A 144179-nucleotide genomic window follows, 5' to 3' on the forward strand; every position below is an offset into this window, starting at 1 on the left:
GACCAGCGGGAGGTCATGTCAGCCCTGCCACCCCAGCATGCCTTCTGCTATTGCTATGGATCCTCCTATTTTTGCAGAAGATTAATAGTAATAGTCATACATATCCTAGCAGAAAATGTTGGCCTAGTTCTTACTGAAGTGGTAAACCTGCGTTTGCCCTGTGCAGCTTCAGACTGCAGGTAGGTGCTCATATTTCTGAATTAGCCTCTGTACCAACACAAAACAAAACCCCTATCTACATAGAAAAGTAGCAGAACAGGGAGAAAGGTTCTAGTGTGGCCATATTCCTGACATGCTATTTTTCTATGTGCAAGGATTTTTTTCAATGGTATTTAGTTATGTGATTTTCCCCACCTGAAGTCTGAAGTGGTACAGCACATTATGCCATCTAATATTTACATGTACTGATTAATACCTTCCCAGCTGTTATTTGAAATCTGGATAATAACGAAAGGAACTCTCTCTCTCTCTCTCTCTCTCTCTCTCTCTCTCTCTCTCTCTGTGTGTGTGTGTAAAACAGGAAAAGGAAATAACAGGAAAGCTGATTAGCTAAGAGAGATTAGCTAAGGCCCATATGGCTGTAGAAAGGAGTAAATATATGAAGTGCAAAATGACTAAGAAAAGTGGAATTTATCTAGGTTAACATGAGGTGGAAGATAAAACCTCAACAGAATAACTAACACTGAATCAAAGGAGAAGGTGGAATGGGGGGATCCTTAATGGGAAAATGGATTAAACTGTGGCATAATCTCCCCAAGGAAAGTGAAGGGAAGTTCACCACTCGGCATATCTAAAATTAACCTCAGGAAAGTAGTGGAGAACATAGGAAACAGCTCTATAGTGGAAGAAGGAATGGGTGAGATGATGTGGTTTGCCACGGAAACTATTTCCATGGAAATCAACTTTGTAGGCCTTGGTGGTATTCAGTCAGAATAACCATTCCTGTTGATGTTGATGAATTACAGTTCATTAAAGTTCAGTGCTATCACTTGTGGATTAAATCTGGACAAAGTTTTTTTTTTAAAAAAAATCACACTATTATATATTTATTTGCTTGGTTGTTTATTTGATTTTAAACCACCCTTCATCAGTTAAAATCCCAGCATGGTTTCCAAATTAAGTTAAAACCATACATTCAATAAAAACCATTTAAAATCTTAATCATGGCTTTAAAACAATATTCAAAGTACAGAAGAAGGGAAAACCAGGGCTGTAGAAAGTGGAGTCCCCTAAGGATCGGTATTGGGACCTGATTTATTTTTTAAAAAAATGTTCATAAATGATCTAGAGTTGGGGTGAGCTGTGAGGTGGTCAAATTTGCTGATGATATTACACTGTTAAAACCAAAAGGGATTTTGAAGAGCTCAGAAAGGACCTCTCTAAACTGAATGAACGGGCTGTAAAATGGCAAATGCAATTCAATGTAAAAAAGTGTAAGGTTATGCATATTGGAGCAAAAAATCCTAATTTCACATGTACGCTCATGGGTCTGAACTGACGATGACTGACCAGGAATGAGATCTTGTGGTTGCAGTAGATAGCTCAATTAAGATGTCGACCCAGTGTACGGCAGCTATGAAAAAGGCAAATTCCAAAAGTGGACAATAATACCATAGGCAGTCCAATCGTTTGACCTTGTATAAAACAAGGGGAAGGAGAGATTGCATAGAGGTTGTTCCTTTGTGTGAACCAGTCTTTAGACATTTTATTATTATAAAAATAGGGCAGTTATTATCTTAACGGCATTAAGGTTTTATTGAGGTTTAGCAGCTGTATTGGAGCTGCTGGATTATATTTTAGTTAATCCACAGTGAATGGTTTTTTTATTTCATCAGCTGATATTTATTTAACATATAATATGTGTGTTAGTGAATCTATTAAATGCATATGTGGAGGCCTTAATGTGAAGCATTACCCTCCCAAATAAAAAAATAGAAAACAGGATGACGGTTGAATTCATGCAATCCTGTTTAAACACTGTGGGAGCCAAGCTTGCTCCAACGCCAAAGTAAACTGTCATATAAACTTCATGCCAGATGTCCACACAGGGTAGGCTAAAATTCCAAAGAAAATAAAGTTTGAGGGAAGCGTTTAGGTTGCTCCATCCACAGCACAACTTGTATATGAAGACTTTGATTCCATGTAGGAACAAAACCCTCTTCCCCACGGATTACACTTGAAGTATGTTTGTTGAACAATTCTTCCCCTCCATTGGGCTCCTGGGCCAATGGAATGTGGATCTTGCAGAAGACGCTTAGGAAATAAGCATTTCAACTTTCCCTTGAAACTGACGGCTAAATTCCGTGAGCAAATAGAGATTTCCTTTGTTCCTAGGGTGCCCTCAAGTGACAGGATCCAGAATTGACCTGAACTAGAAGAATGTTTCTCAAACAGTGGGCTGGGAGGAGGGATGGAAGGATCTGCCAATTTTGGTTCTCTGTTTCTGATTTTTCCAATCTTAAATTCAGTTCTGCAGTAATTTGCAGATTATTTTTTTAAAGAAAATCTTCGTGAAAATTCTTCAGCATTTTAGTGCAAATTTCTCCTAAATAAACATATTTTTTGTATGTAGTTTTGACTGATGTACATTTTTTTTGCAAACAATTTCTCCTAATATAATGCATTTTGTATGTAATTTTCACTAATTCATTCATTTTTATGGACACTTTCCCCTAATATATGCATTTTTGTAAACATTGGCTGAAGAACTGCATCACAAAGTTTGGATGAGAGCAAATTTCAAAGGATGGCTGTGTTTCAGTTCTCATATTGTTTTGGACAGTGCAAATTTGATCAATTCAGCTTGAACTGTGAAGTGAATTGAATTTCTCCCCTATCCCTTGCTGGGACCCATCAGTGAGCCTTGTGCCACCTTCAGCTCATCTGATCCATCGACTAAGGCTACAAACCCGAAGGGCCCTAGGAACGTGTGTAGACACTGCTAGGCCGGTGGGACAGAACTTACGCCCCAAGGGAGCCCATGGAAGATGCTGCCCATGGTGGTGAGGAAGGGACTTGTCATGGGCAGTCCTGGATTTGCAGGATCCAAAGCTCCCTTGTTCCATGGACAGGCCCCTAGTTAGCCCCAAAGACCCCCAGCTGGTATCTGTGGGAGGGAAAATTTCAAGAAGAAGGTGAAGAAAAGAGATTCAATTTCAGCCTTGGCTGCAGAAAACCAGCAGAGGACAGGAAGGTGCGACAGCTCCACCATGAATTCTTCACCACCACCATAGGATTGCTCTAGCAAAAATGATACAATGACTTGGCTAAAGCTGGGGGGGAGGACCACAGGAGTTGAATTGCCCATTCAAGGCCTTGGCAGAAGTCCTCCAGCAGGGCAGAAATGAGAGCAGAGGGGATGCGCTCTTAACACCTGTCTGTTCTTTTCTGCTGCTTCTTTTTTTAAGTAACACATGGGAACAAGCCTTCCCTAGGTCGTCCCCTGGCTTCTTTCCCCCCAGCTGCCCCTGGCAACTCTCCTTTTGGCCCTGACTCAGCACTGAACCAGACAAGAGCTTCACAGGGAAAGTGGCCTTTGCACCACTACACCCAGCACATCTTTTTAAGTCTACGCCGAAACATGCCACACGCGAGTGTGTGAAACGAGTGCTTGCAGCCACACATGTGTTATATAGGGTCCGGTCCTCAATGACCAGTGATGGGCTGCAGCTGTTTAGTGTTCAGGGAACTTGCGCAGAAGAGTCCGTTCAATCTATGGCAGAGATGCCGACTCTCAGGCCTGGGGGCCACATGCAGCCCTCCAGGCCTCTCTCTCTGACCCTCAGGACTCTCCCCAGGGAGGGTTACCATCATTTTGTCATTTCAAAAAGAGTACATTTGGCTTCGATAAGTGAAAAGTAAGAGTATGCTGTTGCACCATCTCAAAAAGAGTACATGTACTCTTAAAGGAGTACGGTTGGTAACCCTGTCTCCACTCCACGTCCCGAGCCACACCAGCCCTACTTCACACCCTCAAGTGTTTTTGCCTGGCTGGGATGTGACTTTGAATTTTGCTGGTGCTTCTTACTTGCCTAGATGGAGGATAGAGAAAGGAAGTGCAAGAGTGAAGAAGCTCACCTATGGTTCAAAAGATCCATTGCTCTGCCCACTTTAGCCTCTAGCCCTGCCCCCCCCGGAAGGTTGCCTAGAAATGAATGTGGCCCTCAGGCTGTAAAAGATTTCCCACCACTGATCTATGGCTTAGAAGACAAGGTTTTCTTTTCATAGATCCCGGAGTGTGCTACTCATTTAATGAACTGGTTTCCCAGTGTATTTTAAGTAACAGCCTCATACCTTGGAAGGAGCTTTTTCCTTGGAAAGGAAAGGCACGTCATTTCATCTGATCCTAGCTCTGTTCCTTCTACTTTATTTTGTCTGCCTGGTTTAATTACTTCTGGTAGAATTACTTGCCTTTGGCAATTAAAAAAACACAAAACCTTCCCACACATCATGACGGGAATCCCACACTCTTTTACAGTAAGTAAAGATTTTTAGTTTGATACGGATGAACTAGCCAAACTATCATTGTCTGAGAGGGAAAGATTAAGTACTCCAAATCCTGGAGCCATCGACATTGTCCCATTACAATGTTCCTCTCCAAGGAGTCTCCAACCCAGCACAGGCAGGCAGGCAGGTGTCGGGGGCAATAGAATTCTTGGGGCTCTGGGCTAAGTGGGGAAACACCTGCTAGACCAGCCTTTCCCAACCGGTGTGCCTCCAGATGTTGTTGGACCACAATTCCCATCTTTCCTGACCATTGGCAATGCTGGCTGAGGCTGATGGGAGTTGTGGTCCAAAAACATCTGGAAGCACACTGGTTGGGAAAGGCTGTGCTAGACAGTGGAGGCTGTTCCATTAGGGTGAATGGGGCACAGCCCCACCAACCATAGTCTCCCTTCAGCCACCCCCGCACCTGCCAGCCGCCTTTATTTTACAACAGCACAGGGGGCGAAACTGCCTGTGAGCTTCCTCCTCGCTAGTCCCTATGCAACTCTGTGGGGAGGAAGATGGGGACAAAACTAGAATTAGGCATCTGTGCCTGTCATCGGCTCCAGATGTATCTAGTCCTTGGGCTCCTTGCCTTCTGCCCTACCAGTCCCAATGGGCACCATCAACCACTGCTGCAACACCTGGCCCTTTTAGCTGGAGATGTCACAGACTGAACCTGGGTCTTCTGCATGCATGGCATGTGGTCTGTGTACCACCTCGCTAGGGCTGTCCCCCAAGGAATTCCAAACCCAGAGAGTCACTCCTGAAATCGTCTGTTTGTGCACTGGAGGCAACTTCCACCATTATTTATTATTTATTTATTTAGTATATTTGTATGCCACTTTTCATCACCGGGTGACCTTAAAGCGGCTTCCATAGCAAGAACAACATAACAAAAACAATTCAGAACATAGTAATAATAAGTATCAATAAATAACACCACAAAATATCACAAAACAGGCTCAAAATGAATCTAGTCTGCAAAATCTAGAGAAAACAAATATGTATATATAAACATCATCTCCAACCCTTGGCCATGCTGGCTGGGGCTGATGGGAAGTGGAGTCCAACAGCATCTGGCAGGCCAGAAGTTGTGCAACCCTGCTGTACCAACATTGTTCACATGCTGTCTGAAGCCGTCAGGTGAAGAACTGGGATCTTTTTACTCTGTATGTCGCTGTTTCATGGGCTCAGCCACAAGAGCAGGCAGATTTTCTGGTGGGAACAAAACCACCCACCCTCCTACCCTCCCTTCAGGTGACACCAAGGATACAGTTAAGGGAACTCAAGCCACATGGCTCCAGCTCCCTCCCTCATTGCATACAACAGGATAGGGAGGTAGGGATAAATTTGCTCAGGGAAGCAAGCAATGCATCTTGCAAGTTAAATATCATATGTTGGCTGTAAGCAGGAAGCCACCATTTTCCCCATTAGAACATACAACTGTTCTTTTCAAATGTAAATTTTATTGAATTTGAAGCATAAATGATCATGAACGTCAACAAACCCCACCCCCACAGATTATAGCATTTCATGTCTAAGTGAAAGCAATTCCATATATTATTTATTTATTTATTATATGTATATCCCGCCCTTCCTCCCAGTAGGAGCCCAGGGCGGCAAAAAAAAAGCACTGAAAACACTCTTCGCTGGCATGATGTAACTGTGGCAATGTGGGATTACAGCATAAACAGCAGCGAGTTGATGGCTTGCAGCTTGAGAGGAGTTTACATCATGATGCTATTTTCTTAGACTGAAAAGAAAGACAGACATGTTTCTTCAACCCTGCTTAGCTTAATGTGATTCAATGATATTGTGGTTGTACTGACTTGAGATGGGTGGCATTTTCTGTGCAGACGAAGACACACATGCAAACACACCCTATCAGCTTCAGTCAACACTGGGACTGCCCTGCTCTGTACATCCTCTTCCTGTTCCCTTGCAAATCTTCCTCCTGTTTGGGAAGTGAAGGTCCAAGAACCTCTCCATATGGTTATCATTGGGTATTGGGGGAAGCAGATGGCCAGGATTCCGACTCACATTTTCCTCTGGACCACACTCTGTCTACCCATTGTTTATTGAGGGGGAAGTCCTGGAAAATAGAATTGCCGGCTCAAGGAACGTAGCATTTAAACACTTAGAATGGAAATGACTCTTCCTAATCAAGTTCTGTTGAGCGCATGAGACGGCTTTGGCAGAGGCTGCTCCTAAGCTAGGAACATGGAAGGGAGACAAATGGCAGCCCAGTTCTTTCAGGATATTTGGTCCCCTCTGTTACTTGTAGCCCACTGTCTTGTGGCCGGTCCTACCCATTAGGCAGCTGAAGTGGCAGATCTCAAAAATTGATAAAGAGTCTTAAGAGGTCATCCAGCCTACTCCGCTGCTTAATCCGGTATCTATAATGCAGGTCTACAGCAGGGATGGGGAACCTTCTTGATTCCATGGGCCTGATCTTTAGCTCCTTCCACCCAGCTCTGACCACCCACCTGCCAAACATCTGACATCATAATGACATCATGAGATTGATGCCTGTCAAAATTGGCCTGTGGGGGTGGCAGTTGGCCCACGGGGGTAGACACAGTTGAAAGGGCTCGCTCAGCCCTGTGTGGAGTGCTTCCCCAGCTGGTTGTTGGGTGTTTGGAAAGTGCTGTACAAAGTGCTTTGCAAACCTGGTGCTCAGTGCTTCCCAAGTGCCAAGCACAGCGCTAGCAAAGTGCTTTGCCCAGTGCTTCAAAGTGCCTGACAATCAGATGGTTGCTGGGCACCTGGGAAGCGCTGCACAAGGGTCCCTTTCAGCCAAGCTCCATTCTTACCTGCCCCACACCTGACTTCAGGTGTATGGTGCCAGGTGTAGGGCAGGTGGCATGGCTTGGCCAAAATGGCCTCACCAGCTAAATGAGAAGGTTTGGTGGGCCAAATTTGGCCTGCAGGCTAGAAGTTGTCCAATCATGCTTTACAGTGTCCCTGACAGATGGCCACCAAATCCTCTCTGCCTACCTCCATGCAAAGGTGACCCTTTATTTTTAAGCTGCTTTTTGCAACTGGAGAGCCAGTGTGGTGTAGTGATTAGAGTGCTGGACTGGGAGATCAGGGTTCAGCTCTCCACTTGGCCATGAAGCTGGCAGGGTGATCTTGGATCAGTCACATTCTCTCAGCCCATCCTACCTCACAGGGTTGTTGTGAGGATAAAATGGAGAGGGAGAGGGAGGAGAACCATGTATGCTGCCTTGAGCTCCTTGGAGGAAAGATAGGATATAAATGTACCAACAAATAAAATAAATTAAACTGAAGAGTACAACAAAAATGCTTTACATAAATAAATATGGCTTGATGATTTAAAAATGCTGTTTTTATTTTATTTGTCTAAGCCCCCTTGCAAAGGCTATGGCCTAAAAGGTAGCCTAAATTTTTGCAAAATAAATGTCAGTTCCCACTGAGGTGGTAAATATTTCTCTAGGTGACTGGAGGTGGGGATGCATATGACTTAATAGTCGTCATCGGGCCTGTAGTTTGTTAAGGGTGCTGGGAACTGTAGCTCTGTAAGGAACCTCCCAACAACTCTGAGCACCCTTAACAAACCACAGTTCTCAGGATTCTTTGGGAGAGGCCATGACTGTTACAATGGGATAAGAATGGTTTTAGTGTAGATATGAACTTACGGAGCTGCCTTATACCTGTTGGGAGGACCATCTCTTCAAGAGCATGAAAGGTTGTCACATAGAGGAAGGCCGGGATCTCTTCTCGATCATCCCAGAGTGCAGGACATGGAATAATGGGCTCAAGTTGCAGGAAGCCAGATTTCGGCTGAACATCAGCAGAAACTTCCTAACCGTTAGAGCCATACGACAATGGAACCAATTACCTAGAGAGGTGGTGGGCTCTCCGACCCTGGAGGCATTCAAGAGGCAGCTGGACAGCCATCTGTCGGGAATGCTTTGATTTGGATTCCTGCACTGCGCAGGGGGTTGGACTTGATGGCCTTATAGGCCCCTTCCAACTCTACTATTCTATGATTCTATGATCTAGCTCAGTATTGTCTACACTGAAGGGCAGCGGCTCTCCGGGGCTTCAGGCAGGGTTCTCGCCCTACCCTACCTGGAGTTGCCAGGAATTGAACTTGGCACCTTCGGCAAGCAAGGCAGATGCTCTACTGCGGAGCTATGGCCCTTCCCCTGAATGGTGTGGATGTGACCTTACTTGGCTCTGCCTGTCCTTGGCTCTGGCTCCACCTGCTGTTGGCCTGCTTGTCTACTGCCCCACCTGTCCCATCGGTCACCAGCCACCACTGGATCCTGGAGAGGAAAAGCGATGTTAATCAACAATGTAGGGATTGCACTTCCATGGCTTGCTGACTGCTCTCTGTGTGCATCCAGATGCACTATGCGCCTTTTCCCCTGAGGCACCGCAGCTGCTTGCACACAAGCCAAGAGAGGCAGACAAATAGCGGCAAGCAGCTGAGGTGGTTTTCAAGCAGAGGCTCTGCCAAACTGTCTGCTGCTGTTCGCACTCAGGAAGGGGGAAAGAGTCCTTTGCCTCTGCTCGTGGTCCTCCAAGTTGTGCTCCACTGAAAACAGGGTCCCTGTTTTTTAAAAAGAAATCCGTAGCTGCTGACCAGGGCAGTAAAGGAAGCTCCCCTCTCCATCTCTTTCTTCCTTTCTCTCGCCCACCCCTCTGCCTCCCTCAGACCATCAAGTGTCCAACGTATCCAAAGTGGAGGCTGCTTTCTGGGGATTTTAACAAACAGAGGACCAAACATCTGGAAGGAGCAGATGGTTTTAATAGCCATGGAGAGTACATTTCAGCACATGCCTGGCAGTGCTCATCTCCTGACAAAGAAGCGGAACAAAAATTCCCAGACAAAAGCTGCACCTCTGCACCCTTCAGGAGTGGGGGTGGGGAGTGAATGCAATCACAAGGGTGCACCCCCAGACCAATGCTATCTGATGCTTCAAAATGTTCTCTTGTCCTTGTAATAATTTTTCCACTTTCTCCTTACTATATGTGTTTCCTCCCCCTGGAATTATGAGTTTTCCTTCTGTTCTTCTACTTCTTCCTATTCTTCTTCTGACTTTAAACAACAACTGTACACAATTAACCTATAATTTAGTACAATTATGCTCCTCCCAAAACTACATTTGAAGCGGTTTTGCAAAGAAAGTGTGTGTGTGTGTGTGTGTGTGTGTGTGTGTGTGAGTGTGTGTGTGTGTGTGTGTGTGTGTGTGTGTGTGTGTGTGTGTGTGTGAGAGAGAGAGAGAGAGAGAGAGAGAGAATGAATGAATGAATGAATGAATGAATGAATGAATGAATCCGTGAGATGGGATGAGCTGAAGCAGGCAGATTTTGGGTATTGCTAATAGAAACTAGACCCAAATAGAAAAAAATATTTTTCTTATTGGTTTAAACTGGATTGGGGATCCTTTGGCCCTCCAGATGTCATTGAACTACATCCCGCATCTCCCATTGACCCCAGCCAGCATGGCCCATAGCCAAGGCTGATGGGAGTTGCAGCCCAATAACATCTGGAGGGCCAAAAGTCCCCCACTCCTGGTTTAGGGATAGGATTCTTGCTTAGGGCACACCTGGACAAGACAGAGGGAGACCCATTCCAAACACCTTAGAGCAGACACTTCCTGGAAGGGTGCTTTCATCTTGGCTTCTGCTTGGCCAGGAGGGAAGCAGGCTTCTCGGCTTCGTGGATGTGCCACAGAGCCCCTTGCAATGGCATACTATATTCTGGGGCATGATTCCCATTCAGTCCCAAACCAGTCAGAATGGAAGCGCTGCCAAACTCCATGCAATATGATGGCAAAGGGATGGCTTCAGCCATCTCTTACTTTGCACTCCGTGCGTGCCGCTGTCCCTTACCATCAGTGCCTCTAATTGAGACATTTATGAGAGCTCTCCCAGGTCAACTGGGTTGGGTACCCCCAAAAGTTAGAGTCATTCCTGGCACAATTACATGTGGATTTAAGACCACTTTAGTGTCATTGATGCCACTGATGTCCCTTTTGTTCAAATCTTCCTTGTGAGAAGGTAAGTTTGGACAGGAGTCAGGCTAGGTGAATCTGTCAATTTCAGACTGTGTCCTTTTAAAATTTTCCAGTTCAGCATTCCGCGTTTCCATATGAGTTTTTTTCCCCTTCATCAGCATTTTAGTGTGAATTTCTCCTAATATATATAAAAAAATTTGCAAAGCAATTTCCCCCAGTAGAATGCACTGTTGTATATTATTTTCATTAATATATGCATTTTCATGCACACTTAACACTAGTATGTGTATTTTTGTGCTCATTACTTGGCTGGAGAACTACAAAGCCAAATATGGAAAAATGTGAACGTTGAAGGATGGCTGTGTTTCGGTCCACGTGTTGTTTCAGAGAGTGTGAATTAAGTAGATTAAGTGCAAACTGAATCAAATTACGCCCCCAGTTCCTAGACAGGAGAGAGGGTTGATGCTGGAGACTGCCATAACTGTCCTGGCAAAGTTGCCAATTATTTCCTTTGTTAGGGAAATTACATGTCAGTGATCCACAACAACTAGAACATAGTTGGAAACTTCTCTGGAGAGCCATTTTGGCAAAAGGGCGTACCTTTCTCTTCCCCGCCTCCCTCCAGTCCTGGCTGGGAATCATGTAATCTAGGTGTCTGCAAAGGAAACAAAGGACAGACTGCAGTTAGATGGAGACTGAAGAATCCTCCAGGCGACCTGTTTATTCGGCATTCATCCTGATTTGCTTGCACAAGGCTAACACAGACTTTAGATGAAGTCCAATCTTTACTGAGCAGTTGTTCTGATTTGTTTGTGGGGAGGTTATACGCCAATGAGCATGCATCCTGAATTCATCCTGACTTGTTTACACAGTGATTATGCATCTTCGTGTTAATAATTTGTTCATCCACATACTTTTCAGTCTATTTCCCCATCACTTTCCCAACCAGAAAAGTGGGTTTGTTGTGCCAGGCTGACAGAGTGCTTTAATCCACTTTAATTGCTCAAATCTACATTTCTGGAGGCAACATTTTCTGCATTTCTACATTTTCTGGAGGCAGCCCCAGAAAGGCATGTCTGTCTCCCCAGAGATCTGAGCAGTGGACTTTGGCTGTCTGTTGGTGTTTAAGCTGAGGTGGGGAATCTGGTGCCCTCCAGATATTGCTGGAGTCCAGCTCCCAAACAGGGCTAGCATTATGGGTGGAATGGGTGGGCGGGCATCTGCTGAGAGCCCACACCCCAGCAGGGAGTCCTCTGGACTTGCTTTTTCTTGTCACCCTTACAACCTGCTCATTCACCCGTGTCTCACTCTGGCCCGGGCAATGGTGGTGAAGCTGAGAAACAGTAGATGTCACTGCCTGCTTACTCAATGGTTCTGTGCTGGGCAACCAAGTAGGTGGTAATGAGAGTGAGGGGGTGGACTCACTAAGGGTGGGGGACCAATGGAGGACATCTTGCCAAAAGTGTCTCCAAAACCTGGTGCTGGCACTGCTCCCATCAGTCCCAAACAGCATGGTCAAGGATGACATGATTTGTAATTCAGCAACGTCTAGATGGCTACAGGTTTTCCAGCTAAAGGTTTAAGCAGCTTCTCCACCTATGCACAACCTGTGTTATCTGTAAAGTAACACACGTGTTACAAAGCACCCATAATAGTCCAGCGATCTCCTTCTAAGTGGAACCAAACCTGGGTAAAGTGGGAACGTCTCACTGCTCAAAGGAGTGGGATAAGCATAACATTATCAGTCATAGCAATGTTTGCACTTCTTTGAAGTATAAGCTTTCATATGAGACAGCCTAGAAGAGGAGGGCTCAACGAGATCAAAAAGTGACAGCAGGGCCAGCTCTGCCATTGGGCAGAGTGAGGCAGCTGCAACAGGCAGCAGATGCTGAGTGGTGGTGGGGTGGTGGTGGTTAGTTGTTTATATATTTATTTATTTAATTTGTATCCCACCCTTCCTCCCAGCAGGAGCCCAGGGTGGCAAACAAAGCACTAAAACACTTTAAAACATCATAAAAACAGATCTTAAAATACATTAAAACAGCATTGAAAACATTTTTTTTAAAAAAAACCTTAAAAAAGGGTTAAAAACATTATTAAAAAACTTATTAAACAGTTCTGACACAGAGGCAGACTGGGATAGGTCTCAACTTAAAAGACTTGCTGAAAGAGGAAAGTCTTCAAAAGGAGCCGAAAAGATAGCAGAGATGGCGCCTGCCTAATATTCAAAGAGAGGGAATTCTGTTGAAAAACAGAGGGTGGTATTCAATGCTAGTCCTACTCAGAGTAGACCCATTGGTGTTTACAGACATGACTAACTTTGGTTCATAAATTTCAATGGATCTACTCTAAATAGGACTTACTCAGAATGCAATTCATAGCTCTGTGTGCTACACAGTCTGTCGTGCACCCTCTAAGTTAGCTTGCTGTCCTCAGGTGCGGTGGAGGATGCTGTTCCATCATTGGTGCTGAAGCAAGATTCAGATGTCATTCTGATAAGTTCCTGTATGTGGAATGGTGGCAGGGGTGGGGGTGGGATTTTGTCCTTTTGCCTTAAGCAGCAAAATATCTTGGGTCACCCTGGCTGGTAGAGTGTAGCAGCCCTAAATCTGATGGAGGCAATGTGGTGGTTATAGGAACCCTATGTACTCTTCTGGCCAGTGAAACAAAAAAAGGCTGCAATGCCTTTGCTAACATTTCACCACAGATCTATGGGGTCATTGTGTATCTCTGTGACATGTCAAAGCTTTTGGAATGATGTACATCCTGCCCCAGTCCCCCCACCCCGGTCTGGAATGGGTTGCAGGATTGCCCAGTCTGCATAGCATCTCTTGCTGAAGTTTCTCATGGCCAGGTGTAAATCTTCTTGCTCTGGCCCAGAGCCACAAGGCCTTCATGTTTGGAAGAGCTTTCCCCTACTACCACTACCAGACACTGCCTTCCAGGATTTCGCTTTAAATCTTCGCCTGCATTTGATTAACCCGCCCCAGCTGTTTTTCCACTTGGACACAATCGTAAATCTAGAAGCTTGTGTGAGAGAGTGTCTGTGTCTGAGAATGTATGCAAGTCTGAAAGACTGGGTGGCTGCATGTGATGTGTGTATGCGTGCGCGTGTGCGCAAAAATTCAGTCTCACCAGTGTCAAGAACTCTTCCCCTTTCCCCATTCCTTTTGCATCTACCACCTACTGATTTTATGGCCATACAAGGTGAAATGGATGATGATGATGATGATTATATCCCACTGTTCCTCCCAAAGGAGTCCAGGGCAGCAAACAACAAGTGATAAAACAATAACATCTTAAAAAAATTCCAGTACAGATGCAGACTGAGAAAGATCTCTACTTGTTGGAAGAGAAAGGTTTTCAGTAGCTGCCAAAAGACTACAGAAATGGTGCCTGTCTGATATTTAATGGCTGCCAATTCCAAAGTGTTGCCACAACTCTAAAGGTCCACTTCCTATGTTGTGCAGAATGGACCTCCTGATGAGATGGTATCTGCAAAGGGCCCTTACCTGCAGAGCACAGTGTTTGGTTGGATATATAAGAGGTGAGACGGTCTTTCAGGTACCCAGATCCAAAGTTGTACAAGGCTTGACACACCAAAACCAGCACTTTGGACTTAGCCTTGTTGCTAATTGGAAGCCAGTGGGGAAAAAGCTCCTGTTGATACCAAGGCAAGGGTTAAAATGCCCTACTCACTTGCTGTGGTCTTGATGAAAATTACACACTCACACACACCACTTGCCAGTAATTAGGGGGGAAATCCAAGGTGGTTCCAAATGACATATTTGTGTTTTTGCCCTAAGTCATACAATCATAGTTAAAAGGGACCTCAAAGATCATCTAGTCCAGGGATGGGAAACCTTTTTCAGCCACAAACCACATTCCTTTCTGGACAATCTTCCAGGGGTTCCATCGTCATCATCAAAGTAAATTTATGTCCCTCTCTTCCTCCCGAAGGAGACCTGGGCAGCAAACATAAAACAAAACAATTTAACGGCAACAAAAAGAAAAGCATTCTGAGAACAGTTAATAAAAATTCTAAACAGGTACAGTTTAAAAACACCTTTCCATCCAGTGGTGGGCGGGGCCAGAGGCAAAAGTGGGAGGAGCAACAAATGTGACTTTGACCTTTGTACATAGGCTACTTTCTGCACACACTCACATGTCCCTATCTATCCTTCATCCAGGCAAGGACACAAGGAGGGTGCAAAGCCAGTGAGAGGTGCAGCCTGGAGAAAGGGGGCACAGCTGGGGAGGGGACATGGCCTGGGGACTGTTCCGAGGGCCAGATAGAAAGGCTTGGGAGCTGCATTTGGCCCCTAGGTCTGAGGTTCCCATTCCCAGATCTATTTCAACCCACTACTGTGGCAGGATCTCTGTTGCTACAGCATCCTTATTTATTTATTTGATTTATATCCCGCTCTTTGTCCCAGTAGCAGCCCAGGTGGCAAACAAAAGCACTAAAAACATTCTAAAACATCATAAAAGCAGATTTTAAAATATATTAAACCAAAACATGTTTAAAAAATCTTTAAAAAAAGTTTTAAAAAAATCTTTTTAACAAGTTTAATTAACAAGTGTGTGTGTGTGTGTTCCACAGGCTGTATATTTCCCAGGCTGAATCTTCCCTACTGCAAATAGCTGAGATAAGAAGAGGGAAATGGTTGGATGATAGTGCTATTACCTTATGAATTTTGAGAGAGAGAGGGAGGGAGAGAGGGAGAGAGGGAGAATTAAGAAGTGTTATTCAAAGACTATAAAAGGCAAAAGTTTGGATGAAGGTGATGCAGAAGGTTTGCCAAGTTATTGGAAGGGTGTGTGTGTGTGTGTGTGTGTGTGGAATCGAAAGCATTCTGTGGCCAGAACTTGGCACATGAATTTGCACTTGCATAAATCAGCCACTTGAGTCTGATGGTTGTTCTTGCTGAAAAGCTTTCAAACTCTTTGGCTAGATGAGCAGGGGATATGCTTTATATGCACTCACAGAATAGTAAACTGTTATTAAAAGTTGGGGAGGAGGGAGAAAGGGAGGGGAAATAACTTCAGTATGATTTACGTGTGGCTTTGCCTGCTTTGCTGTTGCAGAACAGAACAAACTCACCCATGCCCAGGGCACAGAGCTGGCTGAAGATCTACAACCAGAAGTCCGTAAAAGAGCATTTAAAAAAAAAAAAACACTGCAAAAAAGCACTGTTTTTTGTTTTGTTTTTGAAACTCTGGATTAGGAATAGGGGAGAAATTTGATCCAGTTTGCATTTAAAGGAGAATTTACCTAATCTGCCCTTTCCAAAACAATATGCAAATCACAACTCAGCCCTGTTTTGAAATATGCACGTCTTTTAATTTTGCAATGTCAAATACACCAGCCAAGTAACGTGTACAAAAATGCATATAGCAGGGTAAAGGATGCATATATAAATGCATATATTAGTGAAAACAATATGCAAAACTGCATTATATTTGAAAAATTGCTAGCAAAAATGTGCATTTTAGGCAAAATTGCATACAGAAATGTGTATATTAGGAGAAATTTGCACTAAAATGCTGAAGGATTTTCATGAGGACTTTAAAACAGAAGTGCAAGCTGGTATGGAAATGTGGAAAACTGAATTTAATTTGGAAAAACGAGAATGAGACACACTGAGATTGACAGATTTGTCAATCTCTAATCTGGACAGAAGGCAACTGTTTAGATCAGACTTCACCAATCTGGTGCCCTCCAGATGTTTTGGACGGCAACTCCCATCAACCCCAGTCAGTGCTAAAACATCTGGAAGGCACCAGGTTGGCAAAAGGAGTTCAGATGTAGAAGTCCAAAGTGTGGTCAGGTTGGGCATTTCCTGTCTCCAGGACTGATGGGGGGAGGGCACCCCAAAAGTGCTGCCATTCTCACCTTGAATGGATTACCCATAATGTCTGAGGCTGAAAAAGAATTCCTAGGTTGCACACCATACCTCTTCCAGCACAAAGGAGCCTACTGAGGTCATGTCCCCTTTTATTTTATGGATGCAAAAAGGGACAGTCCCATCTTTGTGCAACCCAGAATCTCTAACAGAATCTCACTCACCCACCCTTTCTCTCCGTCTGCTATATTTGTAATATATTCTGCACTACCTTATCGTGCACAGGCCTCTAAAACACGACATGTTTAGTTTCCTTTTAAAAATCACCACCCCAAACCAGCACATTCAGTCCTCCACCTTCCTGCATCAATTTGCAGTTTGAAAAAAGGCCTCATGAAAATTCATCAGCATTTTAGAGCAAATTTCTCCTAATATACATATTTTTATATGCAGGTTTGCCCAACACACACATTTTTGCAAGCAATTTCCCCCAACATAATACATTTTTGTTTGTTATTTTCATGAATATCTGCATTTTAATGCACACATTTCCCTTTTACTATATATGCATTTTTGTACACATTATTAGGTGGGAGAACTGCATCACATAATTTGGAGAAGTGTTAATTTTGAAGGACAGCTTCGGTTCATGTTTTGTTGCAGGAAGTGTGAATTGCATAGTTCTGCATTAAAAGGCAATCTGAACTGAGTTTCTTCCCCATCTTCCCTACTCTAAATGGATCTGGTTATAGAAAGGCTACAAATGAAACACATTCAATAGGCAGTTATTAGGCAGTAGGAGAGTTTGTCTGCATTTACGCATTACACCAAACCATCATTTAGCATTATGAAGGTGATCTGTAGTAAGCTGCAGTGTAAGCCTTGGGCTCTGCTAAAACATTGACACTGGCTGCCCAGATTCAAGGCTTTTGTGTTGATATACAAAGCCCTGAACAATTTGGCTCCAGGATACCTTATGGGCTACCCAAGCCTTTATATGGCAGCTCGATCACTGAGATAATTTGGAGGAGTTGCTGTTAGTTGTCCCCCACCTAGAGAGGCCTGACTGGCCTCAACTAGAAGTCGGGCGTTTAGCGTTGCCAGTCCCATGCTGTGGAACACTCTTCAAGCAGCAATTGGCTGGCATCCTCACTTTTGACTTTCAGGCATCTCTTGAAGACTCTTTAATGCTGGCTGGCTTCTGCAGGTGTTTTAAATTTTCTTGAGTAGCCAGTGGTTTTAATGATAGTTCTGTACTGTGCATTTAAATATTTTTTAAAAATGTTGCTGTACATCACCCTGATGTTTTGTGAGAGTTTAGAAATACTTTTATAAATATATAAACAAACTTGAAGCTTGCTGTGGCTGGTGCTTGCAATATTAACACTGGGGTAGCTGATGTGGTGGCCATCCAGATGCTGTGGATGACAGCTCTCACCATGGCTGTCCATTGATCATGCTGGCTGAGGCTGATGGGAGTTGTTTACAATGTCTGGAGGGCATCGCGTTGGCTACCCTTGCACTAGATCATGTGCAGGTGTTGTGTGGAAACTTATGTGAAAGTGTCTTGATGGAGGGCCTCTGAAACCTTGGAGCCAGCACTGGCTTTAGGGACCAATATTCTTCTTTTCCTTAGCCCAAACTAGTTCAGAAGTGGAGAAATCCCAACTCCAGACCACAGCGTTCCTGATTCCAGCAGTGGAGTACATGAGGGAAAAGTGTTGTTGTGAATAGATCCCTAAATGAAGCCTTCTGAGGTTGCCTAAAACATACAGGTTCTCACCATAACCAGTCTCTGTGATAGAAATCACAGGGCCGTGTCAATCTTTTATCAGCACTGTATTCTAGTACATAACCTTTTTTTAAAAAAAGGGTAAAATGCCTCTTTAATTGTACCTTTAAAATATGAACCAATCAATAGGGCCTGGTTTTTATTAGGTATGATTGCAGTTTTGGGGAGGTTATTTTTCCTTGTCGAAATACGTTAATGTTCATTAAAATATATATTTCACTGCAATAAATAAATAAATACCCCAAAGCTCTAATGGAATTGTCAACTTATGGTGAATTTTTGATTGAGTGTACAAAGTGAGAGTGATTTTCAAAAGGTTGTTGGGTCATTATAGGTCAGTTATCTAGAGACGCTGCTGTGATCATTTGAATGTGTCAGGCATATGCAGCCTGGATGCCAGATCTGCAGGCAGCATATCAGTATCACTGGTAACTAATAAGAATAACTGTCCTTGTTTTCTGCTGAAGGTGTGGGGAAATGCTCACCAAGTGGTGAAGCTTGGCAATAATGTCTCCACACTTTCAGCCAAAACAATGACAGTTGTACATATTAAAAATTCAGGGTTGAAGCTTCATAGGAATATAACAAACTCTTCTGGATCCAGCCAAAGGATTAAGCAGATGCACACAATACATTTAAAGCACATCCAACTCACATTTAAAGCACATTCCTTCCCCTAAAGAATCCTGGGAAGTGTAGTTGCCCCCTCACAGTTATAGTTCCCACCACCCTTAACAAATTAGTTCACAGAATTCTGTGGTGTGATTCATGTCCTTCAAATGTGGGTTGAATGTGCTTTAAATGAATAGTGCGGATCTTCCCTAGGTATGATTTTATTTATTTATTATTTATTATTTGATTTAATCTCTCACACCAGGGATTATCCTAAACTTGTTTTCTATTGCACAAGAAGCCAGCACACTGCTTGCTCCCAAACTAATCAAGTAATTTGTCCTATAATATACTATTAGCAGAGTGTCTTTTATGACAGTGCTCTTTTTCTGCTGCCCATGCCAGCCATTTTGTATGGGCACCTACAGTACTTTATCAATATATGAGTACTAACACCTTTTTTTTAACTGAAAAAGCGCTGTCTAGTAGTATAAGGCTATGAAGATTTCAAAGGAACCAGTATTTATCTTCATTTTCTATTTCTTTTTATTTTTTCTAGTCTTTTTTTAGAAACTACTTAGCTCTTTATTAAACCCCATATGCTTAACTGCACAAAAACTTAGTTCACACTGCACAATTTTTTTACACTGCACAAAATGTGCCTAGCTGCCGATTAGAATAAACCTCGTCTCACGCTACTCTCCCTCAATTATGATTGCTACTGAGAAGCATGCGAAGAGCCCCCTGCCATTGTCCCTGGATCAGGCAAAGAGTTTATCTAGTGTACCATCCTGTTTCTAACAACAGCCAATCAGTTGCTACCAGGAACCTCACAAGCAGGACGCAGAGACAGCAGCTCTTCCCTGCTGTTTGTCCCTTCTCTCCCTCTCCACCCCTAACATTGGGTATTTTATTTTATTTTAATTTAACATGCCATTTAATTAAGGAAACCTACATGTTGTTTACATAAAACAATATAACATATACTTCTTTACACTGGCCTTTGACACCTGAATTGTGTGTTTTCAGGACCCACTTGTTTTTAATATTGAATTTTAAACTGTTGTAACCCACCCTGGGACCTGCAGGCAGTGTTGGCTGGTTGCTTCATGTCAGTGAGGCAGTGGAATCCACTCCAGGTTTTAGTCTGAACTTCCAAGGAGCTGTCCAAGGTGATGAGCCACAATGCTGTTTGCGAAAAGACTGTGCCAACATAATAACAAGAAGGATTTTAAGTACAGTATCTGGAAATTCAGTTCAAGCAGAACAATACTTGGACAGGGTTTTTGGAATCCAAAAGTCTTTTGGTGAAATTTTGGCCCTCCAGATGTTGCTGAACTACAACTCCCATCAGCCCCAGAAAACATGGCCAATGACCTAGCATGATGGGACTTGTAGTCCAGCAACATTTGGAGGGCCAAATGTTCCCCACACTTCAGTTAAGGCCATACTGTATTAAACTTTACTCACCTCCAAAGTGGAAACTTAGTACCTCAGGCACTTAAGATTTTTTTGGCGGTAAAGTAATCCCACAAGTGATGCATTGTGCAGACGTACGGGGCTGGGGAAATGCTGTTAGACTGGAAACCATTCAATATTTCTATTTCAGGCCTCTCTTGAACTTCCCACATGACACTGCCACTGTCATGATGAGAGATGAGGCTGAGTTCCTATCATCCAGACTTCATGATGCTTTGATTCTGTATTGGTTAAAATTACAGCATATGCCAGACACAAATATTATTTATTATTTTATTTATATCCCGCCCTTCCTCCCAGTAGGAGCCCAGGGCGGCAAACAAAAGCACTAAAAACACTTTAAAACATCATAAAAACAGACTTTAAAATATATTAAAACAAAACATCTTTAAAACATTTTTTTAAAAAAGCTTTAAAAACAACTTTTTAAAAAAGAAAAGATTTAAAATCTTTTGCATATTAAAAAGCAATTCCAGCACAGACGCAGACTGGGATAAGGTCTCAACCTAGAAGCCTTGTTGAAAGAGGTAGGTCTTCACTAGGCATTGAACAATAACAGAAATGGCACCTGTCTAAGATTTAAGAGGAGGGAATTCCAAAGGGTAGGTGCCACAACACAAAGATATTCCCAAAATGTTATTTGGAACAAATTTCTAATAGATCTGTATGAAGTTGGGCCAACAAATGTGAAACTTTTATCATTGAGTATGGATGGCTTGTTGATGTCCCCATGGCTGCTACCCCGATAGTTGCAGAGTATTAAAAATAAAGTTAAAGAGGGAGACCTTCTGTAAACTAGATGTCATCTCCAAATGATGCACTTTTTAAACCATTTTATTATTCTGTGAAATGTGCTTGTGAAAAGTAGTCTTCTAGATTACTTTTTTGAATCGTAGTTTGATGCAATGAGCATTTACAGCTTTAAGATTCCAAACAATACCCATAGCACATTTAGATGGGAGATATGCGGAATACTTGTAAATTGTTGCTCGTGCATCTGCGATCAGGAAAAAGTGAGAAATGATCTTCATTATATCCTGTATTGCTCTCTGTATAATTCTCCTAGGGATAGAATTCTCAAAGGAATTATTCAGAGAGTTTCTTTCATGAATACTAGGGAGAAAAATTGTTATTTGCTGATGAATAGGGATAAACATACTACATACAAGATTTCTAGGTTTGCTTTAGCAGCCCAACAGATTAGACAAAATGTAATTGTACAACATGGGGCTCAGTGAGCTACGGCCCACTTAAGCAAAAAGTGTACCTTAATACCGCTGATATTTTTGTATCTTTGTGATGGCTAGAGTTGCCAGGTTCAAGGCCTGAGACTGATCCTGTATCTTTAGGAGAAGAGAAAGTCAGCCAAGTGCAGGTGTTCTTGCAACTCTGTAATGGGAAAAACCACAAGGTGGAATTCTCCCTTCCCCCTGCACAACTTTTAAAGACACAGAAGACCTCTTGGTTGCCAGGCCCAGCCTCCAAGAGGTCTTCTGTGTCTTTAAAAATTGTGCAGGGGGAAAGGAGAATTCCACCTTGTGGTTTTTTCCATTACAGTGTTGCAAGAACACCTACACTTGGGTGACTTTCTCTTCTCCTAAAGATACAGGATCAGTCTCAGGCCAGGAACCTGGCAACCCTAGTGATGGCCAATGTTTTTTTGCCAATAAATTTGACCGTCTGAAACGCATACTGCTGGGAAAAGCCCATGTATGGAAAGTGGGCCAGGCTAGCTGGCTTTGTTTGGGAGTTGGGAGCCTGGATTTGATCTTTTAGGCTCCTCTCAAATCTGATTCTGTGAGCAAGTTTGTTGCCACTGTGATTTGCTGGAAAGCTACTTCCTAAACTAGAGACACTAAGGTTGGCAACTGGCTAGAGAAAACAGTCCCAGAGCTCATGTGAGCAGGTGAATCTTTCCATGGCCTGAATATAAGCATTATCACCTGCTACAACTGATGCAGATCTAACCACTGCCTGTTAAAGTGCACAGGGTCCACTTTAAAAGTTGGCAGCTCTACTTAGTTTTTCAATGACTCCACCATCACTTAGTACTTTGCATGTTATGTTCTGGCAGTGAATCAACTGTGCCCTGCCCTGCTAAGTACAACCCAATCTGTACCCCCCTCCTCTCTTTCCCTGACCTGAAGAAACCCTCCTGTAGGCCTATGTTAAGAGCCCTGCCAAGAGCATATAAACCTCCTAAATTACTAACATCTACGTGTCACCTGAAATTAGTGATCAGGTTTTAGCAGTTGGCTTCTTTAATCTACAGCCATGCTCCAGGATATTGGTGGTTAAGCACAATGTGCCATTCTTGAAGAACATGTGCAGTAGCTGTTGATTGACTGACCAACAGGAGGCATATATGATTTCACAAGAGCTAATAAAAAATGGAAAGCTAAGGCTCAGGGAAGGCTGAATAGATTCCTAATCTCTTGGTAGAGGGTAGGGCTATAGAACTGAGTATGAAGGCATTTAGACAGGTGGTCAATGAGCTGTTTTCCTGGATTGAGGAAATTTTTTACTAGGTGTCAGGGGTGTAGTCATTCAGAGTCACGGGGTGGGTGGGTTATAGAACCCTTACTTTTTTGGGAGCAGAGTCCCAGTTAGGTCCCTATGTATGAGCCAGTCAGCATGAAAGGGTAGTGTGTTAGCCACTGAGAAGAGTCCTTGCTTTTTCATGCTGATTGGAGTCAATCCGAATGAAAGGTGTGTCAGCCACTGAGAAGACTCTTCCCAGTAGCTAACACACAGCCTCCCCTTTCATGCTGACTGGCTCCTAGGGACGCCTGTTGTAGTGGAGAGTGGATTCGCAAGAACAGAGAGAGAGAGGGAGATGAGGGAAAGTGGAAAAGGGAGCATGGCTGTGAGGGGACATGATGTAACAATGATGAAGGGACCCTGCAGTTCTGAATTTGCCGCTACGCTACTACCAGGGGTAGAGAAATCTTCATAGAAAGATGTGAAGATGTAAATTTATCAGGAAGCAGTGAGCAGTGAGCCGCCTAGTTTTCTGCTTTCAAGATAGCTTGATGCTCATGTCAGATGGATAGTTCTATTGGGAAGGTGAGAGGTTCATAGACTATTTTCATCCAGTGAGCTACGACAAGGAGAAGCAGCAGCTTCTGATTGTCTTGCCTTCTCCCCTCTGGCCGGCTTGCAGATTTCTCGCAAAGGGTGCAAGCGGATACACAGAGGGCAGAGAGGAGGTGGTGGGTCCACTCAAAGGTGGGTCCCTTTGAGCATATCTTGCCCAAGAGTCCTCCAAAGCCAGTACGGAGTCTTCTCCCCAAGAGAAAGTACTCTTGCTTTCAAAAAGATGAGAAACATCTCTAGCGTTCCAAGTTCGAAAGTTGAGTGGCAAGACATCACAAAATGTGGCACTCACATGGTGGGAGGGAAACATTGTGCTGTTTTGGAGTGATCTACTAGTATTTCGTAGAGAGAATGGCTCAGTCCTAGGGCTAACTCTAACAATGAGAGATGCCACCTGAAGTGTACATGATCCTAGTGTTCAGTTCTACAAAGGGCTGTCTCATGGGAGCAGTAGTATTATCTCCCAAAGTCCCCACCCCGAATGTTTAAGATTCTTATAGTGTATTAAAAAAAAAAATCAGAACTGAAATATATTTATGCCATTAAATCACACCATTGGGCTTCTCAAAAGCAGAACATAACACATGCTTGTGCTTCTCAGCATCCATAGGGATTTTTCACACCCATCCAGCTTCAAGACCTTTTCTTTGACAATCCTTCGAACTAGCATTTTGTTAAGATTTGTGTCAATAGTATCTAGTAGAAGAAAATGTGGTCCTTAAAGACTCATCCTTTAAGACTTAACCAGTTATCCTTAGAGCTTTTTCCCTTGTTTGCTCTTTAACTGTATGAATTTCAAAGCAATCCACTGGTGGTTACGTAACAGTTGTTTATAATTTCCATCCTGTCAGCCCTGAAATGAATCTGTAGCTTGCCAACCTTATGTAAAGGAAAAATTCCCTTAATTGGGGAAGGAGAAGGGGCCTATGCTTGGAAGATGTACTTTAAAAAATACTCTGTTGTCCATTATGCAATGGTGGCTCCCCCACACTTGGATTTTATGTAATACATGGGCTTGTTTACACTTTTACAAGCATACTTTGAATGAATCCTTCAAAAGTGAAAGGTTAGGGTAAGCAGAACATCAAGATGGTTGACATTTTATGGTGTGTGCTTCCTCACCTCCTTTTTTTTGCTGTGGCTATTGGTTTTTCAATCCATATCCTGTGACACCCCCTTTTTATAGAATACCATACTATTTATCACAAGCAGACTTATCTCCATGTCGGAAGTAGCAACATGTAGGTCTGTTATATGCAGAGGATTAAACAAATTTGGGCTGCTTTAGGGTAGATCCATTTTCCCGTTAAAAGTAGTTTGACTCCTAACTCAAACAACCCTGAACAGAACCCGAGCAGTTGTTTGAAAGTGTCTTGGCTAAAGTGATTTTAGTCTCTAGCCCTATGCATTCACTCCCCGCATCCCACTGGCAAACTTAGGCTTGCAAGATGTGTTGATCATAGTGGAACAGCCCTGGGGGTGAAATGCAGCCCTCCAGGTCTGTTTATCTGGTCTTTGCCACTTTCCCCAGCCACGTCCCTCACTGGTCCTTATTTGTAGCCTTGAGTGTTTTTGCCTGGGTGGGATGTGTCCTTGAACTCTGATAATGCCTCTTGCAGTGTCAAAACTAGCCTACCTTACGAAGGTGCATCTTTGCTCCTCCCACTTTTCCTCTGGCCCCACCCACTGCTTGCACACGTGACCGCTGGAAGGTGCCCAGAACGGAATGGAGATCGGGGGGGGGAATTCCATATAGCCTAATGGGACAATCCACGTGGTGAGATTTTACAAAGAACTCTAACCACACTCAGTTCACATAGCCAAGACAAAATTTCTAACATGTTGAGTAAATTTCATTTTGAGTCTTGCCAAATGCATAACAGAATCTCCTTCAAAAAAAAAAAAAAAAAAAGTCCAACACACTTTTGGTAAACTCTCTAGCAACTGCCTCCAGTGGGATCAATCTGGAGTAAGAATGGAAAAAGAATGGGAAGAAGCCCCTCACTCTCCTGGTAGTGAACCATAATTTGAGAAAATGGTAAGCCAAGTGGCACTAAGTGAAACACAAGCATCCTACACCTTGCTGTATCTAGTGGACAGCACTTCCTCGCACATATGGCAGGATTGGCAGTTTTCACTTCTAGTTGTAATGGAACCCACAGTGGAGGGTGCCCCATGTCAAGAATGTTTTTTCTCTGCCTTTTTCAGCAAACTAGAAGGCAGTCACTAGGCCTGATCTTTTAAATATCAGTCACATCCGAGTTGTGGAGGTTGTACCCCTAGTGCAAGAGAACTAAAGCTTCCAGACAAAAGTACAGAAACCTTGCAAAGAGCGATATTTGTACCAACTAGTTAATTGTATTCTACTGGCTACAACTTCTAAACCCTGTCATAAATAGTATAGGATATATGAAACCTAGTAGAGAATTTCTAACTTTGGTTCTTAAAATAGGCCTTAGCTATATGATTTCACCTCCTGTTCACCCTGAAAGCTTGCACAGCTAAGATGGTAGTTTACATTCCAGACAGTCTCTCTATTTCAGCACTTAGTCTATGGGATTCCAAGTTGGCCTTAATCCATGTGTGCAGAAAGTTCCTCATGAGCATGGGAAACATTTCCCCTTATAAATGGTAAGGCCAATGTACCCTTTGGGCCTCGCCTGAAGACTGTACTGAAAATCACATGCACATAGATATGGAGAAATAATGACACGAACGTAGGTGCTTACTCCATAAAACATTAATATTTTAATGAAAAATCTTATGTTTCTATCCAAAGACACTCAAAACTAGTTTTTCTTCCCTCTCAATTTTGACTTATAATGGGACCAGTCTGGAGATTTTTTTTGTTTTTGAAGTTTTTTTCAAAGATTAAACAACCAGGCTAGCAAAAAAGGTACCCAATACATATTCTTCTTATATCAAACAAGCTAATATTTCAGTACAAGGTAACTATACAGAATATATACATTACACGGAGAATCACAAAAGCGAACACTACAGGCTCAGAACAGATTTTGAAAAAACCATGATATTCACATTGATTACAAGAACTCTAAAAATGATTGTAACAGTGAAACGGCACTTTAGTTTACAAAAAGTCACAAAAATATATATATAGCCACCAAGAACTATGGGTTCCTGAAAAATACTAATAGCCAGATATAGTATATAAAATGCAAAGTGTATTTCAACATTAAAAATAAAACCAAACCCAGAAAACATTTTTCCATTAAGTCAATAAACATGCCAAGTAGCCTAGCTGTGGTCGGCACAGACAAGAAAAGCTCTATGAAATAGCGGCTGGTGACTGAAGACTGGCACAGTTCAAAGGGGGAGGGGCCCCTTCAGAGTTCAATTCACATTTCTGACTCCAGCTTTACTCCCTTCCCCTTTAAGGAGTTCACAAAGGCCCAGAAACAGCACTGCAAGCATGGGCCAGGAAGCTCTCTCAAGCTTCCATTGGTGCGGGCTGTAGTCAGAATAAAATTGACAGCATGTGGCACCCTAAATCAAACCAAAACAAATAGCATTACCCTTTTGAAGTCTCTGTTAACCCTCACCCAGAAAACAGGTCACAAAAACGTTGCATGAAAGCACCATTAATGCAACCAGGCCTCTGGGTGAGATGTATGAGAACTGCTGAAGTACTCTGATATCACACAGAGAAATTAAAATAAAAACAACACACACCAGAGAGCTTTAAAACCAGTTATTCTGCATTTAAAAATATTTGTATCTTTTTTTTAAATACCAGCTTTATTCTATGATGAGCTCTAGTATTTGATTTCTTATATTACCCCACTTCCCAGCCAAGTGTGACCCCCAAAGCCTTGTAGCAGGGCAGAGTATAACCCTGAATCTAGGCAGGAACCACTATTCCTACAGAGTCTTAGGTCAAGGACTGTGACATTGTTTTTGTTGGTTCATTATTGATTGGGATAAGAAAATCAAGCCTTATAGTTTCTGCAGAAAGGCAACCAAGAGTAAAAATTGCCTCCTTTATATTGATCCACATTCAAAGCATTCCTGGTACACCATGTTCTGCAGACTCTTAAGAAAAAGGTAGGGGATCAGGATCTAACCCTCTACTATCTTCCACCTTGAGGCTAGTGAAGAAAAAGTAGCAACAGTCCCCCCACCCCACCCCCAAAAACCTGACCAAAGCCACTATTTAAAATTTGCAAATGCATTGTTAAAAAAATACAATTTTAATCTCTTTTGGGACCTGGGGCCTAGGGATTATAGTTTTATAAAATATAATATATATATATATATATTGCTACACTGGCACTGGTTGCTCAAAAACAACAAAAATTCACATTTACACTTTGCACACTAAGGATAAGTGCCCAGACTAGAGCTATTCTCAAAGACACAAGATATCGTGTTCTGAATTGGAACTGGGAGCATAACATTGGTCAGAGAAAAGAGATTGACTTTTAAAAGATGTATCCAAGGTACAGTGAGCCCTACGCTGGTGATACAGTACAAGGATGTTTGCTAAATGAAACTGACATTCTATGTTGCACTTTGAGGGAACATGAACTCATCCTCATGTACACACACTCTCCATACCCATTTGTGGGTGTCATCTGTTGGCACATTAAAATCAGCCCCTCCACCTTTTTAAATCCTCACTCAGTGTGCAAGCTCTGCTCCTTCTATAGGAGAAGTGAAGAAATATCAGGTGTAGATCCTAACACCTATTTGTGCCCTTTCCAACAGATGCTTTTCATATGAATATAAATCTCTCACACACAAATCATGGAAAGAAAGGCTGTACAGCACATCCAGATTCCTGGAGCGACCATACGAATAACTTGAATTGCAATGATAATCCCAACACTACAAAAGGTTTCTCCTGTGTTACCAAAGTTAAACTCAATTTTGCTATCTTGGGTTGGAAAAACAATTTAGCCCCAAATGAAATTCTTGTGATGATACCTTTGAAAAGATGGAACAGAACTTATGTTCAATTGAATTTAAAACAGGGATGATCAACCTTTTTAAGCTGTACATCCAGCTAGCTACTAGAACTGTACATCCAGCTAGCTACTTTTAGGTTAGTTTACTGATGCTCCCTGAAAGAGAAGACTGTGGCAGCAAGCTGTGGCAATTCTCCTTTAAGAGTCCAGGTTGGGATGGATGAGTGAAAGCCAGGCACTCTGGCTTGGATAAGAGATAGATGCTACAGGAGTAGTAGTAAATTATTTCTCCATAGCACTGGCCAGAATTCAGATCTTTCAGGGGCCTGACAAAATTATCTTGGAGGCCAAAGAGATTCCATGGGGCTGACAGTTTGCCATCCCTGACTTAAAACAATAGCTTATTCATACTAGGCACACTTTCTTGGAAGTTAAGTTAAATTTAAAACAAGTGGGGTTATGTTTTCAAGTTAAAACATATGAATTGCTCAAGGTGCTAAGACATTTATCTGCTTTTAGACCATGAATTCACCCACACAAGGACATTTTAAATGCTTCTAACTGAAGTTTTACTCAAGAAGTTATTATTTCCAGAATGCCAATGTATAAAAACAAGAAGAGAGAGACTTTTGTCCCTGATAAGTAGGTCTATGGAGAGGGGCTATTTCTTCAACAGGAAACACTTATGTATACAAAAAGGTTATTTCTGTGGAACATAGAGCTGTGAACTGATCCTTTGTTGCGCTGAGATTTAAAAATACTGAATAAATACAACAAGGTATGGGCTTTCTGTACCATGAGACAACACAGGACCCCATAATTCATGTAAACAGTAACTATGTTCAATTTTACTTTTCATAACTGGAGCTTGAACACAGCTTTTATAAATTTCTTCTTTTAGTGTTTTCCTTAGTATTACTTTTTCAGAAAGCAATTTACTTCTGATCTGAAGTTTCATATCTCCTAAAAATCTTTTAATGTAGATCACCTGCTCTACATTTGCATGTATCAAATGTACAATTTACACTCTGAAATAATGCCTCATAATGGACCTTATATAGATAAGATGCAATGTACAGGCAGAAAAAAAATCCTCTGTAGATAACTCATAACTGCACACTGCACCTGCTGGATGATTTGCTGTGTATGAATGCATATGAGCTTTCTGCACCATTTAGACTCATGGTCTTAATATGATTTTGTGATAAATTTGCTACTTTGAGCCAGTTTCATCCTGCATTTATAAATGGACAGTCCAATTCTTCTACAAGAATTATTCGAATTATTAAAATTACTGTACAAACAATCATGTTTTGCTGGTTTTTGTTTTATGATAGAACCATCATAATTCATATAGGAACTCAGTTAGAGCTTCAGAGGGCACATTTCCTACTGAAAATACTGCCTACTAATCTGGAAGCGTGATTTAAATTTCATCCATTTTATTTAAAATTCATGGGAAGAAAAACCTCAACCTATTTAACAGAGCACTCATACAAAGAGAGGTCTCCTTAGTTTTTCTATAAGGAGAAATCACATTTCTTTGAAACTATGATTTCCAGTTTTCCATATACTTCAACTACTGCTGCATAAAATATCAGCCTTGTTAATTACCCTCTGCAGTTACTCAACTGTTTTTCCCCCCTATCACCCCTTTTTAATTTTATTCTCAGTTTGATGATAATGTGAACTGGTGCTTTCACAGATAAAATATCTGTTTAAAAAGCATTTGGTGAATTATTAAGCCCAGATGTTTCAGGATGCTCAAAATCAAATGAACAAGGAAAAAAAAAGAGAACAAATGTAGTTTAATTTAAATTTCTAAGCTTACCAATAACAGAAGATATTGGCAAAAAAATCCAAAAACTGCTGGCCTGAAAATGCCCTATGATGTGTTTATAACTTTTATAAACTTAAGAGGGAAAAATGAAACGGTAAGTCTTCCAGATTATTGCTTGCTGGAGCTGTGTATGTAGCTGGAGTAATGGCTTTTATGAAACCAGCTTGGCAAGGGTATAAAAATGTTTTTGAAAAAGAACATTTTATCATTGTTAACAAGCCTTTTGTCAACAACCTCTGTTGGGTTAGAAACTTCGCCTCTAAAAGAAAATAAATTACTTGTATTATCTAAAAACAGACTAATAAAACCGCAGTAAGTACACACACATATGTATAACTGCAAAAGAGTACATTAATGCACAAAAGCTCTTTTGCCATTTGTAAACGCTCTCCTTGTATTTTTCTGCTAGCCCAAGATGTTAACTATAACTAGGCCTTCTTGACTAGAGAGTTTTTATGTATCACTTCAGAGAATCAAATCTGGATAAGGCCATTTGGATGTGCAGTTTCTAAAAAGGAGTGGCATACCAGAGGTGAGCATACCTGGGCATGTCCCTCTTTGCTTTGTCAAAGTGAATCAATCATTCACTTTAAAAACAGAGGTCTGGCAAGTTTTAGAAATGGTTATAGTAAACATACCTAAAAGAAAGGGAGACTGAACTGATTCCTTCTAGACAATACTCAAATTTATATCAACACAGCTGATTTTACTCTTTCGTACTTTCTTTTTTTGTGTACTCAAACCACATCATTTCAAGAGCCACTAATTTCTCTTCCTTTATCAGAAATCCAGCAAAAACAGGGTAGGCAAAGTAATCCATTAATAATTAGGTCTAATTTCAGAATAAGAAACCATAAATGTAGTTTGTGTGTGCTTAGCTTTCCTTTAGAAGTGCAGATGATGTTCTGACAGAACCTTACTGTGCATTTCAGTCTTAAAACTTTTCCACAGAAGAGCCTGTTTGGTTGTGAAGAATAGTGTGATATCTGTTGCAGTTTATGGTTTTAACAGCATAGCTTACAAAATAAAAAGGGATACATTTTACCCCCCCTTCTGAAAATTAAATTAAAATGTACAAGACCAAACACAGGCACTTTCCAAAAAGACAAAAATGAAACCAAACGCTTGACTTATTCAATAGTAATAGACGAGAGCCCCGGTTTCGGGGGGTCATCTCGGCTTGCCTCGGCACTTGCAATAGTCTTTGGCTGCTCTGGCATGTCTTCCTCCTTTTCTGCCAACCCACCCAGAGGCCCCAAGGAGAAAGTGCTTTCACAATTCTGAGTTGATGAAACCTGCGAAATAACAGGCATTTGGACAGAGGAGCTGCTTTCAAATCCATGCTCTCCTAGCTCATACTGGCCAAGGGTCTCTTCTTGTTCTTGGTTTAAGTAGTCCGGTACTAGGAAATCACTAAAAGGGAGGTCAAAGGTCAAGACAGACAGTTACTTGTTAGTGAAACACTGTATATGCTTGTGCTAACTACAGCATTGAATAAGAAAACAAGCTAACTTCACAGCACAGTGCTAGGACTGCCTCAGGACAAACTAACGTTAAGGACCTGTGTCCATGTTATGGCTGCCATGCCTAGGATCTTTCAAATTGCCTTGTGTGACATCTGTGTTATTACGTTAGGTCACTCCTTTAGAGCAGCCCATACTGTGATTCTGGCATTGTTATTGTCTTGATGCCACCACAAGCTTTCTTTTCAAATGTTTGTGCTAGCATGGAGAATTGCAACATGCAGCAATCCCATGAGGTTTCCACATGTAAACTGAAACTTGTAAACAGGCCCCAAATTGCAAGATTTCATGCAACAGTATAGCAAAAGATCTATTTTGTGTTTTTCCCCTTTAGTAATTTCATATCTGGGTGCGGATTCAGATTTGGACATCCCTCAAGACATATGAAAAATGAATAGTAAATCATTAACCACAAAGTTGCCCATGCCAAAAGCAGATGGGAAAAGATTTAGTGTTTTTCTGCTTTAAAGAAGCAGGAACCAATAAAGAAGCAGACATAATAAATAAAAGGATACAGAAAACAAAAACAAAACAAACATCAGGCCTATAAATTGTATTTAGACCATCAATACCTTGTCCCTTAGAACCAAACATCACCCTGTTTGTTGATATTGGAGGTTGCTGATTCATAGGATCGCCATAAGTCAAAATCGACTTGAAGGCACATAACAACAACAACACCTTGTCCCTAGCTTGGGCAGCTCTACCCTGAGCTAGTTGCTCTGGGGCCAATGGCCAGGGATTTTTGGAGTTGTAAACCATAGCATATGGAGGGCACCCCACTAGCTCGCCTGCTTTGGATGAAGCCGCAGTGTGAGGAAGGAGGTGGAGAATTCTCCCAGGGAAAAAGCCATGGTGGGTATGAAACCATGGACCCTCAGTTGCCAACCTGATTAAGGGGCTTGCAATAAAAGGTGTAAGTGCAGAGTTTCTCAATGGATTAAAAACAAAACAGAACCCTAGATATTATACAATGGCTCAAGGAGAGTTTCAGTCTCCTTGACACTGGATGGCCTTGTCTTGCTGTGCTCTGCCACCCTAGTCAGAGGCAGCATGCTTCTGAAAACCAGTTGCCGGAAGCCTCAGGAGGGGAGAGTGTTCTTGCACTCGGGTCCTGCTTGCGGGCTTCCCCCAGGCACCTGGTTGGCCACTGTGAGAACAGGATGCTGGACTAGATGGGCCACTGGCCTGATCCAGCAGGCTCTTCTTATGTTCTTATGTTATGTTATGGACTAGGATTACAAAACATAAGAATAAGCCAGTTTTATTTTATAGGTGTTTGAACAATTCAAACATTTTGGTTAACTTGGCGAGTGGAAAACTTACCGAAATATATCTGTTTACCCAAGAAAGTTAATAATAATAATAATAATAAAAACTTTGGGGAACCAAACTTTAAACAAAAATACATACTATCATTTTGCATCTATGACAGAATCAGAAACCAAAACATAAACAATGATGCAAAACAAAACGAGAAAAACTACCCCATAATTCATTAAATTTATGTTTTGTGGCCAATTTCATATTAGATAAAACTGATATTAGAAGTAGGTAATAAAAGTAGGTCATAGTAAACTTTTCTGTGTGTAAACTTTTCAGGGTGTCCTACTGAGTACAATCCACTCAAAATAAAGCCGCTTCAGTCCCATTAACTTCAATGGAAGTTAAGCATTTGTTTTTAAAGGGCTGAACTTCTGGTGGAATCAACTTTGGTTGGTGCCCGTCCTTTCTAAAACGGGTAGGACTATTTATTTCATGTCAGCTGCATTTAATACCTCCTCATAAAGTAGTATTTAAACATAACTAGACCCTTCAAACCAGATCAGCCACATAATTGGTGGTTTGTTACTTTTGGATGCAGCTGTTAAAAGTAGTTAGGAAAACAAAGGCAGGAAGGGAATGTTATACTCCGCACTGCTATCTTCATCACAGATACTCCTGTACAGCAGAGTGGGCTATTAATGTGAAGCAGCTTGAATGCAATACAAAATATGTACAGTTTTTACACACCCCAAAAGCAGAATAGAGATTACTGATGGTAGGGATGCAGTAGCCCACTGGACTACAATAAACTGGCAACCTGATGGGAAAAGATACTATAGGCTGCCCTGAAAGCAGGAAGAGATGGTTTAGGAAAAAAAAAACATGTTTCCCTGATAGGGTTTTTGCAGTGCACCTCACCTGCTCTGGAAGTAGTTTGCTAGCTCTGACGCTTCATGGTTCAGACTCCTCAGATGAACGATTAAATTTCCAGAGTTGGTGAACATGGCGCCACATGTTTTGCACTCATAAATCCGAGGCTTGCGGATAATGTGCCGGGAAACCCGCATGTGGTGTTTATATTCCCCGAAGGAAGTGAAAGTGGCACTACATATCTGGCACCGGAAACAGCGTTTACCTTCGTGCTTCAGGCGATGCATCTTTAGCGAATAAGCCCGGGTGAACTTTTTCCCACAACGGTCACACTGAAATGGTTTAATGCCTGTGGGAAGACAGGGATGAAAGATCTTGACTCTCCACATCTGATGCCAACTGTGGGCAAAATTCCATTCTTTACAGACTATGTCAATTAATTAATTAATTACATTTATATACCGCCCCATAGCCGAAGCTCTCTGGGCGGTTTACAGCAATTAATGGGCATAAGGGCAGAAGCTCTGTCCATTATTAACCCAGAGCCTGTTATCTGAAGCTTGATTTACAGTAGCCGAAGTGATTTTCAAAAAGCTGGGAATATGAATCTTTGAATCAGAAATTAATCAGGCACAGGATATGCAACTTAACTCTGGTGTACAGTGTTGGAGTAATGCCCAGGTCACATGCATTGCATTGGTAATTTTTATAAAAAAAAAACATTTGAAAGAATGTTTTCAGCACCCCTTTGCAATCTTATTCTCATGATTGCCAAATGTTAGACAACGTAGTCTTTGCTCTCTGCTCTTGATTATGTAAGTTGACTGAAATTAATGCACTCCAAGGCTACAGTCCTATACACACCTACCTGGAAGCAAGTCCCATTGAACTCAGTAGAATGAACTTCTGAGAACACATGTATAGGATTGTGCTGTTTAGTTATATTGAGGACTATTTTACAACTCCAATTACCTATGCTTGCATTGTTTTGTGTCATTTTAAAATTTGCTTTTTCTTGGGAAGGCTTTGCACGCCCCAGAGATATAGCTCCATTGTGGGAGAACATTAAGCTGGTTACTGTTAGTCATACAGCCATGCCTTGACAGAAACTGACAGGCATCTTTAAGCTGCAGTAGCCGCTTTCAGACATCGTTCAAGGACGCTTTGTCAATTACATTGCCATTTATGGTAGATGAAGAAAAGAATGAAAAAGCTGTCTGATAATTAACCTAAGATTTTTGAATACTAATATCAACAACTTACAGCCTGATGCCAACCATGTTTACTCATGAGATCATTTAACTGGGACTTACTTCCAAGCAAGTGTGCTTAGTATTTCAGCTTTGGGTTCTTGCCCTTCACTCTCAAACAAGGCTTGAACCTTTTCTGTTGTTTTTAGAGGGTTTGTTGTCGGACTCCTTTTTCTAGTGTACATTTCCCAATCTTTATTTCTCTTAAGGGGTAAAATAGTAGAATGGCTATCCTCCTGCAGCAAGGCATCCCTTCTGTATTATGCACAGATGGGTTACAGCATAAAGGCTAAACTGCAGTTGGCATACTCTTGTAACAAACATGTGTAGTAGTGGACTGTGCCAACTCCAAAATCTCCTGCAAGAAATTAAACTGGTGCCAATGCTTTTGTTGTTGCAGTACCAGATAAAGACATACCTTTTTGTTGAGGATTCTGTTGGTCATATTATTTAGTGTGCTGCAGCAACTGAGGAACTGTGCGTAGTTCTATGTGTGTGTGGCTCTATCCATAATTAAGGATCTGTGTGCGGCTCTATTTGCGTGCCCCCCTCCCCACCAATTGTAATTTTCATAGACTCATAAAATAATAGAGTTGGATGGGGTCTATAAGGCTATCAAGTCCAACCCCCCGCTCAATGCAAGAATCTAACTTAAAGCATACCCAACAGGTGGCTGTCCAGCTGCCTTTTGAATGCTTCCAGTGTTTGAGAGCCTACCACCTCCCCTAGGTAATTGGTTCCATTGTCATAACACTCTTAACAGTTAGGAAGTTTTTCCTGATATTCAGCCGAAATATGGTTTCCTGTAACTTGAGCCCATTATTTTGTGTCCTGCACTCTGGGATGATTGAGAAGAGATCCTGGTACTCCTCTGTGTGACAACCTTTCTAGTACTTTAATAATGTATTGTATTTACCTGCTCTGTTGATTGCATTGGAAATGTTTTTACTGTTTTAGTTGTTTATATTCTGCCCTGGGATCATACAATCAAGGCTGGGCTAAACGTATGCTAAATAAAATAAAATTTAAAAAATACATGTACAATTTTATTATGTACATGCTCAATTTTATTGTAAGCCACCCTAAGTGCCCTATTATAGGGTAGATGGTGGGATAGAAATATTTTAAATAAATTTTAAAAAACAAAATGGCCCACCCGCTGTTCTTTGGGTGATGTGCAGACAAGTTCTCGTTATACATTCTCAATCCCTCAGGTTTCCAGAAACCAAAAGTTAATTAATGTTTAGATTTCAGAGGGTTTCTACATTTCCACCACATATTCAGATGAGAAGGTGCAAGTGCTATAATATAGGCTTTCAAACAGAAGTCACAAGTTATTTGAGCTACATGGGATTTATGTCCAAACTATGCATTTCAGGAGCACAATAAGGAGGGTCCTTACCTGAGTGGATCAGCATGTGCTGTTTTAAGTTCTGAATACGGGTAAATCGAACACCACAGGTTGGACACTGAAAAGGTCTATCAGGGCCATTTGGGCTGGGTCTCTCTGTGCTACTGGTTGAAGGAGCAATATAGAGTTGGTAAGGATACTGGACATTCTCCAATCTGAAGAGGCAAAGAATCACTCTTTTAGAGGAAGGTCAGGGAAAAAATGTGCAGTATCAAAATACAAATATGAATTCATATAAAAAAAATCATATACCTCAACAACAATAAAATTAGAAGCAAAATTGAAATTCTTTTTGCGAAGCTGTATTAAATCCCTCAACCCCCTAAAAGACAGTTTTGCCTATGTGGTCAATGCATGAAAATGAAGAATTTGCATTAAAACGCTGTCACAGTGAATTTACAATTGAATAATTGCTAATATAAGCATTTCAGAGAGCTTAATAAACATATGCATATTAAACTGGTACCTGTTTTGTATATGTCACATTTGGGAAGGGTTAATAAAATCAAGAGTGTGGCTAGTGTTTTGACCGAGACCAAGGTTTAAATCCCACTTCACATCTGATTTTCTCTAGGTGGCCTTATGCAAGTCATGGCCCAAAATGCAAATAACAGTGACTTACCTTGCTGGGCTGTTATGATTATTCATGAATGTATGCCCCACCTTTGTATGAAAGTACACAGGTGGCTTACATAAAATCAATAGTACAAAATAAGATAAAGACAAAACAAAATAAACTACAAAGTAAAACTAATGACAGTTTTTAAAGAGCAGCCAATTATACAATAAATGATTGAGAGGTCTAGGACTGCATGCTCTTTCCCTCCCCGGGCTCAAGTTTTTCCTGTCAGTCTCAAACAGCATTCCCTCTCTGAAACTATTTGTTGTGAGGATAGGCATAAAAACTGTATTTATAATTATAATGGTATTTAACACATGCAGTTGGTTATGACACTGTTCTCTAACCCTGTCTCCATGGTGTACATGGGAGCTAGGATAGGCTGTGTGATAGGCAAAGGCTGAGAACTGAGGACTGATCCAAGGTTACCCAGCAAGCTATGTGATTGAGCAGAAATTCGATCTCCCAGGTCTAAGGCTACCACCACACTGGCTTTGTATCAGCAGAAGAGCCAGTATCATAGAACCAAACACACCAAGGAACAGGTTCAACAAATGAACAATTTCTTTATAATTAGTTCATGCATGTGTCCACTTTTCTTGTGAATCATAAAGCACACTGCAAACCTCTATGTGGTTGTACACCTTTTTTTAACCACTTTAAACAGTCAACCTCCCTGCAAAGAATCCTGGGAACTGCAACCCGCCAATGATGCTGAGAACTATTAGATCCCCCATTCCCATCATAGAACGGGAACTCCCAGAGTCCCCTAGGAAGAGAGTACACTTTTCTTTTTGATGCCTGTCTTCAAACTTGGAAGTGGGTGTGACAATCACAGAGTAAGTTATCTGTTTTTCTTTTGATTTTTGTCACTTTTGAGAAGCTTAAGGGAGGCTCACTAGCAGGTCTAAAAACTCCAGATATGGACCAAGCAATGATGACAACTGAAAAAAATATTAAGTATGCATTTCTCTCTTCTTCTGTTTAAGATGTGGACCAGAGAAACAGTTCAGCACATAACCAGGCATCGCCTTTCAAAATTACATGATGCCTTAGACATGAACTGTACCCTACTCAGCACCGAAATTATATACGTGTGCACAGTCTCAGGTTCGGACACACTAATCACAGCCTACCAGGCCCTGCAGAACACTTCACACACTGTGTTAGTACATACCTATCATCATCATCTGCATGGACGTTACCACCAGAGGTACTCTGGAGTGTTGGCAATCCCTCAGTGACCCCTTCATCTATTGAACCTAGGCAGTTAGAGAAACAACATACATTACTCTTCAATTTAATGAAAATATATATGCACCTAGATGTTTCACATATCATCAGCACTGTCAAAACTTTTGAACGCAGCACTCTGGGATGGGCAACATCAATGATTTTTAAAAAACAGATTTAAAAAAAAGTAATCTTTTTTTTAAAAAGTGTAAATATTTAGCTTCTTTTAAAAGAAAAACTTAACACCAATCAGAATATACACATATTAAACCTACAATTAATCTCTAAACTGAATCAATGCCTCTGCCATACAATGATTTAATGAAGACTTTTTTATATAAATGAAAAATCAATTTGATTATGTGTAGATATTATTTACACTTTGCAAGAGACATTTCATTTTCACCTCATGAAAATATATTGGCTCCAGTTTGCCCAGCAATGATCAGATGTTGCTTTAACGTATCACTCATGGGCATTTCGTTTTTTATTTCTACTTGAGGCTGGGGCTCAAGAATGGCCAGCAGGAAAGGGCGGTGCTGCACTGGCACTGGTTGCTGCCACTTACTGGGACCGTGTGGGACTGATGCATGGTGGTGGTGAGGTCGGGTCAGTACAAGCACAGAGCCAATCTGATGCTTCTGCTGGTGCACTTGGACTGCCTCCACCTTGCCAGGTCTGTGGCACTGCCTTCCACTCCTTTCTGAAGCAGAAAGGAGCAACACCAGAAAGAAGCCAAAATCATCCAATGCACAGGTTCCTACATTCTAATATTAACCTCATACACCGTCAGGTTGGCAGGTCATAAGTAAGACTCTGTATGTGATTGTTTTCAAGACATTCCCTTTACAGGTGAAAAAGGAAAGCATACAAAACATATATATAGCATAAAATAGACATGGTTGTAAGAATGAAACAGTATAAAATGCTTGGTAGGCAGGATGAGCGCCAATAAACTGAATCGTGACAAGATGGAGGCCCCCTGGATGGGTACTTCCCAGGTCTGGGAATTACAGAAGTCTGTTCTAGTTGGGGTCATACTGCCCTTGAAAGAACTGACACATGGTCTGGGAGTGCTCCTAGATCCATTGCTGTCACTGTCACTGTTAGGAGCTCCTTTTATCAGCTTCGGCTGGACAAGGATAGCCTAGCCACAATGACCCATGTGCTGGTAACCTCCTGGATAAACTACTGGAATGTGCTGTACTTGGCGTTGCCCTCGAAGATGGTCCAGAAGCCTCAACTTCTGCAAAATGTGGCCACCTAGTTGTTGAGCAGATCAGCTTATTGGAATGATATATTGCAATGATATTGCCATTGCTCACCATATGCTGAGGCACATTACCAAATTCTTCCAAGCTACATAGGAAGTAGATTGGACGGTGGAAGACCAACCCAAATTGTGTTTGCATTTTTACAAATTTGTAGGGCAGTACAATATCTCAGAGAGGAGGTCAGGTCTCCTGCTACCCTGGAGCTGCCCAATTCCCCTGCTTTTTAAAGTTTGATAGAAATAACTGTTGGCTATAGGTATGTTCTTTTTTTGCCTATTAGTGAATTTCCCTGCTTTTTAGTCCAGGAGGTAAGAAATGGGATTCTGTGCAAGATTGCTGAAAATGGATTGATCATTTGCATGCTTATTGAGTTCAGTGGGATTCACTCATGTGCAATCATACTTAGGAAAGATGAAACTGACCATGGGGGAGGTGAAAGGAGGGAGGGCTGGAGTAGGCAAGGGAGGAGGGAGAAGGAAGAGGCTTAAGAGAGGAAAAAGGGAGGAGGGGATGGGAAGGAGAGAAGGGAAGGGAAAGCCAGGTCTGATCTTTTGCATGCTTAGTGAATTCAATGGGATTTACCCCTATGCAATCATGCCTAGGATGCATGAACCTGACCACGGGGGAGAAGGGGAGGAGGAGAAGGGGATTGAGAAGGGGGGAAGGAGAAGGGGATTGGAAAGAGGGGAGGGGAAGGGGTTTAGAAGGGGAGGGGCGAGGGCAGAAGGGGAGGGGTAGGAGGGAAGGGATAGGAGGGTAGGGTAGGTTTGATCATTTGCATGCTTATTGAGTTCAATGGGATTTAATCCTGTGCAATCATGCTTAGGGTAGGGGAAACTGACCTGGGGGAGGGGTGGGGAGTGGGAGAGAAGGGAAGGGAGGAAAGTGGAGGGGAGAGGGAGGAGGAGGGAAGGAGATAGGGTGGGTGGGCACTGGGCAGAGGGAAAGCCCCTTTCCTTTCTAAAAGGAAAACATTGTCAACAGTATTATTTTTGGGGGTTCCCCACCTTTTTATTCTACAGTAGGCACATGTTGTCTGAAGGGTGCTAAGAGTTGTTAGGATACGCCCTATTCCCCTCACAGAGCTACAATCACCAGAAGAGAGGCTGACTGTTAAACTACTCTGGCCACTGAAGCTCTCCTAACAACTCTCAGCACACTTCACAAGCTACATTTCCCAGGATTCTTTAGGGGAAGCCATGACTGTTTAAAGTGAAGAAAATGTCCTGCATGGGTGTGGCCCCGATCAGCCAAGCCAAACAGCTGTGACTCTAGTTTTTAGAACACTTACAGTTGGCTCTTACTGAGCATCATAGACTCCCATGTTAAATTGCTTAAATTAATTTAAAATCAGCCAAGCATTTTGTAAACTTTTAAACTGCAGAAGATGAAGGTCAGAGTATGGGGCAAGGTCAGTAATAGGATTACAGGTCCTCTGTGAACATGGCTGATGATTTCAACAAATTATGACACCACTGACAGAAAGAAGGGCAACAGGGGTCTGCAAAGTTTCCGTCGAGCCTTGAAAACCTGGCTATTCAGGCAGGCCTACAAAATCCCGGAGGTAGATTAATCTTTTCTTGCTGCAGTTGTGGGTGGTTTTAGATTAATTTTAGATTGGAGTTGTTGGGTTGTATGTGTATTTTATATGATGTATTAATTGTATTTAATTCTAATTGTACATCGCCTAGAGTGGCCGCTGACCCGGCCAGATAGGCGACCTAGAAATAAAATTTTATTATTATTATTATTATGGATCCCCCCCCCGTTTTACACTTTGAACTTGATTCTCTCTGAGGGTTTTGTGTATCGCCATGAAAACATGCAGGGTTGTTAAGCAAGCATTTCTGAGTTCAGCACAGTAAGTTTTGTAAGATTTTGTTTTGATTTGAGCTTATGGAAAGCAGCAGCATGGCATGGGGGGTATTTTCAATTTAACATCGCGGAATGTGAAAAATCCATGCTGGCTATAGTGGCTGTACAATCATTGGTCCTAAAGGAGTTGAAATGGCTGCCAGTATGTTACTGGGTCTAATTAAAGGCAGTTGAGATAGCGTATAAAACCACAGCCAACTTGGGACCTAAATATAGTAAGGAGTACTTGCCCAAGAGTTAAGATCTTTGGGGGAGGCCTTTTGGCTGAGATCTATTTTGTGGTAACTCATGAAAGGCCCTTTTGTGCAGTGGCACCCCATTCCTTGTACACTCTCCCTCTGAGATGCAGTTGGCACCAACTCTGTTGAGTTTTCATCACCAACTGAAAACTCACCTACCATTTTCTAGGTAGATTCTATCTATTTGTTTGATAGTTTTGCTGTTGAATTGTTGTTGTTCTGGTTGATATTTTTATCTGCCTTGGTACTGATATTGTTGGAATTGTATTATGCTTTTTATCTTGTTTTTATCATGCCCTTTGAGGAAGGGCAGGTTAAAAATATCCTTTAAAAAGGAAGGAAATAAATAATTTTTATTTAGTTGTAATGCAGTATGTCAGATTTATTTAGGGAATATATCAAACAGTATCAATGGAAAACTTGATTTAAATCATTCGGCACAGCAAGACTGCAATGACAAAGCCAAATTTATTATTTAATCATGCCTAGGGAGGGATATTAAATTGACTTGTTAAAACGTACAATACACATAGGCAGAAGCAAAGAGTAAGAAGCCAATCAAACAGTAGTCTTTGAAGTCCACATGCATTTCTTATAAACTCCCTCTCCTGACTTTGGCCACCCAAAAGTGCTTTGTTGCATATGGATTACACTCCCCAATGGTCTAAATACAATGACTTGGAAATAAGATCCATAGAAACCAACACATCATAATTAGATTATGCTGGTCACCGACCGTAACAATAAAGATATATAATATATATATTTATATATGTCATAATTCGAGTGTATCATAAATATTCAAAACAGAAAAAGCAAAGATTTTATTAAATCTCATTAGATAGGCCACACTTGCAATGTGAAGACGGAGACTAACTCAAAATATTCTTGAACATATGGTGCTAGTGGGACTACATGTTCTTTTATGGAAAGCACATCGTGGAGCAGGTCACTGTTGACATCAAGTACTGTTATGGACAGACTATGTTTGGCTCTGATTATTGGGGATCTTAAATTTCGTATATCTACTCTTCTTGGTTAGACCTTGTCCACCTTTCTTAAAGTGTCAGGTCATGGTTGGCTCATTATTAATCTGAGGCTACAATCTTAAATATACATAAAACACTGAACTCAGCAGCCCTGATTTCTGAGCCAGCAGTTGTCTATTAAGCCATTTAAATGGTACATATCCCTAAGGGAAGATCATTTATTTAACTGTAACTTGTTATGAAAATCAAAACAATGACTTTATACATTCGTAGTTCAGTTCATATATTAAACTCACTGTTGTGGACATAAACAGCGTTGAGGACATAACAGAAGTATTAGTTATGTGCACTTTATGCAAAGAATTAACATCGGCATTATGTAGACATTTGCTTGATTTTTTAAAAAAACACTTATATGTCTAAACAAAACTGAAACCATTAGGCAGGCAGATTATCTCTGTGGCCACCTTCACAACTATATTTGCAGTTGGCAGATGTCACAAATGGACTCAATGCAGCTAATTATAAGTAAACAAGATGCCAATATGCAAACTGTGTGAGAATGGGGCTGGGGATAAAGATTAAAATATACAGCAGAATATGCATTCCATTCAAAACAATATAGTACAGATAAGACTGTATCTTCTGTGATACCCATCTGAATAATGTCTACAGTTCTCAGTCCAGTGAATATTAAGTCTGATTATGTAACCAGATCTTCTTAAATGGATCAGAGAAAGAGGTTTCAGTATCTTTCTCTCCTTTTCTTTGAACTCTGCAAAATCTTTCCTCATATTGCCTGCTTTCCTACTCATGTTTTCATTTGCCATACATCCACTTTACGGCGGTTACATGCAAGTTGGTACTTGGGTACCATTATGAATCCATACTCCATCAGATATGAAAGGTCCACACATGTTTTTTGCTGTTGTTATATGCCTTCAAGTCAGAGCTTGGAATATTACTTTTAAAAAGTAATAAATTACAGTTACAATTACATGGCCCAAAAAATTAGCAATTACAATTGCTCTGAAAGTAACTGATGTTACTTTTTCTCAAAAGTAATTACTACAATTACATTTCAGTTACTTTTTAAAAAAAATGCCTACAAGGTGCTGGCCTTGGATGCTGCACATCTAAGTAGCCTAAAACAACATTAAAAATAAACACACACATAACAGAGGTAGAATAATTCTTTTTATCCATAGGATAGAAATGGTGGTCTCTCTGCTGGTCAGGGAGGCAGAGGCCACTACTCAGATCTTTCCATGTCAAACCAAGTGCAACCTCAGCCAGGAAACATAATCTCTCTCACTTAACCACCTCCCAGATGCTGCCCTGCCACTAGCTAAGGGACACTCACCCAAGCAAACATTTTCCTCTGAGATGCAAAAAAAGTTAAAATACTGCAAATGCAGCACAGTAGCCAGAGGGGGTGGTGGTGGCCACTTTGTGTGCCAAGTGCAAACAGTATTCTCTCTCTCTCACACACACACACACACAAACGCCATCTTTCACCTTCACAGTTCTTTATCTCCATTCTGCTGCCTCCTTCTCCTCCTTTGTCCATGTTCTTCCCTTCCGGCTCCTTTCTCCCTGCACTCCATTCTTCACCACCACCATTCTTTTTTTAAACAATTGCTTTCTCCACTCCACCCCATCTCACTCTCCACCTCCTCCTTCGTCGCCTCCTACCCACCCACAGAGCATGAGGGAAGCGCGACACTGCACAGAAGCCCAGTTTGAGGCACATGATTTTCATCCGCAAATCAGAGGAGCAGAAGACTTCCCCTGTTCCCCCCCAAGTAATGCCCCAAAGTAATGCTAGAAACATTACAATTATTCCTCAAAAGTAATAAAATTACTCCTAGTTCTATTACAATCAAAATGTAAAGGAATTACCCACTTGTTCCTCAAAAGGGTAATGAATTACTTCCAAGCTCTGCTTCAAGTCTATTACGACTTATGGCGACCCTATGAATCTTTTGGATATATTCATAGGGTTTTCATGGTAAGAGGTATTCAGAGGTGGTGTAAAAAACCCCCGTCACTTTCCCCTTTAACACATATGTGAGCAGGGTCCCAAACCTTTCCCATTGTTTGTGAACTTCCCATAGGCATCTGATGGGCCACTGTGGGAACAGGATGCTGGACTAGATGGACCTTTGGCCTGATCCATCATGGCTCTTTATGTTTTTAAAAGGGAAAAGTCTTTCTTTTAAGTTGTCCTCCTTATGAGACATATTTATCAGATACACCTGTATTTTGTATGTTTTTAGCACCGGAGTGTAAAAAAACGCCTAAGAAGCAACCCTTTTCATTAGTCTTTCTTGCTTGGACTAATCAGAACCTTTGTGGGAAGCACAACCAGTGTTAGAAAAAGCTTTCTTTTGATATTTCATCCTGATGACCTGTATGAAGAGGTGGACAGGGGGAGTGTGACTCCACTTCTGCTTCTTGATCTCTTGGTAGCTTTTGATACCATTGACTGTGGTATCCTCCTGCATCAGCTCTTTGAGAAGGGTATTGGGGGCACAGAGGGTTTTGTCCAGACAGCAGCTTTGGGAGTCTGCATTTTGACTCCATGGTCCTTGCGCCATGGTGCACTGCATAGTACAATCCCCATTGCTGTTTAACATCTATATGAAGCCATTGGGTGCAGACATCTGGGGTCTGGGGACAAAATGTCATTAGTATGCTGGTGACACACAGCTCTACATCTCCATAACATCTGAGTCATGAGAGGGTGTGTATGATCAGGACTGTTGTCTGGGTGCAATAAATTGAACTTGAACTCTGGGAAGACAGAGGCATTGGGGGTTGGGTGGTTCCTATGTCCAGGAGATGCCCAGCTGCCTGTTTTAGATGCAGTTGCACTCCCTCTGAAAGAACAGGTTTCTTTGTAGCTGGAGGCTCAGGTAGCCTCAGTGGCTAGAAATGCCTTTTACCAGCTACAGCTGGTACACCAACTACAGCTGTTCTTCAACAGGGATAGTTTGGCCATGGTGATTCATGTATTGGTAACCTTAAGTTCTTTTATTATAATTCACTCTATGTGGGACTACTATTGGGCTTGGTCTGGAGGCTCCAGCTGGTGCAAAATGCTGCAGCTAGACTGCTGATGGGGCAGACTATTGACAGCACTAACTCCCATGTTCAAAAGCTTGCCCTGCCTGCCCGCCATATGCTATCGGGCCAAGTTTAAGGTTCTTGCATTAATTTATAAGGCCCTTAACAACTTGAGCCCAGGATACCTCAAGGACTGCCTGATCCCTGCTGGATCTCTGAGGTATTTGGGGCAGTCACTGTTAGTAGTCCCTTATGGCTCAGATGCATGGATTGTATCCACCTGGAGCATTCAGTATTGTAGGCCCAATTTTATGGAACTTCCTTCCAGCTGAGGTCAGACAGGCCCCCTCCCTGTTGAACTTCCAGCACCTACTGAAGCCCTTTTTCTTCCAGCAGGCATATAAATGAATTCTATTGTACTGTATTCCTTGCACACCACTTACGAGACAACTACAGTAATATATAAATTGTCTAAATAAACCCGAAATCAGGTCCATTAATTTCAATGGGTTTATTCTGGGTAGGACTTAGCTGGACACAACTCTTAGGATGGAATCACACTTTGGTTCAAGGGATCCCTATGAAAGCTTGCCTACTATCAGTCAGCTCATCACAGGCTGAGTCTTCACAGTCTGGGTGTCTCAATGAAAGAGAGACGCTCCCCTTGCAGGAAGCAGAGTTACATTACTCTAGTTCTGCTTGACTGTTAGGGAATGCCATTACCACCCAAATAAAGAACAAGTCTTCACTAACCACCCCGGACCCATCCGTGACTATGTACTTTTAGATCACTATGAAAACCCAATTTAACTTCTGGGAATTCTCTCATTCCTTGAGACACATAACTATTGCACCTTATCTCTCTCATTTCCTTCTACCTTGTTAAGTCACAGATCTCATTCACCTAAAACCATTGTGAGATCTTTAATTCTGCCATTTGCATGTAAACTTTTCCTCTTCTGATTGTTTCAGTATCCTTGCAGCTCTGCTGGCTTTCTAAATGTCTACCTCAAGCCACCATATAAAGGTTAATTCTACACTTTTAGCGCTCCTCCATTATTTCTGTACTAGTAAATAAGCTTATAAGCTTATGGTCGAGGCAAAGTGGGTTGGGGTGGTCTGTGTTTTGTATTGAACCAACCATGTTTTCCATTCTATGACACTGCAATAATTGTGTTTGAAGTCTCACTGTCAGACATTTTATGTAAATATTCCAAATCATAATAAACGGTGTGATTCTTGCTATTTCACCAAAGCAAGCAAGATAATATTGTCATCTATTGGTATCTACTAATTTCCCTAAAATAAGTAAGGTGAAATTGGTATTTAGAGGGCAATTGTATTTATTGCAAACACCTCTGTGGTGTGCAGTAGTCTCCAGGAAAGATCCCCAAAGTAATAGTTTCATGAAGAAATGTGTGACATATGGATTCATGGGTGGGTGTGTATAGATACACAACCAGACCTGTTAACAATGCCTCCACTGCTGCTCCAGACGGCAATTTTCTGCCAACAATGTAAATAATATTACAGGCAAAATGAGAAAGCGTCAGACGCTTATGCTTTTAGTTTAGTGGAAATGCAGCTTTAAAATGTTTTTTTTAAAAGGTAACATTGAAATATCAAACTATTTGGCAAATATAATTTCTGTATACTGTGGGCAATTCTTCTCTCCTGGTAAACCACAAAGAACTGATGTGGATCATGGATCAGTAAGTATCTTAACAAGAGAAATGTGCTCTCTTAGGGACTGCTGCGTGCCTCTCTCTGGTGGATTTTTATTCTAGAAGTGGGGAAGATAAAATAAGGAACAGAAAGCAGCTCAATCAAGCAAGAAACATCAAAGTTCTATCTCCATGTTGGGCAAGAACCCACTGAAGTAAATAACAGTTATACAAGATCCGTATACAGTATGTCTTTCATAGGCAATAGTGTAGATATGGATGGAAGGATCTGTCAGTTTAGGTTCTCTCAAGTTCTCATTTTTCCAATGTGAAATTCAGATCTATATCAATTACCTTTAAAAAAAAACCATCATCAAACTTCTTCAGCATTTTAGTGCAAATTTCTCTTAATAAAGACATTTTGTATAAAGGTTTGACTAATGTAAATATTTTTGCAACCAATTTATGCTAATATAATGCATTTTTATATGTTATTTTCACTAATATATTCATTTTTATACACGCATTCCCCTAATATGTATATTTTTGTAAACAATGCTTGGTTGGAGAACTGCATCACAAAATTTGGATAAATGCAAATTTTGAAGGATGGCTGTGTTTCGGTTCTCATTTTGTTTCGGAATGTGTGAATGTGATAGATTCGGCTTTAAATGTGAACTGAAATGAATTTCTTCCTCATCCTATGGTGGACTGTGCCGATCATCTTCAAAGACTCTAAAAACAGACACCTACAGAGAACATTATATTGGCCAGTGCCTTGTGTAGTTACTAAGACTGCCAGCAAGAGTCCTACTCTGAAGAACGTCAGAAGAAAATCCTAGTGCTCTAGCCCACTGGCCTCTCCTTGAAATTCTACCCTACAGGACTCTTACTAGGTGAGGATGAGAAAAAGGCAGGAATCAAGGAAGAGAAGCCACAGAAAACAGAAATAATAGTAAAAAATACCAATGTAAGAATAAGCTACAACAAACCAAAGCTAAATCAATAACCAAGTACACATCTGACATACAACTCATCACTGAAACAGATAAGATACTACATATATATTGGAGTTCCTAACATAACAAATATGCTCTATGATGCCATAGCTTAAGTTAGATAAACGTTGATTTTCAAAGTAACCATGGCTAGTATTGCCTCCTCACACCAAAATATCTGGGATTTTAAAATTATTTTTATGTCTCCAAATTCTCAAAGGAACTGAATAAAGTTTGACTGTCTGATATAGCAGCAACCTGCTGTGTCCAAGGAACTCCTGCATAAATAAGGATTTCCTCAATGTGGGAGACAGCTCTGGGGGTGAAATATCCACAGGGCATACAGAATTGCCCAACACCTGGGAAGTGCCCGGGGAAAGCATTTGACGGCTGGGGCCTTTGCGTGCCTGTTCAGAGCACCTGCAGAGCTTTAGATCAGGTCCTGGATCTTTTAGGCTGGCAGGATAATTAGTCTTTTTAAACCTTAAAGTTGCCCTTTCCCCCTTGACATTGTTTTCAGCTGGTTTTTCTTATTTGCTGAAGCTTCTGTTTTTCTTTAAATGATGCAAAAAACAATATTCTACTCTTTTCATGTAATGATTTTTCATAACTGATCACATGTCACTGGCAACTTCTTCCCTGAACTCCCACTTCTATGTGTCTAAGGGAATGGGTCAGATTACATCAGTCTAGTGAACCAGCTTTTGCTAAAGGAATGCTGCCAGAAACAAGAATGGTCTCCGCCATTAATTTATAAACCACATTCTCACATTTCTGGCAAATTAATAATGAATAAACACATTTACATTTACATGACTTCTATTCAAAGAAGATTCACAATTATTAAATCTGCAAAACCTCTAGTCGGTGAAGCCATTTAATTTCAGCAGAAATGCTACCAATATAGAATGTCAACATAAGAGCTATTTAAAGCACAATGCAAAAATAGCAACAGAAATATGTTGAGGCATGTGCCAGTGGAACACTGTTCCTGCTTCCTTAAAGCAACAACGCAGCTGAAATAGTATGACTGCATGGCTCAGACATTTCCTCCCTGAAAGGATCAAGGCAGAGACAACAGACAACCATTCCCCTTCATGGCTATAAGGTTGTAATCACAAGGTTGTAATGGTAAGCACACTTACTAGGATGTAAGGCCCATTGAACTCAACGGAACTTGCTTCTAGTTTAATTTAATCTGGTTTATTACTTTTATCCAGCTTTTCTACAAGAGATCTCCTAAGCAACTTACAAATAAGCATTAAAAATAACACAAAACCAAGCATTTACTTCTGGGTAAATGTGCTCAGGATTGAACTATAAAAGAATGAATTGTTGCAAGAGAAGAGAAGAGATTCAACACAGAGTTGCAAAGGCCATCAATGACTTCATACTATTATAACCACTGGGTTGAAGTACGCTGAAAAACAGTCAACACCATTATATAGCATTTATATAACAGCCTTTTGAGTTGTTTGAAAAAAGCTTCACTCTGGTACTAGGAATATTTACATAACAAGATGAAGCCCTAGCACACAATCTTCAATAAAACCACAGTGAAACACACATAGATGTGATTCTACCTATAGAAGATGACTGCGGGCTGATCAAAAGGTCCTCCTGAACTTGTTCGCTTCCTGGAACTGTCTGTTGATCACTCAGAGAGCTTTGGGATGCACTGACAGGCTGTGATACTTCCTCATGGACTTCCTCATCACTTAACCTTTCCACTTTTACACGCACATCTTCTTCAATTACTAGAGGCGAACTGGCCTTTGTGCTCTCACAAGTCACATAATCAGCAATTCTTCTAGATGCTTCAGATGGACCAGGCACTTCTAGAGTCCGAGAATTCTCTGCTTGCTTCACCTTCTCCGATTGAAGTCTTCGGTCAATTCCAAAAGGGAAAGTCCAAGGAAAAGCTAAAGAAGAATCCACAGGGTGACTTCTAGACTCTGCATAGGTAGCTGAAGGATTCAGAACCTGTGGTGAGTTTGTCTGAGTGCTACATTTAAGCGGACTTTCTGGTGACATAACTATGTAGCTTTTGCGCTTCCGTCGTGACTCTCTGCAAACCGGAATGGTTCTTTCCACCACACTGCATTCAGAGGAAACTGGAGAAAGGCTACCATCTCGAGAGGTAAAATTGCAGTTTGCACTGTTTTCCTGTCCTGTATCTAGCACCTTTTCTTGTTGGCTACTGGGAGTGTTCCATAAAATGCTCGACTTCATAAACTCGGAACAGGTGCTAGCAACACTGAACATTTGCATATAGCTGGCTGCAGCCAAGACATCAATAATATTTTCTGTGTTAATAGACAATGTTGCTGTGTATGCATATTCCAGAAGAGGCATGAACCCAGTCACTGTCACATGATGCAGGTCAAGTACACTTTTGCTGTCATCTTCTGCTTGGCCAACCAACTTGGAACGGAAGAAGTCACTGCAGGCTGCCAGTACAACCTTGTGTGCTCTAAAGATTTTGTCTTGGACACGAATGGTGATGTCACAGAAATGCCCATCGTTTCGTAGCATATTAAGCTTTCCAAGCATCTCTTGGCTGTGAGCAGGGGAATTGTGGGTAAATGTTTTGACACCCATTTTTTCTGGTTTTGCTAATATCCACAATGCAAGAGATCAATATGTGCCTAGAAAGAAAAAAGTCCATGGTGACAAAGCGAATTTCCATAATAATTAATACCACCATACATTTACTATAAAAAAAATGCAATCCTTGGGAATTCATCAGAAAACCTGCCATTAGTTCAACTCCATAGAAACATCTCAGTCAGTAATAGCATTTCTATGCTGCTACCAGTTTGGAGTAATTATTCTGCTGGTTTGCTGTCCACCCCAAATGACAAGTGTATGAGGCTGAAATTCTGCATTCTTGCTTTTTGTGAAAGATACTGACCACAGTTTAATATGTTATGGGAATAAGCCTGTCTGAGCCTCAGATTCAAGTGCTTCCTCCTCCCTTCTTGGGTGCAGCCACAAGCAAGAGACTGGAATCCGTAGCTTGAGGTTACTCAGCTTATAGAAATAACCCAAGATCAAACCATAGTTTCTGATCTTTGCCCAATTTTATAAACCATATTTTAAATTAACTGCAGTTCCCAGTCTTAAACTAAGACATTATTTCAGTCTTCTTCTCATAGTCATGCTAGGGGAGTTGGGGGGGGGGGACATTTGCACCTGAGATTCAAGCAGATTTATCCTCACAACACTAAGCTTTTATTCTCTTAACACTAAACTATGGTTTAGTGATACAAACTGGGCTGCTGAATCTGGCAGTAAAGAGTAGAGATTATTCTTAACAGCAAGTTCTTAAAAACTGAGGAGTTTCATTTTAGTCATTGACTGATAATTGGGTTAGGGTTGGAAGTGGAGCTGGACAAGGAAAAGGAGGGCTTAGGGTATCAGCATCTAGGATAGCTCAGCTTCCAAAGGTGTGGCAGATGAGGGATTGTTTGATGACTGATTGCTTGATTGCAATCCAAAGTACACTCCTGGGACTAAACCCAAATGAACATAATGGGCCTTACTTCTAAGTAAACATGCACAGAATTGCAATATCTAGCTTGTACTGTATGTTTGTTTAAAAAAATATATAATATCTCTGTCAATGAAAAATTTGCATCTAAACACAAGTCATTAATCTGGCTAAAACTACAAGATTTTCTGAGGAAATAAAATACTATTCCTAAAAATGTTAAAGGAAGCTTGGGCTCCATCAAGCATTTTGCAAGACCAAGAACTAAAAAATCATTTTAGTGATGTACTGGTAAATTACTCATTACTCTATTGAAAAACAACCAATTTTGACCTCATTTTCCTGTCTTGTTCCTGCTTTCTCATTCATCATATTGCAAATTACTTCAAGAGAAAATAATTTGTCTTCTGGAGCACAAAATCAACTGACTAGCATTATGGAGATCACATGGCTCATCTACTTTAATAGCTATAAATTATGAAGGAAACACTAGCAACTTAACAAGGCAGAGTCCTACTAGATTGGCTATATGGATTTAGAATGAAATCATGCATCATTTAGAAAGAATTAAGCATAAAGCACAACACACCTTTTGAATGAAAAACTGTCTGAAAGCTCTTTTGCACTATGAAGGCAAATGAATGCTCAGAACACTTACTAGCCAATATAAAATCTACTTCACTAAGTCCAAAATATTAGTGATTATAAATTAATTTTTAAAAAACCTTTCCTTCCAATTTTCAGGCCTGGTGCTGGATTGGGATCCAGTGGATCCCAGGCTGGCTCATCCTCTCTCCTGAACAAACTGTTTTGTGGAGTTCTGCTGGCTGGGAACCTGCTGGTAGCAGTTCACCTGCCCGTTTGGTGTGTGGAACAGGGAGCTCCATGCTGGCAGAGTGATCCTGGTGTCACTCCGCAGACAGAGACTAGCAGAGCTGGTGGAGGTCCACCCAATACAACTGCTCCTAGCCTGCTGCAAAGGGGATTTGGATTGTACCTTTAGTAACGGGGCTGATGGGATATGCCTTTAAGCCTTAACAGCAATTGAATCAGACTGAGTGGCTGGATGTGGCCAATAGCTCTTGTTTTTTCTTCCAACACCATGGTTTTCCTAACATTCTTAGCCTAAATAGTAATCATATCTTCACTTCCCAACTATTCTGCAATAATCTCTTACACTGTGTTTGAATAAATCATTTTAAGATTAAGGCAACCAACTCTACTGTAGAACTGAGGTTTTGTGGGACATCTGTACTCTTTTGTGGGACATCTGTACTCTTTTGTGGGACTGGATGAGTTTTAATTTTTAAATGCTGGGGTGCACAGTATTTGAGACCCCTATCAAGCTGAACCTTTAATATTAAGTAATGTACATTCAGTCTTTGACTTTCTGCCCTAACTCCAAATCACAAACTTGCAAGCTCAATTTACCTGAAGTTCATAGCCTTGGCTCCTTAATTAGCTATGGCTTTTAGACTCAAACATAGCATAAAAGATTAAATAATCCATCCTGCCTGCTCACTGGGCCTTGGTAGAATGATGATCATGATCACTTCAAAGGGCAATGACTAATATGTCAACCTTGAATAAAATATAGAAAAGTAACTGCTCTTCAGAAACTAGCATGGCAAGATGGCTACCATACCATCAGTATTTCTTGACAGAGTGAAGAAATCACAAGATATGAGTTAACAACAGTTTTTCAAGTGTCGTTACAGTTTTATTGCTCCATCTGATACTGCTGCTGCTTTTAATAATACTCATGGATTTCTAAATATAGCATAACTTTCTTCTTATCCTGGAGTGGGCATCTAAGGTCAACTTCTTAAGACAGTCTAATCTTATCTGAAAGATAACTTTTAAGTATGAACTTTCCAATGCTGTGCTATCCAAAATAAACCTTAATGGCTCCTGATCACTTACATGGGCTGCAGCCCTGCACATTGTCTACCTCCCACTGAAGTCAGGGGGATTTACTTTATTTAAGGCGGTTATATATTGCTCTTCAAATACTTAGCACAAAACAGTTTACAATCCAAATTAAACAACAACAATAATATAAATAACATAATATAACAAATAACACATACAAAACAATATAGTGAAAAACTTCATTTCCAGTGAAGTACAACTTCCTTTGAATAATGGTCTTTAAGGTACCTGGTCCTAGTCATAAAGTTAAAACCAGTCCCTTGAATTGAACATGGAAACAAACAAGCGGTATAGGTTTCTCAGAACTAGTAATATGTTCCTAGTAGGCCATCTAGCTAAATTCTGCTCCTGTATTTTGAACTAACTGTATCTTTCTTACAGTCTTAAAGGGCAGCCCCGTATAACACAGGATAGTAGTCTAAATGAGATTTCACTAGGGTTTGGATCTACATTTCCTAACCATCTCTGTCCAGGAGAGCTGACAGCTGACACAAGCTGCTAAGTACTCTGTGCCAACCAGGGACCCTTCACCTCACATGACAATGTTTGATCAAGTACTGCTACACTGTAAACCTGACCTTCAAAGGGGCTGCAATCTCATACAAAACAGCTTGAACCCCCCTTTTCAAAACAAGGGAACGACCCACCCACAGTGCCTTTGAATTATTAGGTGCCTTATGGATGCTGCTATGACAAATTTGAATTACACACAGGTGATCATTAGGAAAGGAATAAAAATGCCATTATACAAATGTATGGTACAACCACACTTGGAATACTGTGTAGAGTTTTGGTCACCACACTTCAAAAAAGATACTGCAGAGTTGGAAAAGGTGCAGAGAAGGGAAACCAAAATGAGCAACTATCCTATGAGGTACACTCACTCTGTCTGAAGATTTATAGATCAGAAAAAAGGCTAGTTGGTGGTAGGGACACATAGAGTGTATACAATTATGTGTGGTGCACAGAAAGTGAATAGGAAGTTTTTCTTCCTCTCATATAATGCTAGAATCTTGGGCCATCCAATGAAGCTGAATGTTGAAAGTTTCAGGACATAGAAAGGAAGGTACTTCTTCACAGAGCGCACAGTTAAACTATAGAATTCGCTCCCACAGGAAGCAGTAACGGGCACCAACTTGGATGGCTTTAAAAGGGGATTAGATCAATTCATGGAGAATAAGACTATCAATGGCTACCAGCAACGCAACAATGGCTATGTTTTATTTTTATTTCACAGATTCATAAACCACTTTACAGCCTAAGCCATCAAAGTGGTGTACAAGGTAAAACCAAGATAAAATACTTTTTTTTTTGCTAATTCTAGAATTTATATTCTTAGTGTATACCTCTTAGTGATTTCAAAAAGCTGTACAATATGTGGGACAAACTGAATTCTGTGAGATCCCATAACAAGTGCCATTGGTCAAAACAGTTTCTCCCCCCCCCCCATGGCACAGGCCATGCAGATAAGATTGGAACCACTAGATCACTATGCCCCCAAATCCTAAATTGCATAGCCAGTCTTGGAGGATACTATGGCTGATGGTATCAAAAGCTACTGAGAATCAGAAGAATCAACAGTCAAGACTCCTCCCTCTTTTCCAGTATAGGCCTGGTAACATAGGGAGTTTATATGCTAAAACCAGGCCTGAAACCAGGTTTAAATAAGTCTAGAACAGTGGTGGGAAATCTCAGACAAGGTCTCTCTGTTCAGCCCTCAGAATTCTGCTCTGCGCCCTCACCTAGTGTTTTTGCCTAGCTGAAATGTGTCCCTGAAATGTAATACCGCCTCTCACTTGCATGGATGGAGAGTGGTGCGTGTCTGACCACACTCACATTTGCCATACACACACACAACTGGAAGATTGCTTACTGGGGAATGTGGCCATTAAGCTGAAAAAGGTTCCCCACTCCTGGTTTAGAAGATCAGTTTCATCCAAGAGACTCCAGAGTTGCATAGCCACCACTCACTCAGGTACTTTGCCCAAAAGAGGTATCTGTGCCTGGCTGATATTTGTTACACTCCTTAGGGTCCAGAGTTGTTATAATTCTCAGAGTTCTTAAGGAGTAGTTGTCCCAACTGACTTCTTAAAGGAATGCCGGAAGGACTGCGCCCTCTTATAAAGACACATTTTCCCAGACGCAGCCAGTCTATTCCCTCTGGTTAGCTACTATTAGGGAATAAGGCCAAGGCTCGAACATGCAAGTGGTTGGCCATACCCCCCCAAGAATCCTGTCTACATCCTCAGCCTGCAACTAGAACCAGCTCCTTTTCGGAGACTAGCTCAAAAATAAATATCCCTAAACGTTAATTTAGGAGCAGTTATATGTTGGGATGTTCAACTAAAGTTAGTCAACTCTATTAATTTTAGTGGGTGTAATCTGAGCAGGACTGGCACTGAAGATCACCCTTGGTTAGTAATTTCACAGTAGCTATGCTATTATGCAGCTACGGGTGGACTTTGGGGTCAGGTGGGGGAGGGAATGACTAGAATGTGGCAGATGATGGGGGCATTGGCAAACAGACTCCATGTCAGCATCTGGGCTGGCATGGGTATGCAGGGCCCACCAGGGCTGTTGTTGGTTGCCAAACCATCCTCTCACCTTATATCTACAATATTTTTTTATAGTTAGGAGGTGGCCAGCCACATGGATACAGATGCTGGTTTTATTATTTTTATTTTATTATCCTTTCCCACAACAAAATGATGCTTATTCTCAAGTAAATATACAGCACCAGGAAAGCAGAAGCAAATTTCATCCCTGTAGTCTAGCAGATGCTATGATTTAAGTGAGATCTGCACGTGCTCAACAGAATTTTCATTTTAAAAAAATCAAGGTTGGCAACTGTGGGCTTTTTTTCTTTTTGCTCTAACATATCAGAAATCTAAAAGTCATTGTAAAGTATTGAATTCTGATGGGGATGGTGGAGAACCAAAATATGTTGTGTTTCACAAGCGAAGTAATGCACACGATTGTTTAAAGGCTCCCTAACCCCTGGTAAGACAATTAAATTCAGTGTCTAAAATCACCTACTAGATCTGTAAATTACAGCAGTGTGAATTAGCTGTTTAACTTTAAAAAAAAACTGCTTTAAAAGTTTCACTCAATTTGACATGAAAAATTTCCCACTTTTTCTTTTTTGAAGTTAATTTCCCCCCTCCTGCTTGTCATTGTGCTGCTGTACTTAGATGCTCAAGGTGTGTATGCATTAAGTTAACCCACCCATCCCAATTATATAAGCCACTTCTGTAAAAGAAAGTGACTTTCAGGAATCTTGCTCAAGTTTAAACAAGACAAGTATCTGATATTATCCTCACTCTTTCTAAACCAAGTCAACTTTATACTAAGTAAATTGTCTGAACAAAACAGAATCTTTAGAGATGCTTCCCCGTTTTCTTTTTTTAAATTGCAGCTGCAGAATTGACAAACACACCAGCACAAACGAGATTGTCTTAGAAAAACTGCTCAGTTGAGATGCTTAGCTCTGATGTGTCCGTTTGTTAACCAAAGCTCAGTATATGAAGATAATAACTGAGTTGGCAGATTTTTCTTTAATCTTGGGTGTGTATCTGTCTCTGGAAGGAGCTCTTCCATATATTTACCTTTCCTTGCCCTAAGGCATAGGGAAAGATGACAAGTGGACTTTAATTAGTTATTTGCATTTGTTGCAGGAACCTTAAAAGAAATAGCCTGCAAGCTGCTTTTTAATGGAACTTATCTAAGAGCTAAGTAAGACTGCTTATGAAAAAGCATGAGGTGGCAGTGGGGGGAGGGAGAAGAAAAAAGGCACTATACTAATGCCAGGAGAGATCAATATATTACGTCAATGTACATGGGATGAACCCTGGCACTGAAAATCACTTCTGGCCTCAATTCTAGAAAAACCCAGGTCAAATTAAATGGAGCCTGGGAGGAGAAGGTAAGGATGCTCACCTGTGAAGTTATGCAGTTTTATTGTATACAGATACTAGCAGAGGGTTTTTGGTAAAAAATGACGTGCCAGTACTCGTATCTTGATAAAAGTGCAATGGGTGCCAGTACAAAATGGCTGCCATGGGCAGCAAAAAAAAAAGAGGTGCTGGTACTCTGTACTGGTGACTACTTTCAGAAAAAAAGCCCTGGGTGCTAGTATGCTCAACAAGAATTGCTATTTTGGCTTTGGTCAATTAGAATCTGTAGAGGAAAACCAGTAATGAAAGGCTCATAGACAACTGTGGCCCCCTGTGCAAAGGAATCCAGTATGTTTCTTTTTGGTTTTTCATAGTAAAAAGTCACCATGCTTCTTCATCCCTTGGAGCTTTGTTCTTAAGTTTGTAAACCCAGAATAGCTGGATTTTTTTAACCTATGTGTTTTAAAATGTAAGATTAGATTTTTACCCCTTTAAAAGAAGTGGTTCTTACAATGAGGTACTGCAATAGCCAGGCTGCAAAACCCTTTTGAAGGCTAGAAAATTTTGTGACCTTATTTGCAACAGGACAGATTCCCCTCTATGGATTCACTTATAGGCTTGAAAACCATGGTTGTTTCATCCAAATGGATCAACTAAGGCAGCTGTATGAATTATCTTGGCATTTAAACTTCCACAAACTAGATCCTGCTTTGGCTGATCGAACTTGGAGGAGGGAGAGGGGAAGCACCTTATAGCAGGGGTGGGGAACCTCAGGCTTGGGGACCATATGTGGTCCTCCAGGCCTCTCTATGTGGTCCCTGGAAATCTCTCCAAGCCAATCCCTTCTTTGCAGGCCACATCCATTGTTTTGTACCTTAACTGTTTTTGTCTGGCTGGGTATGTGTTCTTGAGCTCCAATAATGCCTCTTGCTCATCTGGATGGATAGAGAGGAGTGTGTGAGGGTGTGCAGAAAGTGGACTACTGTACAAAGGTAAATTTACATTCATTGCTCTGCCCGCTTTTGCCTCTGGCCCTGCCCACCACTGGTATGTGGCCCTTGAACGATTGCCCAAGAGGGAATGTGGCCCTTGAGCAGAAAAAGGTTTTCAACCCGCCTTAGAGGATCCAAAAATTCAGCAATCTATTGGACAACCTCAAAAGCTTGGTAAACTTCATTTCAGCATTAACACGGCAGCCATTTCATGCCACTATCTCAAAAAGAAGTTCCCTACATGTTCATCATAAAAGCCTTCAAACAGGATATGATACTTTAAACAAGTGGGCACCCAACAATACCCTGGCTGCTGCTACATAGCAGACATTTCTAAATTCCTTTCACTTAAAAGTTTCTTTCTTCTGTGGTTGAGGAGAAAGCTGAAAACTAGCGGTATAATTGCTAACCACCAGACCAGTGGTTCTCAAACTTTTTTGGTTCGCAGTGCACTGTAAAACATAAACAATTTCTGGTGCACTTTGTGTACAAAATTAAAAATGTATTAATATATTTTAGGGCCTAGCCTAGCTATTAATTGATCATGGATGTAATAAATCTCTATACAAATGGGTTTATTCTCATTTTTAAAATATACTTTCATAATATTCGCAGCACACCTAGCCACCTCTTGCAGCGCACCAATGTGCCGTGGCGCACCGTTTGAGAATCACTGCACCAGACACTAAACTTCACTGGGATAAAGTGATTTTAGTACTTCATATCAAGGAAGTAATATTACTACTAGATCTGTACACAACTTTTAAGGGTTCAAACTGCTCTAGCTGTATTCCTTACAGCAACCCTGTTATGTAGATCAGTATAATTTCCCACTCATTACTACAGATGGGGGGGGTTGAATCTTGAGGGTGTGTGTGTTTAAGGCCACCTAGTGAGTCCATGGCAGAGGGTTATTTGAACCAGAGACCTCCTGATTCATAATTTGTCTCTTTAGCTACTACATTCCTTATTACACTTCCCCTTGCCCACATCATATTATTAAGCCAGTGTGATGCAGTAGCTTGAGAATACTAGATTGGAGATGGGAAATCCATATTCAAATACTTCGTCAACTATGAAACTCACTGCATCTAATCACCATATTTCACTCCAACTTCCTGCATAGGGTGATTGTGATACTAAGAAAATAACTCCCGCTTCCTTCTTTCCCAGTGACTTAGAGGAAGAAAAGCATGTGGGCTGTGAAACCAAGTCATGTGTGGATTAATCTCTTCTCACTTTACCTCCAACCCTGAAATTGATCCCTAAATAGGACAGACGTAACACTGATAAAAGGTACTTAAGGAAACTATTTCCTGGTCCAAATATACTCTAGAGCAGGGGTTCCCAAAACGTGGTCCATGGACCACGAGCTTCAATCGGATGGTCCACAATATGTCTGTGAAGAACATGTACAATCTGAATTCTATAGAATTCTATGGTATTCAAATTGCTATCCAATAAAATACAATATAAGAAATAAAAGCAATAAAATACAATTAAAATCATATAGCATCTAGCACAGCACATTGCAATTGCTATAAGATGCCATTGTACAAAAGGGAAAAAAATCATTAAGTGGTCCACCAAGACCCTCAATTTTCAAGTAGTCCATGGAGAAAAAAGTTTGCGAACCACTGCCCTAGAGTGTTAAGAAGTCATATCAAATGCTGCTGCTTTATGTAGGCTGCCAGCTAGGCCCAGAGTGCACATAATGCTAAACTATGGCTTAGTACTATGCGGAGAAGCCTTCACAAGCTTCAGCAAAGTGTCGGGCTTGTGTACCAGACCCGTCCCCTCACATGTAGCTGGGAGGTGGGCTTCTGCCTAGTTTTGCTTTTAGCTTGCTTGAACATTACCAATGAACTGAGGATTGTGGTTTACAACAAACAATGGTGAGTTACTGAACAACCTGCTTCAAATCACCAGTTATAAAACTAGCTTGTTTAACTAGCCATTGTTTGTGGTAAACCATCCTGGCCACATGGGAGGGAGGCACAACTCCGCTGCTTCACTGAGGTTCATCAGCTCCTCCACACAGCACTACACACAAGCACATGTGCTATCTTCAGCAGATCCAGCATTATAGAACCTGGAAGTAAGCAAAGACAACTACAGAGGGAAACTATGAAAGTACGCATGACTTGACCTTTTAACCTGCAGTATTATGCCCAAAACTTCTGCCTGTATCCCATCAGATTCTTCCACAGAATAGGCTCTTGTATATTATTACCAGAAGTACTAAAGGGTCAAGAAAAGCACACATACAAATTTCTTTCCTGGTTTATCTGGTACTGGGCAACAGAATTTGTTTACTGACCAAGGGCTGTACTTCAGTGAAGAAAGAAAGACCCTATTTTTAGCCAATTACCACAGTATATCCAGCCATGTTTCTTATAATCTATTGCTTCACGAAAAAAAGTCTATACACCATTTCTTACTTCACCTGTGCTTTGTCCTTGGACAAATGATCATGCAAACACCATAATGGTTCTAACGTGGCTTTGTTAGAATCTGATGGCAAAAGTTCAGAATTTACTTCAAGCTAGTAACCCAAGAGTAATGGGTGAAAGGGAACAACATGCTATGACGAGCACACCCCAGGATTCCCTAGCAGCATAAAAAAGGACTGGTAGCTCATCATAAGCCACAGTAAAAAGTACTGTGAAACGCTCTGTATCCTGATCTTTCAAACAGATCCACTGCAAGTAACATAATGCTCCAATAATACCAATGTTTGCTTTTTTTCTGCTTTGCTCACTTGGCTTGCCAACAATTGATTTTCTACTCCACCTTTTAGGGCAAGTTCACTATGGAGCAGATATTCCTTGGACAGGAAAACTTCTGGGGCCTGTCTGGAATAATACTCATGGTTAACTTTTACTGGCTTACGGCAAGGATGGGGACCCTGCAGCTCTCTAGGTGTTGTTGGTTATTTGGCTCCCATAATCCTAGGCCAGCATAGCCAGTGGTTAGGCTCCTATTAGCTTATGGGAAGCAAGTGGAAATTGCCTTTTGTTAATGTAGTCTCCATACCATGTGTTGAAGTCAATTCTAAACACTGTATAACCATATTCTTGTTTTAAGGACTTCTCCATGCATCATACCAAGCTGCCTAGGCAAGTGATTAACAATGTATATAATAATTTAAGGCTATAATCCAGTGCAGTTTGGTGTCCTTACGCCTGTTGATTTTAATGAAAATAAGCATGCCTAACTCCACAAAGGATAATGCTGCATGTAGATTATCGGTATATAAGTTCAATACCATCAGCTAGCCTATACTAGTTTAACTAGTTATACAAAAATAAATTACCTGCCAACAAAGACTGAAAAAAATCAACTTACTGAAGTGAAATGTCACCTTTTGTACTGATGGAGAAGAATTTCCATGGTCCAACAGAAACAAAACCATGTCTTAACATTTTTATTATGTTTATTGAGAAGAGGAGAACGGGCTTTTGGAAGGCATAGAATGGTGTAAGAAAAAACAGCTAAAAAAGAAGTAACCTTAAGGAAAATTGTGGTGATAGTGAGGCATATAGGAAATGATCACACTGGGGAAAATGGTTAGGCACTTTCCCTGAATTTTCAGGGTTTTTGTTTGCTTGTTATTAAACAAAAGTGTGTGCAGTCACTATTCTACTAAAATAGTAAGTGGGAACCTTCTATTAGCTCCCACTGTTCTGGTAAAAAAACAGCTCATGTTGCCCTTCCCTCTATACCCTTTAACCTCTCATTACCATAAAAATTCTGGTTAAAGGTCTGCTGGACACTGTGGCACATCAAAGCAAAGTTGATATAAGTCAACAGATAAAGGAAATGGAATTTGAGAAAGAAAGGTAGGGCTACCTTTGAAGATGGTTCGGAAGCTACAGCTAGTGCAAAATGTGGCAGCCAGATTGCTAACAAGAACCAAGCGGTCGGAGCATATAACACCTGTTCTGGCTCGCCTGCACTGGCTTCCAATATGCTTCCGGGCCAGATTCAAAGTGTTGGTACTAACCTATAAAGCCTTATATGGTGCGGGACCACGATACCTGTCGGAACGCCTCTCCCGATATGCACTGGCCTGTACATTACGGTCTACTACGAAGGCCCTCCTCCGGGTCCCGACCCATAGGGAGGCCCGGAGAGTGGTGACAAGATCTAGGGCCTTCTCAGTGGTGGCCCCCGAACTATGGAATAGTCTCCCCGAGGAGGTGTGCTTGGCGCCGACATTATCATCTTTTCGGCGCCAAGTTAAAACCTTCCTCTTCTCTGAGGCATTTTAATTTAAGTCGACTTAATTTTAAACTGTTGTATCTGATTTTAGATTGTATAGTTTTTATATACTTTGTTCTATTAGATTGTGTAATTTTTATTGTATTTTTCTGATGTTCACCGCCCAGAGAGCTATTGCTAGTTTAATTGTTAAGTTTAATTAATAAAATAATAAATAATAAATAAATGGTCTAGGAATTGTTGCACAAAAGGGTGAAGTATCAAGGAAGGGCGACCTATGAAAAAAGCCATGTTGTAAACAGATGACAAGCACCAGTGTTGTGGATTACTGAATGTGATCTACATCAGAGTGTAAAGAAAGATAACAAAGTCCAAGACAAGATAAGGTAGGGGTAGGTATCAGACTAACTGGCATTTTATAAAAGGATAAAGTAGGTAAGTGCAAAGGGACACAGAATAAATCTTTTATGGGATAGCATAATGAAAGGATGGCCAAAATACGTCACTAACACTGAGTGTAAGATCTGAGAAAGAAAGCAGGGTGGATAAATGGCACAGGTAAGGGAAACTACAAGAGTTGACAGTGTATGATATCTGAAATATAGACAAACATGAAAAGATACCAGGTCAGACATGATCTATTGCAGCTATCCCTAACCTGTTGCCTCCCAGATGTTGTTGAACTCCTATCATCCTTGACCATGCTGGCTGGGGCTAATGGGCCTCTGAGTCTAACATCTGGAGGGCACAAGGCTTGAGAAGACTGGCCTACTTAAGAGAAAATAGCTAACTCTGGGCCAAAGCCAGTCTGTGGAAATAGAAAACAGCAAGTTTTGATGCAGAAAAGAGGAAGGGAGAAAAAGAGGCAAAGCCACCAGGAATAAAGAGAACAGGTGCCAGTTTTGGAGTAATGATGAATGGACTATTTTTGTTGGCACTGGAAAAACATATATACTGTACTTTTAAAATAAACAAATTTTAAAGACCAGGTGAATTAAAGCTAGGGAGGGAATCATAGTTAGCAGCTGTGTTTGTGTGCAATCACGCTCAACCTGAACGTACCTAAATTTGTTTATTCCCTTACTCCTCCACTTTCATCACTTCATCCCTTTTTTGCGTTGTTTTCTATTATTGCAATTGTAAGCAGGGACCTTTTCCCTCCCCACCGCCAAAAATTCAAGTAGATAATAAAAAATCGACACGAAAAGATGACAGGGCGAGCGAACAGGAAGATTTCACAGAAGATGAATGAGCAGAGGAATGCCGATAGACACGGCCAGGGAGAATAATGAGGGTCAATGTGGGGGAACGCGCGGGAGGGGAGTAGGAGGAAGGGAATGGACTCTTCAGAAATGGGGGCGGGGCTTGTTTGCGTCTCCCCTCCCCTCCGGCCGCCCCTCCTCTTTCTCCTCACAAATCCCAAACCCACCTACCCACCCCCACCTCTTTCAGTCCCCATTACCTGCTATTGGCGAGGCTCTCTCCTTTTCCGGGCTCGGTAGGCGTGTGTGTGTGTGTGTGTGTGTAAATATATACATATATATCTGCAGGAGACCGAGCTTTCTTCTTTTCGTCCCCCTCCCCGGGCCTAGAGGCGAAGCCGCCTCCCCCCTATCTCGGCCCGCGTCTAGGCCCGTGCTGGGCCATGGCGGCCACCGCCGCCAGCAGCACCACAGCCGTTGGTTCTTCTGGGCTCGCGCCGCGGGCGTCAAAAAGAAGGGGGGAGGAGGAAAGAGAGGAGGAGGAGGCGGAGGCCTGCGCGCCCGTACGCAAGCGCTCTCGCGCAGCGAGGTGGAGGGGGGATTGGGGGAGGAGGCGGCGACGATGGCGCGGGGCCACTCACGCGCTGGCTAGGTAACTGGCGCGCGGGGCCCAGGCGCTCAAGCTCTCCTCCTCCCCCCCCCCCCGCCACCCTTCACTCCAGCCTAGCCGGGCACTTTGTTTGTGTCCCACAATGCAACGCGGCGTCGGCTGTTGTGAAGGGACGGGTGGAGGGAGGGTTCGGAGTGTGAAAGGAGTGGGCGGGCCCACAAGCAACCAGAGGGGGCGGGCCCACAAGCAACCAGAGGGGGCGGGCCCAAAGCCGGAGGAGGAGAAGGCGTAGCGTAGTGTAGGCGCGTGTGGGAGTGGGAGCGCGCCGGCGCCGAGCCGCAAGTGGAACCTGCGCGGCTCTCTGAAGAAGTCAGTTGAACTACCTTTGAGCGTATTCCCTGAGAAATGTCTGCGGTGGTGTAATTAAATATATTTGTTAAATCTGTAGCCCGCCCTTCCTCCCAGGAGGAGCCCAGGGCGGCTTTTTTTTAAGGTTGAATTTTGTTTATTCCATCATGGGAAAGATACAAAAAAACCCATTATATACACACAGTGGTCAAATCAGATCATATTATTTGGCAAATTAATGACTAATTAAATAAATATACACGACCAAACGGTCAGTTCTTCCCTGGCAACGGGGATTATTATTTAATTTTACCACTCAGCTCTCGAGGCTGTTACGCGGTAATCACAGGCTTGTGTGCACCCTCTGTTGCGGTGCCGTGCGCTTGGCTTCCCCCCCCCTTTAATGAAGCTTCACTCCTGGGTAATTAATAGTGCAATCCAATACATGTCTACTCAGAAGTAAGCTTCATAGGGTTCAGTGGGACTTACTCCCAGGTAAGTGTGCATTGGACTGCAGCAGGAGTGTAGTCTTCCGAGGTCTTAGACCCCTTACTTTTTGGGGAGCAGGGTCCCTATGTTTCCAGCATCCTACCAGCCAGTAAGCATGAAAGGGGAAAGTGTTAGCCACTGAGAAGAGTCTTCTAACATGCTTCCTTGTCCTTTCCTGCTGATTTGAGTCAATCAGAGTGAAAGGCAGTGAATCAGCCACTGTGAAGACTCTTCTCAGAAGCTAACACTCCCCTTTCATGTTCATTTACTCCTAGGGACATCTGTTGTTGTGGGAGAAGGCATTGACAAGGATCTCATTCTCAACCCAGTAAGAAAAAAAATTGGGAGGGTGTGTGGCTGTGACTATCATGAAGGGAACCTGCACTTCTGAATTTGCCACTACGTTATTGGGTTGCCACCTAAGGCTGCAATCCAGTACATGTCTACTCAGAAGAAAACTCCATTGGGTTCAATGGGACATACTCCCAGGTAAGTGTGTATTGGATTGCAACCTAAGGCTGTAAGTCTAAAATCACATATGGGGCAGGGGGTATGTCTCATTGGAGGCAGTGAGGTTTACTTCTGAGTAGACATACCAATAGAGTTGCTACAAGCTACTGAGACTGAATCTGTCCAAATTTTGACAAAACATTGTCAACAAATACGGAAAACTAAACAATGGCCCACTGACTGGAAGCTTTCAATATACATCCCAATTCCAAAGACAGGAGATTCCAGGGAATGCAGTAATTATCGAACTATTACCTTAATATCCCATGCAAGTAAAGTAATGCTCAAGATTCTACAAGAAAGGCCCTTACCATATATGGAGCAAGAAATGCCAGACGTCCAAGTTGGATTTGGAAAGGGAAGAGGCACCAGAGATCATATCGCAAACGTACATTAGATAATGGAACGGACCAAGGAATTTCAGAAGAAAATCACCCTGTGCTTTATAGATTACAGCAAAGCCTTTGATTGTGTGTAGATCATGAAAAACTATGCAATGCCGTAAAAGAAATGGGGGTGCCACAGCATCTGATCTGATGCACAACCTATACTCTGGACAAGAGGCTAATGTAAGGACAGAATATGGAGAAACATTGATTTTCAATCAGAAAGGGTGTGAGACGGGTGTATTTTATCAACCTACTTGTTTAATCTATACGCAGAACATATACGGAAAGTGGGATTGGACCAAGATGAAGGAGTTGTGAAAATTGGAGGGAGAAATATCAATAATTTAAGATATGTAGACAATACCATACTCTTAGCAGAAACCAGTAATGATTTGAAATGAATGCTGATAAAAGTTAATGAGGAAAGCACAAAAGCAGGACTACAGTTGAACGTCAAGAAGACTAAAGTAATGACAACAGAAGATTTATGTAACTTTAAAGTTGACAACAAGGACATTGAACTTGTCAAGGATTATCAATACCTTGGCACAGTCATTAATCAAAATGGAGACAATAGTCAAGAAATCAGAAGAAGGCTAGGACTGGGGAAGGCAACTATGAGAAAACTAGAAAAGGTCCTCAAATGCAAAGATGTATCACTGAATGCTAAAGTCTGGATCATTCAGACCATGGTATTCCCAATCTCTATGTATGGATGTGAAAGTTGGACAGTGAAAAGAGCGGATTAGAGAAAAATCGAAATGTGTTGGAGGAGAGCTTTGTGGATACCATATGTGAAAAAGAAGAATAATTGGGTGTTAGAACAAATTAAACCAGAACTGTCATTAGAAGCTAAAATGATGAAATTGAGGTTATCATACTTCGGACGCATAATGAGAAGACGTGATTCACTAGAAAAGACAATAGTGCTGGGAAAAACAAGGGAGTCGAAAAAGAGGAAGGCCAAAGAAGAGATGGATTGATTCCATAAAGGAAGCCACAGACCTGAACATACAACATTTGAACAGGGTGGTTCGTGACAAATGCTGTTGGACTTGAAGGTACATAACAGCAACTCCTCTGTAAATAGGATAGGAAGACGGGATTGTCGGTTTCTAGTACTATCCTATATAAGCCTAAGGAAGAGCTAATGAAAGCAATGGGGCTTCTGACCACACACGTGTAATATCGCTCTGTAAGCATGCTTTTACTGTGCAATCCTGCACATGTCTACTCAGGAAGGGAATTGTGTTAGGAAGGGTGAATTTTCTAAAAAAACCCAGAAAAAATCAAATCAAAACCACCATGAGGACAACAGATGCAAAACACAATAAAGGTTACTTTGATTGACATCAGACTGGCTGTTAAAAATCTAAGACATAGTGCATAGCAACAGCGTGAAGAGGTAGAGAAGGAGAGAGACAATGGGTTTGTTGAAAAATAGAGCATCTTCATAATATATTATTTTGAAGGTTCAGGACCCTGTCCAACCACATGTAATCCTCATTGTAATTTCCTTAAATGAATCGTCATTTTTAAAAAAATGAATTCAAGTCAGTTTGTGATGGAGTGATGAGTTATGTTAAGCTTTCTTCTTTTAAGAATGCTGTAAGTAGATTTTCTTAGTTAAAATTATGTACACTCATTTATATATTATATTTAGATAATAAAAATTATTTATATAATATTTGTCATCCCTTTTATTTTCCAAAGGAACTCCCCTCCAAAAGGTGAAAAATCAATACAACAATGTCAGAATAACTACAGAACTTAACTACAGATGTTAGTTAATTTACTAATCCAATGCCAGGATATTTGTGTTAACTTCAGCACTGCTTTGTGACAAGTCACTGTAGTTATTTTACATATATTTTAAGGTTTAACACAATTAATGCTGTCTATATTTCTTGCATTTTATTTCTCTGTGACCTCTCAGCTAAGATTTTTCTCTCTCCACACCAATGTGTATGTATGCCTGGTGCCAACTAAGGATAGTATTACATGCATCTGATGGAGTAGACTCTGGTCCACAAAAGTTTACGCCATTAAGATATTTTATAATGTTTTTTAGTGATTTTGTTTGCTGCCCTGGGCTCCTAGGAGGAAGGGCAGGATATTAATTAATTAATTAAATACATACATACCACAAGACATTTTGCTGGTTTTGGTGCAGCAGACCAATATGGCTATTCCTCTGGAGAATAATATATATATAGCTCACATCAGTAACTACTCACTGGGGCATGGTATTGCCAACATGTCAGCCTGCTGCTGAAAGAATTGCACTGGCTACCTATTAGCTACTGGGCTAAGTTCAAGGTTCTAGTTTGGTATACAAAACATTATACAGCTTGGGACCAGGATACCTGAAAGACCGTCTTATTCCTTATAGACCCAGTAGATCACTGTGCTCTGCAGGTGGGGGCCTTCTGCAGATACCATCTTATCAGGAGGTCCATTCTGCACAACATAGGAAGCGGACCTTTAGCGTAGTGGCACCTACCCTTTGGAATTCTCTCCCCTTAAATATTAGACAGGTGCCATCTCTGTTATCTTTTCGGCTCCTACTGAAGAGCTTCCTCTTTCAACGAGCCTTTTAAGTTGAGACTTTATCCCAGTCTGAGTCTGTGTTGGAATGCCTTTTTTTGTTTTTAACCGTCCCTGGGTTTAAAAATATGTTTTTAAAGTTTTTAAAAAAAAAATGTTTTTAAAGATGTTTATTTTAATATATTTAAAGTCTATTTTTATGATGTTTTAAAGTGTTTTTAGTGCTTTTGTGTGCCGCCCTGGGTTCCTACTGGGAGGAAGGGTGGGATATAAATCAAATAAATAAATAAATAATCAGTAACATAACTGTTTATGAGTATAACAACAATTCAGAATAAATAGAAAAGGTATAACTCTTATAACATCGTACAATATATACTTATGAAAATTTAGGATGGATTCATTAAATTGCAATTCAGTTCAATTACAGCAATAAATTTCAATAAACAAAGTAACAAGAATCAATAGTTGTTCAGGAAAGAATGAGCAAGGATCAACCTAGCATTGCCTGTTTCATGAAGGCCACATAAATGAGTGTTTGAAGCCATGTAAACTGGTGGCCATTACAATATTTTGGGGCTGTGAGTCCTATAAATGTGCATTATGTGAATTTTACAGAGTTATTGTGAAGGGAGATGAAACTAAATGATTGATCAATCATTTACTTTATGCTGTTTTTATTCTTCAGCTGAGTTCCTGGCCTTTTAATGCTCTCAATTTCCTTCCTTCTTTCTGTAAGCCTTATAATTTCACTTGCCACAATTCCTAACTCACCTGCTCAGTGTTTACTGCCATTCAGAAGAAGCAGCCACGCTCCTTACTCAGCTGCTACCATTTAAATTCCTTGTTCTGCTCCTCCCATCATAAACCAGCCCCATTGTGACCAACTGCCTCAGAACCATTGGACGCATTCATTCTGTCCTGTGGATAGTTATCAAAGCAGAGTGTTCTATTTGTGTGTAGCAGCAGTGGAGAAATTGCTGGCCTTGTATGCTTCCCCACTCTTTCCTAATTAGCACAAATTATTATTCACAATTTGAAGCAAATTTGTGAACTCTTTATTGTAGAAAGATTATTATGTTGTTCAATTACTCTTTATTGGAGAATGATCTGTTCTACCAGTCTTCCCTTTCACCACCAGAACATGCTGGTCTTAAAATTTAGGACATAAGCCTTAAAGTGCTACAAGGAAAGAGCAGGCAGAACCAAAATCTTCCATGATGGAGGAAGGACAAGCAGTATATCAAAGTGTACCTGTAGGACAAAGAACAGATTTAGCATTAATACACCAGTGCCTTTTGCATATGAATTAGATACTGGCAATCAGATTCTGCCAAGCAAAATTTATCTCTGTCAAGTTTCCCACAAAGTACATTTTTATAGCTTCGTTTTTGCAAGTCCCAATGTGCTTTCTGATTTCCAGCCCAAATGTACTGATGCACAACTTTGCTGATAAATCTATTAGTTCTTGCGTCCAATTTGTACCAGTTCCAGATGTTTCCCTTTGGTGTGGGAGGAGGAGGTTGTAATCTAGAAGTGTACTTATATGGAAGTATATCCCACTGAAATCATTTGGATTTATTTCTTAGTGTGATCAGCTTGTGTGCTTTCCTTTATGTAGAAAAGAACTGCATGCACATATTTATTTATTTAGAGCATTTGTATCTTCAGCCAAAAAGTTAAAACAAGACACTCCTTACCTGCAGACTTGCAATTTAAAAGACGGGGGGGGGAAGGGGGGGAACTCAGGCCCCAGTTTTTAAAGTTAAATAGTAAATCTTATAATGATCCCTGGAATGGAATAATGAAGATAGCTACAGGCTTGTCCCAGGGTAAAGTAAATACCAAGAATTTTTGCTTGGCTAGTCTGCCAAGGAGATCATGCCACAGCTGGTCTGATGACCCACTTATTGTGCTTCTGCTACCAAGCCAGTTCATCACTTAAAACGTACTGATCTCTAGTTCATTTTTTGCTAGGAGGGTGGAGAGAGGTTTATTAAACATCCAACTCTTCAAAAGCTCAGTCTCTGTAACAATTTCAGCCAAACCAAGTAAAAGCAGTAAAGATGTGTAAGAGTTCATTTGCAGGTCAATCCTAAAGATGTTTACCCAGAAGTAAGTTCCACTGAGTTCAATAAGACTTACTCAGAGCTTGGAAAAGTTACTTTTTTTGAACTACAACTCCCATCAGCCCAATCCAGTGGCCGTGCTGGCTGGGGCTGATGGGAATTGTAGTTTTAAAAAGTAACTTTTCCAAGCTCTGGACTTACTCATAGTAAATGTGCTCAGGATTGCAACTTTAATATTTAAAGCACCTTCCATGTGGTTGTTGTTGTTGTTACGTGCCTTCAAGTCAATTACAACTTATGGCGACCCTATGAATCAGCGACCTCCAAGAGCATCTGTCGTGAACCACCCTGCTCAGATCTTGTAAGTTCAGGTCTGTGGCTTCCTTTATGGAATCAATCTATCTCTTGTTTGGCCTTCCTCTTTTTCTACTCCCTGCTGTTTTTCCCAGCATTATTGTCTTTTCTAGTGAATCGTGTCTTCTCATGATGTGTCCAAAGTATGATAACCTCAGTTTCATCATTTTAGCTTCTAGTGACAGTTCTGGTTTAATTTGTTCTAACACCTAATTATTTGTCTTTTTCGCAGTTCATGCTATGCGCAAAGCTCTCCTCCAGCACCACATTTCAAATGAGTTGATTTTTCTCTTATCCACCTTTTTCACTGTCCAACTTTCACATCCACACATAGAGATTGGGAATACCATGGTCTGAATGATCCTGACTTTAGTGTTCAGTGATGCATCTTTGCATTTGAGGACCTTTTCTAGTTCTCTCACAGCTGCCCTCCCCCGTCCTAGCCTTCTTCTGATTTCCATGTGGACATGGCAGTTTATGTTAATTAAAATAATGAAACTAATAATAATTTTACAGCACACTGAAACACTGCAGCAAAAATACTAAAAGCTCAAGTTAAACAGTCAAAAGCCACGTTAGCAACCCCAAGATAAATTCTTAAATAATATTCCTATGGTCCAGTGGTGGAGCATGTCCCACAGGTCTCTGAATTTGGCCCATAAGGGCCAAACCCGATGACACTCACCTGTCAGTCATCAAACATCAGGCATGGAGATCTGTTATCTTCAATCTAAGATTGGAGATTAGGGAATCTCTTTGCTCTATGCACGAAGCACCACAGCACTAAGATTGGAGATGAGTTCTCTAACTGCAGGGATAAAGCTGTAAAGGTGCTGCTGTTTACTGCAAATGTTCCAACTTCTCATAATGAAGGAATGTGGAGCAGAGCCTTAATACGCTTTTGGAGTAAGGGAGCTCATATGGGAACAGGCTGTCTCCAAGTATGTCTGTCCTAGGCCATGAAGGCCTAGGTTTATAGGTCAAAACCAGCATCGTCCCCATTTGAAACCTAGAACTCCTACATGGATACACTTTAGTTTCAAGGGAAGTGCTCCACTCCACTAAGATCATTTAGAAACTGGTTTGTTTGTGTATGCACATGTGTGTTAGGCCTGCAGCTGGATAAACTCATCCCATTGTGACAGCTGCTTGAATGATGCCAAGTCGATTTCACTGGACTATTGATTCAATGCAGTTGAGAAGGATCTGCCAGTTCTGTTAACCACCCCACTCATTTCTGCTATGTATCTCAACTTCCATTCCCAGTTCTGTTTTCTCATCCAATACTGTTTCATTTGCTGAGAATTTGGCAGCTGCTTCAGAGTGAAGTCAATTGTTGACTATGTATGTGGATTCCATTCTATACAGATTCAACAGAAAGAGACAGTTGAAGTTGCAATGTTTGTTCTATGTAGTCATTTATGCACCCCATTTCCTCCTACACAAATGTACCTAAAACTCATTTCGTGAGAGCCAATCCACATGACTAGCGTCTGAGGACATCCAATTTGCAGTAAGAATCCGTGGCTCCTTTGCCTTAAAAGAATTCACTGGATAGACTAAAGAAATGGGGAAGGTGCTGTTGCACCCAGGTCCTGCTTGCAAGCTTCCCGTAGGTATCTGGCTGACCACTGACCTGGTCAAGCAGGGCTCTTCTTATGTAGCAGAATAATCAAATAACAAATTTAGCAGGAATGTAAGATAGCCCTTCATGTGAAGATAATAACAGATGTAATATTTGAAGAGCAGCCACAACAGGTTCTACATCTGCCGCATGCTTCTTGTTTTGCAACATACATTTTGTGTAAGGAATGGGGTGGGGTGGAGGATGTCGCAAATTGGGGCTTCTAGTGGTGCCTTATGTCCTGCACCACTGGTGCTCTCTTTCCACTGCAAGCCTGGAAGATCAAATTCAGAGCTTTAACAGCACCATCTAGATTGCAGTTCCCATCAGCTGTCCCCAAGGACCCATATGTGTCCACCAAGTCCTATATGGCTCTAGCCTTAGAGCTTGCTCTCTAGTCCAAGCAATATCCCTCTTGTGGGAGAAGACACTGTTTAAACTCCTGCTCTCTTTTTCTGATTGATGCCTTGGATCTTGACCCATTTGGGTTGAAATCCACTTCCCCCATTCCTGAGTCCCAGAACCCACCTGCCTGGGGCCTGACCCTCGCCAAAGCCTGTCAATTCCAGATACACATTTCAAGTTAAACATTGGCTCAGTTGTCAGTCTTACCACTTTCCTCAGATCTGGCGTCAAGGCTCAATGCTGAGCATCTGCAGAGGGCCTACACCCATGCAGGGGGTCCACTGACAATAACCCCCTTGAACTTGTTGTATTCATCATATGGACTGTCCATCTATTCATTTCTGTGTCGACCCTTCACTCCCCCCATCATAAACTTCAAAAATACACTTGCCAAAACTTCACTTGTGTTGTTGATCTCTTGGAAACTAGCCAATTGGCACCCCTGGAGCAGACTTTTTGCTGATTCAAACTGACAACAAAGGAAATTTGCCAAAAAATAAATAAATACAGACCTTGCCCAGAACAAAAAGGTACATTTGAACACAAAACCCCCCTTCCCTGCTGCTAAAAAATGTTATCATTATCTTCAGCCTGCACTGACCCAGAATTTGGAGTGAAAATTAGCTTTTGCATTTCTTCTGTCTCTTCCCCATCCCCTTGCATGTTTTTTTTGTGTGTGCCAAGGCATATCTGAACGACATGGATGCAAAGAATTCCCATCAACTTTACTCTGTTATCGATCTGTGAAAAGAATAGAATTATGTTCATATTGATGGTTTTTAAAACCCCTTTCCAGTTTTATCTCTTGTCAGTGACATCTGAATGGCACACCTTTTTGCCCAAACCCTGGCTGAAGTCTCTGCTCACCTCATTAGGCTGTTCTATGACAACAAATCATTTTTGGTTGGAAACCTAGGGCAGAGGATGGCTAATGAGGCATACTCCATGGTGCTCTTTTCTCTGCGTATTAATACATCACTGTGTGGTACTTGAAGAGTTGTGTAACCCTAGTCCAGTAATTGCAAGTAAACACTGCAGCTGCACTGCATATGTTCCAGCTGAGCTTGTCATCCTTGCATCCAAGAGCTTTTAATTGTGAGGCCCCTTGATGTAAACCTCCCCTTCTTTGCTCTTAAAACAGTAGATATTCCCCCCACCCTCACCCATAACATTAGAAGGTGGCATCTTGAATTTATATCCCCTGAACTCTTCAAATAAAGATTCCTTAGCAAGCTGATCTGAACTGGCATGATAACAATTGGAGCTGCTGTGCCTCTTTATGTCAGCTGGGATTTGAGTTCCTGTTTCCTTAGATACGGGATCATCTTTTTATCATTCAAGCAAAGACCCATAATGCAAACTGTGGGCCTCATACAGCCAAAGTAAAGCATTTTTAAGTTACAGTACATTGATTGAAAGGAGAGTATTGAGCATGTGCAAACCTAGGGAGATACCTATTGTTCCGATGCATGTATGTTCAGGGCAGAGGGTTTATATGTTTTAAGATCCCCAGGGGTGCATTCTGTACAGACATTCTTTCAGCTTCTGGGCAGCAGTGAATGCCAGGATATGCCTATTAGGGATGGAAAGATCTGTCAATTTTGGTTCTCTCAGTTTCTCATTTTTCCAATCTTAAGTTCAGGGCACCACATTCCTGCAAGAGTTTGCCATTTTTTTGAAATCCTTCAAGCCTTGGGATTCCCCAAACCTTCTGGTATCTCCCTCTTGTGTGGTGCCATTTTTGGTTTAGAAATGCTTTTAATTAAATCAACAAACAAACAGTGGCACGCACAGCCTGAACATTGACAAGAGAGGGGATGATGTATGCCAGGGCTACCACTAGGGATGGAAGGATGTGTCAATTTCCGTTCTCTCTGTTTCTCATTTATCCAACCTTAAATTCAGTTTTCCACATTTCTGCAACAGTTTGTGCTTTTTTTAAAAAAAAAAATCCTCAGGAAAATTCTCAAGAATTTTAGTGCGAATTTCTCCTAATAAATTTCTCCTTTTTATAGGCAGTTATGACTAATATACACATTTTTACAAGCCATTTCTCATCATATAATTCATTTTTGCATGTCATTTTCACTAATATATTTGTTTTATACACACTTTCCCCTAATATATGCGTTTTTACAAACATTGGTTGGCGAACTGCATCACAAAATTCGAATTTCAAAGACTGGCTGTTTCAGAAGGTGTGAATTTGACAAATTCAGCTTGAAATGTGAGGTGGATCGAAATTCTCGCCCATCCGTAATGCCTGTTCTTTGCCCTGGTGGTCCCACATTTGAAAATTGTCCCTTTGTCTGGATAGCCCTGTTCTGAATTCTAGTTTTTGGTTATGCTAGAGCACGTGTAGGGAGCATATGGCCCCCCATCATCATACCCATGGTTTATTTCTGTGCTACCTTTCCATAGTAATCTATGCTCCAGGCAACTCACAACATGAAAAAAAGTTACATGACTCGGGCTACAATCCAATACATGTCTACTCAGAAGTAAGCTCCATTGGGTTCAATGGGACTTACTCCTAGGTAAATGTGTATTGGACTGCAATCTCAATCAGTTACAAAACGAACTTCAGATAGTCAATAAATTAAAGAAAACATCTCATTAAGATTTATACAATAAATTGAAACAATACTCTTATAATTCATAATAAACTCCAATAGAATACAACAACATAATCCCAATACAATCATTCATTGGCGATCACTCGTGGCCGAGTAAGATTGTCTTCCAAGATAAGGTCTTTAATGGTGGGTCCGTAAGTGACTGTGGAGGCCAATTCTGGATCCACACAGCCTCCCACAGTGAGGACATAGGTTAGGGCAACTTTTCTAGCCCCTTCTGCATACGGGGTGAGCAGAGTGGATCCTGAATAGGACTGCTCAGTCGTGGATACAGCTGCCGAACAACTCAACTGCCTCGGTCCTTGAGCCAGGACGTCTGAGTCTGTATCCATGGCCCATGGGCTGGTCCGTGACTAGGGGCTTCCGGATTTACCAGTCCTGCCTCTGTTGCCATTCGCCAATTGCCATGGGACTTTTGGTTTGGTTTGGTTGGAAGACGCCTGTGCGTGAATTTGTTTTATGTGGGGAGATCGGCGCACAACGATCAACACACAATCTTGACAGAAAAAGGCTTTGATCCAATGGCATGGATACCACGATGATTGGAAGTCTTTTATCTGCTGCAGCCTTCATCCGCCTTCACAGCCATTGTAACATACACATTGTTATCCTCCACCTGTTCTGCCGTTGAGGACTTTCTTCGATCGTTCTTTGTCTGGTTCCTCTCCCTTGACCTTACCGCCATGGGTGACCCTGCTGGGAGTACATGACGCCCGACGGCATCGCTCACAGGGTTCATTGGAACACGCAAGCCCACTCACCACTGCAAGGTGACGATCAAGTGAGGGGAATCCCAATAACAGCAATAATAACTGACCCCAGAATTAAATTTTGGCCCAAACAAAGCCCCTAAACAGCATCCTACAGTCAGGAGCAGCTTTTGTAGCTGGAATAAGGCCAGGTAGAAAGAGGCCAGCAAGCAAGGAGGGGCTTGCAGCACTCACAGCCAAGGTAGTCTCTGGCATCTTCAGGTAGTAGCACCTCCAGATGTTGCTGAACTTCCTCTCATCATCCGTGGCCATTGCCACAGGGCTGATGGGCGTTATAGTTCAGCAACATCTGTAGGGCCAAAGGTTCCCCACACCTGTGCTGGAGTGTGACAGTGTGTTAGAAATGTATAAGCTAACACAATGCTTATCATGCTCTAGCCCATGAAAATACCATTGTAGCAGAGGATTTTAGCTGTGCACTTTCCTCTGTTGCGTTGAAACTGGCACTTACAGTCCTTACCACATTCCCTCACAGAGCCTTTATCATGAGTTGTTGCTCTCAAAATCTCAGTTGCAAGAACATTTGTTGGCCGCCTCTTTGAAGCCACTGCCTGGAGCCCCCATTGCTTATCGGAACTATTTTCTATCACTCTTCACAGCTTGTAGCACTTGACGATGGCTTTCTCTGAGCTTTGCCTCACAATGGAACACTTTGTACTGTCACAACTCCAGGAAATATCCCCTTGAGATTTTATTTGATTCTTTTTAAAAAAAACAAACAAACCACACAGTGGTGGGGATCATTCAATCAATAGTTCCTGTCTAAGCAATTCAGCAGCCCTGAACTGGGGAAATCTGGATGTGAAATCTCCAGCTTCCTGTCTGCACAAGGTGGACACCCATTGCTATCTCTTGGCTCCTTAATAGCCGTTGTGGTGTAATTGCCTTTCTGATATCACAGTTTGGAGGAGATGACTAATTTTCTCATGATAACTGTTGACAACCTAGATCTGTGATGGATTGGCCCCGTGCATTCCGCTCTCCACCCAGTCTGCTTCCTTTCATGGCCGTTTTAGTTCTTCCTGCCACCAAGGCTGGGATTTATTTTTGACTTGATCATGTGGAGTTTTCATTCTTTAAAGCAGACGCCCTGAGGACAATGACGGGAACTATCCCTTTGCCAGAAAGTCCTTTTTCTTATCTCTGTCTTTGCTCCTGGAAAGCCTTCTATCCTTCCAAAACTTGTGGGTTTCCCCTCCCCCAAATGTACAACTTAAGAGGACCGTTTCTTCATCAACTTTTCTGCCAAGGAGACCTTGCGTGTCTGTAGTGGAACCATTGTGTGTTGCAGAGAATTCTGGGAAGTGCCCTAGACTGCTCCTCCAAACGGCACATCCTGCTGAATAGCTCATAGTGGTGTATGTCAGACTTGCTGTTGTACAAATTGGGGGGGGGGATGAAAGATGTAGCAAACTGGCTAATAAAAGAACAAACCCCACCATAGAAGTACTCACGGATTCATTGAAATCAGGATGGGATCCTGCTATGGGATCTTAGTCCTCCCTGCCCCCCCAAGCTTTCTCTGAGGCACCAATTGCCATTCTATGTGACTCAGTGGCAAAGTATCTGTTTTTCATGCAGAGGGTCCCAGGTTCAATCTCTGGAATCTCCAGTTAGGGCTGATAATGTCTCCTACCTGAAACCTTGGAGAGCTGCTGCCAGTCTGTATATACCAGCCTTTCCCAACCAGTGTGCCTCCAGATGTTGTTGGACCACAATTCCCATCTTTCTTGACCATTGGCAATGGTTGCTGAGGCTGATGGGAGTTGTGGTCCAGCAACATCTGGAGGCACACTGGTTGGGAAAGGCTGGTATAGACAATGCTGAGCTAGATGGCCCAGTGATCTGACTCAGTATAAGGCAGCTTCCTATGTTCCTATGGCTAGTGACCAGCTGTTAGGCAGCATGGAGATACATTGAGTGTTAAATTCCCTACAGGCTGACTTGGTAGCTGACTGAGGGCTATATTTGGGGTTCACATCATTATTATTTTCCCCTGGATCCAATTGTACATTGCATTTTTCTTGCACTGGATGATGCTATTGTTTGTACCAGTGAAAATACAAGACTTTCCCCTGATAAGTCATCCTTGGCTGTTATGATTGCCATATGGAATGTGGTTGTCAGGGGTGAGCTGTAGGTAACTGCCCAAGATACTGTATGCCAGGAGGTCAAAGTCAATGAAGAAGCCTGGACTCGGACTAAGGAACCAACTGGGCATTGGAGCTGAGGAATTGGCATCAATGAGCAATGCAAAAGTTGGAGCTGAGGACTCCAGAAGCCTTGTGGCTGAGTCGGCCCCTGCAGCAGAATGAGGAAGAAGGGTGGGGTGGACTGCACCACTTCTGTGCTATTTCACATTATGCGTGGGAGATGACATTTTTGAATGCTTCCCTCATTTAACAACCAACCACCAAACAGTCTGTGAACAGAAACCTAGCACATCACAGTAAAAACTTTTAGTCCAGCCATTTGTGTACTGTGCTTATTTCTCTTATTTTCAATGAGTTCTTTTTTTCACCTATAGGGGAGCATTCAAATATGTTCAAAATATATTTATTTATTTATTTTTATTTATTTATTGTACTTTTAGACCGCCCTTTAGCGACAAGCTCTCAGGGCGGTGTACAACAGAATATTCAAATGCAGATCACTTTAGCAGTCTTACCACCTCATTCTACTTCATGTACAGACAAGGCCTGACATAATGCATGTGAGATGCTTTGAATACTTTCCTAAAGCACTACAGAACACAGATTGCCAACACGATGCCTATGGGCAAAATGGTGCTTTTGAAGTCTTCCCCTGATGCCCATGAAGCTTCTGAGCCTTCCTCTACTGCCCCCTGGTGGTGAGGTGGTGAGAGTGGTGACCCTTTTCTCCCTTGAAAAGTATATACAGCTGAAGGAGGAAGTTGGAAGAGTGACACTCTTTCCCACTTCCTCTTTCAGCTCTATGTGCTTTACAAGGTTGAGATTAATTTTACTGGAACTGACTTTAACCAGCTCACCTGGAAAAACAAAAATTGTGCATGCGTGTGTGCATGTGCACACACTTCCTTCTGACTCTTGGGGGGGGGAGGAGAGGGTGATACCCACGGCACTCACTCAAAAATCTAAATGTGCCCATGGGCCACTGAGAAAGGGCAGCACCACTTAATATAACCTGTACATTTAAGTGCTCTAGCATTTTTTTCCTGTGGCCTCCCTCATTGTAAATATGCAGTTTTGCAAGCTCCTTGGAGCAGAGGCCTTCCTTTTTATGCTCCTCTGTAAGGCATCATGTACATTGATGTTGTTTGTATAAATACTGAATTATAAATAATAATACAAGAAAACATGCTATGCCATGATCTTGGTCTTGTTTGTTTTTGCTGTTATTATGTATGCCATAAATATCTTTGCTCATTCCATTGCCAAGAAAGCAATCTGAGTCTTTCTTCGTGATGCATTTGGTGCCTTCCCTGCTGCAGCCTGGATGGCATTGCCTCTTCCTGGAACAATCTAATGTTACAGTATTGGAACACACCATACCTGCTCTGATAACACATTTGGCTGTCTCTGAAACCTTGGCATTATACATCTGATCCAGCAACCATTAAATTCATAGTCCGTTAACGTGAGTGATGAAGCTCTGGTCCAATTTGGAGCTTCAGAGTCTCTTGGCCAGTAAATAAATTGACTTGGTTATGTGCAGCCTCAGCTTTTCTGAGTGCCCTCTCGACCATAATTAACAACCTTCCTCATCAGGGTGCTCTCCAAGGACTGCAGCTTTTTAGTGTCTCCCTAGAGGATTTTTGTGCCGTTCCTTGATTTCTGAAAGCGTAAAGGCTCTGTCCCCATTCTCCAGTTCCCCTTCTCAAAGGAGGGTTTGCTAACTTTAGACCACAGTTCTGGATGTACTTTGGCTGATTTGCATCTTTATCACTTGATGACTGCAAGTGGTCATTGTCATATGTGAATGTCCCATCACAGATTTAACACCACACATAAAGTAGGCACTGGTTTGAAGTTTCAGAGGGCCCTTGGCAGGGTGGTGGGGACCCTCCTATATGTGTACATCTCAACAGCTTACCTGTGTTGGTGGCAGCTCTGTGAATACAACTAGGTAGCTAGTGCCTTTGAGGTAGTGTTGCTCTGGAGCATTGTGGGAAATTAAAATGGTGGCTCACTCTCGTCCACCTGGCATAGGGGCCCAGGACAGGTGTTAATGCATTGGCAGGTCCTGTGAAAGCACTGGGGGCCCAGCAGCTCCTCAAGAGTACCAGGTGGGAAAGCCAGGCCTGGCCAGAACTTTCATATCGCTGCAATGATGGTGCTTTTCCATAGAGTCAGTTGACACTTTCAGCTTCTAGAAGGGATGGAGAATTTTGATTCAGTACACATTTAAAGGTGAACCTACCCAATTCACTTCCCAAAACAACCCTCAAACCGCAACAGAGCCATTCTTTGAAATTCTCCCTTCTCAGAATGTTACAATGCAGTTCTCCAGTCACGTAATGTGTATGTAAATACATATACTGGGGTGAAGTGTCCATAAAAATGTATATGTTAGTGAAAATAACATACAAAACATTATTTTAGGGGAAAAGAATATATATTTAGAGAGAGGGAGTAGTAGTAGTAGTAGTAGTAACTGAATTTATATCCCACTCTTCCTCCTGAAAGTGCACAGGCATAGTCGCATACATGCAAGTGTATATTAGGAGAAATTTCTGCTAAAGTTCTGATGAATTTTCATGAGGATTTTAATTGCAAACTGGGGTACAATTGCCCCTGAAATACCAGGTCCGCAGCCTGGGGGTCATTCTCAACTCCCAGCTGTCCATGGAGGCTCAGGTCTTGGCTATGAGCCGGGTGGCGCTGTATCAACTCCATCTGATACAGAGGCTACGCCCCTACCTTCCCAACCATCTGCTCCCATCTGTGGTACATGCCCTGGTCTCCTTTCGCCTAGACTACTGTAATGCGCTCTACATGGGGTTACCCTTGAAAACGGTCCGGAAGCTGCAACTGGTACAGAATGTGGCGGCTCACCTGATTAAAGGCAGCCGCCGCCGAGATCACATCACTCCAGTGCTGAAGGAGTTGCACTGGTTACTGGTTGTTTTCCGGGCCCAAATCAAGGTGTTGGTTCTGACCTTTAAAACCCTATACAGTTTTGGCCCAGTCTATCTGAAGGAGCGCCTCCAACATCATTAGGGATGCCGCTCAACAAGATCACCCTCAAAAGGCCTTCTCTTTATCCCACCAGTTAAAACAGCTAGACTGGTGAGAACTAGGGAGAGGGCTTTTTCAATTGTGTCCCCCACTTTGTGGAATTCCCTCCCAAATGATCTCCGCCATGCCCCCTCTGTGATGAGCTTCCGCCGGGCCTTGAAGACCTGGCTCTTCAGGCAGGCTTTTGGGGTGGGTTAGGTTTTATTATTATTGTTGAGATTTGTAATGTTTTATGTATGTTTTTGTACATCATCCAGAGTGGCTGGACAGCCAGCCAGATGGGCGACTAATAAATTTAATAAATAATAATAATAAATAATGTGGCGAAGTGAGCCTAAGATTGGAAGAACTGAGATTCGCCCATCCCTAGCTGCTAGTCAAGTGAAGAGAAATCAAATAATATGCATCCATAGCTCTCTGTTTACCAGATGTTAAGTTTCCTGCTCCCTTTACCTTCTCCCATGCCCTTTTTAAATTATTTAACTTTCTTGTGCTAGGGTGTCCTAGCAAAGGATAACATGTAGGTACGTGTGAGTGGTTAGACAGTGGGAATTATTATTTTGTTCATTGGGACCCTGCTGTGAAAATCATCCTTTTGATGCTGCATCCAGCACTTTAGGGGCTAGTCCTATGGATCATGGTGACTGGTTGGATGTGGTCCTTACGTAACAATGAAAAGAATTGTGTGTTTCCGATTATTAGGATTTTCAAACTACCAATGACTGTAAAAATGATAAGGAATTAATCAGTAATGCCTTTTTTCAGACCAAGCAATGCTCACAAAGAGGTATGCAAAGTTTTGGGTGGCACAAAACTGTTCCTCAGACTGAATGTTAAAAAGAAATTAAAAAATCAGAACAAGATGTTTCTGGGAAAAGGCATGGTGTCAAGGCAAATCTTCAGCTTATTTGTCAGAAGATGGTGACAGAGGAAGCCTTTGCAGATTGATGAATCTAACAGACTTGCAGACTAATACTTGCTACGTATTTAACATCTTGTCTGAGAAAGAGTTCTGTGAAGTTCAAAACTTTATACAAAATGATGTCATTGGAACATGCAAGCAATGCAATACCTTTTCTTGTAATCCTTATTTGATATGGCTGTCTGGAGATCTGATAGGTAGAATTGCTTTGGAATATTGATGCACACCTCTAAGAAATGGTCTGAGCAGGATCTGAGAATGGAAAGGAAGCCAGTGAAAGGATTTAAGGGAGTCACATGATCTGAGCGAATTTAGTGGCAACAGTGCATAGACATTACCCCACATGGGCTCATTCTGTTTTGGAAACAGAATATCCTGCTCACATTCTCCTTTGATTTTCCAGCCCATGCCTCCTTTATTCTCTGAAGCAGACATGAAACTGGTTTTCAGAACAAATGCATTTCCTTGTATTGTATATGCTAGTATATTGTTACCTTCCTCGAGTGGAATGCTAGACACGTCTTTGGCTTGGCCTCTGTATATAAATAGAATAATAGATCGGCAATCATGTCATGTTCTGAAAATAAAATGTAGCCATGATATGACCTAAGTGTGGGGCAGTTGAAGAGATGGCCATGTTACCGAAGCGGAGCTCATGTGATGTGAAATGCCCACGTTGATCCAATAAGCTATAGCCAATGGGCTAATTTTGGCTAGGGATAAATATGGGTATAGGTTGAAAGGATACGCCAGAACACACTTGGTGGTAAGTGGGCATGAGTTTGAGACTATGATTCTTGCTGAGTCGAGGGTTGTCAGTGTTTTTTCCAGCCATGTGCCTGTCTCATGCATCACCCTTCATAGCTTGTCAATCGTTTGTGAATAGCAGTTTGTTGTTGTTGTTATGTGCCTTCAAGTCGATTATGACTTATGGCGACCCTATGAATCAGCGACCTCCAATAGCATCTGTCGTGAACCACTCTGTTCAAATGTTAGTCTGCTGCGGTCCTGGCCCAAGGCATTATGCATTCAGAAGTGGAGAACAAACTGCTCCCCTTGCCGCCAACTGACTGCAGTGCTAGGGCTAATTCTTAAAAAAAATCTCATCACACCATTCATACATGAATTCCTGCCTTCGTCATTCCCTTTAAATTCCACTAGCTGATGCAACCTGCTCCACTCTGCTGCATGGTAGGGATTATCCTGGTCTGCTGTTGCACTTTTCCTGTTGTTGACCTACTGAGGGATAAGATTTTAAAATATGTATTTATCATTGGGGAGGGGGCATAGCTCAATATGCTATGGTTGTGGAAAATACCTAGGATCAGTCTCTGGCATGTCCAGTTGCATGATTGGGAAAGACCTTTTTGCTTGAGACTTGAAAAGCCACTCACAATTGGCGAAGACAGTATTGGGCTAGATACTATAGACTAGCAGAAAAGTAGGAAGCTCCTTTATACTGTATCAGGCTGTTAGTCCATCCAGCTCAGTGTGGTCAGTACTGGCAGTGGCTGTCCAGTGTTTCAAACAAGAGTCTTTACCAGTCCTACCTGGCGACACCAGGGGTTGAACCTGGGACATTTTGCATGCAAAGCATGCTCTTGGCCACTGAGCTATGGCCAGTGGTAACTGGTGGTCATTGGGATTGGTAGAGCAGGAGGCAAGGAAGCAACCGTAAGTGGCGCCGGAGCCAATGACAAATGGAGCCAATGTCGTGTCCCCATCCTCATCCCTGTCGAGTTATACAAGGGTAACACTGAGACTGAGGAGGAGGAAACTGACAGCCAGCACCGGCCCCTGAATTGGTTGTAAGTTTTTCTGACTTGAGTTTCATCTCAAGTGTTATAAAGTAATTTCAAGGTTCTTGGCAGATGTGATAAGGTTAAGTGCCTGACCCCTCCCTGTACTCTGCAAACTGCATCACTCTGACACACACACACACACACACACACACACACAGACAGAGAGAGAGAGAGAGAGAGAGAGTTTTAAGCTGTTGAGCTATAGCTGGCTCCCCTGACCTGTGTCCACTACACAGCATCTCGTTCCATCTTAAACAGGAAAGGTGTATGCACAACCCCAAGGTTTTAAAGCCAAGGAAATCTAGAATGAATCCCAAATGCAAAACAAGAAAAAGGAAACAAAACAAAGGGATCTTAACTACGGAAGTCTTTTATTCACAGCTAAATGCTAACATTACAATCCAGCTATCTGTTTTTAGAAGATTAAAGGGGGGAGGAGGAAAAAAAGTTTATTTTTTTCTAATAAAAAATTATACTAAAATTAGAACTTGTTTTGTTTGTTTGGCAAAGCTTGACCAGAACCAGCTTTCTTGGTCTGCACACCAAACTGTACAGATGTATCAGCTTTACAAGTTACGGGAAAGAAGCAAGATTTCCCAACCCGCGCACAAAATGCAACTGAGAAGGTGGGAGAGGCAGCAGCATTATGTAACAGTCACCCTTTCTCTCCTGCCCCGCCAAAGACAGGTACTGTACACAAAATAAATATCTTTTACAAGAGGCTCAGTACAATGCTACAGTCCTTCACTGAAGGGAAACATATATACATATAAATCCTGTATATAACTTACTTTAAGTACATCACCATCAATGCTACATTTTTATTTATTTTTAAGAAAAAGGGACTAATTCATGTAGGCATTCCAAATGCAACGAGACTTTAGTGTTACAGAAGTAGGCAATGCAGGGTCAGGAAGATAGTGTTGAAGACAACCAGAACAGAATTTGAATGCAAAGATCCCTAAGGAGGCATCTTTATGCTAGAGACTTAGGGCCCCTCCAGATTAGTTGTTTCTTTACAGTCATGTATTCTTCATCATGCAGTCATAGTGCATAACTGGTGGGTTGATACAACATTCCACTTTATTCGTTGCTTGACTATGCTTCCCCAGTGTTCCAGCTTTATTGACATCTGCAAGGGGTACTCTTGCACTATAGTGCAATAAAAGCCAGACAAACAAACCTCACTAACCAGAACATTTATGGTATGAAAAGTTAACAGGTTTTCAACAGGAAGCTGCGGGACAGGTGCTGATTGGAAACAAAGCCGTAAGTCCGCCTTAAAACCTTTGCAGGTACAACCTTGGCAGTATTGAAAACAGGATCGCATACAACCGCCCCAATAGCATCATGAGCCCAAATAATCACAAATGCAAAATAAAAAGGATGTCCGGAGGGACCTCTATACTGGTTTAAGTAGGGATGTGTGAAATCCTTCTGAGACATCTTTAGCCATCTCCAGACGACTTTTTTAGGAGGTGGGCTGGCCCTTGAAATTTCTCAGATGTATCACTTAAGAAAGACTTTACATTTGCTTGGAATATCATTTTAGCTGAAACTGGGCAACAACCTCAGGCATACGCAGAGCCACCTGTGAGGAATTTGAACACTTTTATTCAGACTCATCTATCAATCAATCAGTCAATCAATTAATTTATATCCTTCTAGGAGTGCAGGGCAGCAAACTAAAACACTCTTTTATCCACTTGGAAAGTCCTCAAAAGCTTCACTTGAAGATGAACCCCTCAAATTTGCTTTGAATCTTGTTTTAGGTGGGAGTTTGGTGGCAATTGCGCTTTCCCTCTCTCCTGGGAGCTCTCAAAACTATAATTTCATGCAGAGTGTTAAGTGGGAATCCCACTTAGTAAATAACAAACGGAAGTAAATGATGTCAGAAGTTCTAATGGTTTTCAAACTGTGTCCTGGGGAATGTTGGGGTTCCTGTGAAACATGAGAAGTTCTAGTTGTCTTCCATTAATGGTCTTTCTTCCACTGCAATGTACAGCCACAGTGGTTCGGCCCAACTAATGTGGTGGGTTCTCCATGTGAACTGAAAAGTGCAGCCTAGAACAGGGATAATGAATGTGGTGCCATCCAGATGTTGCTGGACTCTAAATATAAAAAAACCCATCATTCCTGATCATTGGCCATGTTGATAGTTGAACAACAACATCTGGTGGGCACCATGTTGGCTACCCCTGGCCTATGACAAAACCCAGTAATCTTGTGCATCATACAAAGGTTTTTTTTGGCATGCACATTGATGTGAAAAGAGGTCCTTGAGGGTAGGAAAAGTTTGAAAAGATGGAGATTAGAAGAGAAGGTTGTTTCATGGTTTATAACATCCCAAGGATGGAACCCAAGATACATGACATGTCGATGAAAACTAAGGGAGTGTTCTACTAGACCTCAACATTGTAGTTCAAAGAGTGAGTGAGCATATTGTCATGAGTGGAGGAGAGAAGCCAATCCCCTTTCTGCTGAGACTAGGAAAAGCTTCTTCTAGCAACAGCCCACAGCTCCTGTGAAAGGCCACTTCCCTCATGCTGTTGGCAGTGTCATGGGTGCTTGCCAGTTGGCACCCACCACACCACACTTATTTCAGGAGTTTGTATACATTTTGCTTTTTCATCTTTCCTTTTTCTCAGCAAAGCGCAAGCAGAATGAAGAACCAAATTGGGCTTTAAAAGAAGCAGCGGATTCATTTTTTTTCTGTAAAAGGGAAAACCAAACAGCAGGCTGCCCTGACAGCACTGATAGATGAGATGTTGCTCTCCCCATTTCCAAGTCTAGCACAGGCTTTATGACAACGAACATCTCTCTAACACAGCTGCAGGAAAGTGTCAGGCTAAAATGCTGGGCATATTCCAAAGAGGTGTTACTTACAGCCTAAGAGAAAAGACGCACACAGTGACCTTTGAGTTTGGAAATGAATCGCTAGAGAGAAGAATGAATCAAAACAATGACCACCTCCACCATCTTGTTAGAGTGACTGGAATTTCACTTCCGGTAGATGACCTCATGCATGGTGTGAAGACAGAAGAGCATTTTAAATATAGCAGAAACAGTATGAATCCACTTTTTCTGCTTTCAAAAAACACATGTACCTTACTCCAGTAAGTTTGGGGGGCAGAAGAATGGTTTTGCAAGTTTCCACTGTGTCAGAGAAATGATAGCTAAGTTGGGTGCCCTACTGGTCTGTACCCATGACATCGGCAGCATACCTCTCCCCTCTCTGCCAATATTCTGAGAGTCTGTGACTTATTTTTTTGCAAGGCAAAGGATGGGTGCATAAATGAATAAATGTGCATGTGCTGCTTTGATCCAGCATTTGACTTGCAAGACAAGAAGCAAAGCTAGGTTCACTTGGCTGAGAAGAACCCACAGTAACTGATGATAAGAACATCCTGTTCTGTCTTTACCCGTAAATGCAGCAGTACTCCTGCTTTTGGACCATCAGTGCCAACCCTTGTGTCTAACCTCCAGATAGCATCACACAATGTTTAAATATAAGTAATTAGTCATCTCCTCCCCTGCCTCAATTCTGTTTGTGCAAATATTTTGGATGTGCCCCCTGATAAATGTGGTCTTACTGCAGTTATTAGAGGTAGGGCTGAATTGCCTAGGGCAGGCATGGGTGTGGAAGTTAACATAATTCCCAATTTTGAGGTTGGCCTTGAGTTATTTAAAAGGGGCACATTAGAAACTCTATTATTAGAAATCTCCCAGTATATATCTCTCAGATCTCAAGAGATAGTTTGTGGCTTGGATTCATCTTTTGTTGAATGGAAGATGTATTATACCAGTACAATGATTTATACTAAAAAAATAAAAATGTACAGTTGTAATGGGAAACAAGAAAAAAAGGAGCAAAAGGAAGATAGTAATCATTTCTTGCAAACAAATGAGACCATCCAAGGATTCTCCTGGATATCTGAGAGAATGTGAAGAGCAAGTCTAGTGGTTTGGCTCTGGAAACTAACCTTAGGTCATAATGAACCCTATCTTCTTTCTAAGCTTCTTCATAGGATATGAAATGTTCTTGGCTTCTATAGGAGCTCTGTATATCCTGTGAAAAAGCAGATTGGGACTGTTGTTGCCAAATGTCTTGGGTCTACAAAATTAAGATAGCTGTTTGGCAAGGAAAAGCTTTCTGGCGACGAATCCCAGTATTTCCTGTACTGGTCAGGTCTCTCAAGCTGTCTTTTGTCCTGCTTCTGGGATCTAAGAATTTCTGCTTACGGTTGCATCCAGAACCTCGAAATGCAGTGGGAGCATCCAAGATTTTCTGTCTAGGCACAGTTCAAATTGGAAGTTAAAGACTGAGGTTACCCTCTTTCTCTCCTACCAAGAGTGGAATCTGAAACGCCAAACCTTACTGCTTGACCTGGTTTAAAGAATCTTCCTCTTCAATGTTTGGTTCCCCCTAAAGGATTTGGAAGTGCCTTTTATGGAGAAGGGCTGTTGCTCAGGGTTTTTGCATGTAGAAGATCCTAGGTTCAACCTCTGCAAGGGATGGGGAAGAAATGCAATTCAGTTCAAATTTAAAGGTGAGCCTACCAATTTGCACTTTCCAAAATAATACACAAACAAAAACACAGCCATTCATTGAAATGTGCACTTCTCTGAATTTTGCAATGCAGTTCTCCAGTCAAGCAATGTGTACAAAAATGAATATATTTGGACAAAGTGTGCATAAAAATGCATATATTAGTGAAAGTAACAAATACAAAAATGCATTATATTAGGGAAATTTGCTTTGCAAAAATGTCTATATTAGGTAAAATTGCATACAATAATGTGTATATTAAAAGGAATTTGCACTAAAATGGTGCTGAACTTTCATAAGGACCTGTTTTTAAAGTCCCAAACTGATGTGGAGAACTTAAATTTGGGAAATTGAGAAACTGAAATGGTCAGATCTGCCCATTTCCTAACCACTACCAAAAATATATGTGTTTCAAGCTCCAGCTATTCCCTTCCTGGCTGGTCCAGTGGGATAGCTTTTAGGCAGTCATTAACTGTCTCTCTGCAAAAAACCCCAAACCAGCTTCCCCTTTGTTGTCAAAAAGGTGTCAAGGGTCAGAGCCCTTGCTTAATAGCAGCCCCTCTGTGAAAGGTTTTTTTCTCTTTCATGTAAGCAGAATGAAGCCAAAGTGCAATGGCTGAAGAGCCCTTCAAAAAACATGCACCCTGTGCAGAGCAGCTTTGCTTGAAGGTTGCCGTCTACAGGAAGCGGGGTTAACCCTACCTCAGGCCCACACTTCTCGAAGCTGCCAGAGCACATTCTGCACTGTTTTGGCCTACGAGGAAGCAGCCAGGCAATGCCATGGAATTCCATTGCTATTTCCCAAGAATGCACCACATCTTGCAATGTCCCAACAGCCAGACGCTCCATGACCTTTGGCACTGGCATTGAATGTGCTATGCACAGAAAGCTGCCTGTGTCTTGTTTCCAGAAGAAAAAGCAAAGAGGAAATAGACAGATGCTCTGATCGCACTAACCTTCTGCGGATGCAGGTTGCGCAGCAGCGGCACAGAGCTGTTCCATGTGTTACGTAGAACGAGTTGGCAGACTTCTGAATTGTATCATTGAACTGTAGATGGGGTGCTTGCCAATGTTCCTTCATCTAAAGAAACTTGCTGTACGCTATGAGCTAGCACATCAGGGAGAAAGGTTTGGTGCAGTCCTCTCCAGGGTGCAGGTGGCTTTCTAAATAAGGGAGCATTTCAGGAAAATATGACCCCTCCATCTACAGTCTGAAGTGATTCAGTCCAGAATTCTACCACTTCATGGTTTGCAATGCGTAGAATATCTCTAAGGCCACATCTGCACTAGACATTTAAAACAGCATCTGATCACTTTGAATAATCTCCAAAAGAATCCTGGGAACTGTTGTTTGTTAAGGGTGCTGAGAGTGGTTAGGAGACTCCTATTCCACTCAAAGAACTAGTTTCCAGAGTGGTTTCACAATCAATCCCTCTTCCCAGGGAGCTCTGTGAGGGGGATAGGGGTCTCTTAACAACTCTCAGCTGCCTTAACAAACTACAGCTCCCATGATTCTTTGGGGTAAACCATGACTGTTTAAAGTGGCATGACACTGCTTCAAATGTATAGTGCAGACTGGCCCTCAGTCTTTGTCTACATTGGCATAGGGTCTTACATTTCCAAAACAAGAAGACCCAAGCTATCCTTTTTTGTCCCCAAATGTCTGGTGCTGTTCTTGGTGAGTTTACAACAAGAGCAGCACAGGGCTTACTTTAAGCAAGCATGCCAGATGTCATGTTAAGTTGCATGGTGGAGCCATTTGTGAAGAGGATCCATGCCAGCCCTTTGCTAGAAGTGGCAAGATGAAGCCCTTTCTTATCCTCCCATTTCAACCAGAAGGCTAGAGCCCTTCCCTGCCAGTCTATCGACTCACAAGAAAGTGTCCTAGGCTACCAGTCACTGTACTAGTTCAGTATGTCCGCACCTGGCTGGGTAGACCAAATTGCCACTTCAAGCAGCAGTCTGCTGAGTATCTCTGCTCATCTGTAGATGCACAAACATGCCGCTTTAAAAGGCAAGCTAAGGCACCTTCCCCTGAGCAGGTTATTCATAGTATACTTACAGTGGTGCATAAAGTGGCATGTTTGGAAGGAGGTGGACAAGCAAGGGGCTACCACACTAATTTTAAAGTAGAAAAGACCAAGGAGATATGAACAGAGAGACAGAGAAACAACTGCAATAGCTATTGCTTGCTAGGTTTCTTTCAAAAGCGAAATACATTCAGTTGGGGGAGAGCAGTGGGCAGGAAGAAAACTGCAGGAACCTCAAAAGGTAGAGTAAGGCTGGGATGCTGGATTATTCCCTGCCCCTCCGTCCCTGAAACTATCCAAATACAGAGTTCATCAGTAGCCTTTGCAATGTTTTCTAAGACATCTCTTGCTTCCAGGGTCCATTGGTTCTGGTGCAAGTTTGATTGAAGACAGCTTACTTGGAAAGATCAAAGTTCGTTGACTGATTGGGTATCTGCCCTAGGGCTAAACAGTCTGTGCCAGAGGGAGATCTTTTGGCTGTTCTGCTTGGCTTTGGCAGGTCTCCTGGCCAGGAAAGAGAGGCTCCAGCCTCAGGAAGACTATCTGCCTGCTCAGCAGCAGACAGCCAAAGAGGAGACCTTGACAGGTTAACAGCCGTGGTGAAGATGAATGAGCAAGGAGCAGGTTTGGTAGATTAAAGGCAGGAACGTAATCCCTCCTCAGTGATGTGGGGTTTGGGGTTCAAGCCGAGATGGAGCTTCAACAAAGCAAATCCTGCCTTTCTTAATGTGGAATCCAACCCAGTTCCTCATACAGCTGCATATTACAATCAGAAGCTATTTCCCTTCCTCTTACTGAGTTAATTCAATATATAATTCTGGGTCATCTTATTTAAGACTCTGACATTGGGGGCCTTAGAGAAGAAATTTTTGGACCACTTAGGCTGCTTTAATGCATCAGGAAACTCTCTAGAAGTCCTTTGTATGTTAAATGCAAAGGAGGCATTAGACCACCCTTCACCAACCTGGTGCCCTCCTGATGTTTTGGACTACAACTCCGATCAGCCCCAGCCAGCAACTGGCTCTGGTTCCACCTGCTGTTGGTGTCCCTGTCTTCTGCTCCAAAAGTCCTTCCTGCTGAGTTCTGCAAGGGCAACATTGAGAATACAGAGGAAGAAGCTGACACCCAGTGCCACCTCCTGAACAGGTTGCTTGTAAGAAGGCAGGCAGTTGAGGGCTGGCTGAGGTTGGTGGGGCAGTGTCCCACTTGCCCAAGTGGACCAGCTCTCATTGCCCCCCTCCTAAGTTTAAAAGCATGTTTTGCCTGAGAGTTGCTGGAAGTGAAAGCACAATTTGAAAGCTGCTGAGCAGGGCAGATTACATTACTGGATCACAGTCGTTGGTTGGACACGATCCAAAAGAAAAAAAGAGACACTTTAAGTCTCATGGCAATCAGTGGGACTTCACCGTGTCACGAAACACTGTTCATTTTATTGGATCTTTAGCTCGGCTGTGGCTGATGTTTGAATGGTGCCCAGGATGCAGAAGTGAGGAAGGAACCCTACGTTACACAGGCACACGCACATTTTGCAGATATGTGTGCTCCAGTTAGCATGAATGCAGGGTTGAGGAGGAGTATTTGCAGGAAAGAACTGGCAGCTGGGAGGGGTGCATGACTCTTCCCACACCTGCCAGTTCTCCACTGTAATCTGCTTCCATCCCCTGCATTACTAGCCTAATGCAGTCAACATAGGAAGCTGCCTTACACCACTGGTTCAGCTTGCAGAGTACTGTCTACACTAACTGGCATTAGCTCTCCAGGGTTTCAGATAGGAGTCTACCAGTGAGCTATGGGGAAACCCCAGAGGGCTGAGAACCCAGCCTTTGCTTCCTAACATATACTTCTCTTGTATGTCTAATCCCATTACTTTTGGAGGAATCGACTCCCACTGCTTAGGAGTCCCACTCCTCAGAAGCAGATGGGTTGTAAGTTAAGATGTGCCTGCATTAACTTGCACTTTGGCTTCCGGTCGTACCATTTGAATTACTTGCAGAATCACACCCACTGGTGTAAGATTTAGTATGAAATGTGATCTATAGCCCGGACTGCCAGATCTAGTGTTAGTGCCAAGCACTGCAGGGAAGTGAGCATGTCAAACAAAAGTGAAGATAGTTCCTGGAATTCAGAGCAGCTATTTCTGTTCCTCCTGAACAGAAAGTTAACTTGCGTACCGTTCAGCAATGCTGCATTCTTCAACCTCCCTTCTTCACTGTAACTCTCTATAGAGCGGGGGCTTCTTTTAGGAAACAGCTCGTCATGCAAGCTCCACCTGCCGAAGTCCCCTCTTCTGCATGACTATGAAAGATGCAGGCACCCTGCCCTCTGCCTGCCCTAGGTCTTTCTGAGCCCTGCCTGAAGATGGCAGGGATTGGACTGGGGACCTTCTCCATCAAAGCATATGCCCTACCACTGAGGTACCACTCAGTGCAAACGTATCCTAGTGAGAAGTGGGGAGGTGTCAATCTCAAGGCCTGGATGCTCCTACTTTCCTATCAGGAACTATGGGAAACAATGTTTCCCCGCTTCTCGGAAGCAATGCATGCCCCTGTGCATCTCCTTTGCTGCCAGGAAGCATGGGAAATGTAGCTTTTGATGCATCTCAGTTTAGTTCATTGAGGCAGATGGGGATTAGGAACATTCCCTATGCTGCCGTGAGGCCTCTCCAGTATCTTCTTGTTGTATAAATTATACAATAATTTGCTTTTAAGGGTGGATAAGCCATTATTAAGAATTCCGAATTTGTAACTGGTGCATGATACTGATTACAGCCACAATCCTAAGCACAAAGTCTAGGATAGGATTGGAATATAAAGGTGATGAGAGGGAAATGGACTTCCTTCAAGTCAATTCCGACTTATGGCGACCCTATGAATAGGGTTTTCATGGTAAGTGGTATTCAGAGGAAGTTTACCATTGCCTTCCTGAGGCTAACAGGCAGTGACTGGCCCAAGGTCACCCAGTGAGCTCCATGGCTGGGTGGGGATTCAAACCCTGGTCTCCCAGGTCGTAGTCCAGCACCTTAACCACTACACCACACTGGCTCTCATAAAGGTAATATGACAGTTAAAAAAGAGAGACAACTACTGAATATTCTCTCATCTTTTTTGGGTGGAAACTAGCAATTTTGATGCAGTAGAAATATTTTTCCAAAGTCTACTCAGGGCCATTATTTTCCCTGGCTGTTACAATTTCAGCACCATCTCTCCCACCTTCCCCCAGGTTGCTGCTTCTCCCTCTTTTCCAGATGACTCACATGGGTTTTCAGGGATCATACAGTGAAGAGGATGCCATTAGAATGTGACATAGCAAATCGGACTGTGGGTAATTGAGAGAGGGAGGGCAAATGGAACAGAAGAAGAGCCCTGCTGGATCAGACCAAAGTCCCATCCAGTCCAGCATTCTCTTCCAGTGTAAATAAGTGAACATTTTCACAAGGAACACCAACAATGCCACAAGGGGAGGAGTTCTTCAGCACTTCCAAAAGCTCTGTGAGTAGCTTTGTTTCAGCTCTAGGAAAGCTAATGCATGTGAAAATCATCAATATCTTTCCAGATTTAGAGCACTCTCATACCCATTTAACAGTCAATGAGAATCTTGGGGGTTGTAGTCTTTTAAGGGTGATTTGGATTGTAGCTCTGTGAAGTCGGCACTCAACAAACTACAGTTCTCAGGATCCTTTGATGGAAGCCATTCCTGTTAAAGTGGTATAAGAGTGCTTTAAATGTATGGTGCAGATATGACCTTATTAGTATTAGGTATGTTAACACCAATTTAAACAGGGCAGAAATCGAGGCAGCTTTGATGCACAGTTCCTTAGTCCAATAGCAGTAATGTGATATTTAATCACCCATTTCCCTGTTTCATGTGTATGAGCATTGAGTCACCTTGGCATGAAAACTAGTCTGGGGATGTGATGCATGCAATAAATCCACAAGTAAAACAAACCAGGGGGAGAGGTACTGAAGTGCGTGTAAACACCGTCACATCCATATTATTATACACACTGAAACTGGGCCAACTATTTACAATTAATGAACACTTGATAGGTAAGGTTCCAATTTTTCTCCTTCTTCTGAATAATCTCCTTATCCAAACATATAGCTGGCAGATATGTAATGGCTTGGAAACAACAAAGGGTTTTTACAGACAAGGAAGTGCTAAACTGCTCAGCGCAAGAGATGAGCTGAGATTCCTTTCTTAAGGCTTTATTATGCAACAGACCAAAGGCGCCCAAATGTTTTGGATCAATGAGCCAGGGTCAATTCTCAAACGTTTTTCATGCTGTCTCGGTTTATAGCATTGATTTGCTGAACTCACTTCCTGATCTACGAAGCCTGGATTCAACCAAGAAGGGAGTTTTATTTTCAGGCTCTGATGGGTCATCGCTTGATGACATTATCACCAAGGAACCATTCTCAAGCACAGAAAAACCCTACTTGGTTTTAAGTGTATTTACTGGTTCTATGATTGTGTCCCAAAAGTTGAGGGGAGGAAAAATATGAAACATGAAGCCAGTCATGTCTCCAGTACCAGATGGTGGCATCCCCTCCAGCCAGTGGTTTTGTTTTTTGTAAGAATAAGGTGCCAGTACTCCTATCTTGATAAAAGTGCTGTGGGTGCCATGGAGGGAATAGGGAGAAATTTGATTCAGTTTGCATTTAAAGCCGAATTTATCAAATTCGCACTTTCTGAAACAATATGAGAACCAAAACACAGGGCATCCTTGGAAACTAGCAATGAGGTTCTCCAATCAAGCAATGTTTACAAAAATGCATATATTAGGGGAAATTGCTTGCAAAAAAGTATACATTGTTCAAAACTACATACAAAAAAGGAATTTATTTGGAGAAACTTGCACTAAAATGCTGAAGAATTTTCATGAGGATTATTTTTTTTTAAAAAAATCGGAAATATTGCTGCAGAAATGTGGAGAACTGAATTCAAGATAAGAAAAATTAGAAACTGAGAGAACCAAAACTGACAGATCCTTCCATCCCTAGTGCCAGCACAAAACGGCTACCATGGGCAGCAAATAAAGAGGTGGCGGGACGTTGTACTGGAGAGTACCATCACAACAAAAGCACTGCCTCCATATATTTTAAAGTTGCACTTATGTCATTTGGCAGCACTCTTATTATGCTTCAGTAAGCTTCCAAAATGGCAGACGTCGCATGGGCATCAAAAAGATGGGCCACACCTGCCATTTTGCATCCCTAACAGCTAGGGGTGGGGATTGAATGCAACGTGGGAATATCATTCTGCTCATACTGCTATTACAAGATGCTCCAGCAAGGGTGCTGATAAACATAGGAAGCCATCATACTGAGCTAGCCCCTTGGACCATCTGGCTCAGTCTAGTCTGCCCTGACTGGCAGCGGCTCTCCAGGGTTTCAGAGAAGCTTCTCTCCCAACCCTACCTGGAAATGCTGAACCTGGAATCCTCTGCATGCAAAGCAGATGCTATGTCATGAAGCTACAGACCTTGCCAGGGCTTCTATGTCTCTCATGCAGCTGTTACCCATAACGTGATGGTCTAGCAAGAGTGCAGGTGTCAGAACTTGGGAACAAGTTCTAATGGAGTATAGGTCACCTGTGGACCACAGCTGACAAACCACTACAAGAGAAAAGGGATCATGTTTACCTTCGAAGCACTGTGTATAATAAGCCTTCATCTACTCCTGACAAAAGCTTGTAGAACAGGTTTGCATTGTGCACCCTGTTTTTCAGCTGATACAGGGTTGGAAAGTTTTCCAGATGAATCCTTCTGACTAGGAGATATGATTATTGTGGCCAGGGTGGGATTAAGTGGCTTACTCCATCATATACAAAGGCTAATATCCAATATGGTGGCTGGGTTACAGGCCCACAATAGATTGTTGCTGTTCTGACTACTAGAAACCCATATTAGTGAAAAATCTGTTAGGGTATCCCTGTATCTGAAGAGTGATGGATTCTTAGATGATTTCTCTGAGAAGACCCACAAAAAAGCACAGTGAAGGTGTGGGTGAGATTCAGGTCATCTTTGGGAACAGCTTAGGACACGTTTCTATGTCTCCTAGAAGTAAAGTATTGGCCTGCAATATATATATATATATATATTTAAAAAGAAATCAAACGATTTGTCAAAAATCCCATGCTATTTTTCCCCACTGAGGTAGATGGCAATTTGGAGGAAGATAATGCAAGAAAAAAAGAAGAGTGGTTGGTATTCAATGCCTGCTAATTTTTCAAACAGGTCTACTTGGCAGAGCCTGTTCAGGTCAATTAGTGCACATTTGCCTTGCTTGGCCATACCAAGCCTGGTTTGCGTTAGGTTAGTAGTTAGCCTATGTTGCACATGCCTCTGATCATGTGTCAGCCCCACTTTGTCTCAGCACTCTTGGAGCATGCAGGCAGTGGTAACTTCCAGCGGCTGAGGTGAACCACATTTCTCTGAGGCGACGGGTTTCCCTGCGTAGTCAGTGCACAAGGCGCTCCGCGTCCGAACTCCCTCTCCGCACGTTTGGGAACAGGGGGACCAAGGCCTCATCTGCCAGATGGGGCACGGGAAGTCACTGCAGGGCTTGATGTCCTCAGGCTTGAGGGCCTTGTCGCAGGCTGAGGAGGCCCGCCCTTCTACATCCAGACACTCCACTGTTCGTCTCTGCCAGCCAGAGCCACAGGATTTCGAGCACTCGGACCAGTCTCCCAGAACCCACTGCGATGTCAGCAAGGGCTTAATTACATTGGCCAGGCTCTTCTCCTTGCTCTTATGCTTGCTGAAGTGGACGTCCTTGGGAATAAAGAATGTGTATCTCACCCTCGGGGGGAACATCTCGCTGGAAACGGTCAACACTTGGACAGTAAGGGACTCTGGGAGCCTCTGGTAACTCTGGAGGCGTTCCAAGGTGGTAAGGGAGCCACTGTACCTTAGAACGGCTCCCTTAATGAAAATGTCTTGTTCCATAGCTGAAACAGCACGGTTTCCATTCAGGAGGTATTTGCCATCCAAGGTTTTCAGGGCTAAATAGTTCCCATCATGCCTAACCCCTCGGCGACTGTGTTGCTTGATGTCAACATTGGTTGCCCCTGCAGGGATTGTGACAATGTCGTTATATCCAAACCTATGGAGACCAAAAAGATGGTTGTTATCCTTAGTATAACCAGGAAACAAAGGTCTAGCGTGGAAGAATTTGTGTAACTTAGGCTCAATGCCAAGAGCAACCTAGCTCCTGTATCCACATTTTTGATGCCTGCAGAAATGGCACTTAGCCAAGCTCCACATATTTTCATTCTGCACTTGCATTGACATTTTAGTGTGGGAGCACCTACTCTCTGGAACTCTCTGCCTATTGATATTAAGCAGGCAGCTTCATTGTACTGTTTTTGATGCCTGCTAAAACTGTTTTGTTTAGACAAGCCTACCCAAGCATGTAACGTTATTATGTAAAATTTGTTGATCTTTATCTTTACCTGCCTATCTATTGGAGGGGGGAGTACATGTATTATTTCTGCACTGCACACTGAAGCAGGTTTGAGTTGTCAACTCTCTCCAGGGAACCCTAGGAACTGTAGTTATATCAGGGGACTAATGATCTAGGAACATAGGAAGCTACCTTATACTGAGTCAGACCAGTGGCCCATTTAGCTCGGTATTCTCTACAATGACCAGCAGCAGCTCTCCAGAGTTACACACAAGGAATATTCCTAGCCCTAACTGGAGATGCCAGGGACTGAACCTATAACTTTCTATATGCAAAAAGCAGGTATTCTACCACTGAGTTACAGGGTCCTTCCCATGTTCTATGATTTTTGTATTTTGGCAACACTATTTTTAAATCCAGCTCTGGGATTCCTAATAAATAAGGAGTCACATCAGCCAGTGCCTCCTGTTCCTTCTTCCTTTACACTCCCATCTCCCTCCTTTACAATACTAGGATTAGCTTGAGCTGCCCCAGTGTGCTTCTTACTTAGATCTGTTGAGCGAGGCAGATATTTTCCTGCAAGTTGAGCCGTTGCCGCCACAAACCCCACACTTGTCTAACTTCTTAGGTGACCCAATGATATGGTCACAGCCAGCCTTGATGCACTGCCCATGCACACACACAGAGAGGGTCTCAGGTGCACAGAGAGTCCCATCAATCACCTGAAATAAAAACAAAGAGAGAGCAAAGGGAGACCATGTTACCCTTCTCTGTAGCACCACTGCTCAAGATAACCTCAATGCACATAGTGGTGAAAATTATGTACAAAAATGCACTATATTATGGGGAAATTGCTTTGCAAAAATGTTTGGATCAAGCCAAATTGCATGGGAAAATTTGCATATAAGGAGACATTTGCACTAAAATGCTAATGAATTTTCATGAGGACTTCTTTTTTAAAAAAACTTAAACTGATGTGGAAATTTGGAGAAATGAACTTAATTTTGGAAAAATAAGAATCTGCAACTGGCAGATTCACCCAACCCTACACACAAAGCAGAACAAGTGTGGTTTAACTACCTGTGAGTTTTTGAGGTCACTCTCAGGGATGGAAGACTCTCGCAGTTTCTCATCCATCTAACCTTAAATTCAGTTCTCCAGGTTTGTGCAACAACTTGCAATTAAAAAAAAAAATCCTCATGAAAATTCTCCAACATTAGAGCAAATCTATCCTACTCAACACATATTTGTACACAGCTTTGTCGAATGTAGACATTTTTGCAAGTATCTCCTCCTAATATAATGCATTTTTGTATATTTTCACTAATATATTCATTTATGTACATATTTCCCTCAAATATATGCATTTTTGTAAACACTGGTTGGAGAACTGCATTGTAAAATTCAGGTAAGTGCAAATTTCGAAGGATGGCTGTGTTTTAGTTCTTGTATTGTTCTGGAAAATGTGCATTTGATACATTTGGCTTTAAATGTGAACTGAATAACATTTCTCCCCCATCCCTGCTCTCAGGGCAAGAATGCAGTGGTAGTTGCTGCTAAGGCAGAGCTCTTACTTTGGTCTCAAACACTTTGAATTCATCTCGCCTTTTAGCCCGGCAGACCAGCTTGCAGCGGTCTCGAGGCGACACCCCGGCGTACATCGGGACCCACTCCAGCAGGTTCCCATTCGGGTCTGTGAAGTTGTATCTGTCATACTTTTCGCACTGCTGCTCCCGAAAACTCTTGCCTGCAAAGAAAAGGAAATGGGTTTGAATTAAAAAGAAGACACGGAGGACAAGGAAAGCAGTAACCCTGCTTTGAAGCTAGCTTTCAGGCCAAGGATTTGATATTTGGATTTCTTTTCCATTTCAAGTGTATTGCTCACTGTTCACTTATTTCTTTTCACTGATCTGACACTTTTGAATGACCCCAGTTAATCACCAGATAGCTATGGTATCACTGGTATAACTCCAGCTGGCGAGGGCATACCTAGGGGAGGACATCTTTATGGTTGCATTGTAGAAGACTGGATATGCGTCTGATCCCACTGTTCACACATGCAGGATGCTTCAGCCTATGTGCATCCCACTCGGACCACATGACTCACAGCAACATGCGCAGCAGCAAGTAGAAGCATACCACAGGCCCAAAGACTCTGCATTTTCAGAACACTTTGTGCACACCCAGTTGTATGCTGCAAGGCCAAATGCATTAAATGGAAGGCAGCCACCTTGGTGTGTGCCTTAGCTGTGGCTTAAGCATGCATGGGTTCCTTTCTTTTTCCCAGGTCCTAGGAAGAGGCAGAAGCTAAGTGGCTGGGTTCTCTGTGACCTGCTTCCACAGCAAATGCAGTCCTCCTGATCTTGCTCATTCAAGGCAGGGATGAAGAACCTACGGACCTCCAGATGTTGTTGGACTACAACTCTACGACACTGGCAAAGCCCTATACAACTTGGGACCAGGACACCTGAAAGACCATCTTATCCCTTATGTACCCAGTTGATCACTGCGCTCTGCAGGTGAGGACCTCCTGCAGATACCATCTTATCCATTCTGCACAACATAGGAAACGGACCTTTAATGTAGTGGCACCTACTCTTTGGAATTCCCTCCCCTTAAATATTAGACAGGTGCCATCTGTTATCTTTTCAGCGCCTACTGAAGAGCTTCCTCTTTCAACAAGCCTTTTAAGTAGAGACCTTATCCCAGTTGGCGTTTGTGTTGTAATTGCTTTTTAATATGTTTTTAAAGCTTTTTTTTTTTACAAAAAGATGTTGTTAAAGCTTTTTTTAAAAGATTTTTTGTTTTAATATATTTTTAAGGATATTTTAATATATTTTAAAGCCTGTTTTTATGTTTTAAAGTGTTTTTAGTGCTTTTGTTTGCACCCTGGGCTCCTACTGGGAGGAAGGCCAGGATATAAATCTAATAAATAAATAAATAAACTTCCATCAGGCCCAGCCAGCATGGCCAATTGTCAGGAATGATGGGCATTGCAGTTCAACAAAATATGGAGGGTCGCAGCTTCCTCATCCCTGATTTAAGGGCATAGCCATGCTACAGACTTAAAGTGGGTTAATAATAATTTCCCTCATCCCAGGGGACCCTCGGTATTGTAGTTTTGTGGCGGGGCAGCGTTAAGGATCTCTTAATGGGTAATTCTCCACACCTTCACCAAACTACAATTCCTAGGATTCATGACTGACATAAAACTGGCACGTCTGCAGTGTAAATATACCCTTACAATGCACCAGCAGATGTCTAACAGCAAGCTTTCTGGCCTGTCCTCACAATGGCTGTGCTCACGTCACAAGCTATTCCTCTTGTGGGCCAATTCTGCTTCATCCTTCAAGAGCTGGTGGGAAGCAAGTGTGGCCAGTAAATAGTTGATTACCGTTTGGTGGGCATTCCTCTGTGTGGCATGACTCATATTTGACTCTTTGACCCTCGCAGTATTTGCCTCCATTCTTAGGCACAGGGTTGTCACAGTCTCTGTAGGAGAAATGCACTCCTCCACCACATGTCCTGGAACATGGCCCCCAAAAGCTCCAGGGCCCCCACTTTCCATCCACTGCCGGCTGCAAGACACAAATCCTTGAGTTATGGCACTGATTCCAGCTGATTTGCTACTGGGAGGCTGCATCCCCTGCCATCATAGCAAGCAAAAGACCAGTCTGGCCCCATCCATTAGCCACCAAAAGGGCTGCCGCTCCAATACTTGCCCTCCTCTTCCCTCCCTATTCCTTTATCTTTTTGTGTTGTGAGCCTGAGGGCAGCTGCTGTCTTTTTCTTTCAATGTTTGTACAATGCCTAGAACATTTTAGGTACTTTAGTTAAATATAAGCATCAACGCATCATCATCATCATCATCAACTGGTGCGGGAGATATGGGATCCCTGTATATTTTCCCATGTGAGTAGGAAAGCATCTTTGAAGGGTGTATCTGTGTATGTATAATTTTGAAATGGCAGGAAGAGAAAGGGTTAAACATAAGCTCCCTTTGCCAGTCTTTTATATTGATTTGATTTGATTTGATATTGGATTTAAATCTGTTTTTTGGTAAAATACTTGCTGAGGTCTCTTCCAGACTGTTGCTAATTTTTGATGGGATCAAATCACAAAACTGGCAAATGCATGTTGCACAAGTACAGTTTATTCTGGGAGGTCTTGCAAAACAAACCTGATTCCCCACGAGATTGGACCTTTGGCAATAAGAGCTTGGAAAAGTTACTTTTTTTGAACTACATCTCCCATCAGCCCCAGCCAGCATGGCCACTGGATTGGGCTGATGGGAGTTGTAGTTCAAAAAAGTAACTTTTCCAAGCTCTGGATGAAAATGCACTGGAAAGTGTGGGATAACTCTTGCTTTGACGCAACCTCCCCGCAAACAAATAAGAACAAATGCAACTTCATCTAATCTCTCTGCAAACAAATCAGGCTGAATGTTCAGTAACTGGATTGTCTGGAAGCACCCACATACACACACTGTTGGAAAAAGAGTTCACAGAAGCTGCCTTCCATGGGTTATTTGGCCTTCAGCCAGAGAGATAGATTGCCTGGTTCTCACTACAAGATTACCTGGGGCATCACTGTATCTTGTGCCACACAGCGTCCGTCCAAACACATCTTCCCTGTCCCACAGGGAGTCCCATCTGCCCAGGGCAAGCTGCCATTTCTGGTGTGGCACAGGCGCTCTCCTGCCTCCAGCTTGCACCAAAGCTGGGAGCAGATGTCCTCCTGTGTGGTGTTTGGGCAGTGTCGGAACTCCTTGCCGAAAATCTGTTGGCACTGGTGATCAAGGTTGTAGAAGGACACTTGACCTGGAAGGTCTGTGGGGAGGATGATGGTTTCAGCAGGCTCATCAAGCAAACAGTCACCTGGAGAGGGAGAAAGGTGCAAGGAGGTCACCTTGAAGATCTTACTAACACTGGCTTGTATCCAACGTAGTGTTATGCATTCTCGTTCCATTAGTGCAGGGATTTACACTTGCACAACTGAACTTGCTCCCCCTCCCCTCCCCCCACATCCCCTTAAATCTTCTGGGGGGCCCAACCCTGTGGAGGAGATTTGGGGAGGGTGTGAGGTGTGCTTGGGAGGAAGTATAAATCCTTGCATTGGATACTACCACTATTATATATTGACATACGTCAGCCATTTACATAAAATTTTGCAGAGTTTCATAAACACAAAGACAGGTCTCTGCCCCAAACAGCTTACAGTCTAAATGTCAATTGTGAGAGAGGCCCTCATAGACTGGGACATCTATGTGACATATCCAAGACACTCAGACATTGAATGATTGGCTGGCTAATGCACAGCCAAACTCAAGGTGCGTACACAGCAAAAGAAGCCTGAATTCAGTTGGGAATACCACCAAATCCAGAGAAGCTAAAGATTCCCTTGCAAAAATGTAGCACTTGAAAAGCAGCTATAAAGTGTTCAAATCTGCCACATGGCTTGTCTTATTTATTTATTATTTGATATATACCCCACCCTTCCTCCCAGCAGGAGCCCAGGGCGGCAAGTCTGTCTTGAGTCTGACATTGACTAAACACCATGTGCAACCCAAGGTGGAGGGAACACAATATTGTTGAAAGAAAGTGCACCCTGAGATGTGCTGCTGGCATTGCCAAGGGGTTTCTAATGACTGTTCTCAAAAGGGTGAATGAGCATCAGTGGGCCTGTCCCTGCAGACATCCTGAATGGATAGTGACTTGATGCCTACCATGTCCTCCGTCCAGAAATTCTGTGATATACATGGCACTGCAAGGGGACCATGGCAGAGTCTTGTTTAAGTGGATGAACAGAGGGGCCATCATGTGATGCTTTCCTAAGGTCCCAAAGAGCCTCTCACAGGTCTTGGAATCATCATGGGGCATGCTGAGTACATGCCCTGGAATGGAAGAAGATAGAAACAGGAGGTTAGTGGGCTATTCTTGCTTTTATGAACTGATATTCTCTTTGGAGATGGCCTCTTTACCCTAAAGCCCTTTGATATGTCTCTCCAACCTCCATGCCTAGTGCTATAATATCCTAGTGAGTGTCTTCCAAGTATGCCATTTCAAAGCTGTACTCATCTTGCACTAAAAAGAGCCACTTGGTGTTTTTTTTTTAAAGGCAGGATATGTCACCGAAACAAATAATAAAATTTCTGCACTGTAATCCCCATTGTACAATAAACAGAGCAGAATTTTGCAACCTTTATATTGCAAAGTTGCATGCTGTCTTCCTTCCTTCCTTCCTTTCTTTGCATCACTTATTCTGCAGTGTTAGCATTCTTACATAATTTGCTCTGCTTTTGCTAGTTATGGGGTATGGTACAAATGTGCACAATGCAATGGGGATCTTCTTCAGCAACTACCTAGAGAAGGGCTGTAGCTCAGTGGTAGAGAAAATACTTTGCATGCAGAAAGTTCCAGTTTCAACCCTCATTATCTCCAGGTAGGACTGGGAAAGACTCTTGTCAGCCGCTGCCAGTAAGTGTAGGCAGTACTGAGCCTAATGGACCAACATTCTGACTTTGTTTAAGAAAGTGTTTGTTGTTCTAAATCAATATTTTTAAAGGGATGGGACATATGTGTGGCAGAGCACATGCTTTGCATGCAAAAGGTCCAGGTTCAATCCCTGGTACCTCCTGGTAGGGCTGGAAAAATCTCCTGTCTGAAACGCTGCTGAGGCATTGCCAGTGTAGACCAGGATGGAGAGCCAGATATTGGACTTCAGTCCCTGTCATTCCTGACAATGGCCATGCTGGCCAAGCTGATGGGAGTTGGGAGTCCAACAACATCTGGAAGGCCACAGGTTCCTCATCCCCTGGGCAGACAATATTGAAGCAGATTAACCAGATCTGACTTTGTATACTGCAGCTTCTGAAGTTCTTATGGCTTCTGAAATTTCAGCAGACATGGCCTGCATATTTTCAAGACTCTTTTCAACTATGAGGGCTAGAAACTTGGGTGTTCTGTTATTACAAAATCTGAGATCCTTAAGATATTGAATTCTACACCCAATATCACATTCTGCCAGTTTATCTGTGCTCCCACAGAGTTCCAGCATACACAGGGCCCTGGCTGTCATTGAAAGATTCTGTGAAATTAGTGGCAGTCTATAACTTTATCCATTGACTTGATATCCAAAAGATCTCTTCCAAAAGAAAAAGGTCCTGAAGGTAGACATTCATGTAGCAAAATGTTATTAGCTTTAAAACCAAGCTTTTGTTATCAATTTTAAAAACACATGCATTCTTAAAACATGATGCTGGATCTACAACATCCAAACTCTGAAACCACATTCAGATTTTACATTTGCATGTATGTCCCAGCACACAAGGACAACACACCCAAACTTTGTGTCACTTGAGAATGGTGCACAGGTGTTCACTATTATGGCAGGCTATTTAATTTTCCAGCTGATGCTTTGGTTATGTGCCACTCTTTTGATCTCGAGAGTGCCATGTATGAAATCCTAGGGATTTAGTACAAGCCCAGCAATTGATTCTGGCACTATGATGGGCTACCTCTCTCCCTCATGCATATCGATATAGGCACAGTAGCTACCTAGTTCATGGGCCAAAGTGTAGGCTGCCTGGAGACCCTCATCTTCTATAACAGAACAGCTTTTGTTGGGGTCACACATGGTGCCAATATCAGCCACTCCAAGGGTACTGCAACTCTGATGTCCACAGAAATCCTGCAAGTGAGAAAAGGGAGATAGAAAATGCACAAATAAAACAGATCCACCATCACCTGGTGAATCTCCTCTCACACAACAATGTAGATGAATAGTTCATTTTACACTTTTAAGGAATTGATCTCTCAGTGTGACATCATTTACACTCTGGAACTCCCTGCCCATTGACATTAGGCAGGTGCCTTTGCTGTATTGTTTTTGGTGTCTGCTAAAACCTTTTTGTTTAGGAAAGCCCTCCCAGATATGTAAAGTTGTCATGTCTATTATTATAATGTATAATGTCTATTATACATTATTGTTATAACGTACATTTTTAACAGCTGATTTTATTTACATTTTGATTTTCTGAGGTTAACTTGTTTTTAACTTCTGACTTTTCTGAATAATTTTAATGTATATTTTATGTAAACCGCTTACGGGTTTTTATAATTAAGCAGAGTACAGATCCTGTTAAATAAAAATAAAATAAATAGCAATTATCACAGAGGCTCACTTGATGCATGTGCTGTTATCTCTTTAGTGCAGGGCAAAGGACTTCTAATTCTCTCCCAGCACTTTTTGATCTTTTTGGATATTGTTAATCATTTAAAGCCACTGTGAAGTTTTTTTTTAGCTCTGCCTTACTGAGTGATTTATTGTGTGTTTCAGTTGCTGTTTTTGTTATTTTATTTTATTAAATTATGTCATTTTTAATTTTGTTGTTAGCCACCCTTCTAAATAAGCCCAAATGTCTTGGGGTGGGATCTCTTGGCCGGTTCCAGTTTGAAAGCATTAAGTCAACCTAATAGGCTAGTATCAATGCGAGTTCATTCTTTGTCCACTAGCTGCTCCTTTTATCAATCCATTTCCCCGCCCCCCCATAAAAATATTTATATTAACGAGACTTCCGGGAAGGGTGACTTAGCCTGTGCCTGCTTTTGAGACGGGCTCCTGCCTCAAAAGAAGCTTATTCAGATATATCAGTCAGATTTTTTTTTTTTTTGACTGATTAAACTTCTCCCGGGTAGGGAGAAACGAAGAGATTAACCTCAAAGCCTATTTTTGTTGGGACGACCAGATCTCATTAATTTATGGGACGAGGTCCAGCCGACGAAGGTGGGACGGATTTTCAACAACAAGCTCTATCTGATAAAGCGAACGTTCATCTTATCTTCTAAGAGAGAACGCACTAACAGGCAAGCACCCTTCTTTCTATATTTTTCTTTTACTTGACTTAAATTGTTGCTGTTTAAAAGAGATTTGCCAGATTGATCGGTTTTTGACATCTCACTGGGGAGCCATAACTTCTCTCTGCTACTCACTAATTAATAGCTTATCTCTGTTTTTGTTGCAAAAAGCTGTCCTGGATTTGCATTCTAAAGATATACACAGAAGAGGGATTTCTATTCCAGATTTTTATTTTGAAGAATATTATATTGTCTGAGACTACTCTCTTTTTGGTCTATTTTATTTTGACGAATCTGTTTCCTGACGACCGCCATTAATTGTTTCGATCCTGGGAACTGCATTTTGTTTACTTAAGCATGGAGAGATAAGGCTGTCTGCTCTGTTTATACTGTGATGTCACCAAGTTTGGAGTATTAACCCAATTGTTGCTGAAATAAGAAGTGGTTTTCCTATATTTTTCTTTTAAAATGGCAATTAAGAAAGTGGCTGAGAAGCTGGAAATAACTATGTTTCAGAAAATAATGGATGAGATTGAGATAACGAAACAAAACCTGCGACAGGGTTGTAAGGAGCTGAAAATTGAATTGAGTAAAATGAAGCAGGAGATTAAAGATATAGGGGTCCCTGTGAGAGAGGTGACCCTGGAAGGGGTCCCTGTGAGAGAGGAGACCCCGGAGATTGGAACAAACGTGGAACAGGAAAAAGATTTGGAGTCTATGGACTTTAGAAACAAAATCTATGGTTTGGAGACACAGGAGATTAAAGACATAGGGGTCCTTGTGAGAGAGGAGACCCTGGAGACTGGAACAGGGGTCCCTGTGAGAGAGGAGACCCTGGAGACTGGAACAGGGGTCCCTGTGAGAGAGGAGATCCCGGAGATTGGAACAAACGTGGAACAGGAACAAGATTTGGAGTCTATGGACTTTAGAAATAAAATCTATTGTTTGGAACTCAATGTTATCTCTGAAGAAATTAATGAAGATTCTAGAGATAAAGTTATTAATGGCATGGATAATCTTCTGGACTGGAATGATGTGATGGAGCCCAATATAGAGAAAATCTATGGAATTAACTGCAGCCATGTGACAATGGAAAAACTTTCAAGAGATGACCCAGTGTATTTTGAAAAAAAGAACAGAGATATGATTTTACAGCAGTATTTCAGCAACCTATTCAGAATGGATGGCAAGAAAATATTTGGGATAGAGGTAATTCCCATCAGACTCTTACTATATGACTATGGCTTTGACAGCAAGATTATTATGGAATACTGATAATGGAAGATTGGATACTGAAATTACTGGACTTAACAAGACTACTGAAGATGGAAGATGGAAAATGGAACTAATAGGGATAATAGAACAATGGCTACTGAAATTACTGAACCTAACAGATTCTGATGTGATGGATTAATTGAAATGTTTATTTTGACTATGGTTATGACAATAAGATTATCATAATTAGTAATGAGATGGATTAATCGATATGCTTATCTGGAAAAAAAAATTGATAGATATATTTCTTAAAGAATTGAAACCTCTCTTTGACTTTTTGTGGAAAGAATAAAGTAATGTTTATGAGATTTGATGATTAAGTAAGATAACTACTGGAGGAAAGTGATTTTATAATATGACTTAAGAGACAGGATTGTTATATATTATAGACTTATAACTGATTTGATCTTTGACAAATGGGAAGTCAATATTTTACTCTTTATTTTTTATTTTTGTTTTTTTTTCTTCTTTTTTTTCTTTTTGTTTAACTATTTTTGATTTTGTTTTTTGTCTTTGAATGTTTTATGATTTTGTCTTGTATGTTTTATGAAAATCTGAATAAAAATTATTGAAAAAAAAATATTTATATTAACATCAATAATTTTAAAGGAAGTTTCCACATGTTGAAATAGTGACAAAATTATTGTTCGTAATACTGATATTTTAGAAACCATTTTTGAAAATAACCGCAGAAAATTGCTACATAAAAATCTGATCTGTAATGATAGAGAATAAATGAATTAATGGAAAATTCAGTACCAAATCTGAATTGGTTAGAATTTTAGCACATCCCTACTTTGGGCCATCCCCAATAGATATTAACTGTATTCTTTTCTCAGACATTTTTGTACAAACACAGAGTCTCCTTCCCTGTCTGCATATAGTTCAGGTTTGTAATAGTTACTTTCCTGGTTGCCTATGATACGTCAAAGGAGCTCAAAGAAGAAAATGGGTGACGTAACAAGGGGCGCTTCCAGAAGGTCTGTTTATTGAGCGTTCATCCTGATTTGTTTTCAGGGAGATTAGATTACATAGCTATTTAATGAGCATTCATCCTGATTTGCTTAGATCACTGTTCTTCATCCTTGAGTCCCCAGATGTTGTTGGACTACAACTCCCATCAACCTCAGCCAGCTTAGCCAAAGGCCAAGAATGATGGGTGTTGCAGTCCAACAACATCTGGGGACCCAAGGGTGAAGAACAGTGGCTTAGATGACATTGCATCAGAAGAGTATTATCCACCACTTTCCTGTGCATGTTCCTGCCATTTTACTTATTGAAAAAAGCCTGATCTTTTGGGAAAGTGGGTTTGTCGTGCAAGACCATTCGGCAACATGAATTTGCCAGAATGTGATTGAATCCCATTGGAAAATAGCAACAGTCTGGAAGTGCCCAAGAACACCACCACTCCAATGTTTGTTGTAGTTCATTGTTGTAAGAGAAAATAACGAACAAACAAAAATACTTGTAAGGAAATTGTCTCCAGGAAACCAGGTGGGCATGAGACAGCTTTTGGGCTGTCTGTTAAGGAAGAGAATCCTAGGCTGGCAGTTCCCAGACATCTGCAAATCATCCTCCATCCTTCCTCCCCCCCCCCCCGTTCAGCCCCAGGATGCCTCTAGGTTAAGCTTTTCATTTTTAATTTCTAATTTTTAGGATTTTTATTATGTTTATATGAAATGTACTTGTGTTTGGTTGTAAGTCACCCAGAGTGGCAGATTAACCTCTGCCAGATGGGCGTCTAACAAATCTCATAAATAAATAAATAAATCCTGCCAGCAAGCATCTACCAACCTGTCTCGTCAGCAGGACTGCTGTGTCATAGTGTTCTGGGTGGCGGTCGCTTGGAGGGTTGAACTGCTGTTGCCAGTTGCAGAAGTTCCGTAGCATGAGCCCTCCATTGCCAGACACTTCCGGCCCGGCTTTCTCGTCTTCCACCACCAGCACCTTCACCACCACCAGATTGATGGAATTCTTCAGGCTGTGGTGTTTGTAGATCTGAGCAGCCACAGACATCAAGGTGAGGATGTGATTCTGAAAGGCAGGAGCCAAGGGTTAACGGGAGCAATAACTTCCAGCAAATACTCCTCAATCAACACAGGGATGTATTTTGAGGGTTTCATTCAGATGCCTTGAGTTGGTGCAGCAGGATCCAAAATGCATTACAAAAAGAGAGAGAAGCAAATTGTTGTGCTTTTTGTTGCTTTTAAATATTCCTTAGAGCAGGGATGGTGAACCTGTGGCCCTCCAGATCAGGGATGGAAGAAGCTGTCAGTTCCAGTTCTCTCAGTTTCTCCTTTTCCCAAACCTAAATTCAGTTCTCCACAATTCTGTTGCAATTTGAATTTTTTTAAAAAAATTCCTCATGAAAATCTTCAGCATTTTAGTGTGAAGTTCTCCTAATAAACACATTTTGTGCGGTTTTGACTAATGTACACATTTTTGCAAGCAACGTCTCTTATAATAATGCATTTATATGTTGTTTTCACTAACATTCAATTTTATGCACATTTTCACCTCACAAATGCATTTTTGCAAACATTGCTTGGTTGGAGAACTGCATCGCAAAATTCGAATAAGTGCGAATTTCAAAGAATGGCTGTGTTTCGGTCATATTATTTCAGAAAGTGTGAAGTTGATAGATTCAGCTTTAAATGCAAACTGAATTGACTTTCTCCCCCATCCCTACTCCAGATGTTGCTGGATGACAACTCCCATCATCCCTGATCATTGACCGTCCTGGCAGGGGGCTGATGGGAGACCAACCACATCTAGAGGGCCACAGATTCTCCACCTCTGCTGGAAATATAAATATACAGTCCAGCCAATAAGTGGTTAATCTTTAGTACTTGGAGCTGACTGGGGGAGTGGCTAGTTACTTGCATGTTTTCTATGTTAGTTGAATAAAGACTTTATGAAAGGCAGAAGTGTGTCCTGTCTGCTTTCATGACATGGTGTCACCTTAAGAGTATGGAGTGTGTTTCATCACATAATGGATAGAGGGAGATGGAGCTGCCAGGCAGACTGTCAAACATTTTTTTTTCATTCCAAGCTGTTTTTGTTAGGTTTAGCCTCAATTCTAGCCAAGAGAGACATGCTTAATCCTGGGTGCAAATACTTTAAGCTATCCTTCTTTCTCTGACCTCCTTCCCACCCCTCCAACAACAATCCAGACAGATTTGTTTGCTTTGCAGAAGCACCTAGAGCAAAGTTTGCCTTGTGGTATAAGTTAGCCTTAAGTTGGAGAAAGCTATTCACTTTCTAGAAACGTTTGTATGGGTACCCCTGCTCCCACTGCAAACAAGACATTCTGTTCTTGAATGACTTAGCAGATGCATTGTGCACTTTCAAGACAGCTACTAGTCGGGATGGGCAAATCTGACAATTTTGGTTCCCTCAGTTTCTCATTTTTCTAGCCTTATATTCAGTTCTACACATTTCCACATCAGTTGTGATATATGTTTTAAAAAGTTCTAAAAATTCCAATGGATTATGAATTCATTGATTATAGTGCAAATTTATCCCAATAAACACATTTTTGTATGCAATTTTGCCTACTATACTCATTTTTGCAGAGCGATTTCCCCTGATATAGTGCATTTTGGTTGTTATTTCCCATAATATAATGCATTTTTGTATGTATTTTTCACTTATATATATTCATTTTTATGTATATTTTGCCCTAGTATGTGCTTTTTTGTACACATTATGTGGCTGGGGAGCTGCACATTCCCCAAATTTTGAAGGAGAGCTGTGTTTCCATTCACACATTGTTTCAGAAAGTGCAAATTAGGGCTTGGCACTAGTTTAGAGGCTTTAGAAGTGAATTAGACAGATTCATGAAGAAGTCTGTCAATTGCAGTAAGCATGGCATCAATGGACCTCTATATTCAAGTCAGTATGCCTAGAAATACCAGTTGATGGGTAATAGGAACAGGAGAGGGTTAGTGGTAAGAGCATCAGCTTTGCATGCAGAAAACCCCAGGTTCAGTCCTTGACATCTCCAGAGAGGGCTGGCAGAGAATCCTCTCTGAAGTCCTAAAGAGCTGCTGCCAGTCATTGGAGTTCAGGCGCAGCCATCGTGGTGCTCTGCAGGTGTTATGGACTACAGTTCCCAACATTCCTGCCCATTGGCCATGCTGGTTGGGGCTGATGGAAGTTATAGTCCAAAACATATGGAGGGCATCATGTTGACTACCCCTGGTGTAGACAATACTGACCCAGATGGACCAATGGTCTGACTCAGTATAAGGCAGCTACCTACGTTCCTATGAGGGGGAGAGTCGAACTTCCAGAGGGAAGGAGTTCCACAGTTGGGGTGCTACAACCCACAGTAGGGAAGGGTTGTGGCTCAGTGGTAGAGCGCAGGCATTGTATGCAGAAAGTTACAGGTTCAAATCCCTGCATCTGCAGGTAGGGTTGGGAGAGACCCCTGTCTGAAACCCTGGACAACTACTGCCAGCCAGTGTAGGCAATACTGATCTAGATGGGACAATGGTCTGATGTAGTATAAGGCAGCTTCCTATGTCCCTGTTTGGTAGGGCACTCTTGGAAACAGGATACTGGATCAGATGGACCTTTGGTTGGCTCTTATGTTCTTCTGCAGCCCTTTTTACAAAGCTCAGCAAAGCCTCCTCCACTTAGTACTATGCCAGGTGTCGTATTCATGAGATGTGGGCGATACACATCGATGACACATTTGTGAATGGGATGTATTCCTACATTTGCGTACACTCTCAAGCGTTTACCCCACAGCACCTTCTGCTTTGGCAAACGAGACAGAAGGGAGATGACTTCATATGTCAAACACTCCAGCTATGTTTAAGGCATCTTATCAGCAAGTCAGAATTCTGGCTCCTTTTGGCACTGGCTCACGGAACCGTACTCATGAGACAAAAATGCAATCGTTACACAATGGTGCAAGTATTGAGAAACAGTGAATGGCCCCTTCATTTCCAGGCAAGCTTCATTGTGTAGTCTTCTTGCCTCTGTAACTTCACCATCATTGTTTAATTAGGGCCACATTCCTACCATACATTTATTCCACTATTATTCTACTTTAAACAGGCATGGCTTCCCCTAACGAATCCTGGGAAGTGTAGTTTGTGAAGGATGCTGAGAGTTGTTAGGAGACTCCTATTATCCTCACAGAGCTACAATTCCACAAGTGGTTTAATAATCAATCCATTTTCCCAGGGAACTCTGAGAAGGAACTAGGGCTCTCCTAACAACTCTCAGGATCCTTTACCAACTACACTTCCCAGGATTCTTTTGGGAGTGGAATAATAGTGGAATAAACATATAGAATGAATATGGCCTAAGACACATACTTAATACTTAAAAGCAGCTATAAGCCCCAAGTTCCACTCCTTCACACACCTTCTGTGCCTGCAGAAGCCAAGAAAGTTAACACCAAAACAGAAAGGATCAGAATGTTGGGCCTAGTTATTTAATAGCCTTCCTTCCTTTTGGATGAACAGTATCCACTACCATCAAATGAATAATGATTGTATAGGGCAGAGGTGGCTAACCTGTGGCCCTCCAGATGTTGTTGGACTCTGATTCCAATCAGTCCCAGTCAGTATGCCAACAGCCAGAGATTATGGGAGATGGAGTCCAGCAACATCTGGACAGCCAAACGTTGGACACTCCTGGTGTAGACTGTGGTGGATAAATTGTTTTTAGTCCTCTCAGGTTCAGGGGGAGCCGAGTATTTTGGCCAGGCTGCAAGCAGGCAAGCTGAAGGCCTAGTGGTCCACAGAGGAAGACCCTGATAGTCTCCCTCAGTGACAACATGCCCGGATGAAGGGAAGGCAGCTGGTCTGAGAACCTTATGTCAGCAACTGGCAACAGATTGACACTTGGATGTCACCTGACTCCCAGGCCAAAAAGATTATGGGCTGTGGTGAGAATGCCTGTTATTTCTTCCTCTAACCAGCTGCCCTATTGAAGCGGGGAGCAAGCTAAGGTTTAATCCACAGGCTCCTGGTTTGAAGAAGGCCTCGACATTATGACAGTCTGAAAGTGGTTGCTGTCTGGAGGAACCCAAACCATGGGACCCCTCCATGCAATTAGCTCCTTGTGCGATTCTGACTATGCCTAAGAGTCCAGAGTCTGTGAGTTCAAATCCCCGCTTGTGTCTCCTGGGTGTTGAGGGCCAGCTAAAGATCACCCCCACAGGGAGTGGCTCAGGGGTTGCGTGCCCTGCCACCTGTGCAGCCGTGAGCAAGCTGCATAGTCCCAAGGAGCCCAGTTGCCCCCCAGCTGGCAGTTGCGGACAAGGAAGGGGCTGGCTTGTGCAGCTGTGGCAAGCTGAGCAGGCCCTAGCCAGCTGGGGAGGACTAGCCTCAGAGGGAAGCAATGGTAAACCACCTCTGAATACCGCTTACCATGAAATCCCTATTCATAGGGTCGCCATAAGTCAGGATCGACTTGAAGGCAGTCCATTTCCATTTCAAGAAATGAGTTGGTGTGTGTCTGTGCCTGTGTGCATGTGGATGGCACAGTTAAAATGGACCTGAACTGATTGGATGTTGATTCACACAAGCAACTAGATTAGCACCTATATGGTTTGAATTCCCAGAAGCGACCAGTACCTCCCCCCCCCCAATACTGTATGAGTCTAGCTTGAAGCCTCTAATGTCTGGGGCAGAAGTTATTTTATTTTATTCATTTATTATATTTATATCCCACCTTTCCTCCAAGGAGCTCAAGGTGGTGTACAAGCATGGCTCTCCTCCCAATGTTATCCTCACAACACAAGGCAGGTTAAGCTGAGAGACGGTGACTGGCCCAAGGTCGCCCAGTGAGCTTCATGGCCGAGGTGGGATTTGAACCCTGGCCACCCAGGTCGCAGTCCAACACCCTAACCACTACACCACACCTCACATTGTGCAACATTTACTTAGAGCAAGCGCAAGTCTCCACACAGGCCACTGGTATGGTTGCTGGTTATGTCCTTCCCCCTCTTTCAAGACTGGTGATGGATGGCAAACACAGCACTGATGCCTTGTCAAATGGGCTGAGGCCCCCTTTCTCAGCATAGACTCTTTAAAATGTTTCCCCTTCTTACCTGCTACCCACACCCAAATGCTCTGACTCCTTGTCCCTGCCCTGAATCTACAAATAAATAAAAAAGCTGGAAAGCAAAGATGTAAAACAAACCGAGCAAACAGCTATTTAACAAAGATTGTGAGGTCAGGTTCACTTGTTCCACCATCTGGTGTCTATTTACACCCCCTTTCCCCAGCTTTTTCTTTTCTCTTTCAGGAGGCAGACAAAGAGGTTCAGCTGGCCCCACAGTGAGAGAAGCTGGCAGCTCTGGGGGTAAACAACAGCCACCTGGGTAAAGAAGCCCCTTTGGCCAGGGACGGTATGCACATTTCACCAGGCCGGAATCTTGAGTAGTCAGACTCAGGAGAGATTGCTTGGCTGTGTTTTCGCAGCTGAAGACAGAACAGTTGGGAAAAAACAAAGACAGAACAGTTGCATGGGCTTTGAGCTCTTCCCAAGGCAACTAACTTTGCCTCCGGCAGGTTTCTCCAAAGCTGGCTATTAACAGTTCCAGGTCAGGCCTGAGTCTTGACCTGGACACCAGACAGGCTGTCATTTGGCTTGTGTGCCTTGCTAGTCTTGCTTTGCTCCGGGTACCCCTGTCTTTCAGATGTTCCTCCTGTGTCTGCTACTGCTTCCCTCCCAGTCTGCCAGCTTCTCCTTCTTCCTTTTACACCCACATCTTTCTGTTGAACTGACTTTTCCAGATTTATGTATCTCAAGATTGGTCCTACTGGGACTTAGGGACGTAGGCAGGTGCTTTGTCTACCTCAGAGATAGGGAACCTCAAGCCTGTGTGCGGATTGTGGCCCTCCTAGCCTCTCTTTCTGGCCCTTGAAACTCTTGCCAAGCCACATCCTCTACTGGCCCTCCTTTGGAATATATCCTTGAACTCTGATAATGCCTCTTGCTTCCTTGGATGGTGGACGGAAGAGGGTGTGTGAGTGTATAGATAAAATTTACATTAATTGCTCTGCCAGCTTTTGCCTCTGGCCCCACCCGTTCTGGCATATGGCCCCTGGAAAGCTGCCCAGAGGTTAAAATGGCTGTTTGGCTAAGGGCTCATTTACATTTACTGTGGGATTGGTGCTACTCACATCTCCTTTAAATTTGCATGGTTCACATGACATTACCAGCAAACAGAAGCTATCATGCAGTTTCCCCCCTGTAAATCTGTACTAACCCAATCTGCTGATAATATGAAAATGGGAGGAAAAAAAGTCTCAATTTCTCTAGTGGTTGCAGACGCTTTGCTCCAATGCTTTTAGGTGGGTGTGTCAATCATTCCCCTCTCCACACCCTCCTCATTTCTTTGTTTTTGTTTCCTGTGGGCTGACAAGCAAGTTCCAGCTGCTCTCTTCCATTCTGCTGGCCTTTTTTATGTTGCTGAAAACAGTGCCTTTATTTTCTTTTCCCCCTAACTTGTGCACAAAAGCATAACACTGCACAAACAAAGATGTATTTTTCAGTTGTATTCTACCAACCATAGGCAGGGAAATCACAGATATTTGCACTTTGGGGTTTTTAAAAAGAAACCTGCTGCAGATGGTAGAACAGACTGAGCATCTCGGCCACCTAGCAACCAGAAGGAGTAGAAATGTATAATTAGAGGGCGGGGCCACAAAGAAACAGTGAGCTTAATCCTTCCCAGAGGAATGCCTACTTGTGTGAATGGGAGAAACTGACTGGCAACTACTACTGAGCAGGAACTGTGGATGGTGCAAATCCATATCAAAGGTAAATGCTGTGTATTTGCTGCAAAGAAATGCTCCCATGTAGATGAGCCCTAAGATCAGTTCCCCTCTGGTCTATGTAGTCTAGTGCTGTCTGTTTTTGGACTGACCCATGTAGAGGTCTTTGCCATCACCTGCTACTTTTAATTGGAGATGCCAGGATTTGAACCTGTGACTTTCCGCCTGCAAAGCATGTTCTCTACCACTGAGTTGTGATTCCCTCCTCAGTTGCCCTTCAGTTCCCCATGTCTTCAACCCATTGCAGCTCAGCACTGATACCACCTAAAAGATGACTGAGGCAAAGTGTTAGCAACTTCCTCAGGACCACCCAAAGAGTGTTTGAACTGCATTTGAACTTGAACTCCAGGTCACAGTTTAATTTAAAATATAATCATTTGATTCTTCTTATAGTTAGAATGTCAATAATAACAGTAACAATTGAATTATTATAGTGACTCACTTCCACCTGATTAACAATCTACAGTGTACAGATTCTCCACAAAACATGACTCATTTAACTGTATTCATACCCGTGGCATTCACTTGGACCCTCTGTAAAACAGAGTGGAAATAATCCACTTGGCGTTTCTGTATAGCTTAGAGCTTGCTGATGATTCCTGGCTGAAATATTCAGCATAAATATGCCTATTACTGTAGCCCAATGATAGGACACATGCTTCGCATGAATAAGGTGCCAGGTTCAGTTGCTGATAACTCCAATTAAAGGATCCAAAGTAGCAGGGCTGTGTACTATTTTTAAGGAGTGTACAAATATACATAATTAGAGTTGTCAAACCACTATGACCACAGCAGGAACCCCATTTCAGTCAGATGTACAATCTTCCCTGCAGGATAAAGCTCAGGAGAAAACTGGCTATGTTAATTTCCAGTGTGAACAGTGCTGATTGGGTGGCTTCTATGACATCATGGAGCCGGCATGCACAGTGCTGACTGGCTAGCTTGTGTAGTTTTTCAGAGTAGTTTTTCAAGTTTTTAAAAAGTCATGAAGGAGGCGGAGGAGGAAAGAAAAAAGATATTGAACAAAACCTAATCTGAGAAATTTGTAAGGCATTTGTACATATGTCAGAATACTATTAGCCTCAGATTCTGGCTACTATACTAGCCAAGATGAACCTTTGATCTGATGCACTACAAGGCATCTTCTGAAGTCCTTCAAGGGCAATAGTATTAGCAGCTCCTGCTTAGGTGAGTGACAACATAAACACTCTGCCTTCTTGTCAGGAAATCCAGCTGGACTAAGTTGTTGCAGATCAAAATCAGGCCAAAATCCAAGACCACAAGGTTGGAGCTGGACTGTTAACAAAACAATCACGTCTGGGCCAGAGAAGGGTAAAGAGTTTTGCAATCAAAATAAAAAATAAAGAGGCATGAATTTAAAAGGCTGTGTTTCATTCTGTCATGCCTAATAATTCAAAAGAGGTGATGGGGTGGGGAACCTTGTAGAGTTTCCGTTTGCAAAGTACTGTGGTCGGCAAACCAGCAAAAATCATTATTCCAGCACTAAAACTTGCTTCTTGGCCTTCTCCAGCAATAAACAATGGTCTTATAGGCCTTACAGACACTACCTTTTACATGGACATTCATCCCCCTTTTAGGATCTTTTTCACACCATTACATGCAGTGGTGCCTGATGCTTGTTGGAACTGGTAGGGCGGAAGACAGGGAGACCAACAGTAGGTGGAACAGAGCCAGTGATAGGCAGCACCAGAGCCAACGACAGGCAAAGCCAACTAATTCCAGTTTTGTCACCATCCTCCTCCCATCTGAATTCTGCAAAGGGCGACACTGAAACTGAGGAGGAGGGGGAAGCTAACAACTGCTGCCACCCCATGGACTAGATGTAAGCAAAAAGGCAGCCAGGTGCAGCTTGGTTGAAGGCAGACCGAGGTTGGTGGGACAGTGCCTTCTTTGCCCTAATGCAGTGGTTCCCAAACTGCTGAGGGTCTTGGCAGACCGTTTAAATGATTTTGCTGCAACTGTAATGCACTGTTGCCAGATGCTGCATGATTTTGCATTTTTACCGACATGCCGTGAACCATCTGAATGAAGCTCATGGACCATTGGTGGTCCACGGATAAGTTTGGGAACCCCAGACCTAATGGACCAGCCTGCACTGATTCCCTGGCAGTTATATTGGGTTTACTAGTGAGGGATATTTTACACACTGAATTTTATGTTTACACTGGGGGTGGGGAGTCTGTGGACCTCCAGATCTTAGTGGACAGATGACAGTTGTCATCAACCATGACTATTGGCCATTCTGGCTGAGGTTGATGGGAGCTGGATTTCAACAACATCTGGAGGGCCACAGGTTTCTCCAACTGGGATTTTAAAAACAGTGCACTCTAAAGCAGCTGTTTGAAAATGCATAAATTATATAGAAGCACTCACCAGAGAACTAGAATAGACTCCAGCTTCCAGCTGAATGGACCCTTGATGATAAACCTAGGCTTGTTGCTCTATGCTTCAGGCATGTTCAGTGTACACTTCTAAAGTGTAATATGTGAATGTGCCAATATATATTCAAACACATTTATCTATGCTCATTGGGGAGTTAGAATTGGCTGCAACTGCATCTTGTATACGCTCAGGAACATTTCACACTTCACAGAGTAGCAAATCCAGGTTTGTCATCAGGTGTATACTCAGCTGGGAATTGCAGCCAATCCTGTCTCCTGAATGAGCATATCGTCCCACACTGCACTTTTGAAGTGTACAGCAAATGCATTTTAAGTGCATGCCTAAAATGCAAAGTGCCAAGCAGACCTAGGGAGCAAGATCAACTCTCTGCTGGTGCCTTGTGGTGGATATGTTATCAGGTCAGAGCGTGCCTGAGGGAAGGCCAGACTGCAGCTGCTGGCCACACAGGACTATAGATGCAGCCCTGGCACTGTCTGTGCACTGCTAATGAGATTCAGTTGGTTCAGAATCACTTGCCTTGGGGAAGGGTAGTGAGGCAGGCAGCTTGCGCTGTTTACCAGACTATCGGCAGAAGTCCTGGTAGTTTCTGCAAGGGTCTTGGCTCACGCCTCAAATATAGCACCTCTGTTGGCGGTTTAAAGTGTGAGCCAGGAATTTCCTTCCCCAAAGCCAAATGGCAATCAAAGGATGCTGTGGGCAGTGTCTGGGCATGAGGCAGTAGGAGAGGCTGAATAGCTTGCTTCCTTGGCTTCCTCTTTCTCCAGGATTGCACCCATATTTTGTTTTTCCTAGATCTTTCTCCACCTCTTTGTCTTGCCTCCTAAAACAAATCCCTCCTCTGTCTCCTGCAATCTTTCACCTTCTCCTTCCAATCGCCATTTCATTTTTGCAAATTTAATCATTTCAGTCCTGCACTGAAGGGCCATGGCTCAGTGGTAGAGCATCTGCTTTGCACGCAGAAGGTCCTGGGTTCAATCCCTGGCATCTCCAGGTAGGGCTAGGAGAGACCACTATCTGAAACCCTGGAGAGCTACTGCCCATCAGTGTAGATAATACTGAGCTAGATGGACCAATGGCCTGACTTGGCATGAGGCAGTTTCCTGTGTTCTCCTCGTCTTTCTTCTTGTTGTAACTGTCCTCAGTGATGACTGGAGATACAATGGGCACATCTGTACAATAGACTGTCCCAAGGAGCATTTGGGATTGCAGTTCTGGGGGAGGGATCCGCAGCTGAGAATTATCACAACCTCCCCCAAACAACAATCCCTAGAATCCTTTGGGAAAAGCCATGGCATTCAAGATGTTAGGAATGGGAAAACTCCAGACCTTAGAGCCGGTGTGGTGTAGTGGTTAGTGTGCTGGACCAGGACCCGGAAAGCCCAAGTTCTAATCCCCACTCAGCCATGAAGTCCACTGGGTGATCTTAGGCCACCACTATATTGCAGCCTAACCTACCTCTCAGAGTTGTTGTGAGGATAAAAGGGTTGGCGGAACTACCGTATACACTGCCTTGAGCCCTTTGGAGGAAATGTGGGATATAAATGTAATAAATAAATAATAGAAATGTGCAGCATTCCGTCAAACTGTGCCCACATTCCAAAGATTGAAGGATCTATTCTGCAACAGGAGGCATCATGTCAGATTTCAGTGACAGGCTAGTAAGGAGAAGGAGAGGGGGTGAGGTAAGATCTAGCAAGGTTCAGTGGCCCTCTCCTGGGTATGTGACTGGGTAAGTTAAATGGCAGAAAAGCAAACTATGGGTTGTATTTAATGTTAGTCCTGTTCAGAGTAGACCCATTAAAGTTAATGGACATGACTAATTTAGGTTTATTAATTTCAATGGGTCTACTCACAGTAGTACTTACAGTAGAACTTTGTCGGATGCAACCCTAGGTGATTATTTTTGATAATTGATATTGATCATATTTTTGGAATCTTGTTTTGATTTGAACGCCACCTTGGGAATCTTCTTGTAAGATTGAAAGGCAGAATATAACAGAATAAAATAAATAACTGCTTGTATACCTCACAGCCATCAATGTAGGCCAGACAGGCTCCATTTGCCATGCAGAGAGAGTACACAGGCCCATTTAATCTACAAAGCAATAGCAGCTCAAAATTTAGGAATAATCAGAACTTGCTGGAAATGTAGAGAAGCTGTTGCTGTTGTTATAGTTATTGGTTGCTTTTTACACGCACGAAAGTCTCAAAGTGCCTCACACACCATATTTTTTATACAACACAACTGATGCAAATTAAAACCAATTAATTGCAAACTAGACTCAATCATCACCAGGAGATAGCAAAAATTGTCTCCCTGCTGACCCCTGCACAATCACCAAAAATACTAACTAAAATAGCCACAAGGACCATAACAAAATTATCACTCAAATGCATTAGTGTAGTGGCAAATTCAGAAGTGAAGTGTCCCTTCTTGATAGTCACAACCTCACCCCTCACCCCTTTTTTGCTGTGGGGTTGAGAATGAGATCCTTGTTAATGCCTTTTCCCACAACAACAGACATCCCTAGGAGCCAATAAGCACAAAAGAGGAGTGTTAGCTACTGAGAAGAGTCTTCTTAGTGTCTGACTCACCTCCTTTCACTCTGATGATTGGCTCCAATCAGCACGAAAGGACAAGGAAACATCTTAGAAGCCTTTTCTCAGTGGCTAACATTCTCCCCTTCATGCTTACTGTCTTGTAGGATGCTGGAGACATAGGGACCCTGCTGGGATCCTGCTCCCAAAAAAGTAAGGGCACTAAGCCCTACCCTCCAGACCCCAGATGACTACACCCTTGCTCATATGCCTGGAAGAATAGGGACATTTTCACCTGGGACCCAAGGATGTCAAGGTTGACGCCAAGCACACCTCCTGGGGAAAGCAAACTACTCCCCTTCCTCCATTTTTCTTGTTGAATACCAGAGTATATGCTTGTTTTGATATTGACCCCTGGTTGGAGTGAGTGGCTCTTGAATCCTGGAGCTTCTGGAAGCTGAGCTTGACACCCCACAGAGACCCTGCTGAGCTCTGTGGAAGAGCATCTGCTTTTCATGCAGAAGGTCCCGGGTTCAATCCCTGGCATCTGAACCCCCCCCCCTTACATTCCCTAGGGCCATTTCGGTCTGTAACCTTGGTCCTGTCTCCACAACTACTTCCATGCCACAGTAGTTGCTTATGTGCTGATATAGGACAGAGTTAGGCCTGCAGTCATTTCTCTCTTGGGCTGTATCTCAAATCTTAATAAGTCTAGCTCTACCATTTTGACAAACACTCTCAGGGAGGGGGGCAGCAGGCAACCTATGAGGAAGTGTCCAGTAATCCTCCTTGGACTGCAGTTCTGTCTTTGCCGCTGGCCCTTCAGAAAGAAACCACAATGCAACCTTTTCCCATGCATTTAATAAAGGGATAGGCTTCTTACTACCTTTTGGAGTGTTGTCTGTTCCAGCTGTTGGTCTCTACTAGGGAGTGATCCCCTTCCATTAGTGAGTTCACAACTGCTCTTCCCCATTTCTGTGGAACACATAACAGGCCTGTTACCTCAGTGTCCTTGGGAAAGGGTTAGGTTTGGTTATTATTGGTTGAGATTTTAATATTTTAATGTAACTATGTGTTTTAATTTTGTACGTCGCCCAGAGTGGCTGGATTGCCAGCCAGATGGGCGACTAATAAATTTAATAAATAAATAAATAAAATAAATAAATATCTCCAGGTAGGACTGGAAGAGACTCCTGCCTGAAATCCCGGAGAGCCGCTGCCAGTCAGTGTACTGAGCTAGATGGGCCAATGGTCTGACTTGGTATAAAGCAGCTTACTATGTTAAATAAATAATAAATTAAAAATACTTTTATTGACCCTTTTTCTTCCTTCACCTGTTTGGCAGCGGTGGCGGTGGCGGCAGCAGCAGCAGCTCCTTCCTTTCTCTGCCTCAGCTTCCCTTGTAAATCCTTGGGAAGGGCCACAGCTCCGTGTTACCACCAGGTTTTCTTGACACCGTGGGGAGCTGCTGCAATCAATGCAGATGACACTGAGCTACAAGGACCAATAGCCTGGCTCGAGATAAGGCAGCTTACTACGTAGCCCTGAATGCCACCCTCAGCCTCCTGTGGTGGCATTTCATTTCTTTAAAATAATAATGAAAAAGTTTGGATAATGTTACATGTTTCTCTCCCTGTACAATATCTAAGTTTGGCCTCAAGTCCTATAAGGGAATTTAAAGCTATCTTATTACAGGAGGATTAACGTGAGGCAGAAAACGGGAAATGTATTAAATCTCCTGCTGAGCAGGCAAGAGAATTCAGGAGTACCGATTCCAAAAGATTGTTCACAGGTTCCTCAAGATCTCACTGGGACTCCCCAGTGAGTGTTGCCTTCAAAAAGTGGGACATACCTGCCCATCATTCTCCCTGACCTAAATTTAGTCTCTACACTTGTTGACTTCCGTGCTGTAAGCAACAGGCTCCAATAACCTTTTGCCATATCCTGTGAAAGCCACCTACAGGTGACACTCTCTGTAATATACTTGCGGATTCTGTTTTGACCAATCATTTAGAAATCCTTTGGTTAGATCTTGTTTCCTGCCACAAGCAGAATGCTGGAGTCCTGACTGTGTTCAGTTATTTGCAAGCTGGATGCCACCATTCAATTGCTTCTTGTTGTTGTTATATGCCTTCAAGTCAATTACGACTTATGGAGACCCTATGAATCTTTTTTGGATATATTCATAGAGTTTTCATGGTAAGGCATTCAGAGGTGGTTTACCATTGCCTTCCTGTAAGCCAATGGCACCCGGTATTCCCAGGCGGTCTCCCATCCAAGTACTAACAAGGCCTGACCCTGCTTAGCTTCTGAGATCAGACGAGATCGGGTGTGTTCAGGGTATTATGGCCATAGTTCAACTGCTAGCATGGTAGAGGGAGGCTGCCTGCTTTAACTCTGTATGATCCATTACTCTGGGTTTGCTTCCTGACCGTCAGCCTTTGTTGGGAGTGTGCAATTCTGCTCCTTCAGGTGACTGGTGTATTTAATCATCCCCTATGCAGAGATGAAACAAAATTAGACACTGTCAGAGAGGACTGTGTGTTGTGTTTCTTCATGAGTCAGTGCTCTGGGCTTGTCTTCTTTTTATTTGGCATGCTCAGAACAGTGGCTCACACAGAGAGAAGTGGGCTTCTCTGAGGGTGGGTGATAACTTACACTTATACACTTCAACCTTTTTAGGGGGTGAGAATGAAACGTGCATCATAAGACTGTAAGTAGAGCTGTGCTGGATCAAACAAAAGCTCTGTCTCGTCAAACGTCTTTTCTCACAGTGAACAAACAGGTGCCCCTGGGAAACCCACAGGCAGGGGCTTGAAGGCGATAGCTGTCTCCATCTGATGCTCCCAAACAACTGGTATACTCCTGGAGGTGGAATACAGCCTCATGACTAGTACCTACTGACAGACTCACCTTCCATGAATTTGTCTAATCCCCTTCATCTTAATTTGTCTAATAATCCCATCTAAACCAATGGCCATTAACATTTCTCGTGGCAGCGAGTTCCATAAATTGATTATGTGTAGTTGAAAGTACTTCCCTCTCTCTGAGAGGCAGACCCATTGGTCCATCCAGCTGAGGACTGTCTACACTGATTGGCAGTGACTCTCCAGGATTCCAGGCAGGTTCTCTCTCGCCTCTACCTGGAGACGTTGGGAGACTGAACCGGGGACTTTCGGCTCGAAAAGCGGATGCTCTACCACTGAGCTGCAGCCCTTCCCCTGCAGATCAATATCGCTGGGTGATCTGGTATTATGGGAGAAGGAGAACAGTCTCTCCCTATCCGCTTCCTTCACATCATGAGTAATCTTACAAACTCTGATCACATCATTCCTTGCACACATTTCTTTCCGAACTAAAAAGTCCCAAATCATTGCAGCCTTTCCTCATAAGCCAGACACTGCAGCCCCCTCGATAAACGGGGTTCCCCATTTACTGCACCTTTTCCCAGTTCTACAATATCCTTTCTGAGATGCCCAATTTTTATTTGGGGAGGGGAGATGTGTGCCACCCATCGAAGCCTCCGGACACAGTGACACATAGAGGACATTTCATTTTGAATTTTGACACACCACCACCTGTTTCATTTCAGAGCGAGATGCAAACAATTGTTTGACAAAATGGAAATGGACTGCCTTCAAGTCGATCCCGACTTATGGCGACCCTATGAATAGGGATTTCATGGTAAGTGGTATTCAGAGGGGGTTTACCATTGCCTCCCTCTGAGGCTAGTCCTCCCCAGATGGCTAGGGCCTGCTCAGCTTGCCACAGCTGCACACGCCAGCCCCTTCCTTGTCTGCAACTGCCAGCTGGGGGGCAACTGGGCTCCTTTGGACTATGCAGCTTGCCCACGGCTGCACAGGTGGCAGGGCATGTTACCGCCGAGCCACTCCCTGTGGGGGTGATCTTTAGCTGGCCCTTGACACCCAGGAGACGCGAGTGGGGATTTGAACTCACAGACTCTGGACTCCCAGTCAGGCTCTCCTCCCCACTGTGCTATACCAGCTGTAATTGTTTGACAACCTGATGCTAACAGCACCCTTCCAGGGCTGGCCTGCTTGTCTCCCAGTGCTTAGAAGCTACTCGTGTGGGTCCTCAGCCGTTGCCTTCAGAATAACAATGCTCACTTGTGTGTGGCGCGTTTTTCATACCAGAGTGCTGTATAATCAGCGGTTGTTTTGCCAACAATTGCTCCAGAGGCAGGCTGTGGCAGCTGTTTAACATTACACAGAAGGTAGGGGAGGAAGTTGGGAAGAATCTTGCCTCCGCTCGGGGGAGGGGCTGGAAAGAGCCCGACTGTACCAACTGTGGTTGAAAATACGCTTCTTAATCTGCGTATTAATCCCAGGCTCCTTCAGGTTTATTGCTCCAAGCAAATACCAAGCAGGGCTCAACCTGCTATGATCTTTCTTCTCCTATGCTCAAGGTGGCGAGCATCTAGCCATGTGCTTTGCAAGACAGAAAGCAAGCGCCTAAATCAGGAGTGTAGAAGCCCAGGCCCAGGGGCCAAATGTGCCCCCCCCACATCTCTCTGGCTCTTGGGACTCTCCTCAGGCTACACTCTCTTTCCCCAGACCTTCCCTTTCCTTCACACCCTCCTTGAGTGGTTTTGTCTGTGTCCTTGAACTCTGATGATGATAGCTCTAGCTTGCCTGGATGGAGAAAGGAGAGGACTATGCATTATTTATTTGTTTGTTTTCCCACCCTTCCTCCCAGTAGGAGCCCAGGGCGGTATGTAAAGAAGCTAGCCTAGACTAAGTGTACAAAGGTAGCATTTGCATTTGTGGCCGCCAGAAAGTTGTCCAGAAGGGAACATGGCCCTTGAGTGGCCTAAATGGATCTAGCCCCTCATTTTGCTTATCCTTTGGGAATGCAGTCGGCCTGCAGATGCAGTCTGAACTGGGCCTTGCCAATTGCCTCAGTATCTGACTGAGCAACTTGACCTTAGAACTAGAAAAGGGAGAGTGGCTTAGCTCCTTGTGACAACTCTTCCTAGGCACACAGTTTTGCAAGCTGTGTGAAAATATAAGCATGGTAAATAGGCATTAGATTACACATGACAACGGACCTAATCGGTGCTGGTTCCAGGCTCTGCAAGACTCTCAGCCAAGATACCCTCAATGCATTCCCTTTCCTGAGCAGGCTCCATCCTCCTCACCGCATTCTTTACGACCCAGTTGTGTTCCCTATTCCTCTGGAGCCAAAAGAGAGTGCAAGACAAGTGGAGGAGGCTGCTCTTCTTTTCCTTGCTCTTGACTCTGTTCACGCATTCAGAAGGGTAGGTGAATCAGGCAGAGGCAGAAAGGAGAAAGCATGCCAGGGCCAGACAGCCCCTACTAGGGTGTGGGCCTCCCCAGCAGATGCTCATCGATGCCATACTCAGATGTCAGTCCTCGCTGCAATAGCCCCTGGAGGTGTTATAGCATTATGATGCTTGGTATTTATTTTGCATGTACTCCCTATGCGCTATTATCCTCCAACCCAAAATGGGCAGCCTGTGCTTTGACAACAGCAGGGGAGGCCCTGCTTGTGGTTCTGCCCATGATTGAGGTATGTTCTGTGATGGCATGGAACAGGGCCTTCTCTGCAGTGGCACAGAAACGCCGGAAGACAAGAAGCTGCCATATAATGAGACAGTCTGCTCGTTCTTCTAGTTCAGGATAGCCTAAACTGACTGGCAGTGGTTCTCCAAGGTTTCAGACAGAGGTCTCTCCCAACCCTACCTGAAGATGCCAGGATTGAACCTGTAAGCTTTTGCATGCATCACCTATGCTCTAACATCACTGAGCCTTGGCTCTTCCTTACTGTGGGTTACAGCACCCCAACTGTGGAACTCCCTCCTTCTGGAAGTTCAACTCTCCCCCTCATTGGTGACCTTACATGGCAGCCTAAGGCCTTGCTATTCATTCAGTCTCTGGGGAAATAGCTGGAAATGTGGGCCATGTAGGGATATTAGAGTTTTGCTGAGCTATAAAGTTTTCTGCTGCCTATCATGTTTTAAGGTTTCTTTTAAAAAAGAAACATCATTGATGAATTTGATTGCATATTGCATTTTATGAGATCGTGTGTTGGCAGTTAAGCCAGCTTACATTTGTACGGTAGGCAGGCTTTAACTTTTATCTTACACTGGGATGGGGAACCTTTTTCTGCCCCGGGGGGCCGCCTTCTCTTCTGGGCAACCTTTCAGGGGCCACATTTCAGTGGCGGACGGGGACAGAGACAACAGCTGGTGGCGCAACAAATATAAATTTTACTTTTGTACAGGAGGCTGGTTTCTAACACACATCCCTATCTTCCATCCAGGCAAGCAAAAGACATTGTCAGAGATTAAGGAGATGTTCCAGAGAGACACAAACACTCAAGGAGGATGAAAAACACAGTCAGTGAGGGGTGTGACCTGGGGACAAGGATGTGGTGTGGTGAAAGTCCTGAGGGCCAGAAAGCGAGGCTTACAGGGTATGTGGCACCCGGGCCTGAGGTTCCTCATCCTGGCCTTATGAGTTTTCAACGGTATTTTGATGAAATCTTTATTATTTTTGTTGTACGTTGATGGGTTTTATGCTCTGTGACTGAAATTAGGGATGGAAGGATCTGGCAGTTTTGAGTCTCTCAGTTACTAATTTTCCCAGTTTTAAATTCAGTTCACGTATCTGCAGCAAATTGTGTGTGTGTGTTTAAAGAAATCCTCATGGAAACTCTTCAGAGTTTTAGTGCAAATTTCTCCTAATCAACACATTTTTGTAGGCAGTTTTAACTCACGTACATATTTTTGCAAGCAACTTCCTCTAATATTATGCATGTTTGTATGTTATTTTCATTCATATATTCATTTTATGCATACTTTCAGCTCATATATGCAGTCTTATAAACAGTGGTTGGTTCAAAAATGATATTGCACAATTCGGATAAGTGTGAGTTTTGAATGATGACTGTGTTTCGGTTTTGGAAAGTGCAAATTTTACAGATTTGGCTTTAAATGTGAACTGAATCAAATTTCTCACCCATCCTTAATTGAAATAGGCCCTCCCCAGTATCCTTGCAACATACAAAGTTTAGTGAGGACTCCCTCAAATGGTTTGCCTATTGCTCCATGCATGTGGAACGGGACCTTGGATTTAAGAGAGAACAAGCCTAGCTTTACAGCCAATCAACACAGTTTTATGGGACCATTCCTGATACTATCGTATTGAGTCTGACACAAAAGGCCAGATGCATGATGGGAGAAAAATGGACTGATTGAGTAGTCTTGGAAATAAGACAGAGTTGGCAGGGAGATTTTTTAAAAACTACTAAATATGAGAGGCCTGGCATAGGCTACAACCCTTATTACCTTGAATAAGCCCATTGAAATTAGTAGACATCTTTGAGTAAACATGTTTTGAAATGGGCTGTTGCATGGAGAAGGTTCCAGAGGCTGCATGTGACACCTTTTGGGGCTATTCATTCACACAACCATTTCTGAGGGGCATGTTCGCTACCACACACAATGATGTTTCTTCTCTATCTATGTTTCTTCATGAGGTGAAATGATCTCAGGTGACCCAGCTTCCTTGGTGAAATCAGAAACTACTGGGTTATAATTAGGGATGGGGGAGAAATTTGATTCAGTTCCCATTTAAAGCAGGTTTAATCACATTCTCACTTGCCAAAACAATATGAGAAATGAAACACAGCCATCCTTTGAAATTCTCACTTATTTGAATTTTCCAATGCAGTTTGCCAACCAAACAAGGGTTACAAAAATGCAAATGTTAGGGGAAACGGTGCATAAAAATGAATATGAGTGAATATGTATACATTAGTCAAAACTGCCTACAAAACTGTTTACTAGGAGAAATTCACACTAAAATGTGAATTTTCAGCACTAAAATGCTGAAGAATTTTCATGTTTTTTTAAAATAAAAAAATGCAAATTGTTGCAGAAATGTGGAAAACTAAATTTAAGATTGGAAAAATGAGAAACTGAGAGAGCCAAAATTGACAGCTCTTTCCATCCCCAGTTACAGCCAACTAAATTCTACTCAGAGTAGATCCACTGAAAGTAATGGACATGACTAGAGATGGGATCCACTGGTCCATGACAGTTCAAAAGCATTCTGTCAACCTAATAGGCTGGTATTGATTCAAGTTTGTTCTTTGTCCACTAGCTACTGCTTTTACTGATCCGTTTTTCCCCCTCACAAAAATATTGATATTAATATCAATATTTTTCAAGGAAATATTGATAATTTTAAAGGAAATATTGGTATTTTGAAAGGGAATATGATAAATGAAATATTGATACAAATATTGATAAAATTAGCATTTTTAATGTCAATATTTTAGAGATGGATTTTTTTTAAAAAAAATCTATTTTTGAAAATAGCCACAGAAAATAGTTACATAAAAATCCAATCCACAACGATAGAGAATAAGCAAATCAATGGAAAATTCAGTACCTCAACCAAATTGGGTGGGATTCTAGCATATCTCTAAATATGACTTAAGTTAACCATGCCAATCAATTTCACTAGGTCTACTCTGAGCATGACTAGCATTGGATACAATCCACTATATCCAGAGGAGGGGGCGGAACAATCTAGATAACAATATTGAGGGGGAAAGCAACTTGTAATGGTTGTGTGAGGAGAAAACAGAAGCAACTCCATCTTGTGTGTGTGTGTGTGTGTGTGTGTGTGTGTATCTGAGCTATTCTGTAGGCCTCCTCTGTTACATTTAATGTTAGAAAACAACTCACAAATGATGCTCCTGACCTTTTATTGTTTAGTAATTAAAATGCGGCTGTGAGGATTGTACGAAAACTGAGTAAACATGGACCCTTCTGACTCAATGTTTCTGCTACATGTGTGTATTTTTTGTCAGACCAGATTCCCCTCCATCTGGTCTGAGATAGATAGATAGATAGATAGATAGATAGATAGATAGATAGATAGATAGATAGATAGATAGATAGATAGATAGATAGATAGATAGATAGATAGATAGATAGATAGATAGATAGATAGATAGATAGGAAGTGCAACAGAGCAGGGATCATTCAATTGGTAACTTAAGGGTTAATCCTGTTACTGTTAAAGTCAGCTAGCCATCAGGAGGACAGGTGAAGATATTGCTTAGCAACCAGGAAGAGTAGCAAAGTCTTTAGTGAGGTAGCATGTGCTCTTCTTGTGTAGTTCTGAGTGAGTTTTCCTCTATATGTTTGGTTGTATGTCTCCCTGCTATGTACAAGACCTGAATTGAAAGACAAAATCTCCCTTTCTCCTCAGATGATACCCTGTTTTGTTCCTATTGCCCAGTAAAGTATTATCAGGACCTTCCTCTCTGGACTCCATCTGTGTTATTTAAGTCACTTTGCTAACAAGGGGTAGCCAACAAGGTGCCCTCCTGATGTTGCTACACTACAACTCCCATCATCTCTGACCATTGGCCATATTGGTCAGGACTGATGGGAGTTCTAGCCCAACAACATCTGGAGGGCATCATGTTGGTTATAGACATTAAACATGTTTGTTGTTGTTGTTACATGCCTTCAAGGCGATTACGACTTATGGCGACCCTATGAATCTTTTTTAGATGAATTCATAGGGTTTTCATGTTAAATGGTATTCAGAGGTGGTTTACCATTGCCTTCCTGTTTAAACATGTTTAGCTGTTAAACATGCTTAGCTGTCAAAAATTCTCTTCATGGAAGTCTGGAAAATACAGTTCTGTAGGTATTATAGGCCAGTGTGTGCCCTCTGGATGTTTGGGAATACAACTCTCATCAGCTCCAGCCAGCAGGAGAGTAATAGTCCTGTTGGATTTCTGTCTGTATTACAGCTGTTAAAGCCTGACATCTCTGCTGGGGGCAGGTGGGGTGATGGGGAGAGCAAGCCAGCAGGGGTAAGAAACAAATGGATTTGAGCTTGAAAATTTCTCCATCACTGTTTTATAAGGACAGGATACTAGTTATTTAGTAAACTGGCAATAAAACAAATTAAAATAAAGAAAGCAGATGAGAACTGCCATCTACCTCCGTTTGGTCTTTGGTTGGTGATGAGAGAAAGGCACTCTACACATGCTCAGCATTACTCTTACTCTGCCCTCCATTGATTGTTCCCTGAGCTGAGCCCTGAAAAGAGATACTGGAATTAAACTCTGCTGAGCCTTGTCTTAAATTCAGTGTTGCTCATCTATCCCATTTCACTTAATCAAGGGCAACCTTAGGATCTGTGGGTGCAAAGGAAAAGGAGACCTCCAGCGGAGCAAACCACCTCTCCTAATGCCCACGCTCAACTCTCAGCTGGGAGACAGAAAAAGGAGCTAAGAACTCATCAGTTAGTTGGAGCAGCTAATGGTGAAAATGAGTAGGTATGCTCAGAAGATATAGAGTTGTATTACTATAAAATACAAGCTTTATTTTTTTGGTGGTGGTGGGGAGATGTATATTTGGCCTGCATTCTGATAATGTTATCTTATTATGTGCCCTAGAAGGACACATAAGTTAAGTGGCTTAGTGCAGGCTGCAGTTGCACCGGGTCAAGGGGAAAACACTCTGTATATGCTCAGGAGTACTTTAATTACCCAATATCAATTTAATATCTGTTTCTTTAAAGAAAGAGCATGTCCCCCCCAAGGTGAGAGGGAGTGGTGTTAAATTGGTGTGGTTAAAGCAGGAGGGCTGATGCTACAAGATCCATCAATACTTGCAAGACATCGCATCCCAGCTCCCCATCACACACACTACTTAGGCTTAAGGATCTTAGTAATGTCCATTGATTTCAATGAGTCTGCTCTGAGCATGGCTTAGTTGGATACAATTCACTGTCTGCAAAGCTTCTTGCCAGTCCTGTGCTGATAATCAGAGCTTCAGGAGTGACCGTATCTACAAAGTGGGGGCTTTGCAGACCCATACTACTGTTGGATTAGCTTAGCAAAGTTGGCACATGCAGCTTGGAAGGTGGCTGTATATTGAATGCTGTCTGAGAAGCCTTCATACTTGGATAGAAAATAGTTCCTTCTAAGTGAGAGATGTAAGGAACCATGTTTGCTGCCTTGATCTCAGCAGAGAGAGAGAGAGAGAGAGAGGAAAGATATCTTCGCTTCCATGGTGGGATGAAGAAGGGAGGAGTCAGAAAAGTTCAGCAACCCTAAGAGTACCAGTCTAGTACCTGAAGGAAGGTCAGCGCTGGTTAGCTAAGAAAGATAGCCTTGGAAGCTTGGAGGTTCCTCTCTCTATCTTCTTTAACCCATGCAAACCCACCCAACTTGAGTTGCATCCCAACACTTCCAGCAACTATGTAGGAGAGCTGTTTAGACCAGTATTAATTGTCTGTTGGACAGCAGAGGGAACAAGACCTGGGGCAGTTACTCAGCACGCTCTGAGTGTTCATGTGTTGCAAATCGCTAACTGACATCATCCCCAGACTTCAAAGTCAGATGGGGAACAGAAAAACATCCAAGCAAGATCCAAAGTTCCACGGGAGTAGAGGGTTTCCACTACTAGTTAAGAAATGTAAACGTTTGTAAATGGTCATCACCAGGGGATGAGAGAATCTCCAGATGGGCATATTGTTCCCATTTGTTGAACTGAGATCACAATCCAGGCCATGAATACTTGACTATTTTTTAAATCCTTATTTTAATGCAAAAACATAGAGAAACGTCTCCCAAATGCATTCTGTCCCATTTCATAATCATACCTGAGCGCATCCAAACATAGTCTACAGGTACATTTTAAGTATTTATGTGGTATCCTTCAATACATATATAAGGTTACTTAAAGCACCTTGCAAATGCATGGCCTGAAAGCACATGGATTTGGCCAGTGTCTGGATGGAAGATTACCTGGGAAGCTGATGGATAAAAGGCAGTGTATACATATAATAAACTAGCAGCCTCAAACCCAGGGTTATTTCTAAAAAAACCCAATTCAGTGCAGTTTTGAAATCAGTGGTTAAAATCAGTACAGCTTTGAAATGTTTAGTCAGCCATCTTGATTCAAATGGCATCCAACTGTCTCCAAATATGGACAAAAACCTGCTCCTTGATTTCAGGAACCATCATGCAAAATTTGGATAAAATCAGTGCAATTACGAAGGGTTCAGTCTGCCATCTTGATTCAAAATGGCATCCAACTGTATTCAAACATATACAAAAACTTGTCCCCTGATCTCAGGAACCATGGTGCGAAATTTGGTCACAATATCATAAGAGGTGTCCAAATGCACAGCAAACAAACAACTTTCTAAAATATATAGTAGATAAATAGCTTCTAGGAAAATAACACCAAAAACACCTTTCAAAATCAAGACCTTCATTTTCTTTTTGGAAATTCATTGTATATTCTTTAATCACTGTACATATTTATGATTCAAGTTTTGCCCCTGTTTAGAGATTCTATGGTTGTAGGCAAGATTCCCAGATTCATACCATGTCTAGATATAAAGGGGTTATTAATATTACAAAGGTTTGGCATTGTAAGCGGGAGCCTATAGTCTGAGACAGAGTTCAGCCTGGTGAGATGCCTACCAAAGCATTATGTATTTATATAGCACTATTCAATGTCTAGACCATTTTACAGAGTGACAGAGTAATAACAAACAAAATAACAATAAACAGGTCCTTGCCCACAAGTAGCCTACAATTTTAAACTTCAGCAAATGGATGACATAGCAGAGAGAGGGAAAAGAATGAAGAAAAAGAAGAAAGGGTGACAGGAGAAATTATGAAAATGCAATTCTGTGTACACAGCCACCTTTTCAGTTGGGAATGAGGATTAAGGGGTTAAGCTAAATGCTTGAAATAAATCCATTCCAAAACAAGATGATGGATGTAAGTGATTCAGCCCTAGTCTTTCTCCAGACAAAGGAATTATATAGTGTTATTTTTCTCCCTGCAGAGTTAAAGTCATTTAAAAAAGAGAGAGAGCTGCTTGCGGTATATGTACATTCACCCCATTTTTCACCTCCAGTAAACAGGTCTGGCAAGTTTTTGTATTGCTTCAAAAACCAGCAAAATCTGTTTGATCAAGAGCAATATGGGATAAAAGAAATGTATGCACGAGCACATGTTATGTTCTTGCACACCACAGGAAGCAAAGCCTCTCAAACCGCTTTCAACCATAACTATTAAAAACTTTTATATTTCACTGCCCTTAGAGTCAAGGTTTTCTTAATTCAGCAGTTCTGTATACGGTTGCTTGCAGACAACCTGTTTATTGAGCATTCGTCCTGATTTCTTTGTTCAAAGTTTGCAGGAAGCTTAGATGATGTCGGCTGTTTATTGGGTACTCATTCTGATTTGTTTGCTGAGAGGTTATATGACATTGTGTCAAGCAACTGTTACTGCACCCTTTCTCATGTCTTTTCTTATTGTAGAAAGTCCAATTTTGAGGGGAAGGGCTGTTGTGACACATCACCTTTAATTGTGCAATCTGAATTTGCTGGCATGTGACTGAATCCCACCCTAAAATAGCACCAGTCTGGAAGTGCCCAAAATTTGATCCCATATAATGGAAATATTTCATATATTTGTTGCATAATAAATGGTTACATTTAACATTTCTGCAGTCCCACCTACTATGTGCATAAAGAAAGATATCTCCTAAATAAATCTGATGTGTACTTTTGCTGTTAACTCCTCAAACAAAATAACCCCCACCCTAGAAACTTAGTGACTGAAGATGAACAAATAACCACAAACATTCATTTGCTTAGCAGCAGCCATTGGAATGAACTATACACATCTGTTTTCTTCTCCCCTTTAATATGATGTCCTTAATACAATTGCTCCTTAATTTCTCCACTGTGAAAGTAGCTCTTCTAGCAGAAATTAGGGTTTTCTGTGCACATATATTCCAGATTGGAAGCTTCCTTTTAACACTAACAAGGTTGAATGAGACTTTCATACAGCCACCACAAAATTACTCATGCAAATGGTTCTTCTGAAATCTATGCATCTCCTCCTGGTTCAAGTGGGTCTCTTCATCCATGGTGAAAAAGGGCAGCCCAAGAGAGAGGGAGGTGTCTATCATCCCCAGCTCCAAAATATGCCCTTTGGAGGACCAGAAAGTATTCTAATCTTATCTGGCTAGAGAAGCTGCCTCTTTCCCCTTTCATGCTAAACAAAACTCAAACATTTCCAATAGTCAGGTAAAAGTAGTATAAGGCACCGATTAGTACACTGAAGAGGCAGACCTTGCAATAATGAGGAACATAGATAAGATTATATTAATGGTTGTTATGTTTTATTGCTCAACGGTTCACATGTCATCAGTCTGGAATGGACAAAAGGTGCTGCATTGGTCACCATCAGGGAAAAAAATACAAAATAGGTAATGCAATTTTGTTTTTTACTGGACTAAATTATGCTAAAGTAGGAATACACCAGCTTTCAAATTGTACAGGGCACTTTACTGGCACAATGAAATAGATGGTTAAATCTAAATGCAGAATCCCCCCCCCATGCACAGAACAGTGTCTGCTGAGACGATAGCCAATTCCGAAAGCTTCCAAGTTCAAAGACTAATAACTACATATTAGTGGAGACGCAGGGCTGCTGCCAAAAATGGCATCTGGGTGTTGAGCCCCCCCCCCGTAACATCTAGGAACATTTAATGCATGATTTCATCACATTGTGTGTTTTCCCAGCCCCAATCAGCAATATTCAGTGATGGGAAGCAGAGGCATGGAAACGCAGGACGTCATGACATTGCATTGTGAGGAAAGCGTTAATTACCAGGAGATGGTTCAGGGGTGGGGAGAGAAGCGCTCACTATAGAGATGCTGTTTCATGGCAGCTCCATGTCTCTGTTGATGCATAGTTCTGCCCTTTGGTGATCAGCAGCCTCAAAGTCTGTCCCACAATAAGCCTGTGCACAGCCCTACACTGAGCCTCTTGCCTCCCTTCTTTTACAGGTATTACTTTTTACTTCTATGTGCCGTAATGTGTTCAAAGTGCTTCACAAGCATTACTCCTAGTAATGGTTAAAGTAGCCCTGTAGAGTGGACCAGAAATATTTTGAACCCCCAGTCATACACACACATTGGAGATGGGAGGCTGATGATGGCAGACAGTCGTGTGTCTCAGTTCACAGCCACAACATACATTTAAAGGGTACTTAAAGCTCATGGCTTCCCCCAAAGAATCCCGGAAACGGTTGTTTGTCCCTCACAGAGCTACAGTTCCCAGCACCCTTAACAAACTACAGTTCCCAGGATTCTTTGGAGAGAAGCCATGTGCTTTAAATGTATGGTGTGGATGTGACCTAAGGTGACCGGTGCATTCAAGGCCACTGAGATCTGAAGACTTCCTGGCTCACAGTTCCACACTTTCCCCATGGCATGCCACTTGCACCACACCAGATTCACCACACTCAACAAGAAGGTTCCCACTTATTGTCCAACACAACTTGCATGCCCCACCCCAGTGGAACACACTTTGAGTCTCTCTAAGGAACAGAGGGGTGAAAGTGCTTCTTACCGTCAGGTCATCTCCATAGAACTGGACCATAGATGCATCTGCTACCAGCAGGGTCTCTACGTAGCGAGCCTCCGAGGTGAACCTCTTGGTTCTGCTGCTGGTGCTGTTGGGTTCTGCCCGGGCTTCCCCTTCTGGAATGTTTTTTCTGGCTCCTTTTGCCCACCCTCTCTTCTGGAGCTTGTGAACCTGCAGCAGAGGATCTCCATGACTCCTGTGATCTTTGGGATGGATGACGTATTTGTCTCCATCCACCAAGAAGGAGCCATGGATGCCCTGGCACAAGCTGACAGCCACCAGGGAGTCTGGCTGAGAGTTCACCATCCCTGAGTAGAAGCAGCTGCGTAGACCCACATCCTCGTGGTCAAGGAACCCAACGGGCTTCTGTCTTCCAAAGTGCTGGATCTTCAGTCCAGGCGCTAAGAAGCTGGCATCAGGTTCCAACTCCAGCACAAACTCCTTCCCAAAGGCACTGATGGAGAAAGAATCCTGCCCTTCGCCTCCTGGAGGGACTGCCATCCAGACTGGCACCACCTCCTGGGAGTCGCTAGTTTGGATGGGCAGTGCCCAGGCATTGCGAAGCAGCAGCAAGAACAGCAAGGAGAGGAAGGGAGCGAAGGCAGGTGCCAGCCTGCTCGTGAAGAGGGGCTGCTGTTGTTGAAGAGAGAGTGGCATAGATGCTGGAAACGCTATGACCAGAAAGGGAGACTCACTTGGAGTGTGTGTGTGTGTGAGAGAGAGAGAGAAAGAGAGAAGCACGCTCCCCAGCTGTGTTAGAAGTATGCTACAAATCTGCAAACCGCAGTCTCTGGGGAAAGACTGTGGCTTACAACTGATAGGAGGGAGGGAGGGAGGGAGAGAGAGAGAAGATGAATTTTGTGTGCGTGCCAGGTTCGGTTAGCAGCAAGTTGCCCAGTGTGCAGGGAGAGCTGGAGGGGGAATCCTCTTTCTGACTGCCCAAAAGCTGGAGTGTGAGGTTTCTGCTGATCTCAGCTTCCCAAGTAGCTCTTCCACGAGCCAGATGCCACAATATAAGAGAGAAAAAAGCAACAGCAGCAGCAGCTATAAGGCAAGTTGTCCACTTAGAAATGTGTGCTGAGCTGAAAGACGCTCGGGGGAGTCTGATTTCTGCCTCTGCCTCTCTCTCTCTTCCTTTCTGAGTTTCTCCTTCCTAGGAAGCTCTCTAGCTGTCCCAGGGTTGCTCCTTCCAAAGCCTTTGAAGCACCAGAGCAGGCTGGAGAGTCTCGGTATTTATACTTTCTTCCCCCTGCTTTGACATAAGAGGTTTATTTTTGATCTCTCTCACTATTCCACATCCTCCTCCCCTGGGACCCAGAGAGCAGGGGGAGGAGAAATAAACGGGGGGGGGGGGAGAGTTTTTGGATGGAACTTGAAGCCAATCAGGAGCCAGGAGAACCCGCCTCTCTCGCTAAGTGTCAACTCAAAACATCCCCCCCCTCTTATTCTCTTGGTGTTAACTCTTTCAAGGCCTTTCATCAGCCCATGGCAATTATGAGTTCTTTTATTATTTATTTACTTAAATGGCTGTTTTCCAAGAGGTTTTTCACCACTTGCACTAATTCTGCACCATCCTGGCAGGAAAAAGGGACCCCACTCGTTCCTTCTTTTTCAGGGGCTCCTGAAGGAGAAAAAACCTGCCTCAGGGAAATTCCCGAATCCTGAATAGATAATAAGTTCCATTTTATCAGATGCTGACATATGTTTGAATCCTCCCAAATGATATCTTTGCCATCCCAAAAGGAGTTGCCAGGAATCTGATCATTACTGCACCAGCAGAACGGCCAGGGACAGCTGGGAGTTTTATCTGAGAATGTTCTTAAGAGGATACAGAACTTAGCCATAGGGCATAGAGTGGTATACAAAAGAATTAATAGAATCACTTGGAAATAAAATAATACATTCAGTTCTTCCATACATTTTTTTTTTGAAGCAAGGGTATCGCACAGTTGGTCATTCATATAATTATAGTTTAAAGGAACATTTTAAACAGAATTCAGTTCTTTCTCCCACCTCCTCCAACTGCATGTTAATCTTAGGAATTTTTTAAAAATTAAACCAATCTCCCAGCAGAGGACACAGGGGAAAAAAAACCATAATGTGCTTATTCAGTTTTTTCTATATATATATAAAAAAACCCACCACCTGCAACCCCTTTTTTTTGTCTTGACCTAATTCTGTCTTTATTTACTCTATTTACTTTATTCGCTCTTTGTATTACTTTGCACTATTTACTTTATTCTGTCCTTGTATTACTCACAAACAGCCCGCTGCATAAAATTCTCATTTTTTTGTTCCAGTGTGTTGCTGATGAAGCTGCTAGATATGCTTTCTTTTAAACATTACGACACTGAAGAACAAGAAGAGTATCCCTTAGTTTAATTTTTTGGACTTCCCTTCATAACCAAGTTCTGCAAATTCCCAAACACTACAGCTCTGGACAGAGTGAAATACTGATTTCTATCATTTTTCTTCTTCTTGGTTTTATTTTATTTTTAAAACTCCCTAACCCTCCCAAGGCATAGCCCTCTCAAGGCACTTCACAATAAACTTGTTTATAAAAATAACACAAAACACATTTTCTAAACAATCCTCTAAGTAATAAGCAGCAACAGATAAAAATTAAGAATCAGCTCATCAGCCAAGAACAGATGGTTATTTTTTAAAGCCTATTATTTCCCTGGGGAGGGAAGTCCAAAGGTGCAGTACCATCACTGAAAAGTCCCTGTCTCTGACATCTGCCAATCTAATAGATTGCAACAGTGGCCAGAAAGTGACGGCCTCTGAAGCTCATCTTAAAACCTAGGCAGGCTCACATGGATGCAGGTGTTTTTGAAACATTTGATCTGGTATCTCTGCTGAACTGCAGAGGAAATACAGTGTGCAACACTCCCCTCACCATGACTGGTCTAGCTTCAGGAAATCTCATTGTGCTGGATCAAAAGGGACTAACTGATAATTGAGAAAAATATCTGAATAAGGAATGGCTAGCTATGAAGAAAGGAGAAATCTCCTTTCAAAAATGCTCATATTCCATGATGTCCTTTTTACCACAAGAGTCCCTCCCCTTGACATAATCCAATACAGCCTCACTACAATCCCACACACCCAAAGGAATACATTTTGCATGGTGAAAAGCACCCACAGTCTCCCATTAGCTGTTATGGGAGTTTCAGGTTATCAGGAATCAGAGAAATTTCCTTCACTTTGTCACGAAGTCCCATCAATGATTCCCCTTCCTCCGCCTTGCAATGTGCTGTTGGAAAGCCTTAATCTGCAAAATATTTGAAAGGATAATGTAAGCTGTGTTTTGAGGCTCCGGATACCTTCCTCCCGGGAACCTGGGAAATCAGCTTTATGGTAAACACTTGGGGATGAGGGTCAACGTTTAAAGGCTGTTTACCCTGGACAAACATCCCTGCGTCTATCTGAGGGGGAATATTTACATCTGCTCAATTCTGTTGAAAAGCCACCTCCTTATACTCAGAGACACACCAGCTGCGTCTCTAAATAGCAGCGTGTTACCCAGGGGCCAAAGTTTCTAATTACTGGATTTCTTTTTATAAAGTGTGATTCTTTTGTCTGTGAAGAACTGAAGCATGATGAGGGTTCACTGACAATGGAGGCTGGTCCATTGGGGCTAGTGGGGCTCTTCCCCACCAACCTCAATCTACCCTCCCCTGCCAGCCTACACTAGCCTGCCTTCTTCCTTATAACCAGTCCAGGAGGTAGCCCTGGCTTTCAGCTTCCTCTTCCTCCTCCTCCTCCTTAGTCTCAGTGTTGCCCTTGTATAATTCAGCAGGGAGGAGGATGGGGACAAAACTATGATCTGTGGGCTCTGGCTCCTGACATTGGCTCTGGCTCCACCTACTGTGGGGTGCCCTGCTTTTCGCCCCACCAGTCCTAACAGGCACCAACCACCATTGTTCATTGATGTGTGTTCTAAACAGTTCCAGATCAAAGATGCTGTCAGTAGAGGCGCCAGCGATGCAATAAGTAATGACAGGGTTAGTTCTTCAGGGCCATGTGGAATGCGTGGAAGTCAGCAGCTCAACGTAAATCGCTGCAGGGAAAATACTCCATGGTCAGAGTTGAGGTTTTGCTCCAGGAGAAGAGAGCAGGAGTGGAGAAAAGAAAGAAAGATCTGAACCAGCTCAAGACTGGGCAGAGCAGGAGCAGATTGGGCTACATCAGGGGCAGGAGCAGACTACTTAGCAAGGAGCCATAGTAGTGTAAGGGGAAAGAGCCATGGCTTAGTGGTAGAGCATATGCCTTGAGTGCAGAAGGTCCCAGGTTCAATCCCTGGCAACTCCAGGTGGGGCTGAGAGAGACTGTCTGCCTGAAAGCCTGGAGAGCCGCTGCCGGTCAATGTAGACAATACTGAGCTAGAAGGACCAGTGGTTTGACTCAGTATAAGGCAGCTTCCTGTGTTCCTACATGTTATGTGGGAAGGTGGCCAAGACTGACCAGGAAGTTCAACCAGCAGAAGACAGGGAGAACCAGTCCTGAAGCTAGTTTAAGGTCTGATGCCAGGGAAAGAGGCCCTCTGCTGGTGTCTTTAACAAGATAAGATTGTTCCTGGAAATATAGGTGCCTGTTTACAAGGAACCAAGCTTCTTGGTCAGTCTTACCCGATGTTCAGCTTGTAAATGAAGTGCCGTGTGCTGAAATTGCAGCTTCCCCCCCCCCCCAAGGGACCTGAAAGGCAAGTTGCAAGTTCCTCTCAGACCCCTCCCCCCCACTAGAATAAGAGAAGCATTTGTAATGGAAGATTATAACCTCAGAAATTAGAGCAATCTAACGAACAATTAAGCAGAAATACTGTCAGGAGACTGCAGAAGGTCAACATGGGCTTTGGTAGACAGGAATGAGGGGGAGACTCAGGGAGATGAAGAAAAGAGAATTGCATTTCAGGGTACTCGTCTCTGCGAGACTGAGCACTGGAAGAAGAGGGAGCATGATTGCAATATCATGAACAGAGCCAGATGCAAGTTCATTTGAGCCAGGAAAGGGGAACCTCTGGCCTTCCAGATGTTGCTGGATGACATTACCCATCAACTCTGACCATTGGCCAGACTGGCTGGGGCTGATGGGAGCTTTGCCTGTTTGCCACAGCAAACTAGTGTTACTCTGCTAGTGATGCTTAGGCATTGCTTTTTTATTTTTAACCATCAGCTGCAAGCAGAATTAAGATGGAAATTCCACACAGCACATAGTATCCAGCAAGGTCCTTCCCTATGGCCAAGATGCTTCCACCATTTTTAATTCAGTCTGAGTTGAAAACATTAAACTGTTCTGGACTCCTTTGGAGGAAGAATTGGGTAGAAATAATAATAATAATAATAATAGTAGTAGTAATAGTAATAGTACCTGCCCATCTCCTTTTAATAATCACCAAGCTCCCTGCAAGGTTACAAGAATCAGGGCTTTCCCTGCTATGGAATTCCACCCCTAAGAGTTCCCAAAGTAGCTGCTTTGGGTTTTAGAACGACAGTAAAGAACATCCAGATCCTAGAATGCATGTGGGCAGTGAGAGCTGGTGGTGCAATGTCAGTGGGACAGTGGAATCCACTCCAGGTTTTAGTCTGGCCTTTCAAGGAGCTGTCCAAGGTACTGGATTCCACTGCCTCACTGACATGAAGCCACCAGCTGCCACTGTATGTGGGAGAGGGGTAAAGAGGAGAGAGAGCAAAGCAAGTAAATGTAAGGATCATACATCCAGCCACATGTCGGAGAAACCGATTTCATAGATAGTTCTGTTGAGATGACCAGGAAAATGGGCTCTAGCAGAATCAAAACTCATATTGGCTACATAAATAAGCCTTTTATTTGTTGTCTTATGTCCTTTTAAAAAAATTACATCCTTTCCTTCTAACAGTTATCTGGCCTCGCCCTCTTCCTCCTATTGCAAAAAAAAAAGGGGGGGGACTTGCCCTTGAGGAATATTTAATCTCCCTACAAGGGAAACTATAAGGGAGGGCTGTTTTCCTTTGCTATAGCATCATCAGTTTCTCATTGGCCATTCATTTGCAACAGAGCCTTA

General features: G+C 42.4%; 2 protein-coding genes, 1 long non-coding RNA gene and 1 pseudogene across 5 annotated transcripts; all 4 read right to left on the reverse strand.

The window, feature by feature from the left end:
• Positions 1-5344: 5344 nt before the first annotated feature.
• LOC133368444 (uncharacterized) lies at positions 5345-20422 on the reverse strand. Its single transcript, XR_009758642.1, has 6 exons — positions 20199-20422; positions 19803-19931; positions 13991-14443; positions 11079-11133; positions 8686-8780; positions 5345-6241 (listed from the first exon to the last, which is right to left on the reverse strand). It is a non-coding gene; the product is annotated as an uncharacterized LOC133368444 (long non-coding RNA).
• Positions 20423-26028: 5606 nt separating this feature from the next.
• On the reverse strand, positions 26029-64876 carry ZBTB44 (zinc finger and BTB domain containing 44). 3 transcript variants are annotated; one of them, XM_061592695.1, is made up of 6 exons: positions 64348-64874; positions 49935-50999; positions 38188-38272; positions 36383-36546; positions 33779-34079; positions 26029-31484 (listed from the first exon to the last, which is right to left on the reverse strand). In XM_061592695.1, exons 2-6 carry the CDS (start codon positions 50950-50952, stop codon positions 31202-31204), a joined length of 1851 nt encoding a protein of 616 aa, XP_061448679.1. In that variant the 5' UTR covers positions 50953-50999; positions 64348-64874; the 3' UTR covers positions 26029-31201. The 3 variants fall into 3 exon arrangements, with proteins under 3 accessions (XP_061448679.1, XP_061448681.1, XP_061448680.1); XM_061592696.1 differs by having other exon boundaries at positions 31391-31484; positions 33996-34079; XM_061592697.1 differs by lacking the exon at positions 49935-50999 and having other exon boundaries at positions 64348-64876.
• A 20336-nt stretch (positions 64877-85212) lies between these two features.
• Positions 85213-139344, reverse strand: ADAMTS8 (ADAM metallopeptidase with thrombospondin type 1 motif 8). The gene is made up of 9 exons (XM_061592460.1): positions 138122-139344; positions 110688-110927; positions 106320-106452; positions 104489-104656; positions 103342-103640; positions 102158-102341; positions 100338-100510; positions 99310-99485; positions 85213-98463 (listed from the first exon to the last, which is right to left on the reverse strand). The coding sequence occupies exons 1-9, from the start codon at positions 138791-138793 to the stop codon at positions 97731-97733; spliced, it is 2778 nt and encodes a 925-aa protein (XP_061448444.1). The 5' UTR covers positions 138794-139344; the 3' UTR covers positions 85213-97730.
• Positions 124898-125016, reverse strand: LOC133368896 (5S ribosomal RNA; annotated as a pseudogene).
• Positions 139345-144179: the final 4835 nt, after the last annotated feature.

The sequence above is a fragment of the Rhineura floridana genome, chromosome 12 (assembly GCF_030035675.1).
Source record: "Rhineura floridana isolate rRhiFlo1 chromosome 12, rRhiFlo1.hap2, whole genome shotgun sequence".
In the NCBI taxonomy this organism is placed as follows: Eukaryota; Metazoa; Chordata; class Lepidosauria; order Squamata; family Rhineuridae; genus Rhineura; species Rhineura floridana.

Excerpts from the sequence above, each read along its gene's own strand:
- ADAMTS8 (XM_061592460.1), bottom strand. The coding sequence starts at position 138,793 with ATGCCACTCTCTCTTCAACAACAGCAGCCCCTCTTCACGAGCAGGCTG. Across the intron at positions 110,928-138,121 it reads TCTATGGAGATGACCTGACG|AATCACATCCTCACCTTGAT; the intron begins GTAAGAAGCACT and ends CCTGCCTTTCAG. Across the intron at positions 98,464-99,309 it reads GCCTCGCTCAACAGATCTAA|GTTTGGATATAACGACATTG; the intron begins GTAAGAAGCACA and ends TGGTCTCCATAG.
- ZBTB44 (XM_061592695.1), bottom strand. The coding sequence starts at position 50,952 with ATGGGTGTCAAAACATTTACCCACAATTCCCCTGCTCACAGCCAAGAG. Across the intron at positions 36,547-38,187 it reads CATGCAGATGATGATGATAG|ATTGGAGAATGTCCAGTATC; the intron begins GTATGTACTAAC and ends TTGCCTCTTCAG. Across the intron at positions 34,080-36,382 it reads GCACATGCTGATCCACTCAG|GCATTAAACCATTTCAGTGT; the intron begins GTAAGGACCCTC and ends GTCTTCCCACAG.